Raw genomic sequence first — 143862 nt, forward strand, 5'->3', positions numbered from 1 at the left:
TAAAGATTGGAAAAATGTCAGCAAATTCTACGCTTTTGGAAAACTGAAATCTTCCTTAAATTGATGAAGATTTGATTTGCTACAAATAACAATTGGAGATGTTTTCAAGAGTTTAAAGAGTAAGGGTGTACCTCTGCTTTACAGGATAGGCTGCGAGACTCCCCGCCATTGACCAGCAGGGTGAAGGAGCCATCCTCAGGGGCCAGGTAGGAGGGGTGCCACACAACCTCACAGTCCAGGTCACAGCCAGGTTCTACAACTCCAGTGCTAGGTCTGATGGAAAATGCTGTCCCTTTCTCCCCTAGGTCAGGTGACCATGTAAACTCAGCAGGAAAGTTGAGTTTGTTGTACAGAGTTATCACACTTCTATAGCCTGCAAAATAATCAGAGGGTAGGTGTTATTTTACATTTGAACATTTTTTTTATATTTGAGCAATATAATGCAATAAATGCTTCAAAATGCCTCCATAAATTATAGGTAATTTGTAACCACAAAAAAAAAGGATCAAAATAATTTCTATGTAAAATGAAAATTACCACAGCTCCAGTTGGCAGTACTTAAAGTTAGCTCTAGTCTCAGTCAACAGATTATTTGTTTAGTCCATGGATTATAAAACTAAGAGGGATAACTCTGATGCAGTGTGGTGTTACCTGCTTCTGCTGGCATCCCCTGATGTGGTTTCAACACAAGCTTGTTTGTGGACAGCTCCAGTGCCACAGGAACCACTTCAGCAGTGACTGTCACATGATGCTTGAAGAAACCATTGACTGTGTACAGCACAGATCTGGAGAAAACACAGATTTTGTAAACCAAATCAAAGTTATCAACATTCATTCGGTAATATCATCATCTTTTCCCTTTTTGTGCCAAAACAAAAAGTCTGGAGAATTTATTCAACATAGAACAGTGTTACCTCTGAAATTTTCCTCGAGTGTTAGATTCAAATATGATGGGGATGACAGCTTTTGAATGTGGAGGAACAACTTGAGACAGGGGACTGCTCTGTCTAAGTTCTCTGCAATCAATCTGTCAATGACAAATATAAACATAATTAAACTGTCAATGACAAATATAAACATAATTAAACTGTCAATGACAAATATAAACATAATTAAACTGTCAATGACAAATATATATTTCCTTGCTGGACAAAAATGTTGTAACCAGGTGAAAGATTAAAATAAACACATTTCTTAGCCATGTTTGACAAGATAACTTGAATGCTTTTAAAAATTTTAATGGATAAAAAATTATTTTATTAAATGTGAATCTTATTTCAGTTACCCATTTTTAAACTAAGGCATCAGTGATAACTGAAATGTTGAATAAAATTTAAGAACTTATACCTCTGCAACCAGATGAATGTATGTGTCAAGGTTGTTAATAATATTCAGTTCCTTCTGGCACACTGAGCGCAGACAAATCACACCAAAGTCTATTGTTGGAGGTCCTGTAATTTTAAGATATTAAAACATTGAATGCAAGTTTTCTTCTAACTACAACCACATACAGTAACTAAGTCACCTGATAATAGTACCCTCAAGTTCCTTGTATGAAAGCAACAGATGTTTTTAAGTCAAGATTTAATTTTCTGCACATGTAATCCAAAAATGTTCATCAAATTTTTTTTTTTAAACCAGCAAACGGTTAAAATTTTAATCAGTTTACCAATAACATGATATGGCAATAACTTACTAATCACTACATGGTATAGGGCTAAGATTAATTGTAATAACTTACCAATCACTACATGATGTAGGGCTAAGATTAATTGTAATAACTTACCAATCACTACATGATATAGAGCTAAGATTAATTGTAATAACTTACCAATCACTACATGATATAAGGCTAAGATTAATTGTAATAACTTACCAATCACCACATGATGTAGTTGCTGAGGAGTCAGCCAGCGATTGCAATCTTTCTTTTCCTGCTCAGTGATGGGTATGGCATTTAAGCCTTCACACACCTGCCAGAAATAATTTAAAATGTCAACACTGTGAAAAATATACCCATAAGCTAAAAAAAACAAAAACTTGCTAATCTAGAACAAAAACAACTTCATTAAAAGATTAAATGAAATACACAAGCCAACTCACAGGTTTAGACACAGCTTCTTTCTCCAGTTCTGCTAGTGTTTTAGTACTAAGCAGCTTCCACTCTGCATTAGGTTGAACTGGTGCTGAGAATTTTAAAATTTTCTCATTAATGATTGTAAAATAACACCAAATCCTAAGTATTTTATTGGAAACAATAATAATTGTAACAATTTCGAGACAATTAATGTTACAGAAATACTAACGCAGTGGGTCAGATTTTATGTCTTCTAATGTCAACTTTTTGGGGTATATGCCAGCACCATTTTTAATTCCAATATCCATATTATTGTTGGTCTCAAGGAACTCTCTGTTGAAAATCAAGTAAATGTACCAATAAATAAACAAAAGTATTAAAGCTATATCATACTGGAATCAATGTATTATTTTATATTTGAGTCATGTAATACATAATTCTAATACATAAATTTTAAAAAGCTGAAATGTGACAGAAATAAATGTATCAGATTAAAAAAAAAGTAATGTTCAGCGTGACACACCTTTTCATCTTTCTGATCTCCTGTTTCCTCTGCAGTTTGTTTATGTCCTTCAAGAACATCAACTCTTTTTTCTTTTTTATCTCTATCTCCATGTCATCAAAGGCATAGTCTGGGTCAATGTAGTTGTACCGCTCAACACCAGTGAACAATGTTCTATAATTTAAGAGATTACATTGTAATATTTAATAACAGCTTTTTTATTTAATATCATAGATAATAGTTAATGGAACTTTTAAAATAAACCCACTAAATAAACCCCGTAACATTTTTAATCACTGAACTTACTTATAACGCTCATTGCGATCAAATGAGCGAATGCTCTGAGCTCTGTCATTTGGAAAAGCCACTTTGATTTTATCATCACAATCAGCAGATTTTATAGCTCTGTTTTTCAGTCTATGGAGCTTGGTTCTAGTGGAGCCCCCTACAGCTATTCTTAAATCCTGCTCTTTCAGGTCACTGAAAGTAGTTTCTATGTTCAGTCCAACTTCATTTGTAATGTATGGAGTTATACCTGTCGAATGATTTTTTAAAAATTGTATTTGTTATAATTTAATTTATACTGCAATACAAAAGGATATTAAAGCAAATAGTTATATGCTTACAGATACAAAGTATATAATTAATTTTTAGAGATTTCCTTATCTAGAACTAAACAAAAAGGTTCTCCAAACCTGTGTTAAACCTGGGTTTTGGAACTTGTCGCACTACATTACTAAAACCTGTTAGTTTTATAGGTAAAGAGTAGATAACTTCTGAGTGGTAAAAGTGTGGGTTGTTGGTTTCACCTACTTGACCTATGACCTCTAGCAGCATGGTTGGTTTAAAGTGACCTGGTAAGAAAATATCAAAACAGTTTTCAAAAATTAAACTTAACATTATTCATTATGCTTAAAATATTTCTTTCTATAAATTTTAAAATACACAGTTAAAACATTTATAATAAACCTTACAGTCGATAAGGAAAAAAAATTATTACATTTGTAAATAAGAAGTCTGATAATGAATACAAAACGTATGTGATTGTCTTCACCAATAAAATCTACATCATTAACTACCTGCTTGCTTAGGTGCAAATGAAAAGATGACATCCTGTGTCTGTCCAGGTGATATTTTTCCATTAGGAGGATGGGAAGTGAAGTGAGCAACTCGTTTAAACTCAAACAGCACAGGAAGAATTTTCGACTCGTTTTTAACTGTGCACAAAATATCTGCATGCTCATTTATTGGACATTCTCCAAAGTCCAACTTGGCAGTTGGGTAGATGTTTAACAAAACTGGCAGAGCGGTTCCAGTCATTGCAATCTCTAGTTGTGAGTCTGTTTAGAATACATTTTTAAAAATCTATACTAATGTATTTTAAACCTACATTATTGATATTTAAAAAAAAAAAAAGGCTTACAAAAATAATTATTGCTCACATTTAAAAGACTCTAGCCTGTTTATAAGTATAAAAATAAGACAAACAGAGATTTCAACTGTTACTTTAGTGTATGCTGATTTTAGTTTACCTTTTTCAGAAGGGCTGAATTCATCATTTTTAATAAACCCCTCACTGGCACCAATAATCATGATCTTCATGTACAGCGCGAAATCCTTTCTTGGTGGGGGACACATGAAATTTTTCCAGCCTTGACTAGATGGATACCATCTAAACAAAGTGTAATAAAACGGCTCTGGTATGTATGTACATAAATGTTTTTATAGTGATTTACAATAAACTTTATTTTTTAAAGTGACAATAGATACTGGAGTGCTGAGTGAGTAAGCATGACATGAAATAATGGAAAAGGTGTACCTAACTGTGATAAGCAAGCATGATTAAGAAATAATTTTTAAAAATAAAAATTTATTTTATGTGTGCTATTGTGTACACCATAGGGACAGCAATATGTATAAGAAACACATAAATTGATGTAAAGAACATGAGTTTATGATGTCAGAAGCCATTAATCGATAATGAACAAGTAAAACTTACCTGGGTGAAAATTTAAAATAAATAGGAACCTTCTGATAAGGCTTCAGAATTCCTTGATTAGGAATAGCTGTTACCAGGGAAATGATGTCATTAGTGTGGCCAGTATTTTTTGTGTCATTTGCTTCTTTGGCCAGAGCCAGTGTTGTGGACTGGGTCAGGTCAACTCCCTGATAGAAATAGTAAACAATTTAAGTGTACAAGTCATCCATTTGTTTGTTGGCTACTTGTGTAAGTAACATAAGTAGATATAGCATTCATACTTGAAAACTAATAACTCATTTACAAATGCAGAACTGTTAACCAACTGTAAACTTTTTACTTAATAATTTTTGTGAAGTAAATTGTTATTTTTGGACCTTACAGAACACTGTATACAAACATACAAACTACTTACAGATTCCTCAGCAAGTGCATTCTCATTTAACACAGCAACAAAGCTGATTGGTTCAGGCCCATTGTTGTATAAAACTGCACACTGTGTCTGCTCTGTACCATAATATGTGTTGCCAAAATGGATGCAGTCTACTCTGGTGCCATCCTCTTTTATAGACAGGAGTTCCAGGGTCCTCTCAGTTATATACCCTTTAATGGTAACTTTAGTTTTACTTCTGCCTTCAAGAGCCACACTGGGTAATAAAAAAGTTATAAAAATACAGTTTTGATTTCAATGTAATTTGCAATTCTCATTTTTAAAATTCCAAAAAGCTCATTTTATTCATAGTAAAATTGATGTTTCATTTAATATACTTTAGATTTTACTATAAAATGATCATTTGGATACAAAGTTCTCACTTTCAAAGATTATCTTTATTGCAATAGACTTAGTTATTTATTGCCACTGCTTCCACTTCTTTCATTTGCTATTAGTTTTGTGAAAATTTTAAATTTATGGTGACAATAAAAATGAGAAGTATTCTAAAACTAACATCACACAGCAAGCTTTTCTTGATACACTCCATGTTACTTACTCAACAGTTTCTTTGAATTTTCCAGGAGTTTTCATGACATACTCTACCTGTAATTATTTTTTTTTTAAAGTGAGAATTTAGTAACTGGAAGTAAGGATTTGGATTGGATTAAATTTTCGCATTGCATTTTCTGGTCACAGTACAAAATGGTATAAACAAACCATTCTAGTGTATAACAGTACAAAGCTCAACAAAACAAATCCCCCACCTTTACTCTCATTTCACTGTTTGGTGGAACTGATCCTGACATGGGAATAAACAAAAGAGGATTGTTTCCTTCATATGTGAACTCAAAATCTCCACTTTTAGAACCTTTATTGATGAGGGTTATATCTTTGGAAACAACCTTACAGTTGGCAACAAGGGTACCAAAGTCAACTTCATCCTCAATGTCCAGCATTGGCTGAGTTGGATACCTATTATAAAAAAAATTTACAAAATATTGCTGTAAAAATATTATAAAAATAACTTAATCCAGCCAATGATTCTGAAATATATCGCATTAGTAATGTCATAAAGTGTAATTACACTAATTAAATATATCATTTCATTTTTTAATGTGAAAAATTTGTATAATTTTCTTTTATAAAAGTCACCACCACAAAATTATTTACAAGGGTACTTACGCGAATAAAGGTACTTCAATGACATTTCCATCCACTGTTATCACAATTTTGTCACTATTTTCACAGTCTACTGCTGACTCATAAACAACCACGCCTGACACAGATAACCCTGGCGCAACTGGCTCTTCTGGATTTTTTACTTTCAACATAAAAAACTGCAAGGATGTTAATAAAAGAATGGATTAGTATATAACATTAGCCATTATTGCATTATAAAGGGCTAAAATTAAAATAGCACTCATTGTTACTCATTTAAATAAACTTTCAGTTCATTTTTTTCTCTTAATTTATGCAATTAATATATCCAGTGTTGGTATATGTTATATGAACTGGATAGTTTTCTTTTATTTTCAAATACTAAACTTAACAGAAAAATCTACACAAATTGTTAATTCAATATAATGGATATCAATTACTTAACTTCTCAAACAAATCTAACAAAAAATATATAAAAATTGTATACATTATATTTTAAATGTATATACACATAGAGTAAAGTGGCATCTGCGGACAGTTGCCTCTGTGTGGACACCTTGCTGTTTTTCGCTTAAACAATAATTGTATGAATGTTTTATATGAAACTAACGCAAACAACACAAAGCATGTCCATTTTTAAACACATCTGAGTCAATTTCTTCTATTTCACTCAATAGGGAGATTAATTGGAATTTTTCAAAGTTGCGATGTATGACGTTTTATGTAGGGAACCTCACCCGGATGAAGAGCACTAGTCCCCGGATTAGAGGAATAAAACGAACCAATCATAGCTTAGTTAACTGGGTTAACTATAAATAGCTTATATATATATATATATATATATATAGAAAGCTATAAATATCATAGTTAAGGTTATTTAAGCCATCTTAGAGGAAAAATTGGGGTGTCCGCATAAGGGATATACCTTTTTTGAGGGTTAACCTTTTGCGGACACTAATGAAAAATCAGAGTATATTTCTTACACTTTAAGTAAAAAGGAGCTTTGAACTAATCTTGATACTCCAGATTTATATTTAAATTTAAGTCTAAATCTAGATCTATAAGTTTTTAGTAATGTTTTTAGGTTTTAAAAATATTTTTGATCATCAAACGTGTCTACTAAGCAAAAAGTGAAATAAAATCTCAACTGGGTCCTGAGTTTCTTTCAGGCATCACTTTAATTTAATTAAAACTTATTTCATATTTCTTCATATTTTTTGTTTTCCAATATATTAATATATAAAACTATCAACAACACTATTTATGTATGTAACATGTTTATTTCAATCATTTAAATAGAAACAGAATGAACAAAATATGCCTTGTCCGCATAAGGAGCAAGTGTGCGCACAGAAAATAAAATGTAAAAAAAAGTGCACTTAGTGTCCGCACAGAGTCTCACCACTGAAAATGTTAATACATTCAATGCTATGCGTATGAATACAAAATGAATCAGACGTGATTAAACTAGAAAGAATGCGGAGTAAGACGGTACTTTCGGTTTGTTTCTATGTAAAACGGTTACTGAATGGCGCTCAATGGAAATCGGCACTTCCGATTTTTTTTGCTACGTCTGTCCGCAGACGCCACTTTACTCTAGGTAACTCTCTATTTCCCAAACAATAAAAGCAAGATTAATGCCAATTTTGAAATCAAAGTAAAAGAATTAAATGTCCAATTTTCAAACATCTTATTTAAACAAAACAAAACAAATTACGTTTTTGTTTTGTTTCTTATAAAGCCATTAACATGGAATCTAATAATTAAAATAGAAGTTTTTGAATTTTAAATCAAATTTAGTGAATAATTTACTGGAAAGAAGTCTACAGGTCCACTGTGTGCATACTGTAGCTATAGTAGGATAATACATTTTTTATTTTATAAATTAAACGTGATTTAAAGTAAAAAGAAGATACAAAGTTGATTAAAATGATGCAAAGACTGGTTTTCTGTTCAGAAACAAAAGGAAATGACATTTTTTTTCAGTTGAAGTAAGGTTAAATAAAGGACTGGGTTAGTGCTTGTTATAGGTTGACTGACTATTCCATTTTTCAATGTTAGGGTTGATGGTATATTAATATTTTCAGTCAGGTTGATGTAATAATGATGAATGCAAAAAAGCTTTAATGCTAACTCCGTAAAACTACACATTAGATAGGCCTACTGGTTTTAAGTTTAAGCCATGCAACATTATATTATTCTTCTACTAAATCTACATATACTAACTACATAATAATAATATTAAACATTAGTAAAGTTTTAAATATTAGATAATTCAATATTTCACTTGACTCTTTGTATCCCTAGTGACCCAAGCCCTAGCAGTAGCAGAACTTCTCCCTGGCCAGTTTTTAAAGCTTTATTTGTTCCTTTATTCATTACCTAAAGCCTAGGTAATGAATAGAGTTATGCTTACCTCTGATTTGGGTCCATAGTATCTTATGTTTTTGCTCGACGTACTAACGTTGCGCACAGTAATCGGAATCTCAAAACGAGTGTATGGTTTAGTATTGAAAAATTGAACAACTGGCGGTATTATCCGCACTCCTAATACATCACCTTCCATTTTCTATCGTATATTTAAAGTACAACCCCAGTGGTAAACATTTTTTAAAAGATTCAAGAGCACCACATAGTCTAGATTTACTATAGTACAGAACAGTGACAGTAACACCGGATATTTTTCTATTTGGTTGCTTGGGACTCTTGTAGACATTTTATTTTATAGAGAACATTTCGTAATTTATTTTATTTTCATATATAATATATATCTTGATATTTTTAACTAGTTAAACATATTAAATTACTATATAACAAAAGTTAAATATTTATCCATTTATTAGCTTTCTTTAGAATATTTTTACAAATGGAGTGTAGCTCTACATGAGCGTTTCTATGTCGCCATTTTGTTGTCATGTACTCGAAAACTGTCTTGTAAACAAACCATATCGTATCAGCAGTCATGGGGGTTGATTATTACGATATTTTGGGGCTAACTCGAAGTGCAACAGATGCGGAGATCAAAAAATTGTGAGAATATAATAATTATGTATATCTAGATATATTTAATTAGCTAATAAAAATTATATTTTCTTAAAACTTTAAAATAGTAGTAGTGGAGTTGGATGTGGAGTGGATGTGTGTGACTTACTCTTTCTGGTTAGTCACTTGACTTATTCGTACCCAACACACAACTTACTACCGACTAACTACACTTCAAGTTCATTAATTTCTTATTAGTCAACAATAACTGGATTTCTAATACTAATACTATAACTATAGGCCTAAGTAAGTAAGTTTCCCTTTCAAACCTGACGGTCTATATGTAGTCTATGAGTCTATGACTATGAGTCTATGGGGCAAGTGAAGTAGAGTTCACTTGTTTCTGTGACCTCGGCATATGAAGAGATAGTGTGGTCAGCACAATGCCCAGCCACCTTTACTCTCCCTAACGTGAGTTACTAAATAACTAAATTATTTGATTAGGCCTAAGCCTAACCTAATAAACAATATAAATACTCTAATAATAGTAATAAACTTCAAAATCATTTTTTAAAACTTCATTGGTCATTAAATAAAATAATAAAAAAGTTTATTAAAGAGGGCCTTATGGTTCAGTAATTATTAGGCCTAAATTAAAACTTTCATTAGTTTCAACTTTTTTAGGCCCTGTCGTTGTCTTATTAATTATTATTATGTTTAGGCTCTATGTAATACTATGTATGATTAGTTACTGATTAGTATAGTATGAACTTATAGTGATTTATACTATACTATAGTTTAATTTTATTATTTAAAGCCAATTATTTATTATTTATAACTTTTAAAGATTAAAGAACAAATGTTTTATTACTACTTTATTGTACATCACATGATGTCAGTTGAGATGGGATGTGGTAGATCTAGATCTATAAGGAATTCACATGGACTTGTTTTTTAACATCTTCTGGGTACTGATTTACTATCATGTACAATTGACATCTGCTAGATACCTGAACATTTTGGTCCATAAGGGTATAGATACCTACAAACAAGTGTTATCTAATTGCAGTGTAAGGTTTCAATAAGAGTTAGATTTGAGGTTAAGTTCAGCCAGAGAAATAGACAACCTATGATTGACTGTGATGTGCACTATCATATCTTTTGACATTTTGGACCTATTAAATTGATTACTAGGTTTTTCCTGTGTGCTAAGAGATATATCTACATAACACAATCTGATATTCAAAATTGGCTTAACTTGTCCTTGCATGGTCGAAGGGTAAAGCATTTGACTGTAATGTTTGGATCCCTGGCTCTAGTCCATAGGACGTATGTTCACCCAGCTCTAATGGGTATCTGACTAATGTTAGGGAAAGTAAAGGTGGCAGGGCATAGAGCTGACCACACTATCCCTGCTGAGGTCACTGAAATAGATGAACTCTACTTCATCTAGCGTAATGTTAAAAAAAAGTACAATTATTACAGCTAATTACCATTAATAAACAGAACTTGTTTATTATAATATTATAATAATTTTTTCTAAATTTCAGCTACCGCAAATTATCCTTAAAATACCATCCAGACAAAAATGAAGGAGATCAAAATGCAGCTGACAAATTCATGCAAGTTGCTGAAGCATATGATGTACTTTCAGATCGTAGGTTATTTATATATTTAAATATTTTTATTTACTAATTTTCTAGTAACATTCTAACCACAAAAGCCTACAACCACTTAGTTTAGGTAATGAAATAATTTATTGTCTTGATATCTCTGTAATCTACTGTAGCTTTTGGCTAATTGTACTGGAAAAAAAAAGAAAAACTCAGGCTCTAACCCCTTCTTAAAACAGTATAAATATCAGTGATAAATACCTTATCAATTTTTATCATTTTTCGCTTTATTAGTTTTTCTTTTGAATTGCAGCAATTTAATTTTTAAACCACATTAAAGTTTTTTTTATGCTTATAACTTGTATTTTATTTTTGACAATGATAGCCAGAAAACGTGCTGTGTATGATCAGTTTGGTGAAGAAGGTTTGAAAAATGGAGTTCCTGCAGGAAGTGGAGAAGCTGGTGCCTGGGTTTTTGGTTATACATTCCATGGGAATCCTGAGAAGGTTTTTAGAGATTTTTTTGGCGGTGACAATCCTTTTCAGGGTAAGTTACTTGTGCTTGCCAAATTTATCACTTTGAATTAATTGATCATACTTACATCATTACTAATTTGATTTTTCATCTTTCTTTAAAAGAAAAAAATCTTAGAATATAAATACATTAACATGTTGGATCCAAATGATTTATTTCTGTAATTTCAGAGTTTCATGATAGAATTGATGGTGACTTAAGTATGGGATTTGGTGGCTTACATGGACGAGGTGCTAAAAAACAAGACCCACCTATAGAGAGAGATTTATATCTTAGTCTTGAAGAAGTTTTCCATGGTTGCACAAAAAAGATGAAAATTTCAAGAAGGGTAGGTGTACATTTTATGTACTGAATCTAGTGGCACCCACTTTGAGTGTGGTTTTTCAGTAGATTCAGCCTTATTGAAGAATTCTCATTATTTGCCAAAAGCATGGTCTGAAACTCTAGATTTAATTGTATTTACTATTTTACCACAGACTATTCATATCTTAGTGTCACGTAATCTCGATAGATAATATAGTTTATTTTTGTACATGTAGTTTAAAACAGTTTACTTTCTCACACTGACAAATTTATTGTTCTCAACACTAGGTTATGAATGATGATGGACACACCTCAAGCATACGAGACAAAATTTTGACCATTACAGTAAAGAAAGGCTGGAGGCCAGGCACAAAGATAACATTTCCTCAGGAAGGTGACCAGGGTCCAAATAATGTACCAGGTATAATAAATAGTTATGTCAAATGTGTATGGGTTGTTCACAAATTTTCATCTCTAAGAAAGATGATCTTATTTTTATTTTGAGTACACCCAAACAGTACTGTTCACACAATGAATAAAATTGCCATAATTAAAAGCTATGTTTATGCTTATTTATGTTCACATTTTTATTTTTACTACAGGTTTACAAAATTTTTTAGGTCACTCAATATTTATCTTCTACAGCTGATATAGTGTTTATTGTTAAAGACAAACCTCACCCAAGATTTCGTCGTGATGGTGCTAATCTTATCCACACAGCCAAAGTACCTTTAGGTAGAGCACTGACTGGCTGTACAGTAGAAATCCATACTTTAGATGAAAGGATTCTCCACATACCAATCAATGATATTGTCAAGTAAGTTTTTCACTTACACAAATAGCATCTAGTAGGAAAGAGCTGTAAAGGTAGTAGTGTTGTTGAGTGGTAGGGCATACTACAGCTCCCCTGAGAGTTTCAAGCTTGTTCCAGGCTTAATTCTGTAGTATCTCACTGAGTCCACTCAGCTGTGCCAAGTACCCTGACTCAAGTCAGGAAAAGTGAGGGCTACTTGGTCATTGGTAGTATGCTGGCCATATACAATCCTTACATACGTTGATGTCAAAATGTATGAACTTTATCCTACCTATGAACTATCATTATATATTGTTTTCTTACTTCTACTTTTATAAAATTAACTGAGATACACATAAAATGTCTATGTAATCATAAAAAAGTATCAGAAGTTCATGACATTTTTTTCTGCCCAGACCTGGATACAAGAAGATTGTTCCTGGAGAGGGCATGCCACTGGTTGTTGCTCCATGTGATAAAGGAGATCTCATCATTGAGTTTGATATTGAGTTTCCAACCTCCCTCACACCAGAGAAGAAAGAGCATGTGCGAAGAGCGCTTCTATATTAGATGGGGTAAACTAAGCAAAACTTGGTGTAGGTGTGATGTTAAGCATTGTTTTAGTTCCTATTAAATATATTTCAGATAACTGACTATAACTTTGTTTTTCATTATGTAAAAATTATACATTTTGCACACAGCAAAGAGACAATATGCTGACAAATAACGTAAACATTTACAATATGTAATGTTATTTAAAACTTTGAAAGAAATATGTTCTCTGTTTTTTATTCCAACAATCTGTTGCTCCAAATATTAATTTGTTAACCTTATTGAAAATGTCAACATTAGCAATTTCGTCATCAATATTATCAAACTTACTTCATGATTACATCCTCGATATAAAGTAAATAAATTTGAATAATGATATTGATAAGTTTGATTTTGTGAATGAAGTACACATTAAGCTTGTTTTTTAAATGTAATATACTATGGATTTAAATAAAACTTTATATTGACTTTAATGTCATCTTGTTTTTTAGTAGTTGTTGTCAGCAATCAATTACTATTTACACATTAAAAATATAATTAATTTTAGTTTTGAACAGCTAATAGGATACATCTGGCTAGTTAAATATTTTGTATTTTCACAAAACAGGTATGTATAAAAATTGTAAGAAACCAATTTTAGAAAAAATAAAAATTGAAACTTTTATTTTTTAAAATCTGGCTGTGAGTCTAACAAACCATAAATACAACAATTTTAACTTCATCATTCTTCCATATCATTGATTATATACACAAACAAACTCTTGAAATGGCAAACAGCTCACTCAAAACATCTTTTAGTCCTCCACTTTCCCCTTTTTAAACAAAAACATTCCTGAAAGAATAAAAATATTTTTAAAAGTTGTAAAAAATTTACACAAACACCTTTATATAAGAGTCAAATGATAGAGGCCTAAATAACATAATATTAATAAATTTCTTCTATTAGTACAATATTGTGTTACCTGTTATTTCTTTGAAGGAAAATTTTGAAAGAATGCTTAAGAAAAAATAGTAACCAGTGTTGAAATTGAGAAACCAAAAAAAGGTGAATAAAGCCATTACATTCAAAACTCAACTGAATACCTTTTAAATATTGAATCCTAAGTCTCTCATACACTGTTTATGTTTTTCAATCAAATCCCCACAGTTTTCTTCTCCCTTTTGAATGACGCTGTGATACATTGAGGAAAATTATAAAACTCATTGAACATTTTTACAACTGTTAGTAAAAATAATAAGTAATCTATGAAAAACAATGCTTTAAGTACATTGAAAAAGGCAAATGTTGAGTTTAAGATGGAGATAAATGCCTAATAAAAATATTGAAAATATATATAACATCTTTGACTGGGTTGATGATTTTTTTTCAAATAGATGAACATTTAAAAATGATCAAATGGCAAAGATTAAATGGAGTCTAATTAGCATATAACATTAATCCTGGTAATTTAAGTTATCTAAGGACATTGTCTGTAGAGATTGTATGAGTATATTCACTATAAATTGAATGTAACAATTTTATCAAGATAGAATCTATGTCAAAACAGCCAAGCATAGATAACAAAAAGAAAATAAAACGTAATCAATGATTTAGGAGTTGTCTCTCCTAGAAGAGTGGCTGTCCCCAGCTAACGAGCCTTATCTGCCCAAGGGTTCAAACTCGAGACTTTTCAGTTTAGTAAACATAAGCTTTACCGCCTCGACTACGTCAACCCCAGACTTACATGTAGGATTAGCACTATATTACTGCTATACTAAATGGGACAAAAAGACTGAGTAATAGGATACAACAAGGAAAATTATTGTTACCATTCATCTCTGGCCTTTTTTGTTTCTGGGCAAGCACAGCAGGCTTTACACTTGGGCTTTTCTGTAGCAGAGTTATTTGTGTCTGCTAAAGGTGTCTGTGCATTTACAGCTGACATTTTAAAATCTAAATAGTAAATAGACACAAAAATTACAAATTAACATACAAAATATCTATTCTATACAAAGTATTGAGCCTAGCCTATTTTGGGATTATGTAATATGATATATATAATACATGAAAAACACAAACAGTTTAACTTAACTAACAGCAAGAGTCTGGTAGAATCTAATAGGGCCTGCTTAGTTAGATATACTCAATATATTCCAACTAGTCTAGTCTAGAGAATGTGATGTTGTCTTAGTCTTACAGAAGATCATTTAACAAGTCACTACACTGACTAGATCTAGAAACTACTCTAAAACTCTACTTAGTGATTCAAGTAAGCAACACCTAGTAGCAAGACTAGATCTACATTAGATCATAAAATTATAAATGATTTCAGAGTCTAGCTAGAGTTACAGCTAGATCTAGCAGAATCTACTAGTAGTAGATAATCTAGCTACTAAACTAGCTAGAAGACTAGATCTGAGTAGAGTACTGTAGAGACTCTACCTACAGTCTACACTGAGTCTGCACAGTCTACGACTACAGGTGTGTGATCACTTGCTAGATCTAGTTGCTAGAAACAAAGTTCATGTTAGGGACTTTGAGATAAATTTCAAAATGATTTATTTAAGTAAAAAAACATATCATCACATAGAACTACATAAAATTAAGACAAAACAGTTTACTTTTTTCAAAATAGGACATTCCATTCAAAAGTTATGATTTTTTTACTGAATATTAAAAAGTTACTACAGGATTTAATCATTAAATTAAATAATTTTAATGGTAATTTTCACGGGCAAATGTTGTGTGTAATGCATAGCCGGCATAGCCTATAAAATTATAAATCAATGCCAAATCTTTATTAGAGCCCACATGGAATTTTGTATTCAAATTTTCAGAGTTTCAAGATAAATGTGTTTTGAAGTAGAATCTACCTAAGTCCTAAACCTAACATTTTTTTTAAATGTGTGAAGTGTGATGAAATATTATAATATGTGTCTAGCCTACTAGATTTCTAGATCTAGATCTAGACTCTAGATCTAGATCTAACTAGAGTAGAGAGTAGAGAGTAGAGGGGATACCACGCCCTAATTCTGAAAAGTGTTTTTTTTTAAAGTAGATTCTTTATCGTGGTTCTAAATATTATATTGAATATTGTTATCATGTCCAAATTCTAACATCTGCAAGGTGTAATAATAATGATAGTATTAGTATGGAACCCCACCATAAGAATATAAATAAATAAATATTAAATAATAAATAATTTAAATATTAAATAAACTAAAACAGTTCAGGCCTAGGCCTAGTTTATAAGTTTTTATAGTTTATAGACTAGACATAGTTTATAAGCTACTTCTCTACTTCCCACTTGTAGTTGAACAGTTCTTGAATGAAAATTATAGATTATCTATTAATTTATATTTTCATAAATGATTAGATCTAAATCTAGATCTAGAAATCTAGATCTAGATCTAGAATCTACATACCGTAAAAAACTACGCGTCACGTAATTTCGGTTATTTCAATGTCACAGAGAATCTTCTGTAAAAACGAAATTGCATAAGTTATCTACCCTAAGTGGATCATTAATTTTACTTAAACTTATGGCAACATATTTTGTTTATAAAAAAGTGTTTAGTGAATTAATTTATATTTTTCTTCATTTCTAACACAGTTTTATTTTAAAATATAACATTTTATTTTAAAATTTAATTTTTTTTTATTAAATCTGGTTTTTAGAATTTAAGTAGATGACTTTCAAAAATGATCTAGATTCTAGGCCTACTGATAACCATTTCTACCGGAAGTAGCCTTATTGATAGACTAGGTCTAATGTTTATAAACATTGAAATGCGGAAAGATTAGAAATCTATAATCTAGATCTAGATTTGTAGGCCCACTTCAAATAAATTATAAATCTTGTTTTGGCGAGAATTAGATACCTACAATCTATATCTCAATAAGGCATAAGGTCCTAAGCCCTGTCCTAAGGTAATATTTATTATAGTTTCCTTTATTTTTCATAATTCATTCATCAATGACTCACTCATCATCTGGAGACGGTAGAATAATTCGATCCTATTTTTTTTTTAATTTGAGTAATCTAGCCTACTTAACTTAGTAAGTAGATCTAGTACTTACTACTAATAAGTTCTACTTACTAACTAATCTAATGTATCATTTTAGTTAGGAACTGTGGTAAAAATTTAGAGAAAACCCTTGATATTTCATAGTATCCGCCGCCAACCAATCAAACGCGCGCTTTCAACGCGTTTTGGTTGGCGGCTGACGTCACGATGACGTCACGCGACCCGTAAACACGGCGTTTTTGGAGCTAAAAAGGGCCGAAAAAGCCATTTTTTCTACGTGTAGTTCGGATTTTTTTACGTTTTTTAAAATGGGCCCGAAAATGACCCTTTTTAGAAATGGACATAGCCATTTTTTCGAAGAATTAATTCAAAAAAGGGCTGTTTTGAGCTATGTTTCGATGTAAACAAAGGCCCATGTCAACACGTGTCAAACCACGTGAAGGCACCCGATCGACGATTTCGGTCACGCATGAGTGGTTTTCGTACGTTCTCGTGAACTAAATACCAGTTTCTTGACAACAAATTGGAAAACGACAATTTCGTGAAAATAACGACCCTAGAGGAATGGCTTTTGAAGATTATTAAATAAAAATCGATGTATTGGCTACATGTGTTGATTCTAAAGTTGTCTATAATTGACTAGTAGGGCATGCTGAAACAACGGCCTTAGGGCGCCGTGTAGTGTGTAGTTTCGCTAAATGTAAATTAATCAGCCCGGCCGCAGATCGACCGCAAACTGTTAAATTGGTTGAATGTGAAAAGCATACTACTTACAAATTACTTTTGAATATTCACATCACACAAAATAATCCCAAAGAAAGCACAAAATAAAATCCGTTAGAAAAGCATCACCATGAAATTTGAAAACCACAGTATGTCAACCTTAACCAGCCATCTTTGGCTCGATCTAGAGGTCATTCTTTAGCCTACAGCCCTACACGGCCTACACATGTGCCTTGCCAATAAATTTAGTTTCTGATGGTACACGACATTAGATCAATATATTAATTAACAAACTAACTGAATTCCAACATACTATCACTCTAATCCTAAAATGAAACAGAATTTGAAGCACAATGATCTAACGAATAAATCCCACTCTAAGTAAGTGTCGCAGCTCTAATCCTGGATACAACCGTAGTGTGTAGTCGTGTTGTGAGTAAACTTGCACGAGATAAAACACCGACCTAGACCTTCCTGATGTTGTGTATGGCCCCAAAGTGAAATGCTGGGAGTAGGGGAGGGGAATTTAACAGCAGAATATTTTTTTTCAGTAGTTACGTCACCAGTAGTTCACGCATCCTAACGGGGTTGAAAGTGTAACTTTATATTCAATTAGGCAAAAGGTGGAGGGTGGTGTCTTTTTAGTCGAAGAATACGGGGAAGCCGGCATTTGAAGCCGGCATTTCATTATTGTCATTGCTATTGAGTACAACCCTTTATTCTAGTTAAATGCATGACTAGGCTACTCATTACAAAATCTAAAAAATGTCGTTGTGCTGCCATGCAAAAGTAGCCTAATATTTCTACTGAATGGGGTAGGTATTTGACTTTGTTTATTTAAATGCAGATACCATTAGCCTAAACATATTTGGATGCACATTTCAGTTATATCGTAAGGATTAATTTTATAATACAATGCATATATTCTGACAGTCCTTCAAGTATTAGTAGTTATTGCCTATTGGACTATTCATAACTTGTATTTCAAAGATTTATAATGAGCGGGATGCACTCGACGTTTTAAGTGCTACATTCGGTAGCTGTTACTTTGTGCATGACAGCATCCCAATAGTTCACTGTAAATATAAACTGAGCTTGACGAGATTCCCATCGCCAAGCAATCGTATGATGATAGACCCAGCAAGCATCACTCGTTATATTCGACAACATGTCTATACCAGTCCTTGATTTTCATTACTGCCTTGAAACGCCTAGTTCTTTGTTTTGAAGAAAAAAAAACGTCTCCCCCCCCCCCCCCCTTTCCGCTTGCGCCGACGTCATCATAGGCCAATATCACGGTGCATTTTTTTTTTCACCGAGTATAACACACACCTCTCTCCCCCTCACAGCAAGCGCCAACAACGGTCACCCAAGGCCCAAGGCCAATAACACGCAGAACGGTGGATTTTTTTTCAATGAGTATATACCCTACCCACCCGCCGCCTTACAGCATACCGCTAGTCTTTACAAACGGGGTTAAAAGTTTAACTTGGAGTTCAATAAGGGGAGAGGATGGTATTGAAACAACGATGTTCTTTAATATGTTTAATAGTACAAATACATAGTAAAAAATATACTTACCTACTTCTATAGCATCATACATAATTTTATAATTAGCAAATTAATTAATTAATTAAGTCTAATGATAATGAAGGGAGATAGTTTATTTTGGTTAAGGCACGACACACAACACTATGCGTGCGTGGTATGTGGCCTGACCGACCTAAAAGGAGATTGTTTATATTATTGTTTTGAGTTTATATTTAACTCAATGCAACGAGCCCGCCGGTTGGTTGAGGCCACGCCGGGGGGACGATCTGACCGGGATTCAAAGGGTCGATTCTAAATATCATCCGGAACTGTTTGTCCATAAAATTGGCCGAGGCTAGACTAGAGTAGAAGAGTAAGTACTAAGTAAGTAGTTAAGGGGCCTACTAATATGAAAAAAAGGTGAATTAGGCCTACTAAATTTTAGCAATTATTTCACATTTTTAAGATGATTTATGGTTTGAAAGTTTCAAAAATGTTTCAAAGTTTCATTGATGTAGAATCTACCTGTTTTTAAACACTTGTGTTAAAACTTTTCAGTAATAATATAATTTTTTAATAGTGTTTTGGGTATCGGCAGTTTGCGGTAAAAACATGACCTGAAAACTCCCACTGGTTTTGCATACTAATAAGTTTTTTATATATGGTAAATTAAAATTAAATAGTTTAAAGGTCATTTCCTATTGTTAATTAAAAAGAAGAGTGGTTTTCCCTTTGTTTTGAGTGTTTTGCTATCTGATTGCATGCTGTTTCTGCTTTGGTCTTCCCCCTGAATCATGGTTAGTTTCAAATATGTTGGAATCTTGAATTTTTTAAAAGATAATTTTAGAGGAGAAATAGCAATTGAGCAGACATATCTTATGTATGTGGAAATATTTGTTTTTGGATATTTTAACTCCGACATTAGTTATACTTATATTCATTTAAAAGTAGTCACTGTATGTAGGTCATGTTGCCACCATTGTTATATTTATTCATCCTGATCTGCCGGCTTTTAGTTTTGATAAGCTAACAACAGTATTCTTATGTAATGTGCAAACAAATCTCCTAATTGTTGTTTTAAAAATATTTTAATTTTCAATATAGGCCCCTACCTATCTTTCATTTTTTCATCTCTAGTTTTGCTTGAAGTACAATTTTGCCAAATATGTTTTTCTTAAAATTTAACTTTGAGAGACCAAACAAGAATCAGGCATAGGTTACCTATCTGTTGATATACACTAGCTATGATATATGTGTTAACTAATTTTAAGTTTTCAAGTTCTACTTACCCTTATTTATAGTTATATGCAGAAAATTAGAATTCATACACACATAAAATCATTGATCTGATAACTTCAATTCACTATTAACAAAATGGCTTAAAGATGGACTCTACTTCACCTGCCCAAAATAATCAGTGAGTTATATGCACATTACAATGCTCAAGTGGTTTACTTTACAATTCTGACTATGAAGTTGTTTCATTCAATGTATTTATGTAAAACACTGCTTTAGAAACATTTTCATATTTGCTCCGCACACAATGTTTTGGGGTATGGGGCAATAATGGGGAGGAAGCCAACACAAAAATATACTTTCTGTATTATTTTTCTTCAGTTCAACAACATATACAAGTTCTATATATCACTATAGCTAAACTAAACAAATATAAACAACATACAACTGCAAATAAAAATACTATGCTCTATTTATTCAGGAATACCATGACTTGTCAAAAATGGCCGATGCAAAAAAAAAGGGGATTCCACCGCTAACAAAAAATGTCACAAAAAATATATATTTGAGCTAGAAAGAAAATCTTTTTTGTTTTGTTTTGATTCTACAAGAATATTTTATTTTTATGTGATGACTTTTTTTTTACCAAAATCCCTAGCAATAAATAAAGACTAGTGATGTTTTCATCAGATGCAACCAAGCTTATTTATTTAAGCAGCCATCTTAAGATTTTTTTTTTTGTAAAATTATAGTTAGAGATTCAGGGGTAAACCACTCTAATTTACAGATGGCCACTGTTTATATGCAAATCTTGCTTGCAAACATTGCTGTTTAAAGTTAATTTCTGGCCTATATTGATATGTATATATAGCCATTGATTTTTATTTATTATTCAGTTATCTATTATATTTGACACAGTATATCACAATATACTTGTATTAAAGCCATAGCAATGAGGCAACTTTTTTCCATAACTAGCCTCGGCCGATTTTACACACCTAAAATGATAGATCACCAAAATTTTATATGTTAAATATTAAATTTAATTTTCAGAAATTAGTCTATTCTGCTAGTAGTAACTGTATTCTAGATCTAATAATTTTAGTTTGTTAATTAATCTCATTGCCATACAATTAATTACATAAAAAACACTTTTACATCTTTTAATAATCGCTAGGCCATAAGAATAAGCTTAAATAAATAAATGAGATGGCTGACAACTTGTATTGTAGATCTAGACTTTATGCCTTATGAACCTATTTAAATATAATAATTTTTAGTAGTCTAAATTTTTTTGTAGATACTTCACTAGTATAAATACTTGTTCTCATTCATTATTAACCATTATACCACCTAGAGTCTAGAGAAAAGGAAATGTTTCTCGGTTATTGTTTTTTTTTTTTAAGTTACATTACAGATTAGACTAACTAATGTAGACTAGTTGTTAAATCTGTTAAATTAGATTTAAGAAATTGATATTCACTACATTTTTTACAACCCTAGTTATACTTTGACCACAGAATTTGAAAGATGAGCCGAGTAGATCACCAGCCTTTACCACAATCTGATGAGGGTGCACCAGACTTTGATCAGCCAGCAGAGCCAGAGCAGGTTTCTGTATCTTTGATTGGATCAGGTCCAACTAGAGGAGACCGTAAGAATGGATACTCGACTTATAACGACCCTGACTTTGAAAACAGCTCTGAAAACCCATACAAAGACACAACAGAGAGTGACATCAACCTGCGTCACATTCCCTTAGGCGACCTAGTGCCAAGGCCTTGGAAAACATTTGAACAAGTAATGATTGCATCCTATGTCAGTGTAATTTTTTTTATTATCACTGGTCTTCTTGCTGTCAGGTATGCCAGAAGAGGGAAGAGACACCAGTCTAAGGGCTTGATGGGAATGGCGCAGAAGGATTTAAAGATGGCTGTTTGGTGCATCTATGCAAGTATTATACTTGGTGTCCTTGTATTCCTAATCATTATTCCTGTTGCAGCTTCTGTTCAGTAATCTGAGCATCATGTATTTTTGTCCTACAAAAAAGCTACTGCATTTTATATATCTCAATATTTTTATTGTAACTTGCCACTTGATCTTTTTGCAACTGAAAGCCATACAATATCATTAATGGAAAAACTTGTTAGAAATTATTAACAGAATTTTAAAATTCTGCTTAAAATTTTTTAGCTTCACTTGCAATTTATTTAAAGAATTACTGCAGTTCTAGCCATATTGAAAAGCTGTTTTAAATTTTTACAATACCAAAGTCATTTTGTGTGAGTTAATGTACCATTTTTTAATATTTCATTGTAAATTGTTTCATTGCGTAATGTGATTAACACCACTAGAAATATCTCTGATGCCTTCAAAAATGCTAACCATGGGTCACTTATAAAGTTGTGGTTGTGCCTTATATTGTCCATGGTAATGTCCATCTAATGTAATATTGCTCAAAACCATCTTTAAGAAATATTGGAATTAATATGCTCGGCCTCAACATTATTCTTTAGAAATGGGAAACAACTCATTTTTTTCTCTGTTTGGGATGTAATTTTACAATGAAAGACTGGATACTTCTATAATTAGAGGATTTTTAAAGTAATTCTTAACAATTGATGCAAGACTTTTTAAAAATTGCATTGATATTGTCATGGTCAATAATTATTCCAAGCTAGAAGGCTTGTCTAACTTTAGTGTTTTGTTTATGATTTGTTTTTGGTGAAGGTATTTTCAGCAATTTTAATACATTTACTAGGCTGTCTCAGGCTTCTAAATAATGTATATTCTATATTGTATTAAGGACGTCTATGATGTTTTTACAATGTATATTGCTACCCTTCCATTTTGATTAAATAAGTAGTAATTGATTAAGTAGAAGTAGTACTCAGTTTATGCAGCAGTTAACATCCTGCTAGTGCCATTGTAAACTAAATAGGCTTAAACCTTAGTTTTAAAACACTAACTCTTTTTTTTTTTGCCCTTTTTGTAATTGATTAGAATGAAGGTAATTTCAAAGTTTTATAGACAATGTAGGTAATTTTGTAGATAAGATGTTCGTTCACCTTTTATTTCAATCAGCACCAATTTCTTTTTGCATTATTTTTTGCACCATGTTCAGTTATTACTTTATCCATTAAATATATACACAAATACTAGTAGTATAAAGTAAAAAGATTGAATATAGCAAATCAAGATGTATGTAGATATAGGCACAAATTTACAGTAGTGTGATTAATATATTATCACTAAAGTTCCAAACAACAATTTTATCAGGATATTAGCATTAGGTATGCCCTTTTTATAATGTTAAAACATGAACTGTATGTGATTTCTAATTTAATACATCTGTTGTTTACTAATTACCAATAATGTTAATACATGTTTCACATTCCTATATATTTGATCTTCAAAAAAACAGCATACATTTTGTGTACAGACCATAAAGATTTTTGGAAAACTATAAGATAATTAGTATTATTTTATGTTCCATTTAGTTTTGAAAGCTTTTAAGTTTATTGTATTCTTTCATTAGGAAGTGAGCTGTTTACTACAGAGGAATGAGGTACATAGCTTTTAATATGTAAGATATTTTCTGAATGTTGTACAATGTCCTCATACCTATTCCAGTTGATGCTTTTCTCTTTGCAATAATTTTAAAATTGTAAATATCATGTTGTGTTAAAGCTGTTTTGAATTTGTGGCCCTGATTTATAAAAACTAAAATTAGTTTTGAAATAATTTTGAAGAATGTTTTATCAGACAGGTGTAAAATGGTATATATTTGTTGCAGTTAATATCATTGTTTATTGAAATAAATAAGCTATCATTAAGATCTGTGAAGTTTCATGAATTTAATCCATTTTAAATTTTTATGAATTATTAATCAACTCATCCTAAAAATTCGCAAGTAATGATATTTTTTTTATGAATTATTAATGATAAAAAGCAGATTTATCAACTCATCCTAAAAATTCGCAAGTAATGATATTGTACATTTTGACATGATAAATAAGAGAGGTAATAAATTAAGCATGCTCCTGTTGTTTTGTTTTCTGAAAGTAATTTCAAAACTGCAGTTGGTTTCTTTAAATTAACTAATTTAAAATATAAAAAAGATTATCATGTTTTAATCTTTATTTCAGCTTTATAACAAATGCTTTTATTACTTCTAATATTGATGTGTCCAGTTGTTTGAATTTCATACACCTTTCCAGTATAAAAATAAAGTAGCAGACCAAAGTTGGATTATATTAGTGAAAAATAGTGCTCAATTGTAATATATTTAATATAATAAAGATGTATATGTTTTTATTTGTCTACTTATTTTAACCATTTACTCATTATTATAATGGTACACAAAAATCTAACTGAAGAAGAATATGTTTATTTTTTTTCTTGACAAAATAACCCCTAGTCATCTATGTACATTATTTATCTTTATTTTTCAATTAGTCAGAGTAAACATTTCCACTATATTATTCCAGACCTGTGTTTTAATTAGGAGGTTTAGATTGCAGATAGAATGACATTAAAGTTGCTCATTAGTTTTTACAATTTTCTCTATTTTGAAAAGCTCTTAATTATATAAAGAAAAGTAGTTATCTTGCTCAAAGCATTTCTTTGGTTAGTAAAATTATTATCTTATTGCCATTAAGCACTTTGTAAAAAAATTTTAAGTCGCTACTTTTTCTAATATGTAAGTTGGAACACACTTTGTTGTTTGTATTTTTTATACACCTCTTGTTTCTTAGCTCCTGTATTTATTTGCCTGCTTGGCTATGGGTTTATCAGATACTAAAGCCATCAAGTCCACACATTAAACGTTTCTTTACATTTAATCTTTCAACATTCACAGGCTACATTTTTTAAAATAGCTGGCAGTTGTGGGTTTTTTTGTAATTAAAAATAATATATAGCAGTAATTTTAAAACAATTGTTTTTGTGTAATTCAGTTTGATATTTACCTTTTAAAGCTGTAAGATATTAGCAAAATGTACATTTACTATAATAAATGTTTATGATTTCTTTTGGAATTGTTAATTGCCAAATTTTACATACATTTTTGTGATTATTTTGATTGTTAGAAAGCTGTTCATTATTTATCTGTAATTAAAATAGCAATATTTTTAATATTTATACTTTGTAGAAAACATTGATTGTCTCATTTAATGATTATTTTTTTTAGTTACTGATGTTCTATCCTTAGAAATTCAGCATGGAATTAAAGTATTTACTAAAGATAATTTATCCCAGAATATTTTATGTTTCTTTTTATTAAACTACAAAGTTGTTTTGGAAATTTAGTTAATGTTATAGTTTATTTTTTCACCATCCTTCATTTAATTTACTATTTATTAAAGTCCTGTGAAATCTATTTTACTATGATCTTAAAACTATCCAAGTTAACTTTTGCTCATTAAAAACAACACAGATTACTTGATCCATCCAATATTTGAAAATAGAAAGTTTAGGTACTATTTTCTAGGTTTCTGATCACATGAAATATTAAGTAATTACTTTTCCTTTTTTTAATTTGAAAATAAACTAACTTTATTTTTAGGACTGTTAATTTGTTACCTTAGTGTTAGTGAAAATGTATATTATATTTGTGTTGTGACTTTTCAGTTTTCAAGTTTTTAAAGCAACATTTTGTTCACAAGAAGTGATTTTTTTTTTTATTCACTGTCTAAACACAACTTTTTTGTGTCATTATTTTTTGTTTGAAATCTCAGAAAAAGTCTACATGCATAATTTTCAATAAGTGTTCTTATTTCTGGTTATTAAATTAATTTTTTTGAGTTCTATTAAATTTAAAAATATTAATATTATTTGTTTATATTTTCACTTCTGTATCATTATACAGCTGAAATACGAACTTGGAACGTCAGACTTGAAAGGAAGTGTTATATTAAATCAGTAAATGTTTTTTAAGTTCTTAAAAGAATCTTCAAACTATTAGTGTCCATTTAATGCAAATTTTTTAGCCCTAATAGAACTTTGCAATAAATATATCAGCTGTTATAAAGAAATGCTATTTAATGAAGGGTCACATAGTTATAATTCATAAAAAATGAGATAAGAATATTTTAATAGTTTTCTATTATGCATCATGACTTTTGTCACAATACATTTTGTTTTACCAATTCTATCTTTAGTGCTAGTGCTATGTGATGGCATGTATCTAAAATAATTTATTTCCAGTTTCAAAGTTACCAACGTTAAGATGAATTTTAAGAAGTAAAAAGAAAACACTTGCAATTTAATTTCAATCCATAAAAATGAGCTTTTTTTAAAAGTTTTCATTTCTGAAAGTAAAATTTATTGAACATGTTCACACAATATTTGCTCATTTTTTGTGTTTAGTCCTGACGTTCCAACTGGCGTCTGTTTGTTGATCAGTGATTTACAGCTTGTGCACACAGGAAATGAAATGTAAGGGCATGGGCGGGTCAGTTGATTGTTGGTGCTACAATATTTGAATGTAACTGCTACCAAAGTCATATTGCTTTATACACAGTTTCCAAATTTATATCTGTTACAAAAATGTTGAATAATTATTGTAATCTGTAGCAGCCATTTTCAATTGGCCATGCATGCAATAAAATTGTCCAGAAATTTTTTTTATCTTCATAAACTTTTTTAACAACTGTATTTATTGTCATTCAAACTGTTTATGGAAATGGAATATAAAGATCATAAGAAACAAACTAGTTTTGTTTGATGACTAGCTGTTGTGATGTTATTCAAAGTATTTTATTGGCTTGTAGTGTTTGTGTGTGGTTTGGTGGCCGTAAGACTCATTGGTTAGACATCTGCTGTTGCTTTTCAAAAAGTTCTTTCCATATCCTATTTTATGCCCTGTTAAAAGGCACGTCTATCTACTGATGCAAGGTTGATTACTGCAGGCACCACACTTAGTCGGTGGTCCTGTATTGTGGAGAGGAGTTGTGCGAGGACAAATTCAATGAATGCTAGTGTCAGCACCGGTGTATCCCACAACTTTCACCCCTTGGCCGGATAAAAAAAAATGTTTGCCTCAAGTAATTTCAAAGGAGGATAATCCAAAAGATAGATTTCGAGATATTCTCGTGTACAATCTAGATCAAAGAAATCCTCTGAACCTTAACCTTTGACACTGTCTCACATAGGTGAGAAAATAAAACAAAAAGAAGGATCGGCGAAACGACGAAATTTTAATTGCTTTAAACTAGCGAATCCTTACGTTCGTACAGTGCAAAAAGTAGGCTTTAAATGACATCATGTTATTTCAGACGAAGTTTGCGCCCCTCCCATCTCATTTTAAAATTTCACCCCCCCCCCCCTTCAACATCACCATTTATGTGGGCCCCTTGTGAAGCATTGGGACACGACCACACCTCTTCATCGGTTCTGTGCGATTCTTCCAAGTTGGGTCCACGACATCCCGGCTGCTTCTTCTTCTTCACTGACAGCTGACTTTTTCCACATTTGTTTTGGTCAACTTACTTTCCTCTTTCCTTGGGGATTTCAATCTAGTGCCTATCAGTTGATGTTTCTAGTTAATCTACGCAAGGTGTGTCCAATCCAACCCCATCTGCACTTCAATATTTCTTAGCAAAGGGTCTTGTCCAGTTTTTCTCCACAGTTCGGCATTGGTAATTCTTTTAGGGCCACCTGATGCAGTAGCGTAGCGAGGGGGGGGGGGGGGAGCGGGAGGGGACATATGTCCCCGGCGGCGCCGACATTAGGGGCGCCAAAATGCGTTGGAAAAATAAATTGAAAGGTTGAGGGGGGTGAAAATCGAAAGTTTGAGGGGGGGGGTGCAAAGTGCAAATGGAAATCTCGAGGGGGGAGGGGGGTGCAAATCGAAATCTCGAAGGGGGGTGCAAATCGAAAAGTTTGTCCCCGGGAGCCGGGAAGGGTCGCTACTCCTCTGACCTGATGTTCAATATGCGGCGGAGACACTAGTAAAAGTATGCTATATTATATTTTGTATAGAAATTCTATTCTAAGACTGTTGCAGTAAGCTCGAACCAATTAATAACCTCAAGAGTTAAATCACTCTTTTACTTATCATTTTAATTTATCTGTCCACTTTGTGTCCCCCCCCCCCCTCCATCCAGTCACGCTGATGTTCGCACACCCCCGTCTTATGACGCTTTTGATAAAAATATATAGATCTATATTTAAAAAAAAACATTGTTCATTTTAGATGTCTATAATTTCCCAATTGTTGTATCCAAAATAGTTTAGGGAATTAAGTCTCTCTTAAAACACACCCTAGGTCCACTAATGCCAATGTGTCTCGTCGTTATCCTTTGTTTAATTTCAACGTAATTCCAATTCATATTCTATTTGTCCAGCATTTTCGATATTGGGACAAAATGTTGTGGGTTTTTTTTCAGTTTGGAACTAGAGTTTGGCCTCGCGTTAATTTAAAGCTAAAATATGCTGAAATCTTGTTGTGTTTTTGGCAATGCTAACGTGGGCTAGAAAGAAAACATCAATAATTTAGATTTCTTCTGAAAATAACAGATGTTACAGTGAATAAAATCAATAACACATAGGCCAAAGATTTGATTGTCGTAATCGTGGTAGTTCAATCAATTATTATCACAACTTGCTGGTGATAATAGGGCCCTCGGGGCTGTATTATTGACACCATTGGGGCGCGGCTGTTGTACGCCCCTCGAGCGGCTCAAAAAATAAAATAAAAACTATTTGACACGCTGCCCGGGCTGACGGAGTGCAACATCTGTGGAGGGTGGGGGAGTAAGTGGCACGTCTGCTCTGGTGGGGCTGCGGTCGACAATTTATGAGATTACCGTTGGGGCAAGCAGAGGGGGGGGGGGGGGGGGATATGCAGAGTCGGTGGTAAAAATTGATGGGTTCGTACCTAGTACAGTATTGGAAAACCCTCACATGCAGCATTGAGCCCCTCTATAAAAAAACACGCACATAATGAACCTTCAATTAAAATGAAAATTTTAAAAATTGTGGTCTTACTACGATGAGGGGGGTGGGGTCTAAAAGTTGAGGCAGCTATTATTGTCATGGTTGTTGTTTTTAAATTAAATTGATTTTCGTTTTATCGTGTGTTGGGGTAAAGCCATGTGACGCTGCTTTAAGAGGTTTTTTTTTTCCTTTGCGGGTTGGCGGAGGGGGGGGGGGGGGGTCCTTCCTTTTTGTATGTCGATGACGATATAGATAGGTATAAATGGCTAAAATTGCATGAGGTCATTTTGAGTTTTCTTTATATTTTTCTTATTAAATTTGTTTCGTCAAATTATAACATGTTATGAACATATTTTTTGCTGAATTGCTGCACATATTTTCAGCATAAGCATAAGACTGTGCTTTTGATTTTTGCAGTAAGATTTGGAAAGGACGGCATGGTCGACTGCTAAACCAAAAGGTTTGAGTTCGGATCCATTCTTGAGTCCATTTAATAAAAGCGGTTAAGCATAGTGCTAACCACACTATCCCTTTCATTTACCGAGGTCACAGAAACAGGCAGACCCTTCCCGGCGCCCGGGGACAAACTTTTCCATTTGCACCCCCCCCCCCTCGAGATTTCCATTTGCACCACCCCCCCCCCCCTCAAACTTTCGATTTGCACCCCCCTCAACCTTTCAATCTATTTTTCCAACCAACATATGTCCCCCCCGCCCCCCCCCCCCCCCCCCCCTCGCTACGCTACTGGAAACAGGTGAACTCTACTTCATCTACCCCTTGGACCGCCTGGTTCAAAAAGGTGACTGTTTTTTTGAGTGATTTTGGAGTAGGGCGCCAGTCTCCAAAGGTACCACGTAGGCTGCTGTGTTCGGGCTTTTCAATCCAATTTTTTTTTCATTCCAGCTTCGGATGGCTTAAAACTGAATTTATTGTGTAACTTACCTTATGATTGTTCATTTCTTGATGCCTAACTATTCCTTTCAGTTATTGTACTGATAAATCAATGAAATATTCAAAGCTTTTTTTAAAAAGTATATAGACTATATTTTTCTCCTTCTACTTCAATTGAAACAAATGGTCGTGTTTTGAATGTATAGAACATCTGTGGACTTGTTTTTCCTATGAACAAACAAAAGCTAATCCTTGGCTAATACTTCAAATAGAATGGTTTAATAAACAGAATATTTTCTTTTTAAAAAGCCACAAGTGGGGACATTTTTGCTGCAATGATAATCCATCAATATACAGGCGGTGTTTTTCTTTTTCAAAGAAGTTTTATGATAATTGGTAATAGCAGGATCAAACAATTCTAATAGCGAAAGTTGTGCTGGGCTATTAATTTTGTCACGGTTGGCTGCGTGGGTAGGTATACACTTGAAACACTTCAGTGGAAGAAAGCATCACAGGAATAAACATTCAATAGAAACCTCCATCTATTACTTACGATAGATACAAGATTTCACCATGAAAACAGTGTGATGAAATTGATTTGATTTCTTTAAAGTGACTATTAAATAAAAACGTCGGTGTAGGTCTATTAATGGCGATAGATATCACTTTTAAGCATAACAGCGTAATGCACTAATTTTTTTTTTTTACATTGACAGGTTGTTTTTTTTTCATTTTAGAAATGAAGTCGTCTAAGTGTGGGGGTCTTGTTGTTTATTGTAATGTTTGGTGCAGGGAGAAAGGTAATAAGGTTAGGTGTTAGGGGGATGGGTAAGCTCCCCCCCCCCGATTCCTAAAGAAAACAAAGAAGACAAAATTGAGGATATATTATAATATATCGTTCCAAGGTGTAAGATATTAAGAAAGGCCAGGATACACGAGATACACATTTTAAAACAAAACAAAAACCCTTCATCTATTCATTAAATACAACTTTATTTCAGTTTCAAAATTATTTTATAGCATAACACAGAAAAACGATTACCAGTCTTATAATTTCTATTTATTTAGATTATCATCATATGTACATTATACACAGCATACAATGCAGCAATGTTGAATAATTTACAACAGAACATCATTTAGTAAATAAATTAGTAAATATCTTCAAGTAGTTCTGAACAACTGATGAAAAATTTAAATAGTCTTAATCACATGTTTAAATATAATGTTACACAGACTAAAGTTTACGTTTAGTTGTAGTCAAACAACAAATACTAATGTTACAAGTATCTGAACAGTGTATAGTGTTATGTGGTTGATGTACTGATGGGACACACCTTAACATACTTTATCTAATTCAGAAATTTTAATAAGTCAGAGGTTCATTAATTGAAACATATCCATACTGTTTTAATTTTCATTGTTAAGAAATGTAAAATTTTAACATTTTAGATAAAACACCACACACATTAAATCTAGAAAACAAAAACCGAGCAAAGAAATAAAAGGTGAAAATCACTTGAAGTATATAAGGCACTTTTCAACTTTCTAAAAAACACGAATCAACATAAATAACACACGTCTCAAATAAACAGTTAATGAAGTTTGTGTTAAAATGATGAACAAGTTTAGTACTGCTAAAGAAATATATCTTAGCATGTAACAAACAGCATAACCGCATTAAAACAATTGTAAAAACATAAGTTCATTAAATTTATTAGGTCATCAAGTTTTGTTTTAAAAAATTAAAAAGCAATATATAAAAAACAAATATAACTTGTTTTTAAGGCTACAAACTTCACATAAATTTGTTTACAAAACAATATGTGAGAAATGAGCAATGGTTATTGTTCGATCATATCAGCGGGATTCCCCCATTCTATACTTTCGTCCATCATTTCAACCCCACTTTCATAATTTCGATGGTTATCACCACCTTCGTCTTCATCATCCTCCAAATCATCGTCGTCGTCGTCCTCCATCTCGTCGTGGATGAGGTGAAGTAGCTCGTCTGCTAGTGCCCTGACTCGGGGGTCTTCGTGGAACCTGCAAGACTCGATAGAGAGGAGAATGTCCGCGAAGTTGCCTGAAGCCACAGAGGTCGTGTCAATACCAGGCAAAAAGTTGGCCTTCAGCTCGAGGATGGAGCTGATTTGTTGCGGCGCAGGAGGGGCGGGGACTTGTGGGTACTCTAGAGCGCGAGACACGGGCTGAAATACAGGAGACGTGCGTGGCTCTGATGGAAGGTCAACTGACTGGGCTGGGATATAGTCTGGGGAGACAGCATTGAAGCCAGCCGATGAGCAAGGTGAAAGGTTAAATGGATGGGATGACAGGGTAGCTGAAGGAACACTTGGGTGGACGTTTTGCTGCTCGGTCGACTGAAGTCTGACTGGTGAGGATGAAGCAAGTGGAGACGACTGACCCAGAGGCTGGAGATACTGTAGGAGCTCCTCTGGTATCAAATGGTCTTCAGAGATCAACCTGCACGTGCCTGGTTCTTCTTGACACTGGAAACGATTGTTTGTGAAACTGTCACGTTGTTTTAATGCCTGAGTGGCCAGTTGTTTTAAACTCATTACAGAAGACGATTGGTCAGTTGTGGCAGAGGTCAGCAGTGAAGATTCCAAAGATTGGAAGACGTCGTCGTGTTTAACAAAGTCTATGGACTCGGCGCGATGGCAGATCTGAGATAAGTCATTCTCTGAGCTCGTCGACTGGCACGACTTGTCTGCTAGGGTTGACAACGTCATGTCGGAATCCACAGCGGAAGTGTCTGAGACGGAACTGTTGGCTGAGCGTGACGTCACTGGCGACACAGCAGACGCCGTGTGGTAGGACGAGAAACCGCAGCCTTGAGTGAAGACGTTGTGCTGGCTTGCGAGCCAAACATCGTTGGCGTTGTTCGTGGAGCTGGGCTCCCGGTCGTCTGAACTGGTCCTTGATTTCTTGCACAGAATCGTACCGACGTTGTTCAGGTGGGATTGCAGCCCCAGCACCAGCGGGTTGTTGTCCTCAACCATCTCAACCTCCGTCAGGAATCGAATCACCTCCGACGCGCAGTCTTTGAAGCCTTCGAAAAACAAGTTCTGCGGCGTTACCCTGGGCAGCAGCATGTGTTTAGACCAAGACTGGGGCGACGGGAGGGTGGCAGATGTCGGCTGCCCGAGCGAGTGAAGCGATTCCAGACCCGGGCACATTTTGGAGGCGAACATTACCGGCGTCTCCACCGAGTAGCTTTCAGCTCTCTGGCTAGTATTCTCCATCATTGTTTGAGTTCTCTTCACCATTGAATCAGAAATATCTGCAAGAGAAAATGTACAGGTGAAATTAACACAAAAAATACATTGACACTCTTATATAAAAACATTTAATAAGAACGTTGTATTTGTTTGATCGCACGTGTAAATCATGTTTTATATCACAACCAAACCTAACATTGACTGCAACATGGATATTAAACACATATTTTTTATATTTCTCAAAACGCTATATTGAATAGCTTATACATAGAGAGCCGAGCGGAAAATAATTACCTTGTACCGTTTTTTTTTAAAACTGCCTTTATAGAGCTTTTATCAAACTTTATACATTTTACGTCTTTTAATGCAAGACGAAAAAAAAACCTCGTTTTGCCTACTATACGTGTGAGATATTTACTAAGCAACACCTTAACAATTGACATTGACTGAGCGATCGGCGAGACGATTTATAACTTTATAAAGGTGAGGGGGGGGGGGGGTAACTTCAAGGGTTTATAGATGAAATGAAGTGACGCTCAGAAGAGCCCAGCTAATACACGAGAAACACAAATACAAAAAAAAAACAGTCTCCTCAAAGTACACCCATGCTATATTACAGAAAACTGTCGAGGCCGAACTCACTTTGTATACAAGTATTGAAAGGAGTGCCGCTTCAAGTTCGAAGGAAGGAAAAAAAGACTTTAAAGGCATAAAAAACATTAGATTTGAAACAGGTTGCCAGATAAACAAATTAATGTCACTTTAATCAAACTAATTAGACCCTTCACTATTTTACTGCGTCGAGAAGCCTCGTAAATTGTATAATTAACCCGAGAATCGCATCTTTTTTTTTTTTAAATAAATTTAAACATGAGAAATGTGTATGTTTGGTTTTGATTTTCGTCCAAGTGTCATTTGCGCCTGTTATCAGGCTAGGGGTATACGATCCTATCGAGACAAACGCCGTTTGTCAATGGATGTTGTTTATCCCGAGCTGAATTCAATACGGAGAGCGTTACTTGTACTCTTTAACCCCAGCACTCGACGTTTTTATCTTTCTTTTTAATCAGCTTTTTAAAACCAGGTACTTGCAGTTGCTCCGTTTGAAATGGAGTAGGCGGTTTTCGTTGCTTTTAATATTGATATTGGCGTTATTCTTTTTGGAAACTTAATAAAAATAACGATGTCTAGAAAATTATTTTTTTTTAAAACAAAGGAGGTTTTTTTAATACTATTGTGCAAAATGAACTATTTCTCTTATCCCCGAAAAGCCAGTATAAAATATATAATCCGAAAACGGGCTAAAATCAGTAAGCAAGTTGTTTTTAGAAGTTATTTTTACTATTTCAAACGGGACTTGCTAGAAAACTACAATGTGTTTAATTCCATTTTTTTTAGTATCGACATTTTTATTTTGAAAATCTCCCCTGGAAACCAACGAAGGGCGTTAACTATTCATTGTGTCCACGTGGTTCATAGACATTTAAATTTGATATTGTATTTTTTCCCTTCGCTGTTTGCTCGCCGGGGAAACCGGCACGCCACGCCTGAGGAATTCATGCGCCGAAATTCATTTCTTACTGATGGACTATAAAACGCTACTTATCTATTGAATGGGCTTGTTATAAACAAATATTGGGAGAAAACGGTTAAGATACGTGGATAAATAGGGATCTCGGGGGTTGTCCACGTGTTAAACAACACCCACCGCGCCAGGGTCAACCCCACAGTGCAAACCCTGGCAGCGTGGAAATGGCAATTGAGCCGGTAAATCGCGCACTTAACATCCCACGACGGCCGTTACTTCCTTACGGCCGTACGAGTGTGTTCGCAGAGAAATTCTAAAACGCTTTTTTTAACTGCTTCGGGGAAACTTTCAATGGGTAATATTTGGTACAGCCTTTTGTAGAAGTTTCTTCTTTAAACAACGGTACAGAACCGTGCATACAGACCTACTTATCGCGAAGGTTACTATTTTTTAAAAGCTCCATAAAACTTTCGAAAGTAACTTCATTTTAGAAAGTACGTTTCGGTTAATTATAATGTAAATGTTAATTAAATTTAATATTTATAAGGGTAGAAAAATGAATACAACAACTAAGTGAACGTCACTTACCAAGGAAAAAAAACGAAATGTTAAAATTCTGTTAATACTGAAATATGTTATAGCCTACTTATAGCGTTTTAAATTTCACATAAAGCTGTGGCTCAAGTTGCACAACCTTACGTACAAGAGCAGTGTAAGATCTCTATCTTCAGACGTTGGCCATCAAACCCTCGCACTTTGGTGGGAAGGGGGAGGGGTGCTTGAAAAGCTGGGGGAGTGGGGTTAAAAATAATTTTCTGCTCCTTTGCGGTGTTTTTTTTCTTCTGGCTCTAGTTGATGTCTTCAGACAGGCCAGTAAATTAAAAACCTTATCAGATTTCTTAGAGGCTTTATCGTATTGCTCTCTTGTATAAGAGAAAGGTGACAAGGGAGGGAAGAAATACGACTATCAACAAAGTACCCGTTACCCATAATCTTTCCTGCTGACAAAATCAGATGTTCTTATTCTAAGTTACACGTCTCCTCCACTTTATTGCCGGTTTTATTTTTTAAACAACCCGAACCATGTTTTGTTTCTGATAAACTAGACCTAAATGCTTTTGTTTACACTGAAAATGACTAATATTAGTATATTATAATTATCCCCCTTGAATATCCTTATGAACATAAAATTGCTCTCCCCTTTAATTTTGTCGAAGTATTAAGAAACATAATTTTTTTCAATATTATTTTATCGTCTCCTTTAAGAATGTGAGAAGTGGTGTGCCGTATTTAAAACAAACTTGATAAGATAATCAACGAAGCGCCGTATAAGGATAAATATTACAAATACATGCTAACTTAAATAAATTAGATTTCCAGCCTTTTTTACGGATAGTGTAAATGGACAAAGAAAACATGCCATTTTTTTCCTTATTTAAAAAAAAAAAATCCCATAACATCAGAATTGTAAGGCGTATTGTCCCGGTGAACCGTTAAGGCCCTCTCAGACAAATACAAAATACCTGCGATACAGTCCAAGTCTCGCTAAAGCCTCGGGATACTAGGTACGCTGTGCTACCACGAGCCACGGAACGGCTTGACGGTACTTGGGGTGTAGACGATAACCTGAGAACCACTGGGTCAAACATTTAACGGTGTGATTGGGTTAAGGTGTTAATCCAAGAAGCACTTTTAATTCTGTATGTGTGTGATGCAATACGATAACAAAATATTTCTAGGCTAGTACAAAATTAAACTCACATTAAGTACAACTGTTGGATGTAGGTTGATTTATTTAAATTACGATTTTGAAATTTCGACATAAAGCATAATTTGCTTAAACTATATGCTACTTTAATATATATATATATATATATATATATATGTATATATATATATATATATATATATATATATATATATATATATATATATATATATATATATATATATATATATATATATATATCAAACGCATAATATTACATAAAAATGTATAAAACATTATCGGCTACCTTGACATTTGCATTAGTGCCCACCCCCCTCCCCTACTCTGTCTACCATGCCTGTCTCAAACATGCATACCTCACATTTCCATTTTACAAGTTGTCGACCTTTCTTGTTGTAGTGGATCACAATTTTTTCTCCCCACAATGTAGAAAAACTTGAGGGATCTACGAATAATATTTCTATAAGCCAATCATTGTGATTATATGCACGCAGAGTCACTTCACCCCCCCCCCCTCCTCCCCCACCACCCCGTTACAAGTTCGTTTTTTCCCCCCAAGTTCTCCCTTGTTGTTGACGCGATACTTGTCCGAATAGGCGACATTGTTGTCTGGGCAACAACCGAGGACTGTCGAATAACCCAAACCAATGGCTTGTCTTTGGGGATGGGGGGGGGGGCATTTTGGTAATGTCTGTAGTGTGTGTATGTGTGTATCCGCATTCGTCGCACTTGGCAGAAGCACACACACGCACACACACACACACACATATATATATATATATATATATATATATATATATATATATATATATATATATATATATATATATATATATATATATACTTAAGCACCTGCGTTTTTATCGATATTATAGTCTAGATAACTCAATACAGCAAGTTAATATCAATTTTAAATCCCTAAATATAAGCCAGCTACTGTCACGTGCCACTGCTTAGTATAACTGAGAGCTACAACCACATTGAAGGACATTCTTGTAAAAGTTGTACAACAGCCCCCCCTGCACTAACCGGTACCCTGCACTAACAGTATTTCTTCCAGACTTTTTTCTCCGGGGGGGGGGGGGGGGGAGCACTTGATATTTTCGTGGGGGTGTCAACATTTTCCGGGAGGGGGGGGGCGGACATTGGTAAAAGTATGTTTTCTATATAAATTCCATTTCGTTCGAGGGGAGGGGGGTAGATTTTCTATGGGAGGGTAGGGCACCATATTTTTATCGTCAGTAAATGTACGTTAAATTTAAACATACGGAAACAGACTTGTATGTAGGCACAGTGGCGTAGCCAGGATCGTCTCAAGGGGGGGGGGTCCAATTTTTACCCGGGGACAAACTTTCGATTTGCACCCTCCCCCCCTCATACTTTATATATATATATACCGAGGGGTCTATGGGGGGGGGGTTATGACCCTCTAACCCCCCTGCCTACGCCACTGTGTATGCAGGTTGCATACCACCCACAAACACACTTGTACGTAGGCAGCTTTCAACACCACCCCCACAAACAGACTTGTATGTAAGTAGTATATAAGGTCACATTTGATTATCATTTGTGGAGCCTCTGAAGCAATGAATATAGGCAGCTTCAACACCACACACACACGGACTTTTATGTAGGCAGCTTTCAACACCACCCCCACACACTTGTATGTAGGCAGCTTTCAACACCCCCACAAACAGACTTGTATGTAGGCAGCTTTCAACACCACCCACACACAGACTTGTATGTAAGTAGTATATAAGGTCACATTTGATTATCATTTGTGGAGCCACTGAAGCAATGAATATAGGCAGCTTCAACAACACACACACACGGACTTTTATGTAGGCAGCTTCAACACCACACACACACAGACGTGTAGGCAGCTTCAACACCACACACACACGGACTTTTATGTAGGCAGCTTCAACACCACACACACACAGACGTGTAGGCAGCTTCAACACCACACACACAGACTTGTATGTAGGCAGCTTTCAACACCACCCACACACAGACGTGTAGGCAGCTTTCAACACCACCCACACACAGACTTTTATGTAGGCAGCTTCAACACCACACACACACGGACTTTTATGTAGGCAGCTTTCAACACTACCCCCACAGCCTTGTATGTAGGCAGCTTTCAACACCCCCACACACAGACTTGTATGTAGGCAGCTTCAACACCACACACACACGGACTTTTATGTAGGCAGCTTTCAACTTCACCATCACACACAGCCTTGTATGTAGGCAGCTTTCAACACCCCCACACACAGACTTGTATGTAGGCAGCTTTCAACACCACCCACACACAGACTTGTATGTAGGCAGCTTTCAACACCACCCACACACAGACGTGTATGTAGGCAGCTTTCAACACCATCCACACACAGACTTGTATGTAGGCAGCTTTCAACACCACACACACACAGACGTGTATGTAGGCAGCTTTCAACTTCACCCTCACACACAGACTTGTATGTAGGCAGCTTCAACACCACCCACACAAAGACGTGTATGTAGGCAGCTTTCAACACCACCCACACACAGACGTGTAGGCAGCTTTCAACTTCACCCTCACACACAGACTTGTATGTAGGCAGCTTCAACACCATCCACAGACAGACTTGTAAGTAGGCAGCTTTCAACACCCCTCCCCCCACAGACTTGTATGTAGGCAGCTTTCAACACCACCCACACACAGACGTGTATGTAGGCAGCTTTCAACTTCACCCTCACACACAGACTTGTATGTAGGCAGCTTCAACACCATCCACAGACAGACTTGTAAGTAGGCAGCTTTCAACACCCCTCCCCCCACAGACTTGTATGTAGGCAGCTTTCAACACCACCCACACACAGACGTGTAGGCAGCTTTCATTACCACCCACACACAGACTTGTATGTAGGCAGCTTTCAACACCATCCACACACAGACTTGTATGTAGGCAGCTTTCAACACCACCCACACACAGACGTGTAGGCAGCTTTCAACTTCACCCTCACACACAGACTTGTATGTAGGCAGCTTTCAACACCCCCTCCCCCACAAACAGACTTGTATGTAGGCAGTTTTTAACACCCCCCCCCCCCCCCACACACAGACTTGTATGTAGGTAGACAGTAGACTTGTAATGCTGCATCTAATGCTTACCCCTTACACTCAAGCTAGAAAACACGCAGCATTTAACACCCCCACCCCATCCTTGTCACCCAGCCAACATGTAAATAATAATATTACATTTTATTAACAAGTATATTCCCCATTGAAAGAAGCAAAGCGGTTACATATTCGATATGAAAAGACGCAAGAAATAAAAGGATATACAGTCTGTTATAAGGTGACGCGAGACCTTGGCTACGACCCTTGAAGGGTATAGATACAAAAATTGTGGGGCGCAACACCCCCCCCCCCCCAACCCGCTCTGAAAAGAAATCCTCAAGCCATAAATTGAAAGGCTGTATCTATGATAATACATACATGCATACAAATTTCGTTCACCTTGACAGACAACATAAAAATAATGATGTTGGCCCTACCACGTGATCAGGTGGGCGAATATGTAGGGATAAGTTTTCATACAGTTTGCCTATGGAGCTGTCAGACATAGCAGGGGCTTTGAATCACGACGACCTACCTACATTTTGTTGTTACATTTTTTTTAAAAAGAAAAAGAACACAATTATGTTTACTTCAACAGTTTCTGTTTCGTTTCGAGCTTTTTTTTTTTTTTTAAATTACGAGGATGTAAGCTAATAGGTGTCTCGTCTCAAAGTTTCACGATTTAAATTGACATGTTCTTTCTATGTTGCCCCACACCTGATTGTTTTCAAATCCTGCACATGGTAGACAAATTTGATTTTTTTTTAAAAATAATTTCTTTAATTATATCAGATGATCAGTGGCGTAGCGAGGTTGGGTGCCGCACTCGAGGTTCGAGTGCGGCACTTAGTGGTGTAACGCCCCCCCCCCCCCAGAGGCGTAGCGACTCTTCCCGGGGACAAACTTTCAAATTTTCGGTTTGCACCCCCCCCCCCCTCAAACTTTCGATTTGCACCCCTCCTCAAATTTTTCTCTATATATTTTGCCATTTTTGCCTTGGTGTCACCCCCCCTAAATGGTGTCACCCGGTGCGGTCCGCACCCCCGCCCGCCCCCCCCCCCCTCGCTACGCCCCTGCAGATGATCATTGGTAGTTTTTCTATTACAATTTTTTATTTAACTATAAAGGGTTCTTCATTACAACGTTCATTTTGTTATAATGCTTATAGATTATATAAGCAAACCACTTAGGCCAAAAAAGTCGTAAATGTTTTAAGAAGTAGAGCTAGAACTACAAAGCAGCAATCAGAGCGGATTAGTACAAGCAGTTTAAAATATATAATTACACCGAGGCACGCGTACAACAGTGCGAAGTGCTCGTCAGCACGGTGTAGTGAACGGGGTGTGCATTTGTTCAATCTGTGAGACTCGGTTGTTGGGGCTTAACCATCTGGTAACGGTTAAGTCGTCTGCACCGCGGCGACCCTCACAATGCAGAGAGCCACACAACAGCAGGCGAATTAGAGGAATTCCCTGCACAAATCGCGGCAAATCCTTGCCCATTGATCAAGTGAAACCAGCGTAGTTCAATCCACTTGAAAAAATCAAACAAACTTTTTTAAAGGTTACAAAACTCTGGTACACACAGGGAAAACCCTGATGTACTATTTCCTAGAAGTGTTGAACTCATATATTTATTTAGAACAGCTTATTCTTTATATATTTTGGACCAAAACAGAGGGCCGAAATTAATGAAGTCAACTTTTTGACTTTGCGATTGATTATAGAAAATGTTCGCTTAATTGTATTATAGTCTCATGTGAACATTGTAGCTTCTAACGGCATGATAAGAATGAATCTACTTTAAACCATTTCATCTGGTACACTAGAGCTTCCAGTCCCTAAACTGGAGCCTCTGTCAAACTACAGCAACCCCCTTACACTAGCCTCTTTCAATGAAGAGCTCACAATCCCTTTACACTACTTTACACTGTAGCCTCTGACTAACCGGAAGAGACCCAATCCCTCCAAAGAATAATGCGCATCTTGTTGCAGTCAAACTACTTGCTGCCGGAATGGACACAAAAACTTCTTACACTGATTCAAAGCTGGGAGGAAAAGTCTCATTTTAGGGTCTAATGGGGGGGGGTGTAAGGAAGCGACCCATCCCAGTGGGGTGTAAAAATATACAAAATAAAATTTTATTGCAGACGAAAGCGTATAGTTCAGGGAGGGTTTCTACGGGTGTATGAATGATTCTACCCCATCTGTACTAGTGCGTAGCTGTCCCAAACGTTTCTATACGGACATTTGAACATGGACAATTTATAATGAATTTATAAAGATCATCCTCTACTTTTATTTTTTTATTTTTATTTGCCTCTGAATTGCGTTGATTTTGACGGGTAGATAATGCGTCGTATGATTTTCTTTTAAAACAGCACTCAATGTATTGAACTTCTGGCGTTCCTAAACAGCTTCTGTGGGATTTTGTTTTTGGTGGGTTTTTATTTTTAGCTGTAAGTAGAGAAAACAGCAACCTTTCGTATACTTTATGAGACCGGAGCCAACTAGTCCATTGACGATCGTGTCTATACATCACATAGACCAGCGTTTTTTCTAACGGAAATAAGCTTCAATGGCGACTGTAAAGAAGTAAACCATGCATATGATACTTTCCGGTGCCTATCGTTGTGCAAAACAACTTTTTTCCCCTAACTTGGTAGACTATATACATGTATAGGCCTGAATTAGCACAAGGGGAGGGGGTGAAGATATTTATAATGTATACGCCGGAATCAGGATATAGATACGTGGCGGGATGGTGGTGGTAACAATAATGTAAAACCCTGGGTTAAGTGGTGGGTACGGGAGGGGGGGGGGTCTATTACAAAATATATTAATATTAGCTAGTTAGCTAGCTAGCAAGAACGAAGCATAGGTGGGGTGGGTAGAATTGTTGCAATATATATATATATATATATATATATATATATATATATATATATATATATATATATATATATATATATATATATATATATATATCCCTGAGTTAAGGCATAGCCAAAGGCTGTAGGGTAGGGGTGCACTTTGCGAAAATCTAAATACTGTACTGTTTGATGCGTGAAGGTTACATTCACCCACATTTATATGAAAATTTATGACGGAAATGATACGGGTCAAATGAAATATTATATTACGTAGAATATTATATATATGTTAAGCCGCAGGTTATTCGTGGATGTTTTTATGGGGAGACAACGGTTGCAAGAAGCTAACATTTTTACGGTGGTTAAAACAACATCTAGATCTTAAAGCTAGAGTTACCGTTCTGTGTTGAATATTCAAGCATACCTTTGTTTATATTTTAAGATATATTTGTTGGATGATCTGCAGAAGAAAAGCTTTCTGCAAAGTAAAAATTTACACAAGGACAAAATGAAATTTGATTCAAAATCTTCACAAAAGATCCATACAATGTATGTTGTTTATCTAATATATATATATTTTTCGAATTTTAATTTACTTGTAAGGCGAGGTTAAGTAATGGTGTGGCTATCTGCAACCTACAACTGAAAACAAACAAAAACAACTTGGTGACGCACGGATGCACCACGTTTCGTTTTTTTAGACATGCACTTTTTATTTAGCATTGACTCTATACAGGGGAGGTGCGGGGAGGGGGATTTTCCGTGAAATTCAACATGTTTCTAACGGCGTATTTTCACGTGTAACAACTTTTATATCACAATCGTGCAGTTGTAAATATAAAGGTAGGGTAACAAGAAAAACCATTTTAAGAGATACGTATATTGTATACAGGGGCGTAGCGAGGGGGGGGGGCGGGGGGTGCGGACCGCACCGGGTGACACCATTTAGGGGGTGACACCAAGGCAAAAAATAGCAAAATATATAGAGAAAAACTCGAGGGGGGTGCAAATCGAAAGTTTGAGGGGGGGGGGGGGGTGCAAATCGAAAACTCGAGGGGGGGGGGTGCAAATCGAAAACTTGAAAGTTTGTCCCTGGGAAGGGTCTCTATGCCTCTGGGGGGGGGGGTGACACAATTAAATGCCGCACCGGGTGACACCCGACATCGCTACGCCACTGATTGTATATACTATTTGTAGACGATGCTACTACTGACTAGAACATTGCCTACTAGTTGCAGACGATGCTACAACTGACTAGAACATTGCCTGCTAGTTGCAGACGATGCTACTACTGACTAGAACATTGCCTACTAGTTGCAGACGATGCTACTACTGACTAGAACATTGCCTACTAGTTTCAAACGATGCTACTGCTGACTAGAACATTGCCTATTAGTTTCAAATGATGCTACTGCTGACTAGAACATTGCCTACTAGTTGCAGACGATGCTACTACTGACTAGAACATTGCCTAGTAGTTGCAGACAATGCTACTACTAACTAGAACATTGCCTATTAGTTTCAAATGATGCTACTGCTGACTAGAACATTGCCTACTAGTTGCAGACGATGCTACTACTGACTAGAACATTGCCTACTAGTTTCAAACGATGCTAAAACTGACTAGAACATTGCCTAGTAGTTGAAGACGATGCTACTACTGACTAGAACATTGCCTACTAGTTGCAGACGATGCTACTACTGACTAGAACATTGCCTACTAGTTTCAAACGATGCTAAAACTGACTAGAACATTGCCTAGTAGTTGCAGACGATGCTACTACTGACTAGAACATTGCCTACTAGTTGAAGACGATGCTACTACTGACTAGAACATTGCCTACTAGTTGCAGACGATGCTACTACTGACTAGAACATTGCCTAGTAGTTGCAGACGATGCTACTGCTGACTAGAACATTGCCTACTAGTTGCAGACGATGCTACTGCTGACTAGAACATTGCCTACTAGTTGCAGTCGATGCTACTACTGACTAGAACATTGCCTACTAGTTTCAAACGATGCTACTACTGACTAGAACATTGCCTATTGGTCTAGCAGTTGGCAGACGAAGCAACAACGTTGCACACTAGCAGCAGACGGCCTCACAACAGGCTCGAATAAAGCACACGAGGGACAAAGATTCGCAATAAAAGTGACAAAAATAATCCCCATTGAATCTCAGTCAAAACTGTACTTGTCTCATTTCAATAAAATAAGCATAAAAACTGCTTTACTACGTTACACTTGGGGAATTGTACAAAATTAAATATTCACATCGAATCACTAAGCTTTCATCTGTCAGTACCGTAAATAGTTGGACTTAAAATTTGCGCTAGCAACTCCCAGCAGATTTAAGGCCTGCTGGTGTTGGGGGTAGCGGTATTGTAGTTAAATGCTGCTCTAGACCAGGGTGGTACTTTTTTATTTGAAATTTTATTTTTCCAACTTTTAAAACTAATTTTATGAAGCGTGAAGGTCAGGATTCGATGATAGCTTTAGCATATTTTAAAGTAAACATTGGGGATTGCCAGCGTGGCAAATAAAGACGGATTAGTCAGTCAGTGGAGCGAGGGATGACAGCACAAAACATAGGAAATGTCTCAGTGGTGTTTCCTTCTTCACACCATGCCATACCACAGGGAAATGTGTATCAAAACAACGCTTCTATGTCTTCGTTAGGTAACAATCTAAAAAGTTTGATGGTCCATATGACAGATGACATGACTGATGGACAATAAGACAGATTTGATGGTCCATATGACATATGACATGACTGATGATTAATATGACAGATTTGATGGTCCATATGATTTATGACATGACTGATGGACAATAAGACAGATTTGATGGTCCATATGACAGATGACAAGATTGATTGACCATATGACAGATCTGATGGTCCATATGCCATGAGAAACCGGATATACCATATTTAAGATTTGACACCTGCAGGTCAGGTCAATATGACAGATGACAAGACTGATGGTCCATGCGACGGATATGAGGGTCCATATGACATGACAAACGACAAACGTGATGGTCCCTTGACAGACGACAGACCTGATAAACCATAACAGATGTAGAGTGTACCTCTTTTGCGACACCCGTCCCATAAGTGTTACTAAAAAACTATTACGTAATCATCCTTTGTTAACATTTAGACTGCAACAGTCTGTGACATTACACTTAGACAAAAGACCATAAGTTTTAATAATCAGTCATTACTACGAACAAACGCGTTTTAAAATTCATCTTTGCGTTCAAGTTTCTTTTTTTGTTGAATGTAGCTTGTTTAGTTTAAAAGAGAATTATAAGGACAACTACTGTTTTCGGTCTACAAAGGTTTACCTAAAATAACTATTTTTAGATGTGTGCCATGTTGAGTTGACACCCAGGCCCCCAACACGTTAGGGAGGGGGGGGGGGGGGGTGAAGAATGCGCACGTCCCGTCAGATCAGCACTCTGTGCGCAGCTGGTCGGGACAGGAACAAAAACATTGGGGGGGGGGGGGCGTGGGTGTTATGGTGTTAATAGTAAGGGGGAACACGGGTATTTTGGTGATAATAGTAAGGGGGGGGGGGGGAGGTTGTTATGGTGTTAATACTGAGGGGGGAAAGCGGTAGATATGGTGTTAATAGACTGTGCGCCTTGGGTAGTAAAATAAAAACAAATAGATAAACAATCGAACCGTACCACACACTGTAAAAAATAATATTGATAGAGGATAAATGTAACTTATCTAAGAATCTGTCTAGTAAATGTCTAAAAGTGACAAACGTTTTGAGTCGTATATGTGCAGGTACAGCCACCCATAACCCGAGAATATTTAACACTCACCCTGTCTTCATGGCCCTCCCTCCTCGCCTCACACGCCGGGAGAAAGAATCGACAGAACGCCGATACCGTTAGGGGCACAGATGGCCCGCTTCGGATCTGAGAGTCCCGTCCTTGGGCGTGTCCACGGGAGGGGTGCGCTGTTTACATTCACGTTATAGGGGAGCGAGTAACTCAAGTAGTTAGGACACAAAACGTTATTGAAAATATCCTTGTGTACAGCTGTATTTCCTAATGTTGATAACTGAACGTAGGCCCGTGGAAGTCGTTTTACGAATTAAAAGCTACTCAATGGCTTTGCAAGATATGGCGTTAAAGAAGTTTCTTTTGATTCATATGTTCACAGTAATATAACAATAATGATAGGATTCTTACCGCTTATCCAGCTATGGTCAGTCATCGCTATGTGTGATGTGTTATGTGTAATAAGCACTGCATGTTGTATGTCTACATATAGCAACATTCAACTACAAAGCTGGGGGTTATGCAAATATGTTGTATGTCTACATATAGCAACATTCTATTACAACGCTGGGTTTATGCAAGTATGTTGTATGTCTACATATAGCAACATTCTATTACAACGCTGGGTTTATGCAAGTATGTTGTATGTCTACATATAGCAACATTCTATTACAACGCTGGGTTTATGCAAGTATGTTGTATATATCAGGCAGATATTCCATGCATCACGCTGTTTGGCTGTGCATACACAAAGATTCTCCGTAACCCCTCGCAGAAATCAACACACACAAAAAAAAGTATTCCGTACCCCCTGGGTGTACATCAAAGCACACGATCAACGCCCCTGGTGGATACCCGTGTGTAGGGGGGGGAGGGGCGCACATCCCTACAGCTGCTCACTGTTAAACCGCTGCCTCAGCACGCCGGTTCGGTATTTCCTCTACCCATCCTCCCCCGCCCTCCCGCCGGACGAGACAAAGGCGAGACACGGCAAAGGTTAAACAAACCTCAGCGCCCTGCTCAATGAAATACTTGCCGGACACGGCCGACAATCGGATGTTTGGAAATCGATCAAGACTAGCTGGACGCCACTCACACCTTCAACACTATCTCGCTAAACGTCTAAACATCTTTTGCTTTGTTTTTTGTTTCTTACACACAAACACACACACACACACACACACACACACACATATATATATATATATATATATATATATATATATATATATATATATATATATATATATATATATATATATATATGTGTGTGTGTGTGTGTGTGTGTGTGTGTGTGCCCTAAATAAGATATTATTTTTAATTACAATATAAAAATCACCCTATATAAATAATTAAAATGTTTTTTTTATTTAAAATTGCCATTAATAATTTAAATATCACGTGTTTTGCTGATGTCTAATTCTAAGATAGCCTACTGGTACATTACGACAACACAAAGGCTATATGACATCGAAAAGCCATGAAACCCCCACCACGTGTTGGTAGAAAAGCTAACAGTGAGGCACTAAAAAAGGGGAACACGAAGCAGACAATCGTAGCGAGCCACCAAAAAAATCATAATACCTGTATTATAGGGCTACGTCAGACGGCGCAACATCTGGACCGCCCCCCCCCCCCCCCCCCAAGTTGTGGGAGACGTCACGTGATCTTCGTGTTCTCTGGGTATACGCTAGCAAATATCAGATTGGCTTGTCTCTCAAACCAGTTTTAATTAACAAAGATAAAAAAAAACACTTTAAATATCTATTACTAAATGCAGCTGAAAAGTATTATTTTTAAAAAAATGATACCTTAATGGTCGCCGTTTTTTTTTCTTTATATGACAGACAAGTTAGACCCTGTCGGCTAAATCAATGTTTTGCATGAACTCAACAATGAATTTGATACTTGTACATGATTCAACAATCAACATTAATAAGGTGGCACAAAGGGCCTGTTAAAAAGTGCATTTACAAAGAGAAATAATTCAAACAATTCAGAAGCGGTTACCGGCCTTGTTAGATCAACGAAAGCAGCCATTGGCCTAGTTAGCGTCTAGTTACGACACGCCGGACCAGACGGCCCTTGTGACAAGAGTGAATATCAGTAGCCGGGTCGCAGACGTGGGACATCGTGCCACGGCTGGCATGACTGCTGCACGACCTTTAGAGCGCCACCCACTTCCCTATTGGCACGGGCATTGTCAGTGAGCAATTTGTGGCATGTGCCGGCAATTTCCGGCACGGGGCTGTGCGCATGTCCAGCGTGGTCATCGAGTAAGTGGCTAGACGCGAATGCAGCCTGCCAGCGTGACGCAACACGGCGCTGCTCTCTCGGGGTTTCAGACTTAGCCGGTGCAAGCCAATCGCCGCACCGGTGCGGTACGGGGAAATTTTTGTGTCAAAGTGACGCAACAGTCAATGGGGCGTCACGCATCACGTGACGATGACATCCCAGGACAAGCGTGGGCGTTGTAGCGTGGTTAAGGGATAGCTCAGCACAAGCTCAGGCGGAATGGTTTTCTTCTCGCCCTGTGTGGACTTGTGCAGACATTTGAGATGCCGTGATTTTACATGTTGCAGTTTTTATGACACCAATAAACACACACAAAGTGGCACCCCGGGGAGCGAACTGAGCGTCTTCTTAAGGCAGAGACCGCAGACCAGATACACGCCGTTCCCCAGAAATTTAAAAAAAATTATATGCATAACTTTCTTAAAAATGCTGCAACAGTTACGACAAACCATATATTCAGTTTGTAATATTCTAAAACAGTTTAAATATTCTCTAGCATGGCTAAGTTACATAATTTTATGTTAAGATTTTTACAACTTGTTTTAGTTGTATTTTACATCAAAAGGGACGTCGTGGTCAGGTAGTAGAGCGTACGACGGTTCAGATCCTTGGCTTGAGTCTGTATGACATCACGACAAAGTCCGCCCAGCTCTGACAGACACCAAACTCAAGTCAAGAACCCAAAGGTGGTTGTGCATAGTGCTGACCACAATATCCCTTCAAAGCCGAGGTCATCTGCCCCAAGAATCGCTAGGTTCGAAAGGGTAACTTAACGTACATAAAAAATCCAGTTCACAAGAAGGATTACAGTATTTCAAACGATAAGAACAACCGGTTATAATATACCGCATCAAATCTAAATAGAAACTCCAAAAACGAATCTTTTTCTTTAACTGCTAATGCTTATATCCGGCAATTAAAATTCTTAGAAATTCTGTACATCATGTTAAACTGGAAAAAGATAATTTGGAAACAGCGAGAAACGGCGTTATCACATTTTAACTGATCACATTGTTCCGTCGTTATTGGGACCGGAAAATAAAACTGTACTGACCTAAAAACTAAAAGAGGTTCTCGAATCTGTCAAAATATCCCAACCACAACAACAGCATACCACTGGCCATCCCCACAACAACAGCATACCACTGGCCATCCCCACAACAACAGCATACCACTGGCCATCCCCACAACAACAGCATACCACTGGCCATCCCCACAACAACAGCATACCACTGGCCATCCCCACAACAACAGCATACCACTGGCCATCCCCACAACAACAGCATACCACTGGCCATCCCCACAACAACAGCATACCACTGGCCATCCCCACAACAACAGCATACCACTGGCCATCCCCACAACAACAGCATACCACTGGCCATCCCCACAACAACAGCATACCACTGGCCATCCCCACAACAACAGCATACCACTGGCCATCCCCACAACAACAGCATACCACTGGCCATCCCCACAACAACAGCATACCACTGGCCATCCCCACAACAACAGCATACCACTGGCCATCCCCACAACAACAGCATACCACTGGCCATCCCCACAACAACAGCATACCACTGGCCATCCCCACAACAACAGCATACCACTGGCCATCCCCACAACAACGGCATACCACTGGCCATCCCCACAACAACAGCATACCACTGGCCATCCCCACAACAACAGCATACCACTGGCCATCCCTACAGCGAAGAAAATTCCCTTGTTTTTCCACTTGGGCAAAACACCGGTCTGATTAGCTTTTGGCCGAACTGGTTACCCAAAGGGTTAAGGAGCTTAGGGTGTTAACAAGTGATTAACGTGTCACCACTGACCACTTCACGAACGTGTCAGGAAGGACAGTGGCCTTGTCAAGGGAGTTCATTCTAAAGGAATTTCCATTGTTACCTGTTGGTTAAAGGGACGATTTCCTGGCCTACATGCCACCAACATGTATTTTAATGAGCAGTAAATGATGCCAAAGATCATGAAAAAAATGTCTAAAAAGCATCTTTTTAATGTATTCAATATTTTTTTAAAAAATGTAATGGGGAAAAAATCCTACTACCCCATAATGTCTGAAAAAAATTCACGGGTGGCTGATTATGTGTAAGAGTTAATAAAGCATTTATTCACCTCCCACCCCATCCCGCCCTCTCTTCCAGCCCTTGATTCATAAAACTGAAAGCACTAACGCAACAGAGAGCACGCTTCCTTGGTTACCTAATCAGGTCACGAGGAATGGGTTACAAGAATTTTTTTCTCAAAACCATCCCGTGCCCCCCCCCCCCTCTTCCAACCCTTTCAGGACATTTTTTGTAAGTTACAATATACGTTAAAAACCATTAGGGGTCGTCCATAAATGACGTCACACTCGTAGGGGGAAGGGGGGTTCGTAATTTTGTGACGGTGTGTGATGAGGGGGGGGGGGGGGGTTCAGATGGTACGACGTCATACTGATAAAATTATAAAAAAGAAAACGAATTTTAGACGATATTTCGAGTTTTAGACAACTGTTTTAATAAATTGTAATAGGAATTTATTAAAATACACTATTATGACAGAGTTCAGACAAGATTTTAGAAAAATATTCTTGTTTAAAAAAAAATTCAACTGCAATTTTGAGGGGAGTTGTAGGTTGAGTTGTGACGTTATTTTAGGGGGGGGGGGGGGGGTCTGCATTTTTTTGACGACGTGTGACGGAGGGGAGGGGGGGGGGGTAAAAATCGTCAGAAAAAGCGTGACGTCATTTATGGATGACCCCTTAGCAAAACAAATGTAGACACACTTGTGTATAAATAACTATATTATACCTACAATATTATTTATATAGCCTACATGTATCTTAACCGAAAGCTATGTTAAAACTTAGGACTAAGGGTTCCATAAATTTCGTCACGCTATTTTTACACACCCAATATCTTCACACGTCGTCACGTAAAAATTCTGATCGTTCCTAAAATGACGTCACAAAATTGCATCAGAACCCTCCCCTAAGATAATTATTTTAAATTTCTTCAATGGAATACGTGTGGTTGGCAGTCCCGACTCCCAACATTTATAAGTGTAGGATCAGCAAAATCTCGAGTACGACTAATAAATAAGAACCTTTGATATGCATATTATCATGGACTAACCTGATCAGTCATTAGTGTCAACTACTGTGGAACATCTTTTTAATTAGAATCTATTATAGTACAAAGTAGTAATGTTATGGACGGGAATGGCTTTGATCCATACCAAAATCTTATTAAGTTTGTTTATTATGGGCGTCATGTTAAATCTAGAACTACACTGAAATGTGTTTTTGGTGGAAGTAAAGCAACAGGATGATGTCCTGATTTCTCTCTCCCCCCCCCCCCCCCCCTCCCTCTCCACGTTTTCTTGTTTTTATTTTTACAAGCTTATTAGTGTAGTTAATAGATTTCACAATCACAAACGCTTATACGATTATAAATAGGCCTTTTGTTTACTTACGCTTCTACTATTATAGTTCTAAATAGGTTTATTATGTTCTTATCCTTAGTAATTTAATAGCTTGTTATTAGAAAGATTTTATAGACAAATTCTTATTTGTTCATAAAACGAATCAAGTATCTTAATTAATAATTAGCTAGATCTACTAACCTTAGCTATAAGTAGTAAAACAATGTGTATCAAGCAAGTGGTCAAATTGCTTTAACAAATCATAGAGTATGAATAATAGTCTACACACTGTCTATATTAAACTTATTATAAACTATGAAACTTCATTACATCCTATTGTATTAGCTTTAATTTTATGTTTGTTTAATAAACGGCAATTCACTGATCTAAGGCTATTTTTAATCAATAATGTATACCGTCGCGACCTAGACCTTAACTGGCCAGCGAGAACCAGAGCTAGCAGTGGCAACGAACGCCAACGCTAAGTTAGATCTAAATAAAAAAAAATTATAAATGTTGAAAGGTTGCACTTACAATATTTGCAGCTTGGCAATCCTTGAGCACGTGTAGCGGTGGAAAAGTAGGAACATGTAAACTGACTCGACAGACTCTCCCTTACGATTTGTAGTAAAGTTATCGAAGGATGCCTTCCCCCACCCGGCTTGATGAAGAATGCCGGGTCATGTGTAGTTTACACACTCAGTAAAGGAATCTAGGCCAGTCCATTGATTTTTTAAAGGGGAGGCAACTGCTATATTCCCACGGCTGGCTTGGGAGGCGGAGCTTCATCGCGTGGCGCCCCACTGTGAGGCGAAATTGGCGTGATGTCACAGCTGCCGCTCTCCGTAACAGTTTTCCAATTTTTTCGTTGACTTGGGCTATTACCATCTCTAAGCTTTCAATAAAGACTAGATTATATGTTTATTTAGATCTATCTACTAATTGAAAATGCTAAATATAATAATTATCCATACATTTTAGCCAATTTTAATATCAGTAGATAGATAGAGTCTAGGGCCTATAAAATCAAATTATAAAAAGGTAGTTTTTATTTTATGATGATACTAATTAATGATAGTCCTGTAGATTCTATATTATCTTGAGTTTAGGTCTAAACAAAATATTTTGTCTTCAAATAAATTAGATAATTCAATACAAGTACTTAAAATTATTTTTTTAGATTATATATTAGACCCTATTACCAATTCATTATTAGTCTAAAAGTGGTGGTTTCTTTTTAAATAGTTGAGACATAATTCACCTTGCCTAAATGAGTAAATAGCTTACATTTAATATTTAAATACCTTCAGGCTTTAAAGAAGATAACTAAAAATTAACAAGCCCTGAAATTACTACATTCAACCATTCTTTAGTTTGCTTTTGTAATTAAACTTTTTTGAAGCTTGTGATATGATACCGTTTTATTTACTTTGAAAAAAAAAACTACACTGATTTGTCTGTCTTTTCGTGGAGTCCTATATTTTCCCAATTCCATCCACACATACAAAGCCTACACATTCACTTATACATACCATAGAGAATACCATTACTTGTAGGCCAATGTAAATTGATACACTGGAGTCTATAGTTACACATAAAGGCAGACAGAACCGAACAGTTTAAAACACATTGAGAATTGCCGGATTTTGACATGTTTGCCGACCTAATAATGACTGTTTGAACTCACATCTATGCGTGTAAGCATCCGATGCGCCCGTTTGTTTTTACTAAAAATAGAAAAAAGGAAGGTCTTTTAATATTTTTGGGTTGCAAGTTCTGGTGAATGTTATTTTAAATAAAGCTTCGGGGAAAATTACTACTAACCATGCTTTCGTTCGAAGATGAACGCATGTTTGAGGGGAAAAGAAATGTGTAAATAACATGTGAATTTCATTTACTTAGTGTTGCTAATATCATAATCACCGTTTTTAAGTGGGGTTTAAAAAAAACAAATACTTTATAAAATCAAATAAAATTAAGTTTAATTATTCACTTTACAGTTTGGGGACATCTTATGTGAGCTATTTTATTAGCATAAATTATCCCAATGCGGGTTTTTAGTTCAGACCCTGTCGAGAATAGCCCCCTCCTCTATCCTCCCCCTCTTTTACATGGCTGCAAAGCGGAACATTTCTAAAACTGCATTACAAGTAGAACACAAAAACTATTACTATCATATGTATGGGCGGGCCCCATGAATCCTTGGACAAGGTGTTATTATGCCATATATGATCCTCTTTGCTACGCCGCTGTGAATTAGGCCATATCGATAGCCAATACTCTACATCCCACGAGCAACGCGCGGGATCTCACGACAATCGTATAATGCTAGACTATACTTAAAACTGTATTAAAGACGCCCGTACAATTTACCAGCTGTCGACACTTCTGAGTTTCCCTGTCAAGGGCGGTAAGAAAGAAAAAGTTAGCAACAACTGGTTATCTTACCTCTAACAAAGCAACATCCCTCAAGTAGTTTTGCGGACTAAATCTACAATAAATTTAGACTTAAAATAGATCTAAATTCTAGTTGATAGAAAAAAAAAATTGAAAATTTAATACGAGTTTTGTTCGTGTTTTTTTTAAACTTTAGGAAAAGTTGTTATTTTTAAAATGTAGCTTTGTTGTAAATGTGATGAATTTGTTATTGTTGTAGCTTAGATTAGTTCCCTTTAATGTATTTTAAATATTATATTGTTCTTTAAATCGTCAAATTGAAATGGTGTTTATTTTTTCTCAAATACGAAAAAAAAAATTAGACGTATTTTTAAAAATTAATTTGACTAACTTAATAAACTTGTATAAACAGACGAGCTTCAACGAAATTTCGAAAGAGTTCAACTTTATTTTGTAAAGAATACATACAAATTAATTACAATATGTTAGCTTACATTACAGATAAAAACAGGCCGACGAAAGAAAATTCATTATATTGCAAAAAGAAATTGATGAACACACGTTAAAAGTGGGTTCAGGAAAAGGTAAATGACCATCAAAGTACTCACCTGAAACAGCATTTATGGGTTGAAATCATGTAGCAGTCATCAACAAGTGTGCACGAGAAAACATACAACTGTATATTTACTACACGGCAGCTGTGGATATTCCCTTACGAACGAATAGACGTGTTTCCCTCACTTTTAGTTCGTTTCAAACCAGCGATCCCACCAATTTTTAAACGAGCAGGCGCACCGCACCGCGCGTGCTTTTGTCACTCAAGCACGTGCGACTGTGATCTGGGCGCGCACTTGGAAGGAGGGAGAGGAGGGGGGAGGGGGGTAAAACATCGAATTAGATTTTTTCCCCGTTGAAATTTTTTTTTTTTTAAATCATACAAGATGTATTTCATTGTTGCAGTAAACTTTGAAAAAAATGTTTTGTAACGTTAATTTTTTAATTAAAAATCAGATATTGATATTTGCACGCGTTTTATTTTTTAAAGGTTTTTAAAAATAATTTCTTGTGCAACTTTAGCAAAGAAAACATTCAAAGGTAATTTGAGTTTGGCGCTCAATTTTCTCTCTCTTTTTTTTTTTTGTTTGGTATAGGCCTAATCTTAAAAAGTAACATTTTATGGCATGTAATAGTCGACAACTATCAAAAACATCAAATTTAACTCATTTAATTCTCTATAAGAAAAGGGGAATTGGTTGAAAAAAATAGCTGAATCTACAAATGAAGCTTACAATTACTAGGCAATAAAGCTAGATTTAAACGACAACAATTTATTAATGATAACGGCATAGCATACTAAAACTATACCTCCATTTTCACGTTCGAAAACATTTTTTTTCACTTTCAGATTTCTCTCTCTGAATTATTAAAAAAAAAATTATATAGATCTATCTGTAGCCGTGAACCAGTAGAATAGTTGAATATATAAGCGAATCTGTTGGCGGTAAATTCACGGTCCACGGCGCACGCTCCGCCTCACACCGAGGCTAGCAGCGGCAACAAAGTGAGTGAAAATGAGAAGGTCTATCGATTTTTAGCCACGCGCGCTAAATTTCTCCGGGAGCCATCTGCTCTTCTATTGTCCTGTCTAGACAATGGAGGGAGTAGGGGAGGGAAGGGACAGTGTTACATACTAGAACGAAATATATTACTACTGTTAGAGGGAGGGGTGATAGGTATAGGCCAACTTCTAAACGATGGTGTGTGAATCAAGAAATCCAGCATTTCCAACTATTAATGCACACTTTTAACTCATTTTGAATGTGTAACAAACTTAAATATAATAAAATATCTTTATCTTTTTAGCCGCACTATGTTGTGTAAAAAAAAAATAATAAAAAATACTTTTTTTGGGAAATTATTAGTTGGGAATAAATTGCCTTACATATGTATTATATTTTTTAAAATTATTATTTTTAAATTACCTCCCATGTTTTTAAATATTAAGAATATTTTTTTTCAATATTCCAATAGTTGTTTTTTTTTTCCTCTCAATTAGGGCTATTTGGGAGCTGGGTTAATATTGTGATTAAAGCAGCAATAGATATTAGCAAAAACGAATGTGTCCTACCAACATTTAAAAATGTGTCAGTGGAGACACATTTTTGTTGGTTTTAATAACTGTCAACGTTAGAGGTTTTCAAATTTTAATGGAGGGGTAATATTTTCTCTAAATAAGTTAATTAATTATTGTAGACTACTGCTTTTTTCAATGATAATGCCGGTTTAATTATTTTTATGTAAAAATATTATTTATTTAAAAAGTAAAAGTAGGTTTTCGTCTCTCCTGTTGAAAAAAAAAACTGTAGGCCCAGGTAACTGTTTATAGTATTGTTTTTTTTTTTTCTTTTGAAAATATAGGTCACCAGCTATGTGAAGTCAGTTTTTCTTCGCGCGGCAGGCAACTGGGTATTAAGGTTGGCTTGCTGTTAATAGAATATGTGTAACTGTATTGTTATTTCTAATATTTAGGAATAATAATCACTTCATACTATGAAATTTACTCGTCTAGTTACAATGCTCACAACGCCGAAAACACCTGCACCTAACGCACATCAAAGCAGCTAAATTCGATAATGCACGCGCAGGTGACAACAAGCCGACCAATCGTCGCCCAGGTTTCAACGCGTGTGATCCCCACGCTTGGGAGGGATAATCTTATTGGTTAATGGAAAGAAGAACGCGACGCTTATTAGCGGTACTACTCGTGATCTTCACAAACATCAAAGGGACAACGAGTCTGAGTGAAGAATGGACAAAATTTGCGGGTTAACGGAATTTTAGCTCACACATGGCGTAAATTATTACAAAAAAAGTGGTTGTATTACAAAACTTTGAATGTATGCTATGTGAGCTTCGCGAAAGTTTGTAAATAATGCATGAACTATCCAACCGTACAGCAGTTTAGTTCATTAGGTCAGGGTCGGGCATGAACTTTCAACCCGGAACAGGACTAAAAAAAAAAAGAAAAGGATCGCGTATTATTTCATGAAATGCTATACGAAGCGACTGACAATGACATATCTGTTTACAATTATTTCACTCTAAATTATCTTTCAAAATCTGCTTTTTAAAGTGAGTTTAGATGTTTTACTTTAAAATGTCCTTAAATATTTGGAAAAATTGCAAAATAGCACAACTTATACGCTGCGATATAACTAGATCTATAAATTTATATATAGGCGCCTATATATATATATATATATATATATATATATATATATATATATATATATATATATATATATATATATCAGTGGCGTAGCGAGGTCGGGTGTCACCCGGTACGGGACTTAATGGTGTCACCCCCCCCCCCCAGAGGCGTTGCGACCCTTCCCGGGGACAAACTTTCAAGTTTTCGATTTGCATCCCCCTCAAACTTTCGATTTGCACCCCCACCCCCCTCAAGTTTTCGATTTGCACCCCCCCCCCCCCTCAAACATTCGATTTGCACCCCCCTCAAGTTTTTCTCTATATATTTTGCTATTTTTTGCCTTGGTGTCACCCCCCTAAATGGTGTCACCCGGTGCGGTCCGCACCCCCGCCCCCCCCCCCTCGCTACGCCCCTGATATATATATATATATATATATATATATATATATATATATATGTGTGTGTGTATATATATATATAAATATATGTGTGTATATATATATATATATATATATATATATATATATATATATATATATATATATATATATATATATATAATTATTATTATTACTTTCAGAAATCTAATTTGATTAACCAATACAAACGAGTTTAAAAATATTTGCCCTAAGTAATGGATGCCGATTTTTTTACACAATCGAAACGTTTAACTACTTATTAGACTTCCGCCACTTTTGTAAATTCAGGTTAAAGTGCATTAACAATTTAAGATACGCTCCGTTTTTAGAAAGCGTTGATTATAGTTGGCGGATGCAGAGGGTGTAGGGGTACCCCCCGAATTACAGTTGTCTCAAATTACAGCTATTGAGTATTTCTAAAAATTGTCAATCTATGTTTTGTAGATCTAGTCCCTACATGTAAATAAAGATTAACGAATGTCCGTTTTTTTTTTTAAATTGTCTGACTGTTATGCATTACCTATTACTGCTACTTGCCATAAAACGCACACGAAGAATACTGGGGCGCGTGATTGTCTACACTGTCATCCAGACGCCCCAATGTGTGCTATATTGAAACCTTGAATAGCTAATAATTAACGTCAGTCAGTAACACCCGCAACACCAATTGCACTATATAGGCCTTCGTAGACCTATATATATATATATATATATATATATATATATATATATATATATATATATATATATATATATATATATATGCGTGGGGGTGACACCATGAGGTGCCGCAATGGTTGACACCCGACCTAGCTACGCCAGAGGCGTAGCGACCCTTTGCGGCGCCCTAGGGAGCAAAGTTTCAATTTGCATCCCCCCTCTCGAACTTTCAATTTGCACCTCCCTCAAACTTTCAATTTGTACCCCCCCCCCCCCACCTCAAACTATAATGCAAAAAATGCAGCTAAAATGGCATTTTAATTTGTTTTTCAAACCCATTTGGCGCTCCTAAGATCGGCGCCCAGGGACATATGTACCCCCCGCACCCCCCTCGCTACGCCTCTGAGCTACGCCACTGTCTGTCTGCGTATAACCGTCTATAGAGTTTCTTTCATGCAAGTCACTTCCCCTTTCCCCCCCCCCCCCCCCCCCAACACACACAGGAAGTGCAAATACTGCCACATAATAGTATAGGCTAGCTGGTAAAAGGTGTCTTGTTACTGTGTAATAGTGTGTAATATTATTATTATACACGAAGGAAATTTTTATTTCCCGGGGGGTGCAGTGTCTCGCCTGAAAGAAACTCTGATCGCCAATATCTATAAAATATAGATTTTAATACAATAATAATATTTCAAAAAGTTAAACCACCGCCATAACAAGTTGATGTAAAAGTCACATCACTTAAATTTAAAGGGGCAACCAAATCTTTCATTTTATGGTCACCAAATGCCGGTAACTTTATTGGCATACGGTATCTCAGACGGTAGCGTCTGCTGTCAATATTATTGCAGTGGTTGTTTCTAGATTTTCGTCCAAGCCGTTGTTATTGTTTTGCCTATTCTAGAATTTAGATTGCCCTTGTATTTTTCAAAAGTAATTAGAGTCTACTTCATACAATTTTTCTCTTGTACATAGATTTAGTTACTAGATCTAGATCTAGATCTAGACTAGATTCTACTCTAGATCTAGATCTAGATCTAGAATCTAGATTTTAGTTATTTTTTTAAATTTTAGTAGATCTAGATCTCATCTAGATTTCTAGACCTGACCTAGCCTAGAATCTAGATATCTAGATTAGATCTAGATTTCTAGATCTTTGTAGAGTGTTACTGCTTTAGTGCTTACTTTACACGAACTTTACTTTAGCTAGATCTACTAGAATCTAGATCTAGATCTAGCCAGAGTAGAGTACTGAGTAGTCTAGCTCTAGACTCAAGCACTCTAGCTTAGTAAATAAATTAATTAGTAAATCTAAATAATATTAATTATTAGGCCTAATTAGTAGGCCTAATGGCTAATACTAGACTAATGGTAATCTATTGTTTTGGGTACGTAAAATCGCCAGCGACTAGTAATGTACGAAAAAGTTACCTCATTGTCAAGGCTTTAATAGAAGTATATATATATATTTTGATATATTTGTGTCAAATATTATAGATAAATGAATAAATAACCTAGATCTAGATCTAAATCAATAGCTAAATAAATATATCAATATAGGCAAGAAATTAACTTTTAACAGCAGTGTTTGCGAGCAGGATTTCCTATATAAACAGCAGCCATTTGTAAAATAGAGTTGCCTTCCCCTGATCTCGCGCTATAAGTTAACAAAGAAAGAACTTAAACAAGATGGCTGCTATAGTAAATGAGCATGGTTGCATCTGTTGGAAACATCGCTAGTATTCATTTATTATTGAAAAGTTTTAATTCAATTGTTTGAAAACAGGTACATAAATGAAACAAGGAAACATTTGTGTATTTCTCAAAACACAAATCCTCCTCAAAATGTGAAATAATTATTAAAATTTAAGGAGTCACCTGTTTTTCACATTACTAGTCGCGGGCGATTTTACGTAGATCTACCCAAAACGATAGATTACTTTTTTTTTTTAGAAATACAGAAAAAACCTGTAGATAGAAGAGTTGCTAAAACTAGATCTAGCTCTAGATCTAGTTTTGTTAGTAAAATAAGACGATTAGATTTACCAAAGTCAAAAGTTAAAAGTAGTAAGAAGAACTAGAACGATGTTTAGTAGCTGCAATAATTAGCACATACACTTAAAATAATTAGAAATACAAAATAATTAACAAAACAGTATTTAAAATGCAACTAAAATCAATCCTTGCACATTTTTAAACATTATGGATTAAAAATAATAAGGCGGCAAATATATAATGGTTTACAGTATTTCCTGTGGTTTCCGGAACAGCTCAACAGACTACGCCATAGATTTACTGTTTAGTTTTACTGCTGTACAGTTCCGGAATAATAACCGACGCTATATCGTGATTTTACCGTATTTACTATAAGGCAAAGTATAATGTCAACTAGGCAGTCGCCTAGAGCACTATCCTTATGGGCATGGGGATGCAAAAGTTTGTAATCCCTATTACTATATTAAACTAGATTCCATAGTCTAATTTATATAAACTAAAGAAGGGGTAATATTTAAAGTATATAAAGTTTCCTTGTTCATATTCTTTTTGAACGACTTGCCAAATACGATCATACAATACTCATAACTTTGGGTGGGTAAAAATAAGATATTTTAATAAACTCGATTATTTCAGAACTGAAATGAGTTTGAACCTGTTTTTTTGTCTCATGATGGATGAACTGCAATGGAATTGTTTAAATGGTTTAATTCAAAATTTAGTGAGACAGTCTACTAATACATAAATAAAATTATAGTCATATATATATATATATAGTCATATATATATATATATATATATATATATATAGTCATATATATATATATATATATATATATATATATATATATATATATATATATATATATATATATATATATATATATATATATATAATTATATGGGGGCCTAAAAAATTGCAGGGCTGGGGGGAGGTTAAGAAGTTTTGTCTATGACGCTAAATAGCTTGGCACTGGGTCACTGTAATATAATTCATAATGTAAAAAAAAACTACTAGACTTGACTTTTGACTTAGTCCTCTTTGTTCCTTATGGAACATAGGGCCTCCACCATATCCTTCCATTTCTTACGATCCCCGGCTATTAATTTTGCCATCTCCCAAGACGTCCCTGTTGGCTTCATTTCTTCAAGAAGACTCCGCCTCCAGGTCTGTCCTCTCTTCCGCTTTCCCTGGGGGTTCCACTCAAGCGCTTGGCATGTAACATTTGGTTGAGCCTTTCGCAGTATGTGACCCACCCAGCGCCACTTCCTCCTTCTTATTTGCACACCCATAAACTCCTGCCTAGCTTTCCTCCATAATTCTATATTCGGCACTTTGTCCTGCCATCTCAGTTTCAATATCTAAGGCATCTGTTCATGAAGGTCTGTATCTTTGCTGTGCTTGCTTTGGAGACTCTGTCTCTGCTGCATACAGCAGAACTGCCTTGATATTTGAGTCAAATATCCAAATTTTTGTGGTAATGGAGATGGCAGAACTTTTCCATATGGGTCGCAGAACTGTGAAAGCGCTGCGGGCTCTATTAATTCTAGCACGTATGCCCTCCTCTGTGCCTCCCGTTTTGCTGATCTTGCTGCCAAGGTAGACAAACTCTTCCATGATGGGGGCAGGGGCGCTAAAATGGGTTTTAAAAACAAATAAAAATGTCATTTAAGCTGCATTTATGCAGTTTGAGGGGGGTGCAAATAAAAAATTTGCTCCCGAGGGGGGCGCCAAATTGAAAGTTTGTCCCCGGGCGCCGGGAAGGTTCGCTACGCCTCTGTTTACCCGTCTTCCATCTATTGTCACTGGGGCCTACTGGTTATTGTTAATTCTCATCACTTCTGTCTTTTCTTTGTTGATCTTGAGACCTATGCGCTAAAAAACTACTTAGTTGATTAATAATTAGTAGGCCCCTACTTACTGTAATAGTTAATGATTAATAAAGTACATTTTAAGTACATTTACATTTTATAGGCTACCACTTAAGTTAAGGGTGGCATAGCTTGAATGCTACATTGCTGGGCTAGGATCTAATTAAATAGATTCTAATAGTAATATATCAAATAATAATATACATGTTCCCAAACTGTATCAAGTGGCAACCCCCTTTTATAAAAGTCACGTGACCCACAACCCCTATATGCATTAGATTTTTAGATGAAAATTAAATGCTGGCTTAACCCTATTAATAATAAAGAACTAACAAAAAACCTGCAACCTGCTCATGATAAAAAGATCTTACAAAAACTAAATTGACAGATATGCCATACATAATCATAATATCACCTGGAATCTCAAGGCTATTCCAAAAAAAGGCCATGTTTTATGACTTGGGGGATGACACAGTAAAGATATGTTTAACACTGAAGAAAATTTGAGGAGCTCTCAAAATTGAGTTGTCTGTGTCTTAGTGGGACAGCAAGCTCGCCAATTGTAAATTTTTAAAATATATTTTGTTATTCTACTAAAGTGAAATAGTAACATAAGATTCCAATGAAATGGTTAGAATTAATTACTAATTACTTTTTTCTTCTGTTTTTTTTAGTGGGAAAGTACCAGTTAATCTATTTCAATGTTAGAGGTAAGTTTTATATTTCACTGCTCACAAAATACTAATTTATCGGTATGGTAGATTAAGCCTAGCTGATTATTTTTGTTTGATTTTTAATATTTAGGTCGTGGTGAAGCTATTAGGCTGTTGTTCAGTGACAACGGAATTGCATATGAGGAAATAAATTGTGGAGAGAATTGGCAGAAAGACTGGAAGCACCAGATGGTATTACAATATATTTGTAGTGTTTGTGTCAGTATTTTAGTTAAATTAAAAAGCTTTAATGCTAAGTGCATTTCAGATCAACAGGTCTTGAGCTCTGCAGCAGGTGGAGTCTGCACTATGTCCAGCCTCCATAACATTCCCCAACTATTATTTAGTATCCATATACAATAGGAAGCCTCTTAGGCAAGCCAAACTAAATCGGCTATCTGAAGAAGCCTCCAAAGTTGGACTAAAAATCAATAAAAATAAAACAGAGGTCATCAGAATCAATAACAGCCAGGACCTGCCCATACAGCTAAATGGAGAAGATTTACGTGAAACAAACACATTCACATATCTGGGAAGCGTGATCAGTAAGGACGGGGGAGCAGACGAAGACATAAAATGTCGTATCAACAAGGCTAGATGTGCATTCAACTCACTGCGCCCGATGTGGAGGTCCACGGCCCTGTCGCTCCGGAGCAAAATTGGGATTTTCAACTCAAATGTCAAAGCAGTGCTGCTCTATGGCTCGGAGACTTGAAGGATCACGAAGACAAATACTGATAAGCAGAAATACAGACATTCGTAAACAAATGCTTGCGCCATATACTTAAAATAAGATGGCCAAACAAAATATCAAACAAAGACCTATGGCGAACTTTAAAGCAACAGCCAATAGAGACAGATGTCAAGGCCCGAAAATGGGGATGGATCGGACACACATTAAGAAAGGAAAAAGAAAACATCGCAAGGCATGCTTTAGACTGGAATCCCCAGGGAAAAAGGGTGGGCCGGCCAAGGAAGACATGGAGAAAAACGGTTGAAGAAGAGGCTAAAGCAGCTGGGCACACATGGGCACAGATAAAGGGGGCAGCCCAAAACCGAGTCTGATGGAGATGTGTGGTTGCAGCCCTTTGCTCCCCAGGGGCCACAAAGGAATGATGATGATAATGAGATACATTTAGGAAAAAAATCGAGCACTTGACCAAGCCATCCTGCCGATCAAAACTCTATCAATCATCCTAACACTATATGCTCGTGTATTCTGTGCTATATAACAGTTTAGATACAAATATATTTAGTGGTTCCCCTTCAGACCTAATGATCCCTAAGGCAGATGAAGTATAGTTAATATGTTCTTTGATCTTGGCATATGAAAGGATGGTGTGGTCAACATTATGCTCAGTGCTGCCTTACTTTCCCTAATGCATGTCTAGTACCCATTAGAGCTAAGCTGACTCAGGGATGTTCTATGGGCTCAGATCAGGGACCCATACTCAATACTTCAGTTTATCAGTCATATGCTCTAGCATATGACCACACTACCTCATACAAAAATATATTGGTATGGCTAATCAGTGAAGCAATAAATAAATATAAATACTATAACAGTGAAAGTATATTTCTTGTAATCAGTCAGTTCTAGTTATATATTGCAATTGTAAAAAAAAAAAATTGAGCATTGCTAAATTTTTATTTTTTTTCCTTCTAATTTTTCAAGCAATTTGGGCAAGTCCCAGCTTTGAGGGATAATGATTTACAGCTTGTGCAGACAAATGCTATTCTACGACATCTAGGAAGAAAGCATGGTAAGTTTAACATTTTGCTGAGAAATATTAAAAAGCCTTTAGAAAACTTTATAAGATTACATACTGTATTGAGAAGCAAACAAGAGTTTCTGTTAAAAGTTGTCACTAAATGCAGTGTATTTTTCTTTTATCAATAACTGCATTTATTTTGGAGGGATGAGGTAAACATTTAATATAATGTGTACTTGTTTACTTTTTGTTTGTGGCTCAAACAATTATTAAGTGTCTAAATCGCTTTGTACAGCCTTGTTAGTCCCATACTTTATGAACCTGTAAGTGATCTTTTCATAATACACAGAATTACTTTTTTTACTGTTAAACTTAAAACTTCTACAATTTTTTTTCAGGACTGTATGGTAGCAATGATGAAGAGGCTTCCTTGATTGATATGATCAATGATGGTATTGAAGATCTTAGAGTAAAATACCTGACTATGATCTACAAAAATTATGTATGCCTTCTGTTAATTTGTCTGGATTTTAACTTTTATTTATATGAATATAATGTATCTAATTATATTTTGCTTTTTTTAAATATAATAATTTTACTCATAATACTCCTGTAAATTTATTTCCATACCCTATTGCAGGAAAATGGAAAGGATGCATACATTGCTGACTTGCCTGCACAACTTCAGCCATTTGAAGTATGATTAAAATAGTGTACTTTTTAACTACATTAAAACCCATTGGCATTTGAATGTTTGTGACTTTGTATTTTAAGACCCTAGTTGTGTAGGGGAAAATATACATATTAAAATGAAAATGAGTATCCAATTTGTTAATTTTTTTTAAAATATAAAAAGTATTGAAGTAATGGTTTAACCAATATGTAATTTCAGTTGATTTACATAATTAAGTCTTTTTAAATTTCAGAAATTATTAGCTGAAAATGGAGCTGATAAATCTGGTTTTTGTGTTGGAAGCAAGGTAATTTATCAAGTTTTTAAAATTGCTTTGGTATTTTCAGTTTTTAACAAAGTATATAATACACCCGATTGTTTTGATGTTTTCATTAACAGAGGTCCTTTGCTGATTACAATCTTTTCGACCTTCTGGACATAAATCTAGTACTACACCCAAAATGTCTTGAAGAATTCCCAGTCCTCGACTCATATTACAAGCTTTTATTGGCTCGTCCTGGCATTGGTGATCATCGTGAATCTGAATCTTTTAAGCAAATGCCAATCAATGGAAATGGAAAACAGTAATGCAGGCTTTTTAACCTGAAAATTACAATATGAGTGGTTTAGTTTTTTCTTTTAGAAGCAACTAATTATAAATTGTTCTATTTTTATTTTGAGGTAAATAATTTTTCTTGTCAATGCTCACATTCATTGCAGCTAATATATTATATTTACATTTGTTTTTTTTTCCATTATATTTATACTTTGTTCAGTGTTAATTGTTAGGATTATGAGTAATAATTATTAATTTATCTTATAATTAAGTTTTAGTTCATATAATAGTCAACTTTCAACCACTATTTTAAGAAATTACAACCATAATCAAAAGGTGCATAAGGATGTATTTGAGTTTATTGCAAACTGATCCAAATCTGTGAAATTTATTATTTGCTTAATAATGTGACATTTTAAAGTGATTACATTTCTGTTGTACCAAAATAACATTCTCAATTTCTACTTTTTACAAACAAGTGTTAAGATGAAGAATGTTATGGTTTTTTGCATTTTAAATTTATATATTCCCACAGAAATTGTTTAAACTTTCTGTAACATTGTTACAAGATTATTTGGATATTGTGTTCCTTTTTAGTATTTCTGAATCAAATGTTCTGTTTCACATTGTTACAATTAGATAGGCCTACCTATTCAGTGACATAGTTTTCTATGCAAATAGTTGGTCTTTATTTTATTGATTTTTAAACTTCTTATGTCTATAATTTTAAAATTTATTAATAAAGGAGAGTTAGCCTTCTGCTTGGTTATTTTTTTACTTATACTCTTATACTTGTAAGTAGAGCTAGTTATCTTGGATTAGGCCTGAAGTTGACTAAAATCACACAGAAAATAATGAAGAAAACTGGATTTTACTCAATCAAAAAAGCTTTCTTTATTACATTTACATACTTTTGGATTTCATTAGCATGTTTTAATTATTTTATAAATAAGCGTGAACTAAAAATTAAAAGTTGAACAAACTAAAACATACTTTGACCAAATAAATTATTTTCATGCACAGTTTTAGCTGGTTAGTTTACACAAAAGAATTAAAGTTCTTCAAATTAGACCAAGTAGTTTCAAAGCACTTCCTTCTCTCCAATGAACTTGGTAAAAGCTTTGTATGCTTTTTTCCTTCTTTCTTCTGCCTGATTTTCTCTCAGTCTGAGCTGCAAAAAACAAATTGCATATGCTTGCTCGATTATTTACTATAATATTTTAAAGTATAAATAAATAGATCTTTTTAGTACATATTCTATTTGTAATAATTAAATTGACTAAAAACTATATTAGAATATATATATGTTTTCCCAGGTGTAAAATGCATTAGGTATGCAAATTAATGCTGATCAAACAGTATAAGAAGCTTAAAATTGAACTTGAGCCTTTCAAATAAGCCTTTTCAAAGACTGACACAAGGTTGTCAGGACTAACAAAAGGTTCCCTACAACTACAAGCAACAGTGACAATGCCAAGCAAAAGAAATGATGGGAAGATATGGACGAGTTTAACACCAGAAAAGACACTGAGATAGTAATGATGGAGATACATAGCTGCATGTGACCAAACATTTTGATAAATACAGTTTGTTAAACAATTTCTAGAATTTAAAAAAAAATCACATAAAATACTTATCTGAGATAAGAATACCTGTTATAAGAATTGCCAAAACAATGTCTAAGTAATAAGCATTTACATGTATATAGTGTCACATATACATAGTGATTTTGAGCAGCAGATTTATCATACATGCATAATATATGTACCAATCTAAAGGTTCGTTAGGTTTATGTAGTGTAAAATAATCTATTTTACTAATAGCACCATCTATGATAAAACAATTTTTTAATCTAAACAGTTTTCATGCAGCCAGGTGTAGGTCTGCATTCTATAACAAAAACATACCTCTTCAACCCTTGAAGCAATCCAATTACTTTGGTTTTCTATCAGGCAAGTTATACCACAGACAAACAAGAATACAAGTACACCAACTGAAACTCCAATACAAAGCTGCATGTCCTTAGCTTTTTAAGAAAAATACAGATAGTTTAGAGATGTATTTTATATAAAGCAGTGTCTGTGTGTGTGTCTATCTTGTATGCATTACTACACCTTTCATCCTATCGCCATGAAACTTTGGGAAGTTATCTGAGAAAAAAAAATTCGCAGGGGTGGCGAATGCGCTTGACACCATTCGTCCGATTGTCATGAAACTTTGGGGAGTTGATAAGAACACATGGAGGGGGGGAGGTTTCTGCAATAAAAATCTGTTTTAATTTCGCAAGGGCGGCGCCCCAGCAAACTGCGGTTTGGCTCCCCGGGTTATCCTGTGAGCGCTACGGCACCTACGTTCGTTTTAAACAGTGGGATAGATAGGGTATTAGAGTCGTTCACTAAATATAATCAAACGCAATCCGCTGAGCACTATGGCACCTACGTTCGTTTGAAGAAGCACCCTATAATATTGACACGGTGGCACACAACATACGATGATTAAACCGAGCCAGGTGCCGTAGGCTACTCGGCGAACCTGCTGTAGTGTAATTGTGGACTCCCGGGAGCGCCCCTCTACGTCCCTGACACCAGGGCGGTCGCCGAAGTGTGTTCTACCTCACAATTACGGTGAGTGGTTAACGTACACACAAGGTTTTCACGCAACACAACATTTGGGCATGCTGCGGCAACACGCGAGGACGGGCACGCTAGTATATAATTATATAGGCCTATATATTGGCATATCCAGTAAGCACACTGGTTTTTTTATCTCCAACGCTCAGATAATAAATTAATTAATGCATTGGCGTTACTAGGTCGGGTATTATCTGGTGCGGTAACTGAAGGTGTTACCCCAATATTTTCGTATTGGTTTCTCTCCCTTGCGCTCCCGCATTGTAATGCTACTGAACGAATGACTGAATAATAGACCTATTATACACGTACTCAAATCAAGCTCTTCACATCCACTCTCATCACAGTCCACAGTACAACCACAGTCGTTGTATCCATCACACCGGTAGGACATGCTCAGACATTCTTTGTTCCGACATTCGAATTCGTATGATCTGCAATCTAAATTTTTAAAAATGTGTGTTAAAAAAACAGAATAAACATCAATCTTTAAATCGCTTGCAAATCTAATTTTGGTGAGGACAACTCACGGGGTTATGAACTAGAAAAAAAAAGCTTGTTATTATGAAGGTGACACATTTTTATACTTTTTTTATACCCCTAGCCATATATCAATAGGCTCTAGTTCCATTTGTTATGAATTAGACAAACTCTCTTAGATAAAAAAAACTCTTCATTTAGCTAAACCTTATTGAAACACATGTTGGAAATCATGTATCAAACATGTGACCACGTACCTGTATGGATGGAAGAGGTGTTGTCGTGACCCGACGTAATGCCAGCTGAAGTATAATACGTTGAAATGTCAAGTACACTGATGTTAGTTTTTGGTTTTACTATACTTTAGAACAAGGCTATAAATTATAGACTTATAATGTAGAAAACGCTACAAATAATTAAACTATACGGAGAAAACTTAATCCAAAATCTGCCTGCTATTAGATGTGAAGCAGATCTAGGGGTTGGGTGAAAACCAGTGTCTCTTCCAGACTTTTTACTCCGGGGGGGGGGGGGGGGGGCACTTGAAATTTTCGGGAGGGGGGGCGGTAGACTTTTTTCGGGGGGGGGGGGGGGGCGGACACTGTTAAAAGTATATTTTTTTTCGGGGAGGGGGCTTAAACCCCCCCCCCCCCCCCCGAAGAGATGCCTGGAGGAAACTCTGGTGAAAACCAAGGGAAGCTAGAACATGCGTTAACAGAATATTGAGAAGCCTATTTTGTCAGTTGTGTTGCTACATAATTGATACGTATAGGACTATATTGCTTTACAAACTGCTTAAAAACCATATCGTATAACCACAGCGCAAAGTCACGTTTTCACGTGTAGCCAAAGTCTTTGTTATGTGGAAAAATTATATAACATTTTAAACAGAGAACAAGGATGGCAAGAAAGTCAATTGCAATAAAAAAAATTTATTAGAGATAGAGAATGGATTGAATGTAGAGTGTTAATAGATCGCGAGAGACGGAGTGATATAGTGTGTGGACCTGTGACATTGGAGGTCTAATGACATTCACTGTGATTATTCATGAAGGAATAAAGTGTTGTAATCTGATTCACAGTTTTCATTCACAGCTACTGGTTGTTTTAGATTGTTTAAATAAATATTGATTAGCTACTAAAATACAAACTTATTCTATAAACTATCCCCTTATGTGTTACATGATAAAAAACGTGGCATTTAAAGAAAATGATTTATATAATAAATGCTGCCCTATCTAAATATTTTCCATTTATTTTTTCTGACACCAGACAATAATAATTGTGGGAACAGTAAAATTAACAATTACTGCTTACTATCAATTGCCTGAAAAAATCCGACAAATTTAGTATTTGTGTTGTTGACGCCGTCCGTTACCAGCTTCACCCACAGCAGATGTGCTTTGGATCGCACATGCTCGTTGATGTGGGTATCACAGAAACGTTTGATCACCGGTGAATACCTGGAGCCATCTCGAATCTAGAGAATCATATTCAATATTTACACAGTATCTCAATGCCTAGAATCTATTGTGGTGGATCCTACACAATATTATGTAACAATTTTACTTGCCTCAATGTAATCTGAACAAATATCAGAGAATCGTTCGCCCTGGAACGTTACATTAAATGTAATGTAGTAATATTTGGGTGCTTCTATCAGCCAGATGCACTTGAGGTATGACAGGGCTGCATTGGGATACCCGGGGTTGTAGATGTACCCTGGCGTGTCTTCGTTGATCTTGTAGTAATCCCCACATTCTTGGGAAAAAGGGATTTTTAAAATATTTTATGCCATGGTAATTTGTCAACAGTACCCTGGTAGCTTTCATCTACAGCACCCTAATTACTCTTGTCTACAGCACCCTAGCAGCTTTTGTCTACAGCACCCTAGCAGCTTTTGTTTACAGCACCCTAATTACTTTTGTCTACAGCACCCTAATTACTCTTGTCTACAGCACCCTAATTACTCTTGTCTACAGCACCCTAGCAGCTTTTGTCTACAGCACCCTCGCAGCTTTTGTTTAGGGCCTACAGCACCCTAGTAGCTATTGTCTAAAGCACCCTGGTAGCTTTCATCTACAGCACCGTGGTAGTTGTTGTCTACAGTACCCTGGTCGCTTTCATCTATAGCACCCTAATTACTCTTGTCTACTGCACCCTAATTACTCTTGTCTACTGCACCCTAATTACTCTTGTTTACAGCACCGTGGTAGCTTTAATCTACAGCACCCTAATTACTCTTGTCTACAGCACCCTAATTACTCATGTCTACAGCACCCTAATTACTCATATCTACTGCACCCTAATTACTCTTGTCTACTGCACCCTAATTACTCTTGTCTACAGCACCCTAATTACTCTTGTCTACTGCACCCTAATTACTCTTGTCTACAGCACCCTAATTACTCTTGTCTACAGCACCCTAGTTACTCATGTCTACAGCACCCTTATTACTCTTGTCTACAGCACCCTAGCAGCTTTTGTCTACAGCACCCTAGCAGCTTTTGTTTATAGCCTACAGTTCCCTAGTAGCTATTGTCTAAAGCACCCTGGTAGCTTTCATCTACAGCACCGTGGTAGTTGTTGTTTACAGTACCCTGGTCGCTTTCATCTATAGCACCCTAATTACTCTTGTCTACTGCACCCTAATTACTCTTGTCTACTGCACCCTAATTACTTTTGTTTACAGCACCGTGGTAGCTTTAATCTACTGCACCCTAATTACTCATGTCTACTGCACCCTAATTACTCTTGTCTACAGCACCCTAATTACTCTTGTCTACTGCACCCTAATTACTCTTGTCTACAGCACCCTAATTACTCTTGTCTACAGCACCCTAATTACTCTTGTCTACAGCACCCAAATTACTCATTTCTACAGCACCCTAATTACTCATGTCTACTGCACCCTAATTACTCTTGTCTACAGCACCCTAATTACTCTTGTCTACAGCACCCTAGTTACTCTTGTCTACTGCACCCTAATTACTCTTGTTTACAGCACCGTGGTAACTTTAATCTACAGCACCCTAATTACTCTTGTCTACAGCACCATAATTACTCATGTCTACAGCACCCTAATTACTCATGTCTACTGCACCCTAATTACTCTTGTCTACAGCACCCTAATTACTCTTGTCTACAGCACCTAATTACTCTTGTCTACAGCACCCTAATTACTCTTGTCTACAGCACCCTAATTACTCTTGTCTACAGCACCTAATTACTCTTGTCTACTGCACCCTAATTACTCTTGTCTACAGCACCCTATTTACTCTTGTCTACAGCACCCTAGCAGCTTTTGTCTACAGCGTCCTAGTAACCCATGATCGCGACACCATGTGTGGCGCTTGTCATGTAAAGTCTACATACGGTAGCTCTTATCAAATGAAATGACCCGTCCATAAAAACAATACGCTGCAACTACAACGCATAATAGACTGTTAATTTTGGTTTCCCTTATGTGTTAGCATAAAACCATATAGACATAATTCAACTGTATAAAGACAACAGTCGCCAGACTGATCAACAATGTTACAAAGAGCAGGATTCACATACTCTAATCAAGCTTTTCTTAAAACTAATTTAAAAAAACAAACAACATTTGAAATTTAACTTTAACATAATGAGAATATGTAAACATTTTATTAAATCACCTGATTTTGTATTGTAACCTTTCGATTCCGTAAGATACAAAAATAATGCTGAAAAACAATGGGTAGAAAAGTTATAACCAATAGATTTACTCTAGATCTAGGTCTGTTAGGAAAAACGTATTGTTATAATTTTCAAGTTTCTACCGTCCTCACTGGTAAAATTAGGGTCAGGGTTTCTTTCACATATTTTATCCGGAATATACCCCCCCCCCCCCTTCTCACCCCAGAGAAAAGCCAGAAACTGAGAGGAACCGAATACGGTGAAGGACTCTGAGTAGCAATCGTAATAAAGGTTCAAACGGACTTAAAGTAAGCATTCCCTTAAAAACAATTTCTGGGTTGGCAGGGAGTGCATTTAGCTCTACAATTTAGATTCTAGCATCGATTAATTGTTAACAATATCTGCTGTTTTAAGATTCGCTGAGACAGGACTGTTGATATGGTTCACCCCCATTACCTATCTTAGTACTTAAACAGCTAAACATCGAAACGATTCCTTACACTATACAGTTTAGGTTTAGCCCCTTAAGCTTTCTATAAACCCTTTTTCTTGTCGAACAGAATTGCAATACACATAAGCCTAATAGTTAATGTAATTTGTCAAACGCCCTCAGTACAGTAGCGTAGCGAGGGGCGGGGGGGGGGACATATGTCCTCGGGCGCCGATAAATCGAAAGTTTGAGGGGGGGGGGGGGGTTGCAAATCGAAATCTTGAGGGGGGGTGTAAATCGAAAGTTTGAGGGGGGGGGGGGGGTTGGGTTGCAAATCAAAATATTGAGAGGGGGTGCAAATCGAAATTTTGAGGTGGGAGGGGGGGGGGGTGCAAATCAAAATCTTGAGGGGGGTGGGGGGTTGCAAATCGAAAAGTTTGTCCCCGGGCGCCGGGAAGGGTCGCTACGCCTCTGCCTCAGTAAGCCTAAGCTACTTCAATAGTAATACAGTGTGTTGTCTACTCACTCTACTTTTGACCGTTGAATAATCTAAAGTTTACGTTGATCTAGAATATTCTAGATCTAAATCTAAAATTGTTACCTAATAATAATAACATTTGAAAATGTACAATTTAGCCTTATCAGTAATTTGAGTAATAGACTAATAACGTGACTTATTAATGTAAAGTAAAATTGCATACTGTTTAGGCACAAAATGAGTAGTTTACAATGTATGGAATTGCATATGAATAGTAACATTTTTTTTTAATTCTTAAAATTAATCGTTTATCAAGCTACTTAAATATCATCATTACAAATCAGACTTTTAAACTGCGAAATTAACACCGCGATGCACTCTACAGTTGTGTTGGTCAATAAGTGCATTCAATACACGTGTCGCTCAGTGCAAAAATGATAGGAAGTAACAGTCTGCTTTGTTGTTCTTCTCTTCAGAAAGTAGGGCCTTTAGCTAAAATGTTCTTAAAGAAAATGTATAGATCTAAATGTAAATCAAAGCCGAAACAAATCCTAATATCAAAATCCTGTCGTATTTAAAGGGTAGTAGATATAATAGTTAATTTTTAAAAAAAGGTTTTCATAAATTATAAAACTCCAATTTTTAAAGCTTGGTGCGCAAATAACTTTTACATACAAAAGTCCTACATCTAAAGCTCACCTAGGGCCTTTCCTCAATTTTCAATTTAAAAAATTGCATTTTTTAATAGAAGAGTGTCTTTTTAGACGACCTATGATGCAGGGGCGGAACTACAGTGCCGCCAGACCCCGCAATGCGGGGGGGCCCACGACGTTTAGGGGCCCAATTCCGACCAAAAAAACAATAAATTTTCTTTTCATAAATAATATTTTTCGCGCACCTTGATAGTGGTTTTGTAAAAAAACAAACATGTCTAGAATAACAGTGATTGTTCTACAGCAGGGGTCTCCAAACTACGGCCCGCGGGCCGGATGCGGCCCGCGACGTCCTCTCATCCGGCCCGCGGAGTTCTTTTTGTCCACGGAAAAAACGTTTGTTGGTGATGGCTGAGGAACTTTGCTCAGAAAAATCACGACATGCCTGGGAGAAACTGGCCCCCGAACTGATATTTGATAGTTAATGCGGCCCTCGGACTGAAAAGTTTGGAGACCCCTGTTCTACAGTAACTAACACATACTATTGCGTAGAAAATTATAAAATCTACAAGAGCTGTACTTTGAAAGATAGGCAAACGTTCACACTACTTCCATGACTTACTGCCCTTCTTTAGAATAAGGGTGCCAAAAAGCTAATTTAAATAGTTTTGTACTATGTAAGTTAAAAAGCAATTTATTCTCTTAATTATTATTTAAATAGGGCATACTAAAGAACCATAAAGCTATTAAATTGAATGTATTCAAAACTAATAAAATAAATACAAAAAATCACAAAAAAATAAACAGAACGCGAGAAACCATTGCACAAATCAAGCTTACGTGTTTATATAAATTTGACCAGCTTGAAAACATTTATTTATTATCAATTTGCGGTAAACATAAAAATGTAATAAAAACACTTGTATTTTTTTTAATAAAAAAAAGAAAAAAAAAAGGAAAAAAAATAAAAACACTTGTAAATCAGGGTTATTGCGGGCCCGAAATTAGTTCGGACTTATTGTTGTCTGTTACGTTATCTCAGAGTGGTTATACATTGCAATGAAATATTAAAATACTCAGGTAATAGACTATTTAAAATTTAGAGAAGCACACTACTTATATATATATATATATATATATATATATATATATATATATATATATATATATATATATATATATATATATATATATATATATATATATATATATATATATATATATATATATATATATATATATATATATATATGGGGGGCCCAAAAAAATTTTTTGCGGGGGAGCATTTTTTTTCTAGTTCCGCCACTGCTATGATGATGGGGTGTAGGCTATTAGTATTAATTAAGGGTCGTACTCGAACGACGTCTGCATTTTTAAAAACGATTTTTACCATCATCCCTCGCGACCGCTGCACATAAATCCAGAACCCTTTTCTAAAATGATCTTAAACCTCACCCAACCCCCTCAAAACGATTTTTTTTTAAAACTGCGTTTTTTTTCTCTAAAATAATTAGATCTAGGACTATCAGAACTATCGGTTAGAATAGGGTAGGCCTATATGATCAACTTTTACTGCAATTTACAAAAATATATATATATAAATAAAAACGTTTACAACGCGAAAAACCAGCTACACCCAAAATGTTGTTCCCGACATTACAAACATTTTAAAATGCAATAAGAATCTGGCCACACTTCTGACACGTCCACGCCCTGAGTTTCTTCCAGGCATCATCGCCCCCCCCCCCCTCCCCGGAGAAAAAGTCGGGAAGAAACACTGTCCTCGCCACACTTCTCAGAACACCACTCCCGCTATGAGTGTGACGTTGTTTATGAAAAACAGGCACACAAAAAGCGTGGCTTCATAATGAAGACTTAATGGCAAGAATTCGAAAAGTATAACATAATATGGTTGTTAGTTAAATAATAGGCTATTACAGAATAAGTGTTCTAGATCTTATGATCTATGCTTTTTATATAGATCTAGATGTTTAAAAGCTAAAAAAAACTAAAAATAATGTAGTATCCTTGCCTAATTTAGGCAAAACTTTTTTTTAGAATGATCTATCTAGTCTAGATCATCTGTATCTAGATCTAGATCTAGATGTCTAAATCTAGACTACATTGTTTCGCCCCTTTTCATTAAAGATTTTTTTATATAGGCCTTATCATTGGTTCAACAAATATACTTTTATCAACTTCCTGCAAGTGACCTTCCTGTATCCGTCATGGCGAGCTCTCGTTGGACACAGTTGGTATGAACATAGATCTATATTTAAATAAAAACTAATTAAACTTTTATGCAGAATAATTTGTCATAAAGTTATTCTGACTGATAACTTACTGTCGTTAATGAAATATTAAACGGAGTTTTGCATGGGTGCCTAGAAAATACCCCCCCCCCCTTAGCCTTAACGGGCCTTAACCCCAGCTCGTAAGAAGCAAAGTATGAAAGTAAAGTAAAAGTAAGTAGGCATTTTTTTAGTAAATGAAAGAGACTAGATCTAGATCTACCAACACTCTAGACTAACCAAACCATCTCATAATATACTAAGTCTAAAGTCTAAGTAGACTAATCTAGTAGTAAATATAGCCTACTAAATAAGACTAAGTTCACAAGTTCTTAGTTCATAATAGTTAATAGTTCTACTCTAACAGTACACTTAAGTCGGTAATCTATCGTTTTGGGTACGTAAAATCGCCCGCGGCTATTAATGTACGAATACGTTACCTCATTGTCAAGGCTTTAATAGGAGTATATTGTCATATGTTTGTGTCAAATATTATAGATAAATGAATAATAAACCTAAATCAATGGCTAAATATAATAAATATATCGATATAGACCAGAAATTAACTTTAAACAGCAGTGTCTGAGAGCAAGATTTGCTATATAAACAGCAGCCATTTGTAAAATAGAGTGGCTTCCCCCTGAATCGCCCGGTAAAAGCTTATAAAAATAAAACTTAAACAAGATGGCTGCTATAGTAAATGTGAATGGTTGCGTCTGTTGGAAACATCGCTAGTCTTCATTTATTACGGAAAAGTTTTAATTCAATTGTCTAAAAACAGGTACATAAATGAAACAAGGAAACATTTTTGTATTTTTCAAAACATAAATCCTCCTCAAAATGTGAAATAATTATTAAAATGTAAGGAGTCACCTGTTTTTCACATTACTAGTTGCGGGCGATTTTACGTACCCAAAACGATAGATTACCCTTAAGTCTTAAGTACACTAGAGATTTTATTTAATAATTTAGATCTAGATTATCTAGGATTCTAGGGCCTACTTGAGTTAACTAATTAATAATAGCTGGTGAATAGATCAAGATTAGGGTTGTAGGTACTGGCCAGTTTGCAGTAAAAACTTGACCCGAAAACTCCCATTACCTCCTGATACCCGGTACACTAGACTTGGTTTTGCATACTAATAAGTTTTTAATTTATGGTAAATTAGGCCTAAATAGTTCAAAAGGTCATTTCCTAATGTTAATTAAAAAGTAGAGTGGTTTTCCCCTTGTTTTGAGTGTTTTGCTATCTCATCTGATTGCATGCTGATGCTGTTTCTGCTTTGGCTTTCCCCCTGTATTAAGGTTAGTTTCAAATACATTGGAATCTCAATGTTTAAAAGATTATTCTAGAGATGAAAATTTACCCGAGCAGACATATCTTTTGGATGTGGAAATATTTGTTTTTGCATATTTTGACTCCGACATTAGTTAGGCCTTTACTCATTTGAAAGTAGTTACTGTATGTAGGCTGCGTTGCCACCATTGTTTAATTTTTCAACACTAACAACAGCATTCTTATGTAACATGCAAACAAATCTCCTAATTGTTGTTTTAAAAATATTTTAATGAACCTATCTTTAATTTTTTCTGCCAAATATGTTTTTCCTAAAATTTAATTTTGTCAGACTAGACAAAAATCAGGCCTGTCTGTTTATACACTAGCTATGTGCCAACTGTAATTTTAAGTTTCCAAGTTTTACTTACCCTTATTTAAAGTTGTATGCAGAAAATTAGAAGTCATACACTCATAAAAACATTGATGACCATAATTTTGATATATTAGCAGAAAAAAAACAAAAACATAATACAGTAACTGTATTACCTTGCCATCTTTGTTATAAGAAAAATATATCTGGATTTTTGTTGAGATGACATCAATCTTAATTACCTAATTATTATCTAGCCAGTCTATTAATTTAAAATGTTCAAATATTTTAGGTACGCCAATTTAGCTCATCTACTTCAAGAGCTGGGAAACTTGTACAGGTATACCTAATTTAATATTTTATAAATGGTTTGTTAAAATAAAATGTGCATATTCCTATAAAATAATAGTCATATTTTAAAAATAAATATCCCATAGCTTTATTCTGGACATTTTCAAAAGTAAATGAAATGCCTACACACACCTCTGTGAACGATTTTGTAATGTTGTTTTTTTTTTTTTTTTAAACAAAAGAAAACTTATTTGCGTTTGGATTAACTATTGTACATGGATTTGGTGTTACATAGCCTTATTTTTTTTTCTATTTTAGTTAAAATTCTAGTGGCTTACATGTTTAGTTTAGGTATAGTAGAAAAGACAACTATTATTTTTAAACATTTACATTAACTTTTCTTTTCAAAATTTACAGGCACCAATTCAGCTTTATGGTGTTGAAGGACGATATGCAACTGCCCTCTACTCAGCAGCTACTAAGCAATCAAAACTTGAAGCTGTAGAGAAAGAGTTATCATCTCTTCAAACTGAGTTGCAAAAAAATTCCAAACTTTTAGAATTTCTTGCTGATCCTTCTCAGAAGAAAAATCAAAAGAGAGGTGGTTTATTTATGATTTTTCAAAGTGAAATATTGAAGTTTCCATAACTTAATAATGAATTTTGTGCATTTAAAAAAATTTAAATGGGTTGTAAAAAATACGTTTACGCCTAAAAAAATCTATTATCCTTATTAACCTGTAATCCATGAGCATATGAAGTGATAGTGTGGTCTGCACCATATTCAGATACCTTTACTTTCCCTTATGTGACTCGTGTCGCTATCAGAGCTATATAGACACAGGGTCAGACTCCAAGCCAATTAATTAGTAATACCCTTTTGAGCCTTATGGTCCATGGAGCCAGCGCCTAAAAGCTTATTCATTGAAACCCTTGAAATGTTCAGTTTAAGAATGGAGCACCTTTTTTTAAGAATAACAACCACATTTATACAAAATATGATTGTGGCTAATTAACAAGCAAATTTTAAAATATTCTTGTTTATAATGCAGAGACCATAGAAGGCTGGATGAAACAGAGAAGCTTTTCTGATTTAACCATGAATTTGTTTGGTAAGTTAAGATCAACATCAGTCTAATGTAATCATTATAAGCATTTACTTGGCTGGTTTCAGTCAAGATTCTCATTTAACAGATCCAAAGTTTAATCTGCATATGACTTGTCAACCATATGCTGAGTTATAAATTATTTACTATTTATTATTCAGTTTTTTAATAAATTTTTGTTCAGTTACCATGGCAGAAAATGGAAGAATGAACAAAACCCAACAAGTTCTTTCATCCTTCAGTAAACTTATGAGTGCACACAGGGGTGAAGTAACTTGCTCTGTTGTCACTGCAAAGGTACATTTGTACTTACTTCTGTAAATATAACTATTATTATATTATATGAAATTTTCAATAACTTAAATGTTTGTATAAAAAAAAAAAACTAAACATCTTTTTACATAAAAATAATCTTTTATTTAGCCTTTGGATGAGGAAAGTTCTAAGGAGTTAAAAGCTGCATTGCAGGGATTTTTGAAGAAGGGGCAGACTTTACAATTATTCACACAGGTAAAGCTATTAAATGATGGCTGATTTTTAAAGCACACAACTGAAACATCTATCATTGACATAGTGTTGTTCTTAATAAGTAAACACAGTTAAAAACATTTTTGTTCATTGTTTAGTACTTGTGAATGTAAATAAAATTATCAAGTTGAGAACAAGTTTTATCATGATTCTTAATTTTACTTAGTTAATTGTGAATAACCTTTATTAATAATTGTGGTTGCTAATTTCCCACTAAAAAAGCTTTCTCTTATTACATTGTAGAATGATTTTCAAAGGATATAAGAGATGTTATACATTTATTATTAATTTATTTATTCATATTACATTTTGTTTTTGCAGGTTGATCCATCCTTGATTGGAGGCATGACTGTCACAATTGGTGATAGGTTTGTGGATATGTCCATGAAATCTAGGATTAAAACTTACACCAATCTAATAAAGGCTGCTGTTTAAAATAATTTATAGACGTATTGTCATTTATGTTCTGTGGTGGTCAAGTGAGGCAGAACATGAACTCATTCATTATAAAAGTAGTGCTGCACAAGACCTACCAGTGAATTCTGTAGATGAGGTTGGAAATTTAGAGAGAAACAAAATGGAATAATTAAAATAATTAAAATTGTATCTTAAAAGTAGATCTAGTTGTGTCTTTATTAAAAAAAATGATCTGTTTTTGTTGTTTGGGTTTTTACCTGTGTCATTAAAGGAACAATGCTCAATAATATGTATTTTCCAGGATTTGTTTAATTATTTCCCCAGGTGACTACAAAAGTCCAGCTCCAGCAAAGTAATAATAACCAAGTTGCTTCCCCTGTGATGTACAATTTAATAGGGGATAAAACAATTTTTAGTTAGTTGCTATTAGGTAAAGTGTAATAGAACAAACTAGCAAGGTACCATGCAACAAGTAGCTGACTAATACACGCCAAGTAGATCTATATCTATTTCATCCCCACCAAAAACTTTATCCCAATAATACTAATAGGCACAGCAAACATTGCAGTACCAAAAAACGATCCATCTGATGACACTTTGACTAAAGAAGACAAATTCAGCTTAAGGAGGGTAGGCCTAGTTAAAAACTAGTTTTAAACAGATCTATTTGAAGGCATAGATGAAACTTAAAACTGTCAATGGTGTTGATTTAACATATGCATATTTTATTTACGGCTAGTAAGTTTGTGAAATTTTTTAAACAAATTGCTAGTTATATTATGCTGTAACAAAACAATGTATTTGTATTATATGCATGCTTGATTTATCATGGCGTTGGGAGATACAAATGTGTGATGTCACTATAATTCAACAAAACACCATAGCCTTTGGAGGCATCTCTCAAAGAAAGCAACCCAAATACTTTCGTTTCCTTTTTTTGTTCCCCTTGTCCCACCAGTATTGCTTGTTGCTGGTAACACCCATGCTGCCTAAGTGTAGGCTTTTATTATTAGACTATATGCCAGTGAAACATGCAACAGATTCCTGTGTGTAATATTGCCTTTGGTAGGCCACATTTCCATTTTAGGGCACTAGACTTTATGGTTCAGCATACGTAAATTGATTTAATTTGGATGATAATAAAATTTTATTAGTTTCAGGTTCGGTAAATTTTAAGTAATTGAGGGGGAAATCAACAAGTTAGTTGTTATATAGTATAGATAGTCTAGCCCATAGTTTATCAATGTTAGTCTAAGAGCTATATATCTACAGATAACCTAAATAATTGTAAAATAAGACTAGATCTAGATTCTACTAAGTATTCCCTTTGTAAAACTAAATCAACAGCATTGGGGGTAATCTATCGTTTTAGGTACGTAAAATCGGCCGAGACTAGTAATGTGAAAAAAAGATGACTCCTTAAATTTTAGTAATTATTTCACATTTCCACCCATCACCATTTTAAGGGAGGATTTATGTTTTAAAATTTGATACAAAAATACATTTATGTACCTATTTTTAAATAATTGTATTAAAACTTTTCAGTAACAAATAAACACTAGCGACATTTCATCAGATGCAACCAAGCTCATTTACTTTAGCAGCCATGTTGTTTAATTAAGTTTTTTTGGACAACATTTTTCGGGGGTGGGTGCGGACACTGTCAAAAGTATATATTTTCTATATAAATTCCATTTCGTTCTAGGGGGGGGGGGGGCGGTAGACTTTCTTCGGGCCTCCCCCCCCCCCCGAAGAGATGCCTGGAAGAAACTCTGGTCTATCTAGATCTACTAAGTAGTCTAGCATCTTACTAACTAAAGTAAGCACACTGGCACAAGCATAAACCCAAATACTCAGTTTACTGCTAATAATAGCTATGCATATCTCAACACCCACGCCCCATCGATCGATTTGAACAGATCTCTATCCCGACTAGATTGGGAAATCCTCACTGGGTTGCTAAGGAAAAGGCATTGAAAAAGTGCGCGCCTTTTAATGAAATAATATAGATCTACAAATCTAGATCTGGTTTCTAGATAATTTGTTTTGTGTAATTAACAAACTCCCGTTTTTTAGAGCATACGGAAGTATCAAAATAATTTACACTGGAGCTGGCAGTAACAAAGCTCCATCAACATACCCAATAAAAAAATCGAAAAAAAAGGAAGCAGCTACTAAACTTTAAATAAAAAATTGATAGCGCCACTTTTACACAAGTAACAAAAACACTTAGAAAAATCTAGATTCTAGATTAGAAACTCTAGATTTAGTCAGATAAATAATTTCAGTTAATAGGCCCCGACTTCAAAACCAGCTAGAATAGAATGATAGATCTAGATCTAGATCTAGATCTAGATCTAGAATCTACTTCTACTAGATTCTAGATATCTACATTAGTAGATCTAGATCTACTGGCAGCTAATCTAGATCTCTAGCTAATTCTAGATAGATCTAGATCTAGAAGATCAGAAGAACTAGATTCTAGAAATCTACTCCTTTAGAGACTTTAGTGGACCTTTACTCCTTTACACATGACTTAGAACAAAAAAATTAGAGAAAGATCTGGGCTGTCCGTGTCAAGTGAAATTTCAGTCAACATTCGAGTTAGCTAGAATCTAGATCTAGAAGCTAGAATCTAGATCTATTTTTGCCTTATTCATTATTCTGGCTAAATCTAGATCTATAGATCTAGAATCTATACACTATAGTATTCTATAGGCCTTTACTATTTATTTATTTTTATTATTAAGTATTAGTACTTGAAGTTGCATGTGATAGTAGTTCAATATATCTAAATAATAAAAATAATATTTAATTTTAAATTAAAGATCTAAATAGATCTCGAATTAATCCTTTGGCCAAATCCACATATTCAATCATAAATTAAAATTACTAATACTAACAAGTAACAATAATACAGATAACTCTTAGGATAGATAACTCTTAGTTTGGAAGATGGGGTTGAGGGGAGGGGGGGGGGGGCTGAAGTAGACCTACTGGTGGTGCCTACTTCCCATTTCTAAAATATTGCAAAGTGAAATAAAATTTTGGTTGGCACAATGTCTTGTGTGTAACAGTAGGCCAACCATGTAGATCTATGTGTGGTAGACTACCTCCATACATTTTTCATACTAGTCATTCAAAATGGGGTGTAATATTGTAGCTTTTGTAAACTTATATTTAATATTTTCACAAATAAACCAATACCCCTATTTTTCTAAAACCTGGAGTCAGAGACCTTAAAATTATCGTTCTATTCTGTATTGTTTATAATTTTTTATTCACCTTTAATGCCAAACACTGATATGAATTTAATACTATCCAATTAGATTCCATAAGCCTACCATTGTCTGGCACTGATTAGAAAAAACCTCCAAGAGCTAAGCATGAGGTCAATTTAAAAGGAAAGTTGATACAGTTTCCCTACCAGATCTGACAGTGTAGAGGGTAGATGAAGTAGAGCTCATATTTTTCTTTAGCTTCTGCATATAAAGGGATTGTGTGGTCAGCACTTTGCCAAGCAGCTTTAGTTTCTCAGACTTCTAGATGGACTCTGAGATGCCTTATGGATTAAAGGTTAAAAGCTGGAAATGGCTTTCCCTATTAGCCAGCAAGATCTTCACCCATCAACTGCACTATCCCATATATTATATCTAGGGCTATACCAACAATTAGCCTAGGGCTAGTTTTTAATTGATCAGAATTATAAATACACTACAAAAAAATCTAGGCTATTACTAATCCTTTTCTTTCAATATCATCATTTTCAAGCTTAACATACCTAAAAGAATTTAGATCTACCACTGTTCAGGTAAGTTTATCACTTAATATTTTCATTTCACATTTAGTTCACTTTGCCTTGCTCTTTTATAAAACAGACATGACTCATCCTTGCACCCCATAACACAACATCACCTTAACTAATAGTAAGCCTACATATTCAAGTTGTTCCTCACTAAAGCCCTTACACCCTCTCCCCATAATACAAAATCACCTTAACTTATAGTTATAGTAGACCTACATACTACATACTCTATTTGTTCTTCACTAAAGGTCTTACACACTCTCCCCATAATATAACACTTTAACTTACAGTAGGCCTACATACTCTATTGGTTCCTCACTAAAGGCCTTACACCCTCACCCCATAATACAACATCACCTTAACATAGTAGGCCTACATACTCTAGTTGTTCCTCCCTAAACCCCTTACACCCTCTCCCCATAATACAAGAACACCTTAATTAATAGTAGGCCTACATACTCAGTGTTCCTCACTAAAGGCCTTATACCCTCACCCCATAACACCTTAACTAATAGTAGGCCTACATACTCTAGTTGTTCCTCAGTAAAGCCCTTACACCCCCCTCCCCATAATACAACACCTGTTACATGTAGTGAGTGAAAAAAGATGTGCTACTGCTGAATTAGTTGATCCAAGCTGCCAGCTGTTTCAATCTACCTGTCTGTTAGGACATGGTCTATGTGTCTTGTAAGCTGGACTAAGCCCTACATTTGACAAGGTATTTTATGGTCAAAAGACATTTATCAATGTGCTCTTACACCCACTTCATGTGGCCTACAACACTGAGGAGTTCACTTTCTTGACTTCGTAAAAAAGAACGTTTGTTTGTGTTGTGTAGGCTATTGTGCTTTACATTGATTCAGTCGGTGGAAATATACCCATCAGGTTTATAAAGTCAGTTTTGCTTTAGATTGATTTAATGAGGCATGTAACTTAATAAGGGCTGGGTACTAACATTTAGTGTTGATACTGGGTTTTAAATTAGTTAGTCCTAGCTGATTTCTTTTATTTCTAAAACAGTAATGTGACAAAAGTTTTTAGATTTAGTTTGACATGTCGACTTTTGAAGATCTACACGGTACACACAGTAATAATTCCCAAATAATAATTCCCTTTACTATGTGTAGGTGTGTGTATAAATGTAAGAGGAGACCTCGTGTTTTGATGCTCTGCCGTTTCGTGTTTTGTGACACTGATGTTTTGTCCCACTCAAAATCTCAGTTACTGTCTTACATTTAATTAATATTTTCATGTCAATCAGTAGGCTCGTCACACCATGTAGGCCTATCATTACTATTATTTACCATTAATATGACAAACAGCATAGTAAACTACAGGGGAGAGTGGTTCTTAGTCTGCAGAATATCACGTACATTCAAAGTCAGTCTGTTTACATGTAGTCTGTATTACAGTATACACAAATAAGTCGATGACGAAGTAATGTGACCGTCAGTAAAAAAAAAACTGTTAAAACATTAACATGCTTCATGATAGGCAAATAACGTGATCATAAGCTTGATATAGGCAAGGATCGTGGCCGCGAGCGTGATGATACTATAATAATGTGACCACGAACGTGATTTTACAAGTAAGCGTGATGACAGGCAATTAAACGTGACCGCCAGCTTGACGATATTCAAAGAAAAACAACCCACCGGCTTGTCTGCCTACTGAATTGAGTTTCTTGAAACGCGTGAGTTTATTCTATAGAAATGGATATCCCCCCCCCACCCCCCACCACACACACACACACAAACAGAACAGGGCGGGCAACCTTTTCTGGGTGTGGAAAAAGACTCTATTCCACTATTACTATTAACATTTTCAGGAGCCACACACGAAGCTGAAATCTTACGTTCTGATTACGTTAAACTGTAGAGGCTCCACTTTTGTTAAGAAAAATCTTGATGCATGCTTCTTATCGTCTGTGTCTTACAGGAATTAGTGAATTGTAGTTATTGTTTTACAGAAGGTATAATTGGTTATTTGATGTAGCAAAAACTGTAATGAAAGTAACATAATTTATATGAAAGTGGTCAGTGGTTTCGCCTACTTTCATGTCAGTCAGAAGCAGTTGTCTTGATACTTAAAGTATGGATTTGTATCTGTTAGTATTGCTAGCTATTGCCATCGACAATACAGATTCATGGTTTCAGATTGTGCGGGCTGTTTCTGCTTTATTTTTGTCTATCTAACAACATTTCTAGAATTTTCGGAATCTCTCCCTTAGATGCTAGATGTGGCACAACAAATAACATGTTTCTTAGTTCAAACAATTTATACGTGAAGGTACTAAGTTAAAAGAACTAGACTTAAGGTTCAAGAATCGCTGGCGATTCTAGCAATACTAGATCGCGTTTACTCCTACATAATGTAGTTTATGCTAGTCAAACAGCGTCAGATGTAGTGTATGTGTAATGAGGACGACTTGATGAATTGAGTGTGAGGTCTACCTGTATGAGTCTGTCATTTTGATTTCCGTTCACGTCAGTACTTAGCTAGCGATGACGTCAGCACCGCCTTGTAGATCAAACACCGTCGTAACACCAGGGTTATCCCCGCATGACCGACGCGAAAGTCTCACCCAGTTCTCATCTGTCAGGGTCACCGTTGGGACGGTCCCTGAACATCTCGTTAGTGTCAAAACAATGCTGGGGGTACACCAGGGAGTGAAAACATCCGTAAATAATAAGAAACGCGGTCTCACTTTTTTCTCTCTTGTGTATGATTGTATAACCTCAGGTTCAATTTTTTTTTCGATTGATTGTATCAGATTAAAATATTCTTTTTAAAGAAATTTGTTTTTTTTACAGCATTCATAAGCGGTCTATATCTAACAAGGTTTAGCTCATGCTAGTTCATAGTTCGTGATTCTGTAATTGTGCTGCGAGCAGTCGGTGTTAGCTGTTGGTGCCAGTGTAGGCAAAGTTCACTCAGAGACATTTATAGCCCTCATTAAGGCAGGCACGGTCGTGTGCTGGATGTTGTAATCGTGAGTACACACGTTGATACTAGCCCACTCACACATCGCTATAACAACACGGGGTTTAACCCATGCAAGCACGTATACTAGGTTTTTATTTTATTCAAGCTAAATATTTTCATCATCACTTCAGTGGATTTAGTTCAAAGCGAAGGGTATTGATTTTAAGCATTGTTATGTAAATTTGATATCTTGAGTTTTGATCGGAAGTGTCATTTGTACAATACAGAGCCTAATAAATATTAGCGTTATGTCCACTTTTAAGTCTCATTACCCAGTTTTGAACGAGTTACGCTGAACATATTGTAGCGTAGGTGGATATAACTTCATATCGAGTATGTGGAGGGGGTGGCTGTAACCTCTAGAGAACCTTTCACACTTGTGATAAAGTTACAAATGTTACTCAATTAGTGTGAATTGAGAACCTTTCAAGCCTGTAATAAAGTTACAAATGTTACTCTTTTAGTGAGAATTGAGAACCTTTCAAGCCTGTAGTAAAGTTAAAACTGTTACTCGTTTAGTGAGAATTGAGAACCCTTCAAGCCTGTAATAAAGTTACAAATGTTACTCGTTTAGTGAGAATTGAGAACCCTTCAAGCCTGTAATAAAGTTACAAATGTTACTCGATTGGTTTGAATTGAGAACCTTTCAAGCCTGTAATAAAGCTACAAATGTTACTCGTTTAGTAAGAATTGAGAACCTTTCAAGCCTGTGATAAATTTACAAATGTTACTCGTTTAGTGAGAATTAAGAACCCTTCAAGCCTGTAATAAAGTTACAAATGTTACTCGTTTAATGTGAATTGAGAACCCTTCAAGCCTGTAATAAAGTTACAAATGGTACTCGATTCGTGTGACGCATATTGTTTTTCCCTTTAATGATTATCCCATGAGAAATGAAGCCACACCTTCCCACCTACCTGGCTAGTCGTGTCCGTGTTTTCTATTGATTTACACGCCAAACTTAATTTACCTTTAAATAAGAAATGACTCAAGCCTTTGGTGCAGGGCGTTTTACTATGGGCCATTAAATGTGCCACCACCTCATACCTTTTGTCTCCGCTTTTATTAATTAAAAAAAATATTACACGCCGCTTTCGGTTGTTGTTTTTTTTTTATACGTTGGCCTACACATGAAGCTCGTAATTTTAAAGCTGTAAAATGATCAATGAAAAACAATCTGATTTCATCAGTCAGCGTAGATGATTAATTAATTGGATTCAAATTATTATTTCATTCGGTGTTTTGTTTTACCGTGTTATACACGATTGCAGCAATTATGGATTAGTTTGGTCCATTTACTCCCCCCCCCCCCACACCTCTATCTTGTAAGCACGCGAGCTGATGTGGTTTTATCCATCACGTTGGTTGTTCACTGGACTTTATCCAGAGGCTAATCTTTCTTTAAGCTCAATGCCGACCTTTTCTTCTCATTGAAATGCAGGGAAATTTGATTGATTATCATTTCCCTCTTCTGTGCCCAGGACACATGGGCCGTCACTTAAAGCTTTTCTCACTTTCTGCCAGTCTCTGGCAACTTTCATGGCACCTCACAAAGATGTTCTGGCCCTTGTCAGTTGTTTTTCTGTTGAGTGCCTCTACTTCTCCCTCGGTCTTCCCTGTTTTTTCCCATTTTCCTTGAAGCGTCCAGTCCAGCGCCATTCCAATAATATCATCTGATTTCTTCCTTAGAACGTGGCACACCCGGCGCTATCTTCATTTATTTCAAATTGTTTCTGAAACATTTTCCATTTCTCCTGGTAATCTATGAATGAAGATGAGGGACATTGGCTTAAGTTTTCCTAACGTTCAAGTAAAACAAGGAAAACTACTCCCATCGCCCATCATTGCAGCATGGTTCTTCCTGCCAAATCTATCGCCACCATTTACTTTGAATGTCAGTTTATAAATCAATCATCTGTTGGCTCCCACGTATTGATGTAACAAGCCCAGTTTGTGAGCATCGAAAAGGTTAATTTAACCATGGGTTTTTGATGTGTCATTAAGAAGTCATGTATGAAGCGTAGCAGTGTTGGCTTAGTGCTGAAGGTTGAGAACCGTTGAATTGGCGAACACAGGGTAAACTAATCGTTGATTGTCGAGTACCTAGTTATTTGAACGCGCAAAATTCAGTCTTTGTTAATTCGATAGCTCCAAAGATTTTTGTCCCAGAACTCAGTGGTCCGGTTATAGTTTGTTCAGTCTTGGTTAATTCGATAGCTCCAATGATTTTTGTCCAACAACTCAGTGGTCCGGTTATACATTGTCCAGTCTTGGTTAATTCGATAGCTCCAATGATTTTTGTCCAACAACTCAGTGGTCCTGTTATAGCTTGTTCAGTCTTGGTTAATTCGATAGCTCCAATGATTTTTGTCCAACAACTGAGTGGCCCGGTTATAGCTTGTTCAGTCTTGGTTAATTCGATAGCTCCAATGATTTTTGTCCCACAAATAAGTGGTCCTGTTATAGCTTGTTCAGTCTTGGTTAATTCGATAGCTCCAATGATTTTTGTCCAACAACTCAGTGGTCCTGTTATAGCTTGTTCAGTCTTGGTTAATTCGATAGCTCCAATGATTTTTGTCCAACAAATAAGTGGTCCTGTTATAGCGTGTTCAGTCTTGGTTAATTCGATAGCTCCAATGATTTTTGTCCAACAACTGAGTGGCCCGGTTATAGCTTGTTCAGTCTTGGTTAATTCGATAGCTCCAATGATTTTTGTCCAACAACTCACGTAGGGAAAACGGTTTATGTGTTGCCACGTGACTGTTCCGGAAAAACATCACCTGTTAACTCAGCCATTTAACGTTTTCGGTATAGACTTCCTTCTCAGTAATTAGATTACATCGTAAAATGTCGGTAATGTAAAGGTATATTTGACGCAATTTTTTTTTCACACTGTAACCAAAGCTGTGACCATAATCCTGCCTTTAGTCGTGTGACTTAGAAAAAAAACAACACTCTGCGTTCTTCTTCCCACCCGATGTGAACCTGTATAAAACTGTCTCTCAAAGTTTGCTTTTAATATAATTATTAACACACATAGGCTAATTTGTAATAATGTTAAAAATATGTTTTTATATTTTTAAAAAAAATCTATTTTCTTTGCCGTTGTCGGGTTCATGACCTCTAGTACTGTTTCCTTCATCATCCGCCTACAGAAGTGTTCATTTTTAAATGGGGATAACGTGACTTGCATGCCCGCTAGGTCAAGTTTTTTAAAAACATTTGCAGTTTTGCACTGTCTTTAAAATGTATACCTTTCGTGCAGAACATATGTCTTGATTGGTGTTAAATATGTGCTAGCTTACAGACATCCACCATGATCCCCTCTCCCTCAGTCTACATGCCGGCCACCCTCCCTTTCTTTATGGATTTCTAATCTATTTACCCAGCCCTAGCCTTATTTCATTCCCGACCGATACCATTAGGAAAAAAAAGTTCGATTATCGTCTTGCTACATTTTTATAAAAACCAATCTAACATTCAAAAGGTTTCATTGATTGTCGACAGTCTGAAAATAACACAAGCATTGTATTAACAAATGATTGATTTTTAAACTGTCGCAATGAGAATTAATTCGATGGATGAGGTGATGTATTGCAACATGTGTTGTCAATAATCTGCCCTATTGTGGAAGTTTGAATTGTTTTCTTACTGGCGGGGTGTTTTAATGAGTGTATCACCAATGTATGATAATGACTTAACTCATATTCACGCCGTCGTAATGCATGAGCTACTTATTACCTACTCACGCTCGTGGTCCCGCTAGCAGTGATACGTTTACAACAGGCTGTTAACCTTGTATAAATGTAATAAATGGCCATGACTAAGCCATGACAGGGGAGGTCACCCTAGCAATCGCGACAGCTAAACTTTGATAACAGAAGCATTGCATACCGGAGCACACGTAGCATTAAATGTAGACCTATCACATTTCACACGGTGTAATGAGTTATGAAATTACCATTTCGTTTTGTTTTTTCTGCATACAAATGATTCAGTTCGTGTTTCTAAATGACTAGGTCACGTGAAAATCACAAGTATAAAATACCCCCCCCCCCCCCCCACGTCATAATGCCGCATATGAATTGTCCCTCGGCAATAACCCCGCATTCTCTTGATTATGCCCGTTAAACGTTATATACAATTCCTAAAATGGGCTGACAGAGTATGCCTATGCAAATAAGCATATTCCACCCAGAACCTTAGCTTATCCCTAATACTTTCTCTAACTCAAATGTCAATCCCTATAAGGCTTAGGGTCATAGTAATTAAGGGGGGTAATGTATTACAGTTGTTTTAGTGGGAGTGGGAGGGTGTGCTGCACCCACCCTTGAGCCATAATGTATGCTGCACCCATCATCCACCTTTGACCCATGTTTGTGTGCTCCCCACACCTGACCCGTGTTGTGTGCCACCCACAATCCTTGACCCATGTTGTGTGTCACCCACCACCATTGACCCATGATGTTTGCTGCTCCCCACCATTGACCCATGTTTGTGCTACTCCCCACCCTCCACCCTTGACCCATGTTGTGTGCTACTCCCCACCCTCCACCCTTGACCCAAGTTGTGTGCCACCACCACCATTGACCCATGATGTTTGCTGCTCCCCACCATTGACCCATGTTTGTGCTACTCCCCACCCTCCACCCTTGACCCAAGTTGTGTGCCACCACCACCATTGACCCATGATGTTTGCTGCTCCCCACCATTGACCCATGTTTGTGCTACTCCCCACCCTCCACCCTTGACCCATGTTGTGTGCTACTCCCCACCCTCCACCCTTGACCCAAGTTGTGTGCCACCACCACCATTGACCCATGTTGTGTGTCACCCACTACCCTTGACCCATGTTGTGTGCCACCACCACCACTGACCCATTTTGTGTGTCACCCACCACCCTTGACCCATGTTGTGTGCTACTCCCCACCACCACCATTGACCCATGCTGTGTGCCACCCCACCCTTGACCCATGTTGTGTGCTGCTCCCCACCATTGACCCATGTTGTGTGCTGCTCCCCACCATTGACCCATGTTGTGTGCTGCTCCCCACCATTGACCCATATTGTGTGCTGCTCCCCCCACCATTGACCCATGTTGTGTGCTGCTCCCCACCCTTGACCCATGTTGTGTGCTGCTCCCCACCATTGACCCATGTTGTGTGCTGCTCCCCGCCATTGACCCATGTTGTGTGCTGCTCCCCACCCTTGGCCCATGTTGTGTGCTGCTCCCCACCCTTGACCCATGTTGTGTGCTGCTCACCATCATTGACCCATGTTGTGTGCTGCTCCCCCCACCATTGACCCATGTTGTGTGTTACCCACAACCCCCACCATTGACCCATGTTGTGTGCTGCTCCCCACCATTGACCCATGTTGTGTGCTGCTCCCCCCACCATTGACCCATGTTGTGTGTTACCCACAACCCCCACCATTGACCCATGTTGTGTGCTGCTCCCCCCACCATTGACCCATGTTGTGTGCTGCTCCCCACCCTTGACCCATGTTGTGTGCTGCTCACCATCATTGACCCATGTTGTGTGCTGCTCCCCACCATTGACCCATGTTGTGTGCTGCTCCCCCCACCATTGACTAATGTTGTGTGTCACCCTCCACCCTTGACCCATGTTGTGTGTTACCCTCCACCCTTGACCCATGTTGTGTGTTACCCACTACCCTTGACCCATGTTGTGTGCTGCTTCCCACCCTTGACCCATGTTGTGTGTCACCCACTACCCTTGACCCATGTTGTGTGTCACCCTCCACCATTGACCCATGTTGTGTGCTGCTCCCCCCACCCTTGAGCCATGTTGTGTGCTACTCCCCCACCAGCTTTGTTTCAAGCATTTAGTCCAAATCCTGTGATCCTAGAAGCTCCTTTTACAAAAGCAATACAGTAAAAAGAGTAACAGCATATCACAAGTTGGCCAGCTCTTTTTCTCTTTAAAGTTGTCTAATGCCCAGATAACAGGACATACCTTTATCCATTGTGTTTGTCTTTACTGTGGGGTGGTGGTCCATCCTAAGTACACTAACCTTAACATCCAATTGTGTGTATGGAGGGGGGGGGGTAAATTAAGATCTGCAAATTTGATTGTTTTTTTTTGTACTATATAACTAGAAACTTTGTATCCTACACAAGTGAGAGTCCAACCTCATTGAAATGTATTGCTGTCATATTTGTATCACTGCCATGTACAATACTGCTGTACATTTGGGCTGTGTTAATGCGTTGAGAACTTGAGGCAGTTAATCTTTCTTGTCCTACACAAACACTGTCAATGTAAACTGTATGCCACATTGTCTTCTTGTTTATGTTCTCAGGCTAACATGCTTCTAGTATGAAGTCACGACCTTGCCACATATGAAGTTCCTGCCAGGTAAGCTACACAAAATTAAGCCAAATTGTGATTTGTGCTCAGAGTAGTCAGTATTGATAGTGATGTAGATTTGATACACACCTCTCCAAAACTTGTAGTGTCTTATAAATAACTGTATTTGTATATATGATTGTGTGCAGCAGAGATAAAAAATCATGATATAATGTTGTGTTTTAAAAGTTATAAATACATGCATCTATATATGTTTAGTGTTGGTGTTGTAGACACCTATATGTTAATCATTGTTTGATGATTAAATACTTGATAGGACCTACATATTTCTTTGTTATTTAGTGAAAGTTGTTTATTGTTAATGTAGAACAGGGGTCTCCAAACTTTTCAGTCCGAGGGCCGCATTACCTATCAGATTTCAGTTCGGGGGCCAGTTAGTTCCAGGCATGTCTTTGAATTTTCTGGGCAAAGTTCCTCAGCCATCACCAACAAACGATTTCTCCTTGGACAAAAAGATCTCCGTGGGCCGGATGAGAGGACTTCGCGGGCCGCATCCGGCCCGCGGGCCGTAGTTTGGAGACCCCTGATGTAGAACATTGTTAGTGCACTCATTGTATGTATTATTTTTGTAATGCTCGTTAAAATTTGATTTCCATCTGTGTACACAGAACTGTTGGAGTAGCAATCTTCCAGTATGCCTGAAAAGTTTATAAGATCAAAAGGTAAGCTTTAAATGCCTTTTCAACCCTCAAATGAAGCACTAATCTATTTGTATGAAATAGGTTCAATGGTCATTCTTTACACTTAGATTAAAAATTACCCTTTTGGACCTGGTAGAAGTAGAATTCACTAGTTTCTTTGACCTAGGCATATGGAAGGAATAGTGTGGTCAGCACTGTTCTCAGCCACCTTTACTTTTTTAACATGAGTCAGGTACTCATAGGAGTTGAGTAGACTCAAGAACATCTTATGTTCTCGAGCCCTACATCCAAACTTGATTAGGAGTTGTTCCCTCTACCATCCGACCACACCCTCCCTATGATCAAGTACTGCTCTGTATGCCATGTTGCTACAATGATACAGTTATGTGGACATTTTTTCAGCACAAACCAGGGAGGACTTTCAAAGAGTTCCTCCTCTACACAGTCAGTCGTTAGACTTGTCCTCACTGACAGAGCAGGAGGAGAGGATCATCCAGGCTGTCATACAGAAAGATGAGCTTGAACGCAGCATCCTTGATGCTAAGATCAGGTACAGATCCACTCAGCTTCTTATCTACACTGTGGGAATTATTTATTCCTATTCATTATTTTTTTGTCAATTAATTCTTTTGATTTTAAATCAAGTTAATTTGTGAACTAATTGCTATCTTTTAATAATGTGTTAAGTGTTCTAATGTCCACTTTTTCCATTTAAACAAAGTATGTAAATGAAATTTTAAACTATAAATGGAATATTTTTATTAATAGCTATTTTGATTGTTCTCAGATAATGTTGAAGTATAAGGAAAGAAATTAAAAAGATTATCATTTTTAAATAGATATTGAATGCAAGTTACTGAATTATAACATACATTTATTACTTTTTATATGTTTCTCCAACATTATAGTGAAGTGAGGAAAGAAATTCAAGAACTTCGGAAAGCAGGGGCCCTGACCTCTGGGGACAACCAAAATGCAATATGTGCCCGGTGCAAATACAAATTCCCCTCATTCATCATGCCCCTGGCTGACCACGGCCAGCGCTGTGTCAGCTGCAAGTTCAGGGTTTGCAAGAAGTGCAGCTCCAGGGAACCCAGTGGAATGTGGCTGTGTGTCTTGTGCTTAAAGTACAGGTCAGTTGGCATCTGTTGTGAAATACTAGTCTGTTGTGGTCTGTTGTGAAATACTAGTCTGTTGTGGTTTGAAGTACCGGTCAGTTGTTATCTATTATGGCTTGAAGTACTAGTCTGTGGTCATCTGTTGTGGCCTGAAGTACTGGTCTGTGGTCATCTGTTGTGGTCTGAAGTACTGGTCTGTGGTCATCTGTTGTGGTCTGAAGTACTGGTCAGTTTTCATCTGTTGTAAACATGCTCTGTGGTCATAAGTACATGTCTGTACTTTCTGATATGTAACTGTAGAAAAGCATCTCTAAAGTCCAACATCACACTGCTTAAATGATTTTAGAAATGGGAAAAATAATATGTTCTGTATATAGATCTAATAGCCTCAATTTAAATATGTAAATTTAGCATTAGTCAGCTTGGCATAAAATCAGGTTTACTGTCCTGTTTGAACCTTACAAACAAATCTAGCCTGTGTTGATATTTGTTCTAGACAAGAAAAGCTACTGACTGGAGAGTGGATGTCTAAGGGGGAGTCTATTGGCCTGCAGGGTTCTGATCTGCTCAGGGTCTCACTACGTGACAGAAGTAAGTTCTCTTTTCTTATTCTAACTTATTATGGTTACAAAATTTAATCAGCAAATCCACAAAACTTGATGAAATGCAATCCATTCTAATTAATTCTCTTTTTAATTTAATCTTTTCTAAATTAAAACACACAATCTAAAATTGTGAAATTTAATCAATCTAAGCCATTTCCTTGTTTCTCTTGTAGTCAAATTTTATTCTTTAATTAATTTGAACATGTTTAAGGCTCTTCTTTCACTGAACACAAATTATTAGTCAGCAATTTTCTACTTGTTTGCCATCCTCTAAAAAACACCACTTTCTACAACAGTTTATTATTATGTACTCGCCACTTTGTACTTTACACAGCAGGGGGATGATGTCACCAGATTGAAATTTGTTTACAAAGCACACCTATGGTGACTAAAGTTCTTTTCTCTTTTCATCCTTGTCTATGTTGTAACTGTGTATGTGTTGTGTGCCTCTATAGATGTTAACCCTGCATCTCTTGTCCAGGTTTATTTATCATTTTTTTTAAAGCAATCAATAGTTTGACTCACAATGGGTTTTTTAATGCCAAGCCTAATAGTGAAATTAATCCACTCTGGCAAAACTCCAAAACATTATGGTGTTCAATTTTATCATTTTTCTTTTTAAAGAAATTAAATGACTTAAACTTTTGACACCAGTTGCTTATTTTTTTTTACTTTGCATATACATCAAGGCTGTTTAACTAAATGTACACAATATTTTTTGCATATTTTTTATTGATTGATTTTAAATTTGTATACTCAGTTGTATCATGAAGTAAACATATTGATATTGTATTTAATATTAAATGACCGCTACTAGTAGGTACCATACTAACCTTAGCATTAGGGATGTACACAATAGGTTTTTTCTTTGAATGATTTTGAATACTTTATCTATTGTACTCAGCTTTGTCATTTATGAAAGAAACAATATTTTTTTGGAATTAAATTAATTTAGTCTATATACACATTTATTGACCTTTGCATTAGGGATGTCTTATCATTTGTGCATAATTTATGTTTTGGGTTAATACATTTACTTGAATGAATTTCCAATAAATGTTCAACAACTTATGTTGATAATTAATGTGTAAAATGAAAATCAATGATGTGCTATGTTGTCTTATTTGAGCTTTGCTAACATACTGTTGTGTTGTCTTCTGAATGAAGGGGGGGGGGGCAGAGAGAGTGGATAGCTCATTGTTTTCTTATTTGTGGTATGAGGTGAGAAGATTTTGAGGGAGATGAAATAGGGCAGTTCTGTTATCAACTAAATGTACTTTAAATTTTTTTTTTTTGCCAAATTTTAGCAATTAAAATGGTTGGGAGAATGAGATTACATAATGTTTAAACATTATTTCTTTGGACACAGTTTTAAGCCTACAACTTTACAGTTGTCTGTAATGAAAATTGTAACAAGGTTTTTTTTTAAATTTATATGATTTCCATACCACTTTTGATATATAGAATGACATTTTGGATTTTTTTTAAAGTGGGTAGGGAATTTAATTTGATTGGTTAATAGTACAAGTGGGGTAGTGAGTTATATTGGTAGGGGTCAGGTCAAAAATGTATTATTGTGTTGTATATTGTGTGCAGGATTTCTCGTGCTCAGTTAAACCCAACTTGTACATGTATGTATACTTGATCTTTTGATATGTACATTCTGTCTATACAACTTTGTGCTGCCACACAATAACATACAATGTAGCATAAAGGCTGCTAAATGTAAATAATTTACCTAGACAAGTTATATTCTTGGGTGTTGCCTGAATAAGAAATCAGCAACATATCCCTAAATCAGCAACATATCCCTAAATCAGCAACATATCCCTAAATCAGCAACATATCCCTAAATCAGCAACATATCCCTAAATAAGCAACATATCCCTAAATCAGCAACATATCCCTAAATCAGCAACATATCCCTAAATCAGCAACATATCCCTAAATCAGCAACATATCCCTAAATCAGCAACATATCCCTAAATCAGCAACATATCAAGTTGCTTGTTAGTTTTGGTTTACAGTTGGTTTATGTTTAGGTTTTATGTTACAACCAAAACTACCAGCATTATTTCTTTGGCAGTCAGCAATACAATGTCCATGGAGGCTTCATCAAATATGTGACCAATGTTAGATACAATTTGTCATTTTCTTTAATGTTCTAATTTTAGTAATAAAAGCAAAGACATTAGAGTTGTACCTCAAAGATTTTTTTACAGTGTTATTGATTTTATACTATCCAGCATAGTGTTGCATCATTTAATAAGGTTTTTGTTTTCTGTATTATTTTTTAACCAGCCTTGCTCATTTTACAATAGCCTATGCATTGTAGGTCATGCATATTGTATGTGGTATACATGCTATGTTATTGATTGTGTTTTTATTTTTTTAAGTCACCTATGTTAGTGATTGTATTTTTACTTTTAAAATTGTCTTTGGCTGTGCAAGTTGTGCCTTATCTATCAGGTATGGCCTGCTAGAGAATTTAAACTTTAACCTAATTACTTGACCTCTTTGGGTTAAGTTTAATATGTAGCATCAGATTTTCCAACTATGTTCATTCACTGTGTAGTCCGTGGCTTTAGCCTATTTTATCTTTAAAATGTTATAATATTGATATGGACATATTATAATAGACAGAATCGTACTTTTCACTGTGACTTGTAAAGAAAGTAGAAATGTTCTTTACTGGAAGCTAACATAACATTCTGGTACATTGATGATTATTTCTCGATGAGAAGGTAAAATAACTTATGGTTTTTTTAAATCATCATCTTTTAAACCAGGATCTTCATTTTGAAAATAAAAAATCTTTTTTTTTTATACTTAAACAAGTAGATACATGCTTTTAAAATATTTTTTACTAGAATACCATGTAACAGATTTTTAAAATAATGCAGTATTATTTAACATCAACTTTTCATGTGTTCCACCTTTTCATGTAAATAAAATGTGGGGTTTTTTGGGTATAGTATTTGCATCCCAGGCATATCTATTTTATTAAAACCTTTGGTTTTTAGTAATGTTTAAAACTATTTTTAGTAGGTAAACTTAAAAAAATAACGTAATACATATTGGATTTTTATAGTTGCCTACCTTTAAAGGAATATGCCTTTTTTTACAACCACTATTGATGTAGCTTAAAGGTAAAATCTATATTTTTATCTTTTGCATTTTTTAAACAGCTGCTCCTATCCAGTTGTTTATTTTTGTGACTTATTTGTATTTGAAAGTGATTCTGTAAAATTGGAAAATAACTACAGTAGTTAAAACTTGTACTAAATCAGAAAACCTAGGTGAATTTTATCTATTGCAAATTATCACTGAACATGGATTACATTGAATAAATAAGTTTCAGGGAATTTAAAAATAGCTTTACATTCACTTCCCATAACTCTTTGACCCCTACAAACAACTTGTTTGTTATAGGCTTTAAAATATATCCAAGTACTCACAATGCAAATCTCTTATATCAGATAAATCAATACAGAGAACAGGTGTGGCCTGATGATTAATATCAACACACAGATAAGGTCTTTTCTTGTTGTTAACTTCAACTTGAGTTTGGTCAATGTAACATAGTGGGCCTATACTCACCTTCTATATGAAAGCTTTATATTAGAACCACAATTTATTGATTATTTTTTTATTGCAAGATTTGTTTCTAAGAAGTTAGGCAATGGAATTAGAATTTAAAAAAAAAGAGTTTTTAAATCGTATTTTTGGGTATCTGAGATATTCATTTTGGGTAGATTTTATTTAAGATGATTCATTTTGGGTATCTAAGGGGATTCACCCAAGCTACATTACATCTTGCAAGGGAAATAATGCAGTATTTGAACAACTCATTACACAATCAACTAATTAATTTTAAATGCAGTGTACAGTTTTAGTAGCTCAGCTGTAGCAGAGATAACCGTGTGTTTTGTTTAAACTGAAAGAATGTAGAATGTTTTGATACTACACACTTGTATGGAACAAATCCTCTAGTGATAGTGAGGATAGGGTGGGGTAAAGCACTTCCCTGCTGTCACACACTGGTGACTACACACCTTAACACACCTTAGGCTGATGCTTATTCAAATACCTGTATGGGTTTTTTTTTTAATCTAGGGTATAGGATGTACTAATGTCTTCTTTCCAGCTGTAGGGTAAGGTTTACATGTGAACATGTTTTAAGTCTTTGAGAATGTCTGCTGCGTGTGTTGTTTAAAAAAAATGTAATATATTTTTTTAGCTTTTGATTGACATTTTTTATTTAAGGTTACTACTGTTTATTATTATGTATACTATTGAAGTTGTGTTATAGTTTACATTTTATGTTAAGAGGTGAGGGAAAAGAAAGAATTCAAATTAAACTGATAAGTGTGGGAATTCCCAGAAATTAGACTTCAGGTATAGGTTCAATGAAACTTGACAGCTGTAACCAAGTACATTTTGTTTATGTATTTCTTTTTCATAAAAGATACATAAAATACAGTAATAATGTAGTGAAGAGAATGGTATCTATGCTGCAGTCATATTAAACTTTATATGGTTCAAGTCACATGATCCAAAACTTCTCTGTTGCAGCCATTTCAAAGGACCAGTTGGGCCATTGTTTTCACATCATTATTGATTATGATTGTACACAGAAGGAAACCACAAGCAAATATTCCTTTCTCAACACAAAACTTTGACACATTTTTTATTAGTTCTAAGTTAATACAAACATGAAACTCTGTCTATGTAATTGTAACAATTCTTGTTTACAACTCTCATTAGTAATTGCTACACAGGACGTACACACTGTGGTGTACCATAAATCATAACATATTGTTTCTGGCCCAGCTTATCAGATAGAGCAACTTTCAATAAATCTTATATCTTTATGCAACAGGTGGTGAGTAGGTTGGGAAGGGCGTAATGATTTTTCTAGTTTTAGTCAATATTTAAATATAAAATTATAGGCTTGAAATCAAAATGTCTAATGCATTTAGGCCTGCGCAATAAAACCCGAATGGTTTTAGTGCCAGGGTGACACAGGATAAGTTAGCTAGGGCTGTTGGTATCATGTGTTAAACTTAACAGGGCCACATAAAGGGGGTTAACTGTGATGAAGGGAAGCAAGCACAATTTATTACATTCCCACTATAGGATGAAAAGTAGAATTTTTAAAAACTGGAAGGCATTGATTAGTATAGATTTATTTATGAAAGCTGTTAGATTCTTCTGTGTGGGTGTGGATTAAATGCATTGTGTGTGTGTTGGAGAGTGGGGGGGGGGTTGAAATGTTTATAGGCTAATGGTTGTATTCCATGTGTGATGGTGAGTGGTGGCCCACAGCTGTGTGTAGCTGTTGTACACTATTGATCCAATCCCTTTCTCTGTGACTAGGATAAACTGTCAATTGAGCATCTTGTGGCCTAGGGTTTGTTAGACTGGTGGATGTGTTCAGCTGTGTGTTAGGACTGTATTGTGCTGTTGAGTGCTTGGATATGTGGGCCTTGATTTGTTGCCAAGGTAAGTGGGGATCAAGCTTAGGGTTAAGTTAATCTCTTTCTTAGTCTTGGCTGACATTTTTAATATTAAGGATAAGCTTACTCATTGGTTTATCAGAGAGATATTTATTAAAACAGAACTTTGTTGACCTCTGTTTAAAGATTTATTGTGGAGCTAAAGCCAAACTTGACAGAAATAATCTCTGCCATTTTTTAAAAACTTGAGTAATTGTATGCTAATTACATATAATTTTGGATTATGATTGTAAACTCTTCCACAAGTGAGAGGTACTTGCTCAAAAATGAATCCTCATTTTAATTAACATTGATGATATATGGCTATAATAAGCTAATAAAAAAAAACAATTTTAAAAATTTTATAAACATAAAAACAGAAAAGTAAAAAAAATATATGTATAAATTTGTATGTTTTAATGTACAATTTATATAAGTTTAAAAAATATCAATGCATCTAACAAATTATTTATAACCATTGTCATAATATATTAAGTATGAGCTGTCAATTTTAATACACTGATCTCTACCAGATAAAGTTTAATTTTTTTTTAAAATATGGCCAAGTTTATAAAATCAAAGTTTCAAATCAGTTTTTAAATGCAGCATATTTTTTTAGCAACTGTATCATTAAATAGCGATGCATTATTTTGAAACAGAATAATATTAAGATAATTGATGGAAACAATTTTTTTTTTAAATTCAGGAAAATGTAAATAAATCTGCCATAAAATTTTGGTAAATTATACTAATGCTTTTCTTTGTAATGAATTTTTTGACAAATGTAAAGAAATTCGTTTTTTGAAAGTTTTTAATGCTATATTTTATAATAATCAACAATAATATAATGAAAGGCCAAGAAAAATTAGGGCGAGTTCAAACTAAGAACCATGTTGTGTCCTGTTTGTAAAATTCATTGTTGAAACAGGTCAGGTGAGCAAGGAATATGAAGATGTTGGAGGGGAGACATACACATACACACAGAGGCCGGCAATAATCAAAGAGGCAGATTCTGACTCGAGGAACTCACTCTCAAGCAATGAGCAGCAAGGTATTCACCTCTAAGTTGTACATTTTTTCATTGTCAATTTTCTCAAGTGTTTAGTACAATCAATGAACAGCTAAAGTTGCCCCATCTCATCATTGTAATGTACTGAATTATTGATTCAAATATCTAAGGGAAATACTTTGATCACCAACATGCGACACACAGTTTCTTTTTCTGATATGATTTTTCTGATTGTTTATTTACTATGTAAAAATATTTCTTTTTGCCCATCAGAGAATAAAAAGCCTGTCACTGTGCCTAGTATGTTAAGTATTTTACCATAGGGTTTCTTGCTTTTGTTGGGCATGCTTTATGTGTAACCTTTATATATATTTTTATGTATAATACCTATTTGTAATCTAATTTTTATTTCTTTACCACTTAGTGAGCTGACCTAACAAATAATGCACTGTTTTTGCATGATACCTATTCATACTGCTTGATTAATACTGCAGGTTGAAAAGCTTGCTATAAAACTGAGATAGCCAATATACTTTCCAGTCTGGCTATTGAATATGTAAAGATCACATTTGAATAATATTAAGTAGTACTTGTGGCATAAATAATGTGGTGTGACTTATTAAAAGATTGAAGATATTTGTGAATTGACAACTCCTTTGGTTTGAGATATGTTAATGTTCAGTGTAATGATGTTCATGTAACATTAACTATTGATAGTAATATAACATTAACTTATAATGGTCATGTAACATAACACTTTACTATTTATTTATCAATGTCACGTTTTTATCCCATTTTGTAATTTTTCATACCGAGGCTATAGATGTTTCAATCTATAGTACAATGTGAACATTACTATTGTAATTTTTAAATTAAAAGCTTAACACAGAATGTAAAAAGAGGTAACTTGATAGTTCAAGTAAAAATATTGACTTGACAGTTGTTCTTGTTGTTGAGTAATTAGTGTGTCTCTAATCTCTGCTGCAAGCCTATTGGTCAGTCTTTATGATATGGCACTGAGTTCTGAAATATTTTTTAAACATTCATAACTAAATTGCTTACATGTAGCCATGTTCTTACTATATTACACACATCATATAGACATACTGAATTTATGTAAATGTTGGTTACACACATCATAAAGACATACTGAATACATGTAATTGCTTACTACACACATCATATAGACATATGCTGACTATTTGTAAATGCTCACTACACATCTGTATGTAAATGTTGGTTACACACATCATATACACATAATGGCTTTATGTAAATGCTGGTTGCATACATCATTCCAGTTTTCTCTTCAATGTTTCAGCATTGTTTAGAAATCAAGTATTTCAGAATTGCAATGAAAACTCAAAACCAATCTCATCAAAAGATGAAGAGGCAATGCCAGGTTTTTAACAAAACAATTTTCTTTTTTGAATTTGAAAATTTCATTTTTTAAGTTGACTTTTGGCTTTTTTTTTTACAATTGTTTGTTTGCTGTTGATTTAAAACAATAAAACCACACCAATAGATAAAATATAATAGGATAATGAAATTTCTATAAACTGTTTTAGTAATGAAAATAATGTTTAGCATTAGGTTTTTCTAATAACACACCTGACTGAAAAAGCATTTTGAAAGCAGTTTGAGATTCTATTGTTCATTAAGTAATTGTTTTTGTCTTTTTACTTAACTGTTAAAGTGTACCACAACTGTTTAAGTTGATGACATACTCATTTTTGGAGTTTTGCCCAGCCTTTGTATAAATGAACTTTTTTTAAAAAAATATAAAAAGTAAGTGGCAGTTACAGAATATTACTGAGATTTTACAATTTTGTTAAACAATTTTGTGTTTTAAACTTTTGTTTGCAAGTTTTTTTTATTGTTAATATGTTTGCCAGACCTGATGGTAACTCTAAAAGACTTGGCACTAAAACTTGTAGCTTTGTCATTGTTACTTTGATGTGCAGCTAACAGCACTGTCTCCTTCTCTTGGTCACACTGGACATGTTGTGTTTTTTACACGGTTTATTTGTGTGTCTTAATGTAAAGGTTTTGTTTTGGATTGCTTTAATTATGCACGCTCCTCTCACTACCATTTCATTGATACATCACATCTCTCTCATAATGTGACATTTCATTGATTGATCACACCTTATCTGTCATGTGACATTTCATTGATTCTTCACATCTTAGCTTTGATGTGACATTTAGTTGATTCATCACATCTTAGCTGTCATTTGACATTTCATTGACTCATCACATCTTTCCCATCACGTGAAATTTCATCATCATCATTCCTGTCACATGACATTTCATTGATTGATCACATCTTAGCTGTCACATGACATTTCATTGATTCATCACATCTTTCAAGTCATGTGACATTTCATTGATTGATCACACCTTAGCTGTCATGTGACATTTCATTGATTGATCACACCTTAGCTGTCATGTGACATTTCATTGATTCATCACATCATTCCTGTCACATGACATTTCATTGATTCATCACATCTCTACCAACAGATGACATTTCATTGATGATTCATCACATCTTAGCTGTCATGTGACATTTCATTGATTCATCACATCTTAGCTGTCATGTGACATTTCATTGATTCATCACATCTCTACCAACAGATGACATTTCATTGATGATTCATCACATCTTAGCTGTCATGTGACATTTCATTGATTCATCACATCTTAGCTGTCATGTGACATTTCATTGATTCATCACATCTCTACCAACAGATGACATTTCATTGATGATTCATCACATCTTAGCTGTCATGTGACATTTCATTGATTCATCACATCTTAGCTGTCATGTGACATTTCATTGATTCATCACATCTCTACCAACAGATGACATTTCATTGATGATTCATCACATCTTAGCTGTCATGTGACATTTCATTGATTCATCACATCTTAGCTGTCATGTGACATTTCATTGATTCATCACATCTCTACCAACAGATGACATTTCATTGATGATTCATCACATCTTAGCTGTCATGTGACATTTCATTGATTCATCACATCTTAGCTGTCACGTGACATTTCATTGATTCATCACATCATTCCTGTCACATGACATTTCATTGATTCATCACATCTTAGCTTTCACATGACATTTCATTGATTCATCACATCTTAGCTGTCATGTGACATTTCATTGATTCATCACATCTTAGCTGTCATGTGACATTTCATTGATTCATCACATCTCTACCAACAGATGACATTTCATTGATTCATCACATCTTAGCTGTCACATGACATTTCATTGATTCATCACATCTCTCCTGTCTCTCTGGTTCTTTAAGGTTTGGCCAAGTTCAAACCAACTCCACACATGGTGTCCTCTCCGTCTGCTCCCAGTTTGCAGCTATTCCGCAGGGACAGAGCCCCTCTGCCATTTTCTAGGAATGAAACATTTAGTCACTTAAGACTAGCTGTGGAGGTCCAGCCTGGTAGAAGTGAGAGTTGGTAGCTAGCAATCCTCTGCTGAGAGCTCTGCTCATGCCATAACACTTGAAAGTTTCTTCAGGGGTTTTGGTGCTCCTTCTTTCAGGGTTGGGCTCCTGTTAGGGAATGCGCATCTTTTATTGATATCATGGCATTTAATATATGATATATCAATAACGCTTTAGCTTCTAAATATATATAAATAGATATAGAATTGATTGTGTTACAATGAGCTGATAACCTTATCTTCAGGTTATAAACGTAAAATGTCCAGTTATGCAAGTGATCAGACTCTGTACTATGATGATGTTAAATTAGCTAATCAAAAGGTGTCCCTGTTAAGTAAATATGAAAGCATGTCCTGCTCCTCAATCAAATCAGAGTGTAATGACGAGTCCAGGCTCAAATCTCTAAAGAAACGAGGGTCAACTCAAAGTGAGCTTGAGCTCTTTAGAAAAAGAGCTGAGTTGAATTCACTGAGGAATCCTAGAAATAGGAGGGACACTTTGGTGCAACCTCAGCCCTTACAAAAGAAAACCTTGCTTGAAGCTGGTGCGTCTAACACTGCGAGCGGCTCAAAGAGTGAAGATAAGAAAACCTGTGGGCCAGCCAGCAGCATCCCACACTGGCATGAAACATTGAAAAAACAGTCGGTCATTTTATCAGCGGCCAGGCAGTTGAAAACACAGCAGTCTCTAGAAGCTGTCATCTCCCCTGAGGTTCAGGTGACCACACCCAGTGGCAGTAACATCTTCACCCTGGTCAAGCCCAGAATTTTGCCAGCGTCTAGCGACGTCACCACTGATAGGTTGAGCCACTTGTCACCAACCTGTTCGCGTGATAACTCGCATTCCTCACAGGAATCCATATCTGTGTACATCAAGGCCGCCCAGAGCTCCGAGCTTGGTGCAACACCTGCTGGTGGGGATGAGAAAACACCTGCCATGTCCTCTAGCCCTACTTGTGGGACCACAAAGAAAGTTGACATGTCATTCCCTAAACAAAAATCAATCTGGAGGACACTCAGACATTCACTATCCAAGTCTGACAGAGCTCCCAAGGATTCACTTGACAGTACTCAGAAGAAACCTAAATTAGAAAATGTCGTGTCGGAGCTAAATAAAACTCAAGCTAATGCAGGGTCTGGTAAAAACTCAGCTAGTTTGTCTAATGTAAACAGCCTAACAGGTCCTGTTCAAAAGCTTAGAAGATCTGTCTTGTATGCTAGTCTTCCCAAAAACTGGATGCGAAACAAAGGTATATGCAGTACTATGCCAGAACCTTGTGTAGAAAATATTCGCTTCAAGTACACACATGTAAGCAAGTTGCTTTAGCAGACCAGACCTGACACCAGAGCATATCCAGTGTTGTAGCTTATAACTGCTTGATTGCTTCTTCCAAATTTGTCTTAGTCCTGTACCTTACACCACATGATCATTGCCAGTTTGTACAACTACTTTCATGTGCTTTGCACTTACTAATGCTTTTTCTTTACACACCATACTAATTACAGCATACTGAGCATACTAATTTTATTTAGATAACTGACTTGATTTAAATTCTAATTAGTAATTGTGATTAGGTTAAAAAAATGTTTTTTACTCTTCTCTCCTTAGAAAACTAAAAACTTTTTAATTGTCTAGAAATAGCTCAAGTTTTTCTAAGATACAAAAAAAAAATAACCTTCAGGCTAAGCTGAGTTAAGTTAGTATAACAAAATAGAAATCAGCCAAAACCCCTTCCTCTATCCCTTTACTTGTATGATATTGTGTGTTATCTAGTCAACCTTTTTTTTCAGTATCACCAAATTAATATTTAATTACCGTCCATTTTGATGACTATTTTTGTAACCATGTAGAGTTGTGTTTATTTTGTCGTCTGCACTGTTTCAGCTGCACCACAGTTCCATCATTTTTTGGGTCCATAAATTCCAATTTCAGACCCAAGCAGCCACCGTAAGCTTCCAGTGGTAACAAAGAAAGCAGACGTGGTGCTTGCAGTAAAAAAGAATAAGGTTTCAGAAACTGTCAAACTTTTCCAGCAGCGCCGTGACTCGTACACCCATGCTGTGGAAAACCAGAGAGCTACGGTAGCCGCGCCTAAAGGTAACCCAGATAAGAGAGCGGCTGTATCAGCTCGCCATGGAGGCGCCACAGACATGCATGACCACACAGTAGCTAGCTCTCTAGAACAAACCAAGCACCTTACTCACCAGTCTCCTGTCTCTACTAAAGCATGTAGCTATGAAGATTTAACAAACACATCTTTACCCAGCTTTAAAACTACCCCTGGAGGAGCAAGTAATGTTCCCCAAGTTCTACCAGAAAAATTCAGATTTAAAAGAAAATTGAGTGAGGACCAGAGAAAGTTGTCCAGCAGTTCTAGTGATGTATTGTCCAGCTTTGATCAGCCAACCAGTTCAGTGGCAGCCGAGGATGGCGCCCCCACTCCATCAAGGCCTGACAGAAAGTCAGACGGACTAGGTAAGCCAACATATGCTTTGACTAACACAAGCAGCCCAGTAGCTGATGAGGACAAACAGAGAAAGCAACTCCCCAGCACTGGTGACAGTTTTGAAAAATTGTATGACCAAAATGTCAACAGACTGGTTGAGCTGATGAGCACATCTGGAGACCACTCTGGTAAAAAGTCAAAGAGAGAGCTGCCCCAGACTCCCCCTAATGGTAAGAGCAAAGAGTTTTTGCTGCAGAAATCCTTGTCCCTGTCTGATGAAGTGGCAGCTAGTCTAGTCTACGTCAGTTTTGATACTGATGACTATCACTGTGCTACGTTGGATCACAAAAATAATAAAATGGTATCACCACATACAAGAAATCAAGGCAAAAAGGCACCACAGGGCTCAGCAGACAGAAAAGATCATACTCCTTCTCACAAACAGCCACAAGAAGAACAGCTTGTTCTGATTACCACTCAGGTAGCTAAGAATGAAACAGTTGCTAAAAAAGATAAAGCTCCTGTAGTTCAGGATAAAAATGTCAATACTAAATTGGAAGACACAACCATTAAAGTAGATAGTAAATTAGTAGCATTGAAGCCGGAGCAACCTTCAGCTGTAGAGAGTCTAGTTGAGAACCTGGCCAAACGGAAGTGGTTGGATCAGTCAGATAAAGCTAGTGCCAACCTGTGTCGGAGCTCTTCAAATGTTTCAGACACATTCAGTAGTGTCACAGAGATTTCTGAGCAGTGGGGGGAGGCTGACTCACTGCCTTATGACAGTGACAGCACGATGCATGAGAAGGTTTTTGATGACAGCTTTGTGGTTGATGAAGAGGACTGTGTCAAAAAGCCTGGGGTAGATGTTTACAAAAGTGAATTTAAAAAAAATAATGGCCATGGTTGTGGAGTTGAGCTTGATGCTTCAGAGCACGAGTCTTATCAGAGCAGTGCTGAAAGTTCAGCTGATTCTACACAAAACACCACACAACTTTTTTTAGCTCACCATGCACCGGAGTCTGGGAATCCAGAAGGATATGCCAGTGACAAGGACAGTTCAGTCGACAGTCAGTTGTCTGCCTTGGAATCTGACCAAGGTTTTCTAAATTTAGATTTGTTAAATGCCTCAAAAGAAATAACAGAGTCTGGAAGTGAAAATACAGTTTCTGGCCAGGTGAAAGAAAAAAAAGTCAAGCCAAATAAGAATGAGAGCAAACTTAAACTTAATGTCCACTTGTTTGGCAAGAGGAAATTGGAAAGAAAAAAGAAAGAAACTGAGAACACTGAGAAAAACGAAAACCTGAGGAGGAAAGAGAAAAATGTGTTGGGAGGGAATTATCTTCCCTCTGATCACACAGCGTCACATAGAAACACAGATGATAACTCAGAAAGTTATAAGACAGAGGCCAAGGTCACTTTACTGTCTCTAGCTCTGAGAAGAAAACTTGAAGAGGAACAGAATTTACATGACCTGGAGCTGAGCTCAAACTTACCTGAAGCCACACTTGACCTGGATAGCTGCACATCATCACATTCCTCAGTTTGTGACGACAGTGCTATGAGAAGTGACAGTGATGGTAGGATAGCCCATCTCTGACAGATCCTCTAACCCGACTGTCTCTGTATTTCATCTGCATGCATGTGCAGGCAGCTGGTGTAATAACCCCAAAGCATGGCTTGGCAGCTTTTATTTAGTGAATATTTCAGCATTCTGTTAACTTGCTATTCTTCTTGGACATTTTCCATATGCCAATGGTAAATTTGATGTTTTTATTAAAAGAATATTCCAATTTAAGTATTGTTATCGATAGTTTAAGATTATTTCTTTAAAGAGATGACATGAATTGTTTATCACATAATGAATTTAGTATTTTGACTTCAGTGCATGGCCTTAGCATGGCTTAAGCCAATCAAATTTTAAAATTTAAAAAAAAATTGATTTAAAAAAATGTTATTGTAAATAACTGTTGTGAACAAATAGCTCATACATGTTTTATTGATAAAACAGTTGAACAGTTTTATGTTTGCTCTTGTACCTAGCATGAATCTGGATTTTTACATACAAATATGACACTGTTTTCTAATTATCTATTATGATTAGTGTTTTTATGGAAACACTGCATGCACTGTGTCTATTATTATGTTTGATGTTTCTACAGAAGCATCAACTCTGTGGTTTCTCTGACAATGTACTGTTTGGCTTTTCTGTTGTTTTTTTATCCTATTTTCTCTGTGGTACATGTGGTTTTTTTTCTTTTTCTATTCTTGCTGCATGCTTTTTAAATCAGTGGCTCACCCCCACCCCTTGAATCCAGCTTTTTAAGTATATTTTATTATAACAATATGATAACACTATATGGATAACACTTTGACTTCTCAGGTATTAAATAACCAGTTTTAAATAGGATACATTGTGTATGCCTTTTTGTGTTTATTTTGCACTATATAAATTTTATTGATATGGCACACCATTATTAATATCATTCCTTATTGGTACAAATATTTTACAAAAACCCTTAATTTTCAGTTTTAAATACTGACATTTAAAACTTGTTAACATTTATTGTGCTGGTTTTCTTCAACTACTCTTTGTTTAACTTGAAAATTTGAACAATACTATTAAATGTTATTTTCATTTTTTTCTTCTTTGATTCTCAAGCATCAGATTAAAATTATATATATATTGATCTCAATATTGCATCTTAATAAAGTTTTTCCCTAAATGTAAAAAAGGTTGTTTTTTTTATAACAGAATAGTTTGAAAAAAAAAAAGAAAAAACATTGCTTTCTTGATGGCTGCAGTTTTTAAAACTTCTTTTTGCACTTGCACCTTTATTATTACTATTTACCATGCTAGGCCAATAATTTCATTAAAGAAGACTAAACATAAAATTTTTCATAAAAATACTTTTAGAAACTACTTCTTAATTATTTTTAAAATTAAAAAAAAAATTAATTATTGTAACCAAATAAATAGTTAAACTTTGAAACCACTTAAATCAAAATTAAAATTTTAATCCTATTAAAAGATTTGTATATAGGCCTATCTGTATTAAATTATGTTTATAACCCATTCTTCTTCCACCATTCATAGAGTTGGTTAGAGACAGTGACAGCAGTGTCACCAGCAATAACACCAGCAAGTCCAACACACCAGACCCTCGACTGCTACAGCAGCAGCGAAATCATGCTGACCAACAGCGTAGTCGCACCGAGCAGCAGAAGACTGCACCGGAGCAGCCCAAAGTCAAACCTGAGCAGCAGAAGACAGTGCAGGAGCAGCCTAAGGCCAGGTCTGAGCAGCAGAAAGCAGGGCAGGAGTCACAGAAGAGCACAGAACAGCAAAAAGTGAGGCTAAAAAGTCTGGCAGAACAACAGCTACAGGTGCCAGCTATAGCAGTCACACAGTCTGGGGATGAGGTGGGTAACAGGCTATAGCAGTCACACAGTCTATAGCAGTCACATAGTCTGGGGATGAGGTGGGTAACAGGCTATAGCAGTCACATAGTCTGGGGATGAGGTGGGTAACAGGCTATAGCAGTCACATAGTCTGGGGATGAGGTGGGTAACAGGCTATAGCAGTCACATAGTCTGGGGATGAGGTGGGTAACAGGCTATAGCAGTCACACAGTCTGGGGATGAGGTGGGTAACAGGCGCTAGCAGTCACACAGTCTATAGCAGTCACACAGTCTATAGCAGTCACACAGTCTATAGCAGTCACACAGTCTATAGCAGTCACAGTCTATAGCAGTCACACAGTCTGGGGATGAGGTGGGTAACAGACTCTAGCAGTCACACAGTCTGGGGATGAGGTGGGTAACAGGCTATAGCAGTCACACAGTCTGGGGATGAGGTGGGTAACAGACTCTAGCAGTCACACAGTCTGGGGATGAGGTGGGTAACAGGCTATAGCAGTCACAGTCTATAGCAGTCACACAGTCTGGGGATGAGGTGGGTAACAGGCTCTAGCAGTCACACAGTCTGGGGATGAGGTGGGTAACAGGCTATAGCAGTCACACAGTCTGGGGATGAGGTGGGTAACAGGCGCTAGCACTCACACAGTCTATAGCAGTCACATAGTCTGGGGATGAGGTGGGTAACAGGCTATAGCAGTCACACAGTCTGGGGATGAGGTGGGTAACAGGCTATAGCAGTCACACAGTCTGGGGATGAGGTGGGTAACAGGCTCTAGCAGTCACACAGTCTGGGGATGAGGTGGGTAACAGGCTATAGCAGTCACACAGTCTGGGGATGAGGTGGGTAACAGGCTATATGGCTGGTAAGTAGGTCACCAACCAGTTCTACGGCTCAATAAAACCTGCATGAGCCATAGAACTGGTTGGTGACCTACTTACCAGCCCTATAGCAGTCACACAGTCTGGGGATGAGGTGGGTAACAGGCTATAGCAGTTTTGTCACCACTTTCTTTTGTTTTTTATTTAGATGCAGTAATTTTTGTGGTTCAATACCATATGGCCAAAAAAATTTCTGGCCTATATGCTTAAAATCTAGAAGTAGTTGATTTTCTTTTTTTTTCCATGTCAAAAATGTTTTAAATGCAGTTGACTGTCTTGTTTTTAAATTGTGTCAACAAAAATCTCCATCAGAAGACACCAGTGTTTCAAAGAAAAAAAGTCTTCCCAAGACAAATTTATTGCAGTGGGCAGAACAAGGCAAAACCTTGTTCATTTTAAGCATGTTCCTGCTTTAGCATGATTGTAATATGTTGGGGTATTTAGTATGATATTTGTTGTTGTAAGTCTAGAATAGACAGTTTCAGTGTGCTCTTGGCTTTTAAAATTGTAGTAGAACAGTATTAAACTATGGCTTCCGCTGTAATCATATTAAAAAAGTCCTCCTTAGTGCTGTTGTTTTAGCTCAGTTTTAACTCATGCCATTCAACTGATGCTGCTGTGTAGTAAGAAACTTTTCTTACATCACTGTCCAGGGACTCATGTGTTGCTGTGTCTGTGCATTATTTGTCCATGTTTTTCTTAGCAGAGGGAGGAAGATGATGATTTGGATGAGTTATTTGGCAACCATCGTCCACAATTGTTAGGCAGTCGTAGCAGTTTGGCTGTAAGTGTGACTAACTGGAAATGGGCTTGCCACTACTAGCATGGGTTAATGCTTACAAACTGAAATGTATTTCTGTATCTGTTGATTTATTGTCTGTTTTAAGTTGCTGACCATTATGTTGTCTAACCACTTATTCCTTTCATTTGGTGTAACTTCACTATACCCTCACAGTCTTATGATTTGCTTAGGAAAATGTTTCAGGCATTTACAAGCACTTTAAATTTACTCTATATGTTTGGATATGTTTAAAATACCTTATGTTGTAAACATTTATTATTTATATTTGTTTGCTATTTTTCCCTCTTTATTTAAATTACCAATCTCAACAGCAAACCTATTTCTTTTTTTTTTAAATGTAGGCCTATTTTGTTTTTAATAAACTAAAGCATGCTATACATTCAAATTTATTAAAATTTTGCTATGCCATTATATTTAGCATGCATTATTCAATTTAAATCCATCAATTAAATCTAAAAAGAATTTATGCTTGCAATATATATTTAAAAACTGTTTCTTATTCACAAATATCACATACTATGTGCATTTTTTAACCCTTTATTTACGGAATTAGGTTCTGAATGAATTTTTTTCTTAAACAATGTGTTATCATATTGCTTTTGGCACATTTAAAGCATATGTCAAAGGAAATTTCGTTTAAATAATTTTTAATGGCCCAAACAGATATTGGTACTTATGAGTACCGACAGGAATGTAGGACATTTTTTCCAAAAAATTTTTTTTTTACAAAACAGGAACAAACGATACAATTTATTAACTAATAGTATGGCAATCGTTATAACAGTCATTTTTTTGTAATTTTCACATATAAATACAGCACACAAGTATATTTTGAGTACGATTTTTATTGGATTTTCTATCGGAACACATCTTAGACCTCAAACACAGCAAAAGTTGCCAGCATGTCATGCTCCCTCATTCTTGTCTGTGGTCATTCTGGTGTAACAACGGTTGCCGGACTGAACATGCTTTTGCTGGAAGCTTCCAATAGCTATTACTTACAATGAGCCGCATAAACAAACAAAAGCTTAGTCATTCAGTACACAACCACTTGTAATACTAGTATAATTGTAGCCTACTAGAATGTTATGACAAGTCTACAGTGTAAAGTTCATAAATAGAAGTGAGCTCAATGTGTTTAGGATAGTCAAAGTAGCCTACTGTTTCCTGTTTACTGATTAAAATTTACCATATTATTATAGATCTCTACTATATTCAGAAGTATGGACTATTACTAGTCAATAGGTATACATAACGTAAATACTAGTTTTGTAGGCAAGAAAGTTTATTCCAGTAAATATAAATAACAAATTAAATCTTACTACTAGAACTAGGCTTTGGTATACAAATGAAGTATACTAAACCTAGTAAACAAGCCTGCAGCTGCTACCTTTATTCTTGTTATTCTTTTACTACTTGAAATCAACATGTAATTATAATATTTCTTAGGTAAACCATATGCTAACCTTCTTATAAATGTGTAAATATCATTTTTTTAGTACATTTTGATAATTAATTATCAAAATAATATTTATGTCACTCCACATCAAAAATCTGTTATTTCCTAAAAATCCTAAAAAATGACCCTGTGCCCTGACGGTACTTATAAGTCCACTTGTAAACATCGATCTAATACAAAGACAATTTGACTAAAATTGTATAACTAGAAGTTAAACGCGTTAGCCTGACTATTGGAGATGCCAATAAAAAATATTTGGGGATGAAAACTTGAAAAATAAGGTAAAACAAAGGGAAATCAGGAACGTGTGTGAGAACTGTAAAGAACAACTGTAAACTACCAATATAGTTAGACATTGAAATTGGCGCCACACCAAAAATTTTCAAAATACATCGATCCCCCAACCACCGGTGACTCAGGGGAGATAATACTATTAATTACATCAATAATTTTTAAAATTCGTATTAAATTAAAAATAATACAGGCACTTAATTAAAGTGGTACTTATAAGTACCGTCAGTAGATAAAGGGTTAAAATTGTATATTTCACACACCACAAATCATTTACTAATTGTATAAATTGTAAGTTTAATACTTTTAACAAAATTTCTGATCACTAAAGAACTCATAACAAAAAAAATTTCCATTTCTATAATTTGTTTGATCACAAAGTATAATTAATTTTTATTTTGGATTATAATTTTGTCCATCACATATTGATTTTTATAACCATGTTGCCAATGACTGTCCCACTATGTCACCAAATGACCACATTAATTTTATTGTACCTACAAGTTAATGATAAGCAGCTTGTGCCAACTAATCCACTAACCACGCTTTCATGAAAACACATTTAACAAAACAGTGCATTAAAATTTTCTATTAATGTCATTTATCAGAATTCAGAAGAAAATTAAAACAGTAATTTGCATTTCAATATTCATAATGTAATTTGAAAATAAGAATTTTAGAAGCTTAAGAACAGGTTGGGTTTTTTTTTTTTTTTTATTTGAGCATTTTCAAACATTTCAAAAAAGTATATTAAAATTTGCCTTGTAAAAACATTGTGTAGATGTTGAACCAGTTCTGTGTTCACACAACTCAAGCCACTATTTATTACCTGTACACAGGACAGCCGTGAGAGCATATACAGCGTGTACAGTGATGCAGGGGAGGTGAACTATGGGAAGATACCTGTCACTGGTGATATTTTCTTTAACCTCAACTACAATGTTAAATCAAGTGCTTTGGAGATCCACATCAAACAATGTAGAAACTTGGCACCCGTTGATACTAAACATGGCCGATCAGACCCGTGAGTTGAAAGATTTATTTTGTTGCTATTTTCACTTTACATCACTATTTTCTCACATTATAAAACATATTCATCTAATGTTTGGTTTATCCAGGTACATAAAAACATACCTTCTTCCTGATAAAACTCGAAGCAGCAAACGGAAAACCAAAATAAAAAAACACACATTGAATCCAACTTTTGATGAGGTTTTGAAGGTGAGTATCTTTGTTAACAGAAATTAAATTAGAATTATGAAAAGTAAATTTCATCAATCATGTTGACCAAAACCTTTTTTTTTTTTTGCCTCTAAATTTTTTTTTCTTGTTCTGTGACATGAAAGCGTTTTAATGCCTCATGTGTCTTAGTGGTGTAAAGCAAAATACACATTTTCTTAATTTCTTATAATTTATAAATTGAACACCATCAGAAAAATTTAGCTTAAGTTACTAATTGATGATGAGAAAAGTACAAATTTGTTTAACTTTTCTTTTCTTCAGATTTTGTTTAGTTAGAGAAAATATTAATTACAAAAAATGTCTAATCTGTAAAAAAAAAAAGACTAAAAAAAAACAACCTAAACAAGATTGTTTTACATTTTATACAAGTTACAATAAAATCTACAGAATTAATTTATTAATTTTCCAAGACCTCTTCTTGTATATTTTACAGTATTCAATAACCCCAGCGGAGCTAGAATCTCGTACTTTATGGGTCACAGTGTGGCACAATGATAGGTTTGGTCGCAATGATTTTCTAGGAGAGGTCACCATACCTTTAGATTATTACAGATTTGATGAGAATGCACCACGATGGTATCCTCTACAGGAACGGGTAAGTCAGTATTATTTATATTTTGTTACATAAACTCAGTGGGTTTTTTCCACATAATTTCAGGTGTTATTAAAATACAAATGTAGGCCTGTGTACTTGTTCACAAGCCAATCTTTTTAAAAATGTATTAAAGGGTCACCAAAACTTTGTCAAACTTCCGCTGCTGCTGTGAATAATGAATTTGTAGTCACTATGGTAATCTGATGACTGTAAAATGAACACTGGAATTTTTAGTTTTACATTCCCAAAACTAGGGGAGTCAGCTTGATGATTGATCATCTTCAATAAACAAATATTGTATATTGAGTGATATATTATTGAATATTTTATTGTTATCTATTGATTAATATCTTATGTTTAGAAAGTGTGCTTTATAATTGTTGAATCTTATACATTTAAAAAGTAAAGAAAACCTAAGTGAGTTTCACTGACTTTGTTTCAGTCAATGAGTCAAGAATCTGAGTCGCCCGTGCTGGCCTATAAAGGTGATCTCTTCATTTCACTCAAGTACATCCCAGCTGACATGGTAGACAACGCCCCAAAGAAGAAGTCTGGCTCATTTCGCAAGAAGAGCAAGGAGAAAGAGAAGCCAAAGGCTGGTTTGGGGGAGGTACATGTCCTGGTGAGGGAAGCTCAGAATCTCACAGCTATGAGGGCAAATGCAGGATCCAATCCTTTTTGTAAAGGGTAGGTCAATTATCTCCCCATAATTAGTAAATGTATGTTCACAAAGTAAAATGTATTAATCTTTTCATAATATTGTACTGAATGTGAAAGCAGTAAAGGTGGATTGTTATTTGTTTGGTCATACAATCCACTTGTATGTGGTGTCTGGACGTAAAGACCATGACATAAAGGCCCTTTTCAAGGTTAAAATAGGGGAAATAACTTTGACAAAACTGCAATAATTTATTTAGCTTGTTTAATCTTTTATTGAAACACTAAAATTAAAATATTATTTTTTTTAATGTTATAATATTAGATAACAAAAGCTACATTATTTACCATCCATATTCAAATGTATCTAAAACTGCTGGCAAATTGGTATTTGTTTTAACACAACAATTGATCAAAGAAAAAACCAGCAGCACCTAAGATATATGGCAACAGAGGCCTCTGTAGGTCCTGAGTTGGGAGAGCGGGGAAGGTTAAAGGTTAGATTTTTAAAAAAACATGGTGGATACAACAATTCTGTCAGATAACAAGGTTAATGGAGACAACGGTGCATGGTGAAACCACAGTGAAGAAAACAGTCCTGTATGAGATTTAGCATCTAGAAATGATTAAAAAACTGTTGACTAAACTATTTATTGGTATTAAATTAAACACAATATGTTTGAGTTAAAATTTATATTTTATAAAAATGTTTGTTAATAATAAAATGTTTAAAAGGGTTTTTTTTAAATAGAAAGTGATTGTTAGGTTATGTCTATTATGAATCTGAGTAATGTAACAGTAATAATAAAAATTATATAATAAAATGATTGTATTACCCTCCCAGATACCTGCTGCCTGACGTGTCACGCTCCAGCAAACAGAAGACACCTGTGATCAAGAAGACGACCAACCCACAGTGGAATCACATTCTGGTGTTTGAAGGGGTCGACCAGTCACAGCTTCAGCAGCATGGGCTGGAGTTGACTGTGTGGGACCATGAGAAGTTGTCCAGTAATGATTTCTTGGGGGGAGTCAGGCTCAACTTGGGGCAAGGTAGATGGTTTTTTTCTTTTATTATTAGACGTTTTTAAAAAGTTTTAAGAAATAGTCATTTTTCATGACATTAAATAAGTTAAGTAGGGCCTGCCATTGCAGTCTTGATGGCCCATGTGGCTGATTAAATAGAGTTCCTCTGTTTATTTGAACTCTATAAAAAAAGACATTGTGTGCTCCAGGCTAGGCTGGAGCTGGTGACTTGCAATGGCAGACTCCCCCAGCTCCTATCAGATTTGGTTAAGGATTGTAATCTAATAAAGCTGGTTGGTTCTAGACAAACACTGTCAAATTTGGTTATTTTCATGCCTTGGGAGTATATTTTAGTAAAGGGCTAATTTTATACATCAGTAGTGTCATGTGTTAAACATTGAAAGCTATGTTTTGTATTACGTAAAATTGACAGCAGTGTCTTGTATAGACTAAAGTAACTTGTGTTTAACATTGACAGCAGTATTGTCTTGTGTTTAACATTGACAGCAGTAGTGTCTTGTGTTTAACATTGACAGCAGTAGTGTCTTGTGTTTAACATTGACAGCAGTAGTATCTTGAGTTTAACATTGACAGCAGTAGTGTCTTGAGTTTAACATTGACAGCAGTAGTGTCTTGTGTTTAACATTGACAGCAGTAGTGTCTTGTGTTTAACATTGACAGCAGTAGTGTCTTGAGTTTAACATTGACAGCAGTAGTGTCTTGAGTTTAACATTGACAGCAGTAGTGTCTTGTGTTTAACATTGACAGCAGTAGTGTCTTGTGTTTAACATTGACAGCAGTAGTGTCTTGTGTTTAACATTGACAGCAGTAGTGTCTTGAGTTTAACATTGACAGCAGTAGTGTCTTGTGTTTGACATTGACAGCAGTAGTGTTGTGTTTAACATTGACAGCAGTAGTGTCTTGTGTTTAACATTGACAGCAGTAGTGTCTTGTGTTTAACATTGACAGCAGTAGTGTCTTGTGTTTAACATTGACAGCAGTAGTGTCTTGTGTTTAACATTGACAGCAGTAGTGTCTTGAGTTTAACATTGACAGCAGTAGTGTCTTGTGTTTAACATTGACAGCAGTAGTGTCTTGTGTTTAACATTGACAGCAGTAGTGTCTTGTGTTTAACATTGACAGCAGTAGGTCTTGTGTTTAACATTGACAGCAGTAGTGTCTTGAGTTTAATATTGACAGCAGTAGTGTCTTGAGTTTAACATTGACAGCAGTAGTGTCTTGTGTTTAACATTGACAGCTGTAGTGTCTTGTGTTTAACATTGACAGCAGTAGTGTTGTGTTTAACATTGACAGCAGTAGTGTCTTGTGTTTAGTATTGACAGCAGTAGTGTCTTGTGTTTAACATTGACAGCAGTAGTGTCTTGTGTTTAACATTGACAGCAGTAGTGTCTTGTGTTTAACATTGACAGCAGTAGTGTCTTGAGTTTAACATTGACAGCAGTAGTGTCTTGTGTTTGACATTGACAGCAGTAGTGTTGTGTTTAACATTGACAGCAGTAGTGTCTTGTGTTTAACATTGACAGCAGTAGTGTCTTGTGTTTAACATTGACAGCAGTAGTGTCTTGTGTTTAACATTGACAGCAGTAGTGTCTTGTGTTTAACATTGACAGCAGTAGTGTCTTGAGTTTAACATTGACAGCAGTAGTGTCTTGTGTTTAACATTGACAGCAGTAGTGTCTTGTGTTTAACATTGACAGCAGTAGTGTCTTGTGTTTAACATTGACAGCAGTAGGTCTTGTGTTTAACATTGACAGCAGTAGTGTCTTGAGTTTAATATTGACAGCAGTAGTGTCTTGAGTTTAACATTGACAGCAGTAGTGTCTTGTGTTTAACATTGACAGCTGTAGTGTCTTGTGTTTAACATTGACAGCAGTAGGTCTTGTGTTTAACATTGACAGCAGTAGTGTCTTGTGTTTAGTATTGACAGCAGTAGTGTCTTGTGTTTAACATTGACAGCAGTCGTGTCTTGTGTTTAGTATTGACAGCAGTAGTGTCTTGTGTTTAACCTAGACTTGGGTTCTCCCTGCCAGGAACTCACCAGGGTAAACCTGTGGACTGGATGGATGCTAAAGGTGAAGAGATTGAAGCCTGGCAGAGTATGTTGGAGCGCCCCAATGAGTGGATTGATGCACAGCTGCCACTTCGCGCCAGCATGGGAAAACAGAATGTGAAGAAATAGTCAGGATATGGGGCCTCTACTGCTGGTTGGCTGGGAGGAGAGGACTCTTCACCCAGTGATCCTAATAACATTGATATTGTCAATTTAAATGCAAACATAAGGTTTCAGGATGTGCTCGTCAAGAGCAGCTTATCCAGGCCACGCTATACGTTTTCCCTTTTGAGTCCTCAGGTCAAGCCAAAACACTCTGAGTCCATTAACAAATCATCAACTTGGAGACAGGCTTTGGTCAATGAGCAACAGCTGGATGGGTCACCTAAAAATCAGTTCCTCAGTACCACTTTGCCGTTGATGAATTCATCATCAAATTTTAATGGCGCAGACAATGACAGCACAGGCAAACTATCCCGTGTCTTGTTCTCAAGACATTTATCAACTGGTTTACAGCATCAGCCATCCTTAAACCCATACACTGTAGAGACATTGCATCAGCAGTCCTTAGACCCTCATATCTTACGAACATCTCATCAGGGCTTGCTAGACCCTGTTAACCCACAAACATTTTCTAGGTTCCACAGAAACAAACTATTACGATCTTCATCAGAACACAGTCAATATTCTAACTCCACTGATAAGTTTAGGAACCATACAAGTATGTTCAACTTATCACCTAGATTGCCCAAAAGAATATCTGTTAAGGTGCCAGGTCCTCATCTCTGTGGTAACTTTACTGACAGCAACAATGCAGACGCCAGCAAACCTCAGGGTGCTTTCTCCAGTCCTGTCTCTGTTGAGAAAACCATCACAGCCTCCCCCAGCCAGGCTGCTTCTCCTAAGTCCACAGATCACCTCTTGATCTACTTCACCCCTCAAAAGTTTAGCCCTATAAAAAAGAATGTATCCCCTGTACAACCCATGTTAACCAGTCCTGTTTTACCCTCCCCTATTCAGCCTATTACTCTCAGTAATGGGGCAGCACCAGGGGCACTCAGTCAAGGGGCAGCACCAGGGGCACTCAGTCAAGGGGCAGCACCAGGGGCACTCAGTCAAGGGGCAGCAACAGGGGCACTCAGTCAAGGGGCAGCACCAGGGGCACTCAGTCAAGGGGCAGCACCAGGGGCACTCAGTCAAGGGGCAGCATCACCAGCGCAGACATTTACATCCCTCCATGAAACACCCCCAGTGGCCCGGGTTGGTCAGTTCAGCCATGTACAACCATTGGCCAAACCTTCCGCAGACAGCCCTGAATTGCGCTACAATGTCCACACAATGCCACCCAGAGCTAAAACATGCAGTAATATGAAGGCTACCAGCTCTCAATTTTCAGCCAGTACTCATGAAAAAGCACATTGTACTAGAATATGCCAGGTTAAGAATACAATGAAAACATTTGAATTTCTAAGCCAATGTGAAGCCCTTTCAAAACAGGAGTCATTGTTTGATGCAGAGTCTGGTAAGATGCTTCCAACTGTAAACAAATTGCCAAGCCTTTTGCCTGATGTAACTGATAAACATACATCAAGTACTATAAAAAACTCATTAAAAGTACCAGTATTAAAAAATATAACAGTGGACAAAATAGCTAGTCACTTTGCCAGTGTAGCTGTTAAGCAGGTTCCAAGCCCTATTAAGAGCTCTGTAAAAGAAGCGGTGCCTATATTTAAAGGTGGGAATGTGGACAAAATAGCTAGTCACTTTGCAAATGTAGTTGTGGAACGTATGCCAAGCCCTATAAAAAGCACAGTAAAAGATACTATACCAGTATTAAAAGATGGAAATGTAGACAAAATAGCTAGTCACTTTGCCAATGTAGTTGTGGAAAGGATGCCAAGCCCTATAAAAAGCACAGTAAAAGATACTATACCAGTATTAAAAGATGGAAATGTAGACAAAATAGCTAGTCACTTTGCCAATGTAGTTGTGGAACGGATGCCAAGCCCTTTAAAAAGCACTGTAAAAGAAGCTGTGCCTATGTTTAAATGTAATAACATTGACAAATTTGCCAGCAATCTTTCTAGAGTAATCGGCAAAAAGGTTTCATCACCTTCAAAAACCTCTCTTGTTGACTTATCTGATTTTAAGAAGAATAGAACTGTGGACAAAATTGCTAATCACTTTGCTAACGTAGATGATAAACATGTGCCAAGCCCAATAAAAAACCCAGAAAATTTTGTGTTGATATTCAAAAATAAATCAGTGGATAAAATTACTAAACACCCTGCTAATGTTGAGCAGAAGCAAAGCTCTATCAGAAGCAAACTGAAAGATGACGTACCAGTATTGAAAGGTAGAAATGTGGACCTAATTGCTAGTCATTTAGCTAAGGTAGTTTTTGAACGGATGCCAAGTCCTCCAAAAAGCATAGTAAAGAGTGCTGTACCAGTATCCAATAATGTAAATGTGGATAAAGTTAGTAGTCACTTAGCTAATGTTGGTGGTGAACAGAAGCCAAGAAACCCTGCTAAAGATGGAGTACCTGTATTTAAAAATAGAAATGTGGACAAAATTGCTAAACATTTTGCTAATATTGTTTTGGAAAAGGTGCCCAGCCCCATAAAAAGTACTATAAAAGATGGGCATATGGACAAAACAAGTCATTATTCTAGAGTAATCTTTGAACCCACACGAAGTCCAATAAAAAACAAGATAAAAGAAGATAAAAACGTGGACAACGATGCTAGTCATCTTGCTCGGGTAGTTAGTGAACAGACACCTAGGCTTGAACAACATGATTTTATAAAGACAGAATTTAAAAGTTTTACAATGCACAGAGCACTTGAAGATAATCTAGAAGAAGATAGTAATTCAGTTTTAAGAAAGCAGGTTTTTAAAAGTTTTCCATATCCAAGTGTTCTTAATTCAGTTGAGTCCATAACTAACCACCTACAACACTTGGAGCCTAAATTAGACAAGAGAGAATCATTTCTGAAAGCAAGTAGAATACTGGAAGCCCACCTTGGCAAGATCATCAACCAGGTTGTAGAGAAGAAGGTTGTCAACTCTTCCTTTAAGTGTCAGATAAATCAACTGGTCAGTCAGGAAATCAAACTCCAGACAAAGAACTCCTTCTTAAAACTAGATCAGCATTTTGAGTCCCAGAAGTTCAGCATGCCAGGGAGTTCTTCACAAGAACCAAGTGTAGATTCACTGCCCCAAGAACCCTGTATAGAGATGTTGCACAAAACATCAGACCATTTGAATGCCAATACTGAGTCAGTGTCACAAAAAACACATGTCCATGGCTATGTAAAAATGAGCACAACTATCAAATCACTGTCCCAAAAAATCAACTGGCCTAGTCATTTGAAAATGAGTTCAAAATTTGAGCACAAGGCACACCAACTAGACACACCAGCCAGTTCTGATAAAAATCAGGATGATCAAGTGGATGACAAGCAGAGCAGGCAAGGTGAGATGAACTTAAATCAGGTAGATCAGCGGGAAGGAAATTCTAAAAATGCCTCTCCGTTCCCTGGATTGCACAATCAACAAAATTTAGTCAATAAAGTTGAAGATGACAAGCATGACCTCGGTAAGGGCAGTGCTCAACCACTGTACAAAAACTCACACAGCTCAGTACACTCAGACAAGGAAGATGCCTCTGTGCACCAACATGACTTGTCTGAAGTGGAAGAATATTTTGCAGCAGTATCTCATAGTGCTGACTTGCCTGACACTTGTGCTCCGAATAATTCTCAGAAACCTGATATGCCAAAAATTGATGAAAATATTTCACCAGCGTCCTCTGTGGCCACAGAAGAGCTGAATGTTGGAAACCAGGAAAAAGAAAGTTGGAACTTAAACATCCTGCCATCAGTTCTGCCCTATTTTGAAATCTTAGAGGGATACATCAACCGTGTAGTAGATGAACTCACCCACATCTTTGTTGATGAGATAGGCAGACTGCGAGAAGTTGCTGCGGCAGACACAGCACGTCTGGCATCTGGTACCAGGCCAGGGCCTTTGCCTGTCCCGGTTCAGCCTAACAAATCAAGATCTAAGAAACTGAACTCTCATGTTGTCAAATCTCACTCGGCTTTTGATTCCCATGACAAGTTTACAAACGCTGAACATCTGTCTAAACATTCCCCAGAGCCTACCACAAACCCCGAGGAGTCTTCCCTCTCATCAACAGATTACAATAGTTTACATTCTGTCAACACACATTCCCACCCTTGTAACACTGATACAGATGTCAAGGACAATAACTTAGGAGACAACTCCAAGATAATCTCCACACCTGTGCTCTCCCATAGCCTCAGTCATGTAAAGGATGTTACTAAACACAAAGGTAAATTCTTGTGTTCTTTAAGCCATGAACACCTGTGTACACGTAGTACCTACAAACTTAAAGACTGTTCTACGCACAGTGAATATGGGTCATGCTACGAAGTCAGTGCGCCCATTCATCAAGATGTATCTGAAGTGACGATTGCCTCTGAGAAATTATCCTCCTGCTTTGAAGAGAAAGACAACTCAGATGACAGTGTTCACAGTGAACATTTCTTTAACATTTGTGTATTAAGTTCAGAAATGGCCAGTGATTCAGCATTACTGTCCCCTGAGAGAATACAGTTTCAAACTGAAGGTCTGGTCGATGACCTAGTAAATGTGAAGTTGGTGCCAGGCGATGCAGGCAATGTCTTGCCTACACAGTCTGCAAGTTATACATCCAATTATCAGAAACCAGACAAGATTGGAAAGAACTCTCAATTTATAATGAAGCGGTCAGATTTTCTAGATTTAAAGAAAATTATGCTGGACAAGATGGCAAAGAGGTTTTAAAATTTTGTAAACCTAATATTGCAAACTTTTTAAAGATATATCAGTCTGGAATTACATTGCAGATATTTTAAACAAAATCCCATCCAAACATTGATAAAACAGCTTGCTCTCTTCAAAGTTGAAGAAACCTCAAAAGAAGCTCTGTCCTGATATCAACAAGATGTTTCATAAAGCCTTATATGAAAATTTTCCTCTACAATAACAGCATGACATAAACATATTACTCTTCAATAATTAAAATATCTATTAAAGATAACCCTTCTTTAAAAGCTCCAAAGTGCAGCCTGCATTTTTGATATTTTTAGGATTAAACACAACTTTATTGAACTTGCTGAATATAATGTGCAAATTCAGTGTTTGATATTTTTATTATGAAATTAAACATTTAAAATGTAGGCCTATAATAACTTGATAATAGCTCACCACCAAAGCCTGTCTTTAAATAGTTTTCCCAGGTTACTGAATGCTTTGTCTCAGCACTACAATATCACATTTACTTTATCAAAACTATTTTGACTTGAAACAAAGTGATAGTGTTGCTGTTTCACTTAATTTGTCACAAAAAACATTAATCGAAGTTTGGTTACATTCATTATTCCCTTTCTTTAAAAACGTGGTATAAAATGTACAGCAATTATTTATTTTAAAATATATAACTTTAATTTTGTGTATATATATATATATACACATATATATTTATATATTATAGGTATGTGTGCATGTATATATATATATATATATATATATATATATATATATATATATAATACTTCAATGCTCGATGTATATTTATTTAGCATTTATTATTACAACATATTCATAACTTGAAGCTACTGACAATAATTTATCATTCTTTCTTCACTTAAATCTGTTTTTTTTTTTAAATTGAAGCATTTAATAAAAAAATATGTGGCCTTAGTATAAAGATACATTCTTAAACTATTGTATTTGATGTCTTTAATTCAGATAAGTACATGCAATAAAATTGAACTGTACATCAAATATTGTCTCTGTTTCCTTTTATGAAGTTTAGTGTCTTGACATATTAGTCTATTGATTTTATAAATGGCCTACATTACAATTGCCAACATTTAAAAAAAGATGTTATTTCAGAAATTGTTCTACTTGTTATAAAGGAGGATATAAAGAGAACCCAAGAAATTAAACCTATGAATTAACAGCTCCTGTGCCACAGGGACACATTTTTGATTTGGTAAAAAGGCTTTAGCCCACAATCTAAAAAGGACGATAAATGTGGGCAGTAAAGGTATGATGAGACTGTTGGGATGGGTTGAAGGCAACAAATAATATTAACTATGTCTTCTTCCCATTTCATATTCAGTTTCTTCCAGGCGGAGCTTCCCCCCCCCCCCCCCTCCAAGAACAAAATGGAATTTATACTTATGTAGAAAATATATACTTTAAACTAAACAGTATCGTCCCCCCCCCCCCCCTTCGACGCGATCAGATGGATAAACTGCGAGAAAGTACTTAACTCTTACTAAGGAGAGCTATTTCCCGCCATATTGCAACAATAGGCATACACTAATATAGATGTCTAACTTACACTAGAGTCTAGACTAGATTAAGCCTAAATCACATAGACATCTAAATGACATAAATCTGTGTGATATAGATTCTAGATTAGATACCGATTCATATTCGAATCAGTCAATTCAAACACAAGTAATGGCACTTCAACCGAAGCAAGGACTCCAACTTGGTAGGCTCAACTTCAGTGTCAAACTCATACACTACACTCATGTCTCATATTATGATATTAATAAATTAAATCATTCAAGCTGAATCTTGAATCCGAGCCTCTCAGTGTCACCGTCTACAGTCTAGAGACTAGATCTAGATCTATCTCAGACTGAATCTCTCCGTCTCCAGGATTCTAAATTATAACAAGATAGAGATCTAGGTAATCTATCGTTTTGGGTACGTAAAATCGCCCGCGATTTGTAATGTGAAAAACAGGTGACTCCTTAAATTTTAATAATTATTTCACATTTTTAGGAAGATTTATGTTTTAAAAAATTCAAAAATGTTTCCTTGATTCATTTATGTACCTGTTTTCAAACAATTGAATTAAAACTTTTCTGTAATAAATGAAGACTAGCGATGTTTCCAACAGATGCAACCATGCTCATTTACTATAGCAGCCATCTTGTCTAAGTTTTATTTTTATAAGCTTTTAGCGCCAGATTCAGGGGGAAGCCACATTTTTACAAATGGCGGCTGTTTATATAGCAAATCCTGCTCACAAACACTGCTGTTAAAAGTTAATTTCTTGCCTATATCGATATATTTAGCCATTGATTTAGGTTTATTATTCATTTATCTATAATATTTGACACAAAAGTATGACAATATACTTCTATTAACCCTCTTAAGACGTAGCTTTTTTAGAGAGCCGGTGCTAAGAAGACGGAGCCTACTTTCAAGTTTTGCACTTGTATCACAAAAAAAATTTGAAAAAAATAAACTAATTATTTTACATGCATAAAAATATATATTATTTATTAGGAAATTGAATGAGCTAATATGATTTTTATAAATCTAATAAAAATCTCAACATATATATATGTGAGCTTTCTGATTTGCATAATTTATGCACGAAAAAAAAATTTGACTGCACTAAATTACAGTAAATTTGTATAAAAATACGTTTTTTCTCTCTGTAATGCTAATCTAAATAATACACAAACATCTATTCAATAATCTGAACTAATTTACTGATTATTATTTCTACATTAGAATTTCTAAGTATATTTTTAGTTTATTTTGATGACTGGACTGTTGGACATAAGAAAATTTACGATAGGACTCACGGCACTAAAAAAATTGATAAAAAACAAAAAAAAATGAGGCAAACTTTCAATGGAAGTCGCCATTGAAGTGCTAGATATGTACTATAACAGTTAGAAGCAATCTGATTGGCTGATATGATACTAGAAAGCCAATCGTGTGGCTTCTACTATCACGGCTGAGACCCGGCCGATAGATCGGCCGGTCGTCTTTTTGGCTATAAAACCGGCGGCCGATAGATCGGCCTGGGCGTCTCAAGAGGGTTAAAGCCTTGACAATGAGGTAACGTTTTCGTACATAAATAGCCGCGGGCGATTTTACGTACCCAAAACGATAGATTACCGAGATCTAGATCTATTCTTTTCTATACCAAACTAATACTATTAATTATTATTCTAGTTTCGAGTAGATTTACTAGATTAGATTATCGGGAGAATGTTTGTTTACAGTTTACACAGGTGTCTGATATATAGTAATTATAATTAATATGCATGGAATCTTCTTTAAAAAAGGGATGTTAATTTTTTTTTATGTTATAAAAAAAGGTAAAACTCCATTTTAGCGTATTTTATTCTCCGCTTGTCGTTTACCTACAGTTGAGCGTATTTTATTATACTAACTGAAACACACCAAAACATTAGGAAAACACGATTTATTCATCTGTATTGTATTTTTGTTTTAACAAATGAATAAAAACAACAAAGAGACTGAATGAAATGCTTTGTTTGTTGGTTACAAAAATAGAGATGCACACTTTGTACAAATAAGTGTTCAAATTTCAACTAAACAGAATAAAAGTATTAAAAGGCATAAGGGGTCGTCCATAAATTACGCCACACTCGTAGGGGGGGGGGGGGGGCCATAATTGTGTGACGGAGGGGAGGGAAAGGTAAAAATTGTCAAAAAAGCGTGACGTCATTTATGGATAACCCCTAATAATGCTGCCGAAAGTGGGGCGGGGGGTGGTGGGATTTGGTGAGGGATGGCTTGGAGTGTTAGAGAAAGTGTGACAACTCACGTTGCCATTTTGAAAAATAGTGTTAGACACTAAATTTCATACAATATTTCGCATTTTTAAGGCTATACTATAGTTTATAGGGCCTAATCAGTAATCATCCAAATAATTATTAAAAATTAACAGGCTGAGTACTAGTCAAGTATGCAATTTTTGTGTTTGTTTATAAAAGCAGAAATTGAGAAAGAAAAATGATTCTCAAAAAGTGCCATTTTGAGAACCAATCAATAGACCTGTTTTCTGAAATAGATAACATAATTAAGTCGGCCTAGATCTTGGTACAGTTTGCGAGTCACTCTAAAGTTTGTTAGCCTAATTTATATTTATGCAAAAATGTTTTCAATCATCTAAAATAAATCTTTCTGAAGAAAAAATTACAAGAAAGAATGTGTTTTGGTCGTTTTTATGTTCAGAGCAAAATTCATTCAAACTTTGTTTTTGACATATAATAACAGATTGAAACAGATCTTCAACTTCAAAGGGGTTTAAAAATTAAACCTGGAAATTTTGGGTTAACAAGCTTTCAAACCTAACCACTCATTCATTAACCATTTAGCTTATTAATGAATGTCACAATCTTTTCAATGTAATTTCCTGTGTTTTCCTGCAGTAAGAATTAATCCAAGTATTAGTCAGTTGTAATTAAAAAAGTATTTTGACAAGAAACATAAAGGGCCATGTGTAGCATGGATGGGACTGTTGGGGGTAGACTGGAAGGTTAATAGGTGGTGTTGAAGTGAATATGTGGTTGGGAAAGTGAAGGGGTGGTGATGGACTTGCACATGGGCAGGTAATTTTATTTGCTGTTCTGCAGATAAATAATTACGATTATTGACATAGGTAAATGAGCATGGCAAAAACATGACCGGATAATATACATTAAATAACTATTCCAGCTAGGATTTAGAAAGAAACAAAAAAAAAAGTATAGGCCTAGAGTTTCTTTCTTATATTATGTGACTATTTTTTTTTTTACTAAAATTCCTAACCCAATAGATCGGTAATCTAAAATTAAAACTGTTGCACACTTATATTTCAGAAAATGCACAAGAAGTTGGCTTTGTAACATTCTTCTCACACTTACCAGAGGTTTGTCTTGTTAAATTTTAAATTTTGTCAACCTTTTTTTAAAATTAGATTTGCTATACCCACATCTATCTATATATATAATTCTCTTCTGGGAGACGTTAGAAAACGAGCAGTCTCCTCTTTTCCTCTCTAGGCATATCGCAACAACCCCCACACCCACATGGTCTGGTGAGCTGTAGTTCACGCTAAATGTTAACATCGTAGAGCCGGGTTTAGTGACGGCTATTAGGGGCAGTATTTATACTTAGGGGAAGTAACTAAGTGGAGGCTGCTTTCATGTGGGGGGGGGGGGGAGGAGGGTTTTAGTGTTTAAAGCAAATATTTTCAGTGGCAGCATTGGTACTGTCGAATTCACAAATTATGAATTACTGAAAAGTAGAAAATAAAACAACTAAATAGCGGCAGATGATACGTCGCGGGTCGGCTCGTAATCATAATTAGGCCGAGCTGTTATTTTATTTTTAAATGATTTTTTTAATGTAGTGTTAACTAGAAAAACATTTATAATGGATAGGTTGATAGCTTCCGTAAGTCAGATTTATATATGTCATTGCTTCTAGTCTTTTTTTTTTTTTTTGAGTTATTCACATAGATTCTATATGTATGGATTGTTAAGCCTATTATTTTTTAAAAGTAATTATGTTTTCATCTCCAGAAAATTGGGACGACTTTAAGAGTATTTGACAGATCAGTGAGTATATATTGACACAACTTAAGAAAATTCTGTTTCATTTAATGTTCAACTGATTTGAATTCAGCCAAACAATTTTTAGTATTTAATTTTTTTGTAATGATTCATTATTTTTTAATCTATGTGTAAAGTTATATTATAGACTACTTTAAACACCATTTTTTTTCTTAAATTAATAAAAATAATTTTCTCTTTCTGAATAGGATTACTATACTGTACATGGAGAAGATGCTGTGTTTGTGGCCAAAGAAGTTTTCAAAACACCTGGAGTAATAAAAATGATTGGAGGTAAATCAGGAAAACTTAAGCACTATAGTGTTTGTAGCATTTCTTTCTTATTTCCACCAGTCAGTTAATTTTAATATTTTAATTTTCTGTTTAATATATTACAATGTTTAAACACACTGATCTGTTGTATATTCATGAACAAACATTATTGTGTCCTATAAAAGCATTCTTTTTAAAGAATCTGTAACCCATTATTTTCTTTCAGGTTCGAAGAAGCTTGAATCTGTTTCAATGAGCAAAATGAACTTTGAAGCTTTTGTAAAGGAATTGCTATTAGTTCGTCAATACAGGGTTGAAGTTTATTCAAATAAAGGCAGTTCAAAATCAAATGAATGGTCACTTGCTTTTAAAGTAAGTAAAAATGTTGAAATGTCTAAGTAGTTAAATATAAGCTTTATATTTACACTTGAGAAAAAGTATAACAATAATAATAGTTACATTTTATATTGTTATTTTTAAAACTCTTATTTCCATTTAAACCACATAACAATCTTATTTTTAAAACCTTATTTCCATTTAAACCATTAAACCAATAAGAAGTAGAAATCTTTTCATTTTATTTATGAATCAATAAGTTAAAAACAAAGGTATTTAGACTTACATTTTGTCAGTACAGTAAGTAATATTAGTATTTGACGAGAAAGCTGCTCAACATAATAATATGCATTCTATGGCTTAATTACAGTAATGTAGAGTTAGGTTAAAGACATATAGATTTCAAATTTATACTTGGTATCTGTTTTAAATGTTTTGAATCCTCCTTCATATGCTTAATTAAGAACGAAGAAGAAGTTTTAAATGTAAGAATTGGACTTTTTTCTATCAGGCTTCTCCCGGCAATCTTTCCCAGTTTGAGGATATTTTGTTCAGCAACTCAGACATGTCAATATCAGCAGGAGTTCTTGGTCTCAAAGTTGTCAGTGATGATGGACAAGTGGTAATTCTATTTTCATGGCACGACCTCTTAGAAATTGCCTGAAAACATCAGTAATTTTTACATTGATTTTGACAATTCTGTATTTAGGTTATTGGCGTTGGGTTTGTTGATCCTGTTTTAAGGACATTTACAGTTAGTGAATTTCCAGATAACAACCAGTTTTCAAATTTTGAGGTAATTTTATTTAGATAGTATATTCAGTGTAAATAATTCAATAGTGTTTAAACTTTGCAAATAAAATAGAACTAATATTTGCAAATCTTATGGTAGTTATATGTTAGTAAATAGTGGAAAAGATTCCATAATCTTTAGTCTCTGATATGAAATAACTTTAAAAAAATAGTTTACCTTTTGATCTGTTAAAGGCCCTTCTAGTCCAGCTAGGACCAAAAGAATGCTTAATACAAAGTGGTGAACTGCCAGGTGATACTGCTAAACTGAAACAGGTCTTGAATCGTAGTGGAGTTCTCCTTACAGAGATTAAGAAATGTTAGTTTAAATTTTTTTTCACATTATGGTTACTTGATAGTGAAATTTGATGACTGCAATATTTGTAACATTCATAGAGAAAATGGAATCTATTTTTGTCTTATTTAACAAAAACGGTATCTTATTTATTGTAATAAAATACCTTATTTCTCACTAGCTGAATTTAGCAATAAAGACATAGTACAGGACTTAAACAGACTATTAAAGGCTAAGAAAGGAGAAAAAATGAACAGTATCACATTAGGTAAGTTTTAAAAAGCTAACATATTATGAAATGGTCTTTTAAAAATGAAAAGCTTATTTAAGCTTCTTTTTTTTTCCAAACATATAAATGCACTTTGCTTTGTTCTTTTTCCAGAGGAAGTTGACAAAACCATTGCCATGTGTTCCCTTTCTGCTGTCATTCGATATTTAGAGGTAAGAAATCCTAGAAAGAGAAACTAGGGATTGATACAAATCTAAGACTTGCTAAATTTTTTAAAAACAAGCTTTTTTTTTTTTTGCTTAAAAATAGATTTTTTTTCACACTGTAAGAAATTTCATATCTATGTAGCTTTTATCAAATGAAGACAATTTTGGACAATTTCGTATCTCAACATTTGATTTGAACCTCTACATGAAATTAGATGCTGCTGCAGTGAAGGCCTTAAATCTGCTTCCTATTGCTAATGAAAGTGAGTGTGACAGTATAAATATTTGTGTAGAAAATTAAGTTTAATGTGTTCTTCAGAGTAAGGAATGTCCTTTTCTAAGTTAGCAAGTTTGACTGAAGCTGTACAACTGTAGGGTTTTAGTATCACAGTTGATTCATCATTATCTTTTATTACTTTCTCGTATAGAGAAAGTCTTGTAATCGTGCAAAAAAAAAAATCGAGATTTTTACAAATCTCGACGTTTTACACCTCACTGATACGGAAAAACATAATTTTGCAATCGTGTCTGTCTGTCTGTGTGTAAACACGATAACTTGAGTACTGTTACAGCTAGGTTGACGAAATTTCATATATAAGTATTTTATCAAAATCGTAGATCCTGATCAACTTTTGAGCGATTTCCGATAACCGGAAGTGGTACTTTTTCTACTTTGAATTTTTCAAAAGCCTATAACTTGAGTGCTATTTCAGATAGATAAATGAAATTTCACATGTAAGTAAAAGATCTAATTCTCTGCCTTCTGTCAAATTTTGAGTAATTTCCGTTGACCGGAAGTACTAATTTACACTATTTTCAATTTCTCAAAAAACGCATATAAATTTATAAAGTACTAATAATATTGCAATTCTTTTTTCTATGAGATTCTATTCTGTTTTTAAAAGTTTAAGTAATTAAAAATCATGTCTATATTTCAAGTTATATAAGAATATTCGAGAAAGTTTAGGGGAGATCACTCCCGGTTTATTTTTTAAAATTAACTATTATGCATTCAACAGAATTTTTTTGAGTCAATTATAACATCAATTCTTACATTATGAAACCCATATTATGAAAATGAACAAAAATTTCAGTTGTGACTTTTATCTGATTCACTACCCTTCCTCCTTCTGAAAGTCTTAATTATTATCCATTCTTAAGTTTTTTGTGAACTCTGTTTTATCTATTAATACAGTAAATATAACTTGGTCATAAATTCTATGTATAATTTTTAACTGTTATTTAATATGTATGCAGCAAATAAAAATCAAAGTCTGCTGGGACTGCTAAATAGATGCAGAACAGCACCAGGTCAAAGGTTACTTAGTCAGTGGGTCAAGCAGCCATTAATGGACTTACAAAAGATAGGTAAGATAACCTGCTGCTTAGCATTAAGATGTTTAAAAACCTAATTTCAGCTATATTTATTTTACATGATAAAATTTATGCCCTGCAACAAATACAGCTAATGTACAAAGGTCACAATATTACAAAAATAATTATTTCAGAGGAACGACTGAATATAGTGGAAGCCATGTTAAGTGACAGTGACTTGCGACAAACACTTCATGAAGATCAATTAAGAAAAGTCCCAGATTTTCAAAGGCTTGCTAAAAAGTTTCAGAGAAAAAAGGCATCACTTCAGGTATATATTTGAATCAAATATTCTTCTAAAAATACTTTCCAAATTATGAGTATTTTTAAAATTTGTATGTTAATATTTATTAAAAAAATTTTAGGATACAAAATTTATCTGCCCTATAACTTTTTATCAATGTTTGCAGGATTGTTACAGGGTATACCAAGCTCTGGAGAAGCTGCCGCATCTGTTGGAAACACTAGAGAAATATGATGGAGATCATAAAGTCTTGCTGACAGAGATTTTCTCTAATCCAATAAAGGTAAAAATACATAATTTTTATATTTTGAATACGCCATGAAAATCACATTTATTGTGAAGAATTTTTTCTTTCCGCTGAAAGCCAACAAATTTTGAGTTGAATGTGAAGAACCTATACTTATTTTTTAACAGGAGCTACTTATGGACTTTAGCAAATTTCAAGAAATGGTGGAAACAACTGTGGACTTGGAACAAGTACAAAATCATGAGTTTGTAATAAGGGCTGATTTTGATGACAATTTAGCAGGTTGGGATTTTTATACTAAGTATTAAACATGGTGGTAATAGATATGTAAAGATTATATTTAAAAAAATTAAATTTTATTTCAGAATTAAGAAAGAAAATTGATGAACTGGAGGAAAACATTAAAGATCAATTGAATAAGGTTGATAGATTTTGTTTAAAATATTTAATTTACAAGTTATTAAAATTAGAACCTAATTTTTAACTTAAAAATTATTCAATTAAAACTTATTTTCAGGTTGCCAGAGATTTGAACCTTGAGCCAAATAAAACTGTTAAACTTGAGAGTAGCAACCAGTTAGGATATTATTTTAGAGTTACAAGAAAGGTAAGAATAAATGTTGTTTTCTTTATCTTCATTAGTTATAAGTTCTCCTAGCTGATTTGAATTGTTTTTAATGTTTATATATTTTGGAAGATTGATTCTAAAAATAGACACAAAGAGGTTACATTGTATTATATTTGAAGTGTTGGTCATTTGTAGTTTGGTGAATATGAAATAATATTTAGATTTTGTTAATTATCAAAGGTGTATACTGTTTCCAGGAAGAAAAGGCACTTAGAAATAATAAAAAATACTACACCATTGATACCAAAAGTAATGGAGTTAGGTTTCACAACAGCGCAACGAAACAGTACAACAATGAATATCAAAGGACGAGAGAAGAATACAATGAGCAACAAAAAAGTGTTGTGGCTGAGGTGATTAACATTGCAGGTCAGACATTTTAAACACACCAATTTTTTAGGTTATTCAATAACCTATAATCATTTTACTGAAGTTTCTAAGCTAATATAGAAATAAAATGTTTCTAGCAACCCTAAGATTAGTGGTATTTTTCCTTGCCACATTGACCAGTGTTTGATTTTTTTTTTATCACACACCCATTTTTTTTTTAGGTTATTCAATAACCTATAATCATTTTACTGTAGTTTCTAAGCTAATATAGAAATAAAATGTTTCTAGCATTCCCTAAGATTAATGGTATTTTCCCTTGCCACATTGACCATTGTTTGATATTTCCTTTGATCACAGCTGGCTATGTGGAACCAATGTGCCTGTTGAGTGACATCCTGGCACAGCTTGATGTTCTTGTATCTTTTGCTATTGTTTCTGCATCAGCCCCTATTCCCTATGTTAGACCGAAGCTGCATCCCAAAGGTAAGAATATTATTTTATTCTTTTTAGTTTGTTCATACAGAGAGTACTAAGAAATTTGACTTTGGTAAAGTGTTTAATTTTTTTAAAAAGATTTTAGCATGTTTTGTTTGCAGCTTTTGCTAAACTGGTATGAATAAATTAAAACTAATTTAAGAACTTCCTCAACCATCTGTGTTTGATATTATTACATAATTTTATAATTAGTCGCATTTCAAATTTTCATAATGATGTTATTAAATATTTTTAATATTAGGCCATGGTATACTGAAGTTGCATGAAGTTCGACACCCTTGTTTAGAAATGCAAGATGAAGTATCCTACATTCCCAATGATGCCATATTTGATAAAGGTTTGTTTGATTTACTAATCTACAATTCAAAAATCTTTGTCATGAAAATTTCACCTTCAGTAACTTAATTTTACCATAGCTGGTGGTATGTGTTCATATCTTATATGCTGATTCAGGTCAGCTTAAGCAATCAAATCCACTTGAAATGATGTGTCGTGCATGTTATTTATGAAAGTATAGTGTTATAATGCCCAGTGCAAAATTGCAAGCTGTATCTAATCATTGTTTATGTCTATTGGATTTAACTTGATTATTTATGTATCAAATATCTACAAATCACTTTATTTATTTCCTGAAATTATTTCACAGAAAAACAGATGTTTCACATTATCACTGGTCCAAATATGGGAGGCAAATCAACATACATTAGATCTGTAAGTTCCAGATTTGATTTCTAAGAACAGCTTTGAGTCTGTTTTTTTTTTTAAATTAACTAATTTGTTATAAAAAATTTTTGTCAACTTAGGTTGGTGTGTGCGCAGTGATGGCTCAGCTTGGCTGTTATGTCCCCTGTCAGCAAGCTGAATTATCTGTCCTTGATTGTGTGCTGGCTCGTGTTGGAGCTGGAGATATTCAGCTAAAAGGCGTGTCCACTTTTATGGCTGAAATGTTAGAGACTGCAGCAATAATTAGGGTTGGTGTACTTTCAGCAAAAAAATTATTTATTTAATTGTTATGTTTTGTATCATATATGTAATTATATGTAATTATCATTAGTTATAGGTTTTTATTTAACTGTCTAAACTTGGGTAACATTGTTTTTAGGCAGCAACTGAAGATTCGCTGATTATCATTGATGAGCTTGGAAGAGGAACATCCACTTATGATGGATTTGGTTTAGCTTGGGCAATCTCAGAGTAAAGGGACTTTTTAATATAAAAATATATACATATATACACATTATTACCTTGTAATCTTGCAAAGCAAGATACCAGTTTATTGGTTTTTGTGTTTTCTCACACTGTACTCTCCCTCCCCTCCTGTGTTTATTTTCACCACCCTGGTTTGGTTGTATGTGACTAGCAGTTTCAAATGAGAGGGTGGGCATTTGCCACTGAGAGCAATTGAAAGGAAATTAATTGGGGGGGGGGGGGGGGGTCCTAAACCCATTTTTCTGTGTTCATTTGAAAATGATGCTCATGATTGTTCTTTAGTCACATCCATAAATTATATTTTAGACACTTGAGATGACTAACTCACAGCATTTTTTATGTATTCAGACACATAGCTACAAAGATCAGATGTTTTTGCTTATTTGCCACACATTTCCATGAACTGACTGCCCTGGCGGATGAAGTTCCCACAGTAAACAACCTTCATGTCACTGCGCTAACTACCAATGACACGCTGACTTTCCTGTACAGGGTCAAGCCTGGTAACCACTTTTTCACACTTTAAATCTCCTATTTATTTCATTAGTATCATGCTTTGGAATCTCTGTTTATTCTTTTACAGGCATCTGTGATCAAAGTTTTGGTATACATGTTGCTGAACTTGCACATTTTCCTAAAGATGTTATTGAAGTAGGTTTTTTTATTTCAATTGTTTTCAACTCATTGCTATTTGCTATTAATCATTAAATAAAATGGTAATATTTTGTTTTTTTATCACTGGATAATAGTAAATACCTTTTTCATTGTGAAACTTATTTTAAATTAAAGAGCAACCAAAACATGATTATTTTACCAAGTTACCTGAATTTTTTTTTTTTATAAAGGAAGCCAAAATAAAAGCTAGTGAGCTGGAGGATTTCCAGAATATCAATCTTGAAGGGACAGGGCTGGAAGGAGATGATGAACCAGCAGTTAAAAGAAGAAAATTGGCTAAAGAGGTACCTGCCTTACAATACTATAACCCCATTGTATCAGCATGTTTGTCCTCTATTTGTTGCAAGGAACCTGTAAATAGTAAGAGATTAGTGGCATTTATTAGGCCAGGTTTATGCACTGGTTAAAGCTAGAAGTGCCATATACATGATATACAAGGCCAAACTATGTGCTGGCTAGGGTGGACCTACATTTCCAAGAGGGGGTTAGTAGGACACTGTGGTTAAAGTCTATATTTTCTATATGAAGAGTTGATTTTCAAAACGCGATAAGCGCCATTTTTGAAAAAAATGAGATAACGTGCCCATAGTGTAAAGCTACTCAGTTACTATTAGGAAAACTTAATTTTAATCTTCAAGGCGCAAAATTTTCATTTTATTTCTATTTTGTAGCTTAACAAAAGCTGGATATACCTCATTTTGCAACGAAACGCAAATTTTGGGACCAAAAAAAAAAGCATCTTTTTATGCAGGTACATTTCAAAAACCATTCTAGTCCTATTTATATGAGGGTTATGAACCTAAAAACAAGCTGTACTCTTCAAATTAAAGTCTCTCGTTAGAGACTTGCATCATTTTTGAAAAATGTTCAAATAACTGAAATTACTCACTAAAAACACTTTAAAGTAACAGAAAAAACATGGTACAATTGTAGTGAGATGATAACACTGGGACTATAAGTGGGTCTTAATAAAATAATAAACTAAAATATTGCACATCAGATGTATTATTAGAAAAAAAAATGGATATACAGCGTTTTGTTAGCTTAACAAAAGCTGGATATACCTCATTTTGCAACGAAACGCAAATTTTGGGACCAAAAAAAAGCATCTTTTTATGCAGGTACATTTCAAAAACCATTCTAGTCCTATGTATATGAGGGTTATGAACCTAAATTGACAAACAGTTTTAGCATATTGTACAATGGCTTTGTGTAGGAGAAAAGTGCGATTTTCTCGAAACCCAAATTTTGGATATATTGCATTTTGAAAATCAACTCTTCATATTAAGTATATTTTTTAATTTCGTTTGGGCCTGAAGATCAGGATCTGTGTTAACTGAGTTACTAAGTTTTTCAAATAAATGAAAGAATAGTTCGTTAAAACTTGTGTGAAATTTGAATGGTGTAACCCTATTCATGAGGTAGAAATAATATCAAAAATATTTTTGTTTTGTCTATAGGAAGGTTTTCAGATAATGCAAGATTTTTTAGCTAAAGTCAAAAGAAGTGCAGTTAAAGACCCATGTCTCAGGAAGAAGCTATGTCAGCCATTAATAAGTTAAAAGCAGAAGTGGATCAACACAATAATCCATACATTAAAGATCTCTTAGCCAGGAAACAAAAAAAAAAAATCTCAATAGGGAGGGATGTGTTTGATCTTGTTGAAGTTGCTAATGTTTGTACTTAGATTAAAAGGTTTGAATTTAGGCCGATTCTAGTCGGAATAAGATACGCATGCGATACGCATGCGCAATGGAGAGAAACTACGACTTGCCTTAGCGGCGATGTTTTCGATGGTACTGCGCATGCGTGTGTTTACAACCGCAGAACCCTAATACCAAACCCTAATCCTATCCTTAACCCTATCCCTAATCCTAACCCTAGCCCTAATCCTAACCCTAGCCCTAATCCTATCCCTAACCCTAATCCTAATCCTACCCCTAACCCTCATTCTAAGCCCTAAACCCTAGCCATAGGTCACTGCGCTATGCGCAGAACTATCTTTTGCCGAAAAATCTTATTCCGAGTAGACACTTCGTTGAATTTTATGCAAACAGACATTCAATTCAAACTTATAAATATTTTTTATACTGCTACCACCTGTTACTTGTAAATTTTAGAAATTAAATATTTGTTAACAAAGCTATTGGATTTCTATTTCTTTAAAATAGTAAACTTGTAAAAACTGGCAAATCTAATAGAGAAAATACCACAAATATTTCAATTTTTAGAATGAACAGTTTAACCACATCTGTTAATTGTGGGGTTTTTAAGTTTTATTCACATTAGAAAAGCATTGCACAACCTTAGAAGTGGGGGGGGGGTACAACGACACAGCTTAACACCTAGATATCTATTGATGAACTGGCTATATTTGGTACCCCAGTTTTTCAAAAAAATGCAAAACTTGTTAAACTCGTTTTCCTAGAACAAAGGTGATTTCCAGGCTAACGAGCCTTTTGTTAAACTTGATCATAACCCATGTGAAACTTTTCAACAGCAGAACAAAGCTAGTGGGCAAGGCATTTGCCAATCTTAGAAGTCTGGAGGTCGTCAAACATCTAAAAAATAAACTAACATAAAAACTCCAACATTAAACTTTAATAATTCCTGCTCTACAGACTAAAAATATGGAGAACAACAGAGTCAACAATAAAAAGAATTCAGACTTTAGTTAATAGTGCCTAAGGAGTACATTAAAAATTAAATGGCAGGACAAGTAGTAAACACAACACTATGGTAGATGTGTGGACAGGAAACTGAATTTTTAGTGTTGGATGGGATTCGCTCTAACAATGAAGTATATGTGTTTACTCCGATTTACGACTGCTTTTCTTTTAGGATTTACTTCCATTGCCTTTGGTCCACCAAGAATAAACTACAAGGCAGCAGGTTGTTTGATTTTGGAGTTAATTTGAAGAGTTTGCTGTCCCCAGATGTTGAGCCTCATCTGCTCGAAGAGTTTGAACTCTATAGACTTCGGTTTAGCAATCATGGGCTTTACCGACTTGACTGGACAGGAAACCATAGAAAGGCAAATCATGGAGAGAAAATGGCGTTGGATTGGACGCTAGGTAGGACACTTGCAATAGAGCCAGACGGGCCCAGGAAGACCATGGCTTGGGGATGTAGTGTGCTGGGGGAGGCTAAAGTGATAGGCAAGGAATTGGAAACAGCTGAAAAGAGTGACAGGAGAGCGTGGGGAGCAGAGTTTCTTCCAGGAAATCTTTTCGGGGGGGGGGGGGGGGGGGGGGTGGGATGGTACCCCCCCCCCCCCCCCCCCCCCAAATTTTTTTTGACCGCCCTCCCCCCCCCCCGAACGAAATGAAATTTATATAGAAAATATATACTTTTAACAGTGTCCGCCCCCCCCCCCCCCCCGGAGAAAAAAGTCTGGAAGAAACACTGGGTGGGGAGTGTTAGATGATGGAGGCTCCATGCTCAGCAAGGAAGGAAAAAATTATGTGAAATTTTTAACTTATCCACAGAGAGGTTGCTGATTAGCCTAGGGCATAAAGTATTTTTTATAAAATTATTTATTTCAAACCATTGCCTTCGATTACTGTTACATTTCCTATTTGTACTGACCAATTAGCTAGTCAGTTTCAGAAACTTAGCTTATTTCATGTACACCACAAATAGATTTCAGCATAGAACAGCTCATCTCATGAACACTAGGTCAGGTAAGCACTGAGCTGCAGTAGCGTAGCGAGGGGGGGGGGGACATATGTCCCCGGGCGCCGACCTTAGGGGGCGCCAAAATGGGTTGGAAAAATAAATTGAAAGGTTGAGGGGGGTGCAAATCGAAAGTTTGAAGGGGGGAGGTGCAAATCGAAAAGTTTGTCCCCGGGGCGCCGGGAAGGGTCGCTACGCCTCTGCTGAGCTGCTGACATAGTTTCACATGACCTAGTGATGTCACTGCTACAAACGACTAGTCTTCTAAACAGCCTGGAAAACACTTGGTAGAATATCTGACCATCCCTGCACAGACAACACGGGACTACAAGTTAGCATCTACTAAGCCAGTTTGAAAGTTAACTTGGACAGAACACAAGTACACACATTACAGGAATTGGTTTTGTGCAGTGACAGTCATCGCTTTCAATCTACTGTACACAACCAGGTCACAAATCCTCTTGAGCCCATTTCAACAATGTGGAGCCTTTCTTAAAAGAAAAATGTGACATTTTGACATGTGTCATCTGACACCAGTATGGTGTCACGTGTTCTACCTTATCAATTGAAAAGAGTTAATCTTATGCCTATTATATCACCTGTGTGAATGTATATATTTCATTGTTTAGTGTTATGCATCTTGATATACTATAAGTTTGCCTTCATATATCTTTTGGTTCCATGAGGGACATAAAAGACAGGACAGCACTTCGCCCCACCAGTGTTTTTTTTCAGACTTTTTTCTCCGGGGGGGGGGGGGGCACTTGAAATCTTCAGGGGGGCGGTAAAACTTTCTTCGGGGAAGGGGCGGACACTGTTAAAAGTATATATTTTCTATATAAATTATATAATATTTCATTTCGTTCGGGGGGGGGGGGGCGGTAAAAAATTTTCGGGGGGACTAA

At 35.5% G+C, this 143862-nt stretch overlaps 9 protein-coding genes across 19 annotated transcripts in view; 6 read left to right on the top strand and 3 right to left on the bottom strand.

Annotated features, from left to right (window-relative positions):
• Nucleotides 1-8841, bottom strand: part of LOC131940125 (cilia- and flagella-associated protein 47) — a 40780-nt gene extending 31939 nt beyond the window's left edge. The window contains exons 1-19 of one of the 2 annotated variants that reach the window (XM_059298702.1): nucleotides 8565-8841; nucleotides 7961-7999; nucleotides 6173-6327; nucleotides 5755-5962; nucleotides 5547-5593; nucleotides 4973-5204; nucleotides 4579-4745; nucleotides 4112-4251; nucleotides 3659-3919; nucleotides 3275-3433; nucleotides 2886-3114; nucleotides 2601-2753; nucleotides 2307-2410; nucleotides 2104-2186; nucleotides 1877-1973; nucleotides 1348-1451; nucleotides 915-1027; nucleotides 652-785; nucleotides 132-373 (exon numbers count right to left, since the gene is read on the bottom strand). In XM_059298702.1, coding sequence (XP_059154685.1) covers nucleotides 132-373; nucleotides 652-785; nucleotides 915-1027; nucleotides 1348-1451; nucleotides 1877-1973; nucleotides 2104-2186; nucleotides 2307-2410; nucleotides 2601-2753; nucleotides 2886-3114; nucleotides 3275-3433; nucleotides 3659-3919; nucleotides 4112-4251; nucleotides 4579-4745; nucleotides 4973-5204; nucleotides 5547-5593; nucleotides 5755-5962; nucleotides 6173-6327; nucleotides 7961-7999; nucleotides 8565-8714 — 2817 coding nt within the window. In that variant the 5' untranslated portion in view covers nucleotides 8715-8841. The remainder of the gene's footprint in view (nucleotides 1-131; nucleotides 374-651; nucleotides 786-914; nucleotides 1028-1347; nucleotides 1452-1876; nucleotides 1974-2103; nucleotides 2187-2306; nucleotides 2411-2600; nucleotides 2754-2885; nucleotides 3115-3274; nucleotides 3434-3658; nucleotides 3920-4111; nucleotides 4252-4578; nucleotides 4746-4972; nucleotides 5205-5546; nucleotides 5594-5754; nucleotides 5963-6172; nucleotides 6328-7960; nucleotides 8000-8564) is intronic. The other variant, XM_059298703.1, reaches the window with a different exon arrangement.
• Nucleotides 8842-9042: 201 nt separating this feature from the next.
• LOC131940128 (dnaJ homolog subfamily B member 13) lies at nucleotides 9043-13739 on the top strand. Its single transcript, XM_059298705.1, has 7 exons — nucleotides 9043-9178; nucleotides 10681-10787; nucleotides 11129-11290; nucleotides 11449-11606; nucleotides 11870-12002; nucleotides 12227-12398; nucleotides 12791-13739. Exons 1-7 carry the CDS (start codon nucleotides 9111-9113, stop codon nucleotides 12942-12944), a joined length of 954 nt encoding a protein of 317 aa, XP_059154688.1. The 5' UTR covers nucleotides 9043-9110; the 3' UTR covers nucleotides 12945-13739.
• A 2923-nt stretch (nucleotides 13740-16662) lies between these two features.
• LOC131940131 (uncharacterized) lies at nucleotides 16663-23366 on the top strand. The gene is made up of 2 exons (XM_059298712.1): nucleotides 16663-16836; nucleotides 21944-23366. Exon 2 carries the CDS (start codon nucleotides 21954-21956, stop codon nucleotides 22437-22439), a length of 486 nt encoding a protein of 161 aa, XP_059154695.1. The 5' UTR covers nucleotides 16663-16836; nucleotides 21944-21953; the 3' UTR covers nucleotides 22440-23366.
• An 8324-nt stretch (nucleotides 23367-31690) lies between these two features.
• Nucleotides 31691-53045, bottom strand: LOC131940127 (uncharacterized). Its single transcript, XM_059298704.1, has 2 exons — nucleotides 52790-53045; nucleotides 31691-33558 (listed from the first exon to the last, which is right to left on the bottom strand). Exon 2 carries the CDS (start codon nucleotides 33542-33544, stop codon nucleotides 32099-32101), a length of 1446 nt encoding a protein of 481 aa, XP_059154687.1. The 5' UTR covers nucleotides 33545-33558; nucleotides 52790-53045; the 3' UTR covers nucleotides 31691-32098.
• A 4461-nt stretch (nucleotides 53046-57506) lies between these two features.
• On the top strand, nucleotides 57507-67225 carry LOC131940130 (glutathione S-transferase P 1). 3 transcript variants are annotated; one of them, XM_059298711.1, is made up of 8 exons: nucleotides 57507-57524; nucleotides 63487-63522; nucleotides 63617-63717; nucleotides 65201-65288; nucleotides 65636-65739; nucleotides 65878-65934; nucleotides 66164-66217; nucleotides 66310-67225. In XM_059298711.1, coding segments are annotated over exons 1-8 (630 nt in total). In that variant the 5' UTR covers nucleotides 57507-57523; the 3' UTR covers nucleotides 66499-67225. The 3 variants fall into 3 exon arrangements, with proteins under 3 accessions (XP_059154694.1, XP_059154693.1, XP_059154692.1); XM_059298710.1 differs by lacking the exon at nucleotides 57507-57524 and adding an exon at nucleotides 59857-59878; XM_059298709.1 differs by lacking the exon at nucleotides 57507-57524 and adding an exon at nucleotides 61317-61381.
• Nucleotides 67226-67346: 121 nt separating this feature from the next.
• On the bottom strand, nucleotides 67347-74543 carry LOC131940129 (bone morphogenetic protein 1). Of its 2 annotated transcripts, XM_059298706.1 has the most exons (8): nucleotides 74368-74543; nucleotides 73236-73283; nucleotides 71150-71337; nucleotides 70894-71056; nucleotides 69834-69878; nucleotides 69409-69537; nucleotides 68374-68492; nucleotides 67347-67637 (listed from the first exon to the last, which is right to left on the bottom strand). In XM_059298706.1, the coding sequence occupies exons 1-8, from the start codon at nucleotides 74423-74425 to the stop codon at nucleotides 67548-67550; spliced, it is 840 nt and encodes a 279-aa protein (XP_059154689.1). In that variant the 5' UTR covers nucleotides 74426-74543; the 3' UTR covers nucleotides 67347-67547. The 2 variants fall into 2 exon arrangements, with proteins under 2 accessions (XP_059154689.1, XP_059154691.1); XM_059298708.1 differs by lacking the exon at nucleotides 73236-73283.
• Nucleotides 74544-76959: 2416 nt separating this feature from the next.
• Nucleotides 76960-81278, top strand: LOC131940132 (ATP synthase subunit O, mitochondrial). Its single transcript, XM_059298713.1, has 7 exons — nucleotides 76960-77052; nucleotides 79030-79077; nucleotides 79446-79629; nucleotides 80080-80139; nucleotides 80318-80430; nucleotides 80557-80643; nucleotides 80983-81278. The coding sequence occupies exons 1-7, from the start codon at nucleotides 77026-77028 to the stop codon at nucleotides 81094-81096; spliced, it is 633 nt and encodes a 210-aa protein (XP_059154696.1). The 5' UTR covers nucleotides 76960-77025; the 3' UTR covers nucleotides 81097-81278.
• A 1836-nt stretch (nucleotides 81279-83114) lies between these two features.
• LOC131940083 (synaptotagmin-like protein 5) lies at nucleotides 83115-121630 on the top strand. Of its 7 annotated transcripts, none has more exons than XM_059298652.1 (16): nucleotides 83115-83294; nucleotides 84850-84889; nucleotides 94193-94248; nucleotides 94869-94922; nucleotides 95304-95451; nucleotides 95810-96034; nucleotides 96516-96610; nucleotides 108543-110633; nucleotides 112151-112476; nucleotides 114056-114136; nucleotides 116744-116928; nucleotides 117023-117125; nucleotides 117580-117741; nucleotides 118184-118428; nucleotides 119243-119451; nucleotides 121476-121630. In XM_059298652.1, exons 4-16 carry the CDS (start codon nucleotides 94895-94897, stop codon nucleotides 121622-121624), a joined length of 4047 nt encoding a protein of 1348 aa, XP_059154635.1. In that variant the 5' UTR covers nucleotides 83115-83294; nucleotides 84850-84889; nucleotides 94193-94248; nucleotides 94869-94894; the 3' UTR covers nucleotides 121625-121630. The 7 variants fall into 7 exon arrangements, with proteins under 7 accessions (XP_059154635.1, XP_059154640.1, XP_059154641.1 ...); XM_059298657.1 differs by having other exon boundaries at nucleotides 114059-114136; XM_059298658.1 differs by lacking the exon at nucleotides 114056-114136.
• A 6255-nt stretch (nucleotides 121631-127885) lies between these two features.
• On the top strand, nucleotides 127886-141117 carry LOC131940036 (DNA mismatch repair protein Msh2-like). Its single transcript, XM_059298574.1, is given in 28 exon segments — nucleotides 127886-128072; nucleotides 131215-131264; nucleotides 131920-131955; nucleotides 132159-132243; nucleotides 132449-132594; nucleotides 133070-133180; nucleotides 133268-133354; nucleotides 133546-133669; nucleotides 133827-133913; nucleotides 134028-134086; nucleotides 134223-134343; nucleotides 135338-135448; nucleotides 135589-135725; nucleotides 135865-135981; nucleotides 136113-136227; nucleotides 136311-136366; nucleotides 136463-136552; nucleotides 136771-136942; nucleotides 137261-137386; nucleotides 137640-137735; nucleotides 138045-138109; nucleotides 138202-138369; nucleotides 138501-138592; nucleotides 138956-139110; nucleotides 139191-139258; nucleotides 139453-139566; nucleotides 140743-140802; nucleotides 140805-141117. Coding segments are annotated over 28 exon segments (2847 nt in total). The 5' UTR covers nucleotides 127886-128038; the 3' UTR covers nucleotides 140970-141117.
• Nucleotides 141118-143862: the final 2745 nt, after the last annotated feature.

The sequence above is a fragment of the Physella acuta genome, unplaced genomic scaffold (genome assembly GCF_028476545.2).
Source record: "Physella acuta isolate Inbredline_101_S28 unplaced genomic scaffold, ASM2847654v3 ptg000308l, whole genome shotgun sequence".
Lineage (NCBI taxonomy): Eukaryota > Metazoa > Mollusca > Gastropoda > Physidae > Physella > Physella acuta.

Bases quoted from the DNA above. Each gene is read 5' to 3' on its own strand.
- LOC131940083 (XM_059298652.1), top strand. From the start codon at position 94,895: ATGCCTGAAAAGTTTATAAGATCAAAAG. The intron at 96,035-96,515 runs GTCAGTTGGCAT...TATTTGTTCTAG, and splicing joins GTCTTGTGCTTAAAGTACAG to ACAAGAAAAGCTACTGACTG. The intron at 117,742-118,183 runs GTAAGTCAGTAT...ACTTTGTTTCAG, and splicing joins GGTATCCTCTACAGGAACGG to TCAATGAGTCAAGAATCTGA.
- LOC131940131 (XM_059298712.1), top strand. From the start codon at position 21,954: ATGAGCCGAGTAGATCACCAGCCTTTACCACAATCTGATGAGGGTGCA.
- LOC131940128 (XM_059298705.1), top strand. From the start codon at position 9,111: ATGGGGGTTGATTATTACGATATTTTGGGGCTAACTCGAAGTGCAACA. The intron at 11,291-11,448 runs GTAAGTTACTTG...CTGTAATTTCAG, and splicing joins CGGTGACAATCCTTTTCAGG to AGTTTCATGATAGAATTGAT. The intron at 12,399-12,790 runs GTAAGTTTTTCA...TTTTCTGCCCAG, and splicing joins CCAATCAATGATATTGTCAA to ACCTGGATACAAGAAGATTG.
- LOC131940130 (XM_059298709.1), top strand. From the start codon at position 61,327: ATGTCAACTAGGCAGTCGCCTAGAGCACTATCCTTATGGGCATGGGGA. The intron at 65,289-65,635 runs GTAAGTTTAACA...ATTTTTTTTCAG, and splicing joins ACATCTAGGAAGAAAGCATG to GACTGTATGGTAGCAATGAT. The intron at 66,218-66,309 runs GTAATTTATCAA...TTTCATTAACAG, and splicing joins GTTTTTGTGTTGGAAGCAAG to AGGTCCTTTGCTGATTACAA.
- LOC131940132 (XM_059298713.1), top strand. From the start codon at position 77,026: ATGGCGAGCTCTCGTTGGACACAGTTG. The intron at 79,078-79,445 runs GTATACCTAATT...CAAAATTTACAG, and splicing joins GAGCTGGGAAACTTGTACAG to GCACCAATTCAGCTTTATGG. The intron at 80,431-80,556 runs GTACATTTGTAC...TCTTTTATTTAG, and splicing joins GCTCTGTTGTCACTGCAAAG to CCTTTGGATGAGGAAAGTTC.
- LOC131940127 (XM_059298704.1), bottom strand. From the start codon at position 33,544: ATGGTGAAGAGAACTCAAACAATGATGGAGAATACTAGCCAGAGAGCT.
- LOC131940129 (XM_059298706.1), bottom strand. From the start codon at position 74,425: ATGTTACTATTCATATGCAATTCCATACATTGTAAACTACTCATTTTG. The intron at 71,057-71,149 runs GCAAGTAAAATT...ATGATTCTCTAG, and splicing joins TTTGTTCAGATTACATTGAG to ATTCGAGATGGCTCCAGGTA. The intron at 69,879-70,893 runs GTAAGCAGTAAT...ATTATACTTCAG, and splicing joins ATTTTTTCAGGCAATTGATA to CTGGCATTACGTCGGGTCAC.